This window comes from Xyrauchen texanus, chromosome 18 (assembly GCF_025860055.1).
Source record: "Xyrauchen texanus isolate HMW12.3.18 chromosome 18, RBS_HiC_50CHRs, whole genome shotgun sequence".
Classification (NCBI taxonomy): Eukaryota; Metazoa; Chordata; class Actinopteri; order Cypriniformes; family Catostomidae; genus Xyrauchen; species Xyrauchen texanus.
Window position 1 is genome coordinate 459504 of NC_068293.1, and position 142997 is coordinate 602500.

Genomic DNA, 142997 nt, shown 5'->3' on the forward strand with positions numbered 1-142997 from the left:
GAAATGTCTAAATCTCCCCCTCACGTTTTTATGTTCTCTGTCGATTTCCCATGTCCTCTCATGGCTGTTTTTCCCCTGCATTTCTGTCTCCAGGAAATGAGTAGAGAGCTCAGGTTAGGTGGAAAACTTTTACCCTGTAAAACAGATTTTCACACACAAACACAAATAGCCTCTTTCATTATGATAACAGTAGTTATGTTCAGAATGGAAAACTAGTGTAGCTTTTGCAGAATCTATAGCTAATAATTTAATCAATCATTTACAAAAGTCAATAAATATTTGGTGACACTGAATTTATTTTTAAACAAATTTCATCAGCACTGGTTGGGGCATCTTAACTTTTATTCCACCAGAGATATTCAGCAAATAATGAAAAGTGTGCCAACTAGCCCTGGTCTCCCCTACTGTAAAGTGGCATTGCGGCGATCAGGTGACCGAAAATCAATTGTTTAATGAGAGCTGGAGATATGCGGCAACAGAGACGGTTGACAATGCGACGAAGTTAAACAGAGTTTGCAAATGTGCAGTGAGTGCAGTGAAGCTTTCAACTGCTGTTTGTGTTAATGCCCCATAAATCAGTGTAGATGGAAAGCATGTGCTCAATAATATGTAACTAACATGTATTTACCACAAACAAATAGTTCAACAGTCATTACATTAAAACAAAACCTGGCTGATAAAAAACAGATCCTGTTAAGTTTGTGCAGACATTCAGACCAGAATGTTCTGGTCAAATATTACAATTTCTGGCTTATACATTGTGTGGGTTAGTAGCAAATAATAAAAAAAATACAGAAAATGCCATTCAGAGTGCGTGAGAGTGTTGGATGCACTTTATTTAGGTGCTAAACAAAAGAGTGTCACCGTTCAGTCCTTTACGAGAGTTGAGCAAACATCCACATTAAAAATATAAAATCAATAACAACTCAGAGCTCTCTATCAAACACATACACTCAAATAGACATACATCCACTCATATGCATATCATCATTCTGTTCCTCGCTGAGGTCTAAACTCAACCTCAGTCAGGACGAGGGTACCAAGAAAAACTGGCAACCTCTTTCCAAATGTATTTAAAGTCCACCAATATTCATCAGCATCAATGACCCATACAATCATGGCAGAATATTGAAAATAATGAGTGTAGAAAGGGGGCTGAGATGTTGAAGAGATGTATGAGAAAGGTAAAGATAGCGAGAGAGAAAGTTTCCTAACGTCATTGTTTTCCAAAGTATGCGATAATGGAGGGTGTTTTCTAAATGAAGAACACCCTTCTACTAAGGATGAAAGGTGTAAACATAGCTAAATGAATGTTTTTCAAACAAAAGCTTAGAGTGGAGTGGTAAGGGGGTACAAAATTCTTTCACCCCATAACCTGTCCATTTAGTGATAGGGACTTAGTGGGTTGTTCACACCTAACACGTTTTTGCCCTTGCTTTTTCAGATGCCATGTCAAGTTTAAAAGATCTTTAACTTAAAAATGCATTGTTGAATTTGTTACGCTCCATCTTGCTTTTTTAGCCCAAGAACACGTTTGGTCTGAAGAGCCGTAAGCGGCATTCAACTAAGAAAGTCTGAATTTGTAACTTTCCATTTGGTAAAGTGCAACAGCAATTAGAACCAATTTGGAAACTGCAAGACGCAAAAATTGGCGGCACCCATGGTGATGTACGCAATTAATGATAAACATTCCACATTTAAGAAAATAAAATGCAGCACTTTTTAATTAATCATTGTGCATTCTGGAACAGCCTTATGCATGCTGCCATAGACAAAAGGAACGCAACATTAAGTAATTATTCTGCCTGCTTTGGTGTTCAGCTAGGCAGCTCACTAGAGAAACATGATTTTGAGGGTTCTTTAATGAATTGTTGATTAAAATCTGATCGTTATAGGGGAAGTGTATAATTTCTGAGCCACTAGTCACCAAAAACAATGACCGTTTTCAATCAGCTTTACCGAACACTACCCCCATCTGCCATTGGTCAAAGAAAAAGTCCCGCCCCAAACTTTACACCATTGCTTGAGTCAATGTTTTGATAGTGCCACAGTGCTTACATGTTTTAGGGGAATAAACCTACAAACGGCTTACTTGTAATTGTCCACAGAAAGGTGGGATAGGAGAAAGTATTTGAATATTGAAAAAATGAATTCATATGGCTAAGAACCCTTTTCTTCTCTCTGTCTCTGACCTGGTGACAAATTCAGATAAAATCATCAAGACTTAAAAACTCAAAACTTATAAGCCCATACATCTCCACTGTAGGATCCTGCTCAAACGGGAAATGTGAGACCTAAGGCAAGTGCTCTTCCTGTGGTTGAGTCTGCCCAAATCTGAAGTGACAAAAGATGTTGTCAGTCTGTAGAATGATGAAAACCACAGACACAAGAAGGTCTATGAAAGTTATTGAAATGTGAGTTATTGTATAGTGCAGGAGGAGCAGCATGGGTCATCTTTATCCGGCTGTGCTGCATAGTCCATCTGCCGTACGATCTCAGCAAAGAGTTCGTCCACCATTGTCTTGCTCTTGGCCGAGGTTTCAATGAACGGACAGCCCCACTCCTCGGCCAGCGCCTGTCCCTCTCTCACAGACACCTCCCGCTCACTCTCTAGATCCACCTTATTCCCCACCAGGATCACAGGAACCTTCTCATATCTGGAAAACACACACAGTTTGTCATAGACCCCTAAAATATGTAAAACCTCTATACACAAATATAGACTGATTAAATAACAATTGCAATACATCTAACTTCCATTATGTGAGATATTTTTGAGTGAAAGTGGTAAACGGCATGGCTTGATTTTATCCATCAGGATTTGATTGGATCATGGATGTCAGACAATGTTTTAGGTTGTCTTGTTATGTGTTGTTCTGGACGTAGTTTCCCAATTCATATTTTCCTTAAATCCTTCTTAAAAGAATTGTAAGCCATAAACCAAATCAACCGGCTCCGAGGTGAATCATAACATTACAAACTTTGATTTTTGCTTTAAATCATTTGAAGCATCACCCCAAAACGTAATTTACTCACTCTCATGCCATCCTAGATTATTGTAGGAATCATAAAAGTACTCCAGATGACTCCAGTGGTTTAATCAATGTCTTCAGAAGTGATCCAATCAGTTTTGGTTGAGAACAGACCAAAATATATCTCCTTTTTCACTGTACATCTTGCCATTACAGTCTCTAGGCATGATCATGATTTCAAGCTCCATTACACTTCCTAGTGTTTGAGGCATGCGCAGCACTAGATGGCGCTATAGGAAGTGTAATCAACTTGAAACAGAGATGGGCCGCTTCTGTTAAAATGAATGGGAGAAATTGGAATGCTTAACCAAGCAGCTCTGATCCCCTAACGGTCATCAGACCATATACAGACATCACCTGTCAACGTGCATGCGCATCAGTTATACAAGTCAGTAAAATTTTGTTTTTAGCGTAATATGAGGTAAAGAATTGCTATTTATGATACCAGTTTTATCAGAATTTACTGCTGGTTTGAAATATGTTCTTTGATTGTAATCTTTACAAACCTTTTTAAGATTTTGGACTTTCCCCATTCAAGTAGATAGGAGCATGCACTGGCATGACTGGAAATAGCCTCCAGAGAGCATTCCAAAGATGGCCGACAGTGGACTGACTTGCTAGAAAGACTTTGGCTGATCACAATCGCCAAGGAGACTGCTGTCAAGATTTATAGTGAAAATGGAGTTACATTTTTGTCTGCCATTTTACCCAAAACTGATCGGATCTTTTCAGAAGACATATATTTAACTGATGGAATCTTATGGGTTACTTTTGCGCTGCCTTTATGTGATATTTGGACACTGAGAGTTCTGGTCACCAATCACTTACATTGTGTGGTCCTACACAGCTGAAATATTCTATATATTTGAGTTTTAGATTTAAGAATCAATATCAAGATCGTTGATCAATATTTTCAGTCCTAATTGCAAATAATCAATCTATCTATGGAAAAAACGATTGATTTTAAGCATAGATCTATCATTTTTATTTTATTGCAAAATATTCTGATATATGCAAATATATAAGTATAATACATACAGTAGTTTGAGAGTCTAGGAAGACCTAGGCATCTGAGACCGTCAATCCACGCATCTTATCACATGGCTTTTTGAGCACGTTACCGCGGATCCTCCATGTGGAGGCTTCACACTATTCTCCACGGCATCCACGCACAACTCACCACGCGCCCCACCGAGAGCGAGAACCACTTTATAGTTACCCCATGTGACTCTACCCTCCCTAGCAACCGGGCCAATTTGGTTGCTTAGGAGACCTGACTGGAGTCACTCAGCACGCCCTGGATTGAAACTTTGACTCCAGGGGTGATAGTCAGCATTAATACTCGCTGAGATACCCAGACCCCCCTCAGTATAAACATCCTTTGTGTTGTGTCATCATTTCAATACTCCCAGTGCATTACATTTGTTCAGTATTCCTCAAGGAAACAGAAGAATGTCCCACACCAATAACCACTAAGCAGTGATTAAGAAGCCAAAGGGGGATGAGGAGCGTGGAGTTACTGTAGCCACACCCCTTACAAACACACCCTGTTATCAAAAAAACACAAATGATTTCACAGTTTAAAGTACTTTCAGAATTATAGTGTAACGTCCCTTTATTCACAAAGTCTCTGAGAAAAACAAAATAAAAAAATCTAACAACATTTTCACAAGAAAAAGTGATTTGATGCCATTATGATGCTAGGGAGAAGCGGGTGGTTTCAAGGCTGTTCTGTGTGGTGGATTTCTAGTCCAAGTCTCTATCATATCCTTCACTGTAAATCTAAGGGGTTTATTTTTGCCTATTTTATCATCTGCCATTCAAAACATTTTAAGAGTGAAAAAGATCAATATTTAAGTACTTTTTGAATATAAATTGGTCAGCAGCAGTATATGCATGTGACGTAATCGCGAGAAAGCTGAGTTCATGTGCTCTCTTGTGTGATGTTTTCACGTTGCCATGTAACAGACAAAATCTCACGTTCTCCTCTCGGTTGAGACATCCAGGATGACCACACATCATTGAGAGTAAACAAACAGACACAAAGGCAGATCAAACCAAAACCATCGAAGCTTCTGTACAATGTTCCTCCTTCTCACTTGTAAACAGCGCAGCTCTTCCAGCAGTAACACACATGCATCAGTTCCTTCGTGTCTCACATGCCAACGTAAGCAATCATTTAGAGTTAAAAAGGACTTAAATATTAATCTTTTTCACAACAAATGTTTTCTTTTCACTTTAGAAAACATTCATTTAACCAGTGGAGTTGTAAGGTTGATATTTATGCTGACTTTATGTGTTTATGTGTTTTTCGGCGTGTCAAATGTCTGATCACCATCAACTTGTATTGTATGGACCTACTGAGCTGAGAAACTCTTCTAGAAATCTTAATTTGAGTTGTGCAGAAGAAAGAAATTTATACACACAATTGGTGGCAGTAAAACACAGAAGGCTGTTTTGACCACAGACATTATACTCTGAAGTAACTCAAGGAAGAAATCCTAAACCAGCAGTGACGATAAACATCTTTCCTCATATGGGTCCTCATATGGGTTCTCTTAACATGTCAATTATATTTCTGCATCTCTGCCTTGCATCATCTTACCTGATCTTACATGAATTCTCTTCATCTTGCTTCATTTTTCCTTTGCATCCACTTCTCATCTTACGTGAATTCTGTTTAGAACAACAATATTGCAGTATTTCTTCCTTTTGTATCATTTTTTAATAAACAACTTTATGGAGCTTGTGTGGCTTTTCTTCAAATATATCAATACTTTCACTGTGACTTTATTCTTTAGTGCACTATAAACTCACATACTTTGTATCAAAGTGCCTTTGTATACCAAAAACGTGGTGGTTTCTCAGAATTATGTAATCATTATTGCTGTATGGTCCAACAAAAGTTTTAAAATATCAAATTATGGGTCAGACTAAAAATTTAGTTTGTTAGAAATAGTTTTTTATTGCTTACATTATACAGTATTGGAGCATTTAGACGCCGTCACGTTAATTTGTATCTGCAAAGTTAAAACAAGCTTTTGGTGGGAATGCCATTTATCTGCAATTCAATATTGTGTCCCCTGTTAAAGGGCTTTTAAGGGGTTTGTTCAAATCCATAAAGTATGAACAATAAAAATAATGCAAGCAACATCAATAAAATTAGTTTAATTTAAACTATAGTTCCCCTTCTGTCACTCACTTGACATTGTGTCAAATTAAGTGACACAAGGGGTCTTCCTTGGGAGAATCGCGTACCTCTGAACTTAAGAAAAGGCCAATAAGAAATTGGCAGACAGAATTTGCATGTTCCGCCCCCGGACATACGGTTATAAAGGGAAGCGGGCGTGCGTCTGTCAGTCATATTTTTCTTCGGAGCCGAGCGGTTGTGCAGCAGCAAAGCTGAGTTCACCACTGTTCCACTCACATCTACTGGCAAGAAGCACTGCTGTTGGATCTTACGGCACATTTCCAGCTGGTATTCTCTCTCTCTGCACGCTCTGCAGTCCATGCCCTTGGGCACTTTGACAGAGCTTTCACTGCCTAAAAGAGAGTTTTCCCCTCCTAAAGAGTTTGTTTCTCTAAAAGAGTTTGAGTTTTCACTCGTAAAAGTGCAATACACAGCAGGAATTGAACGTCCTTTTCAGGACACGTCTTTTTAAGAATGTCTTTCCGCCTCGCATGCCTGGGCTACGATCACACACAGGCAGCGTTTTATGAATGGATTATGTTCTCAGAGCGAGAACATAACCATGGAAACGTTGCGGTCAAGGCTTTCTTTCCTCACGAGAGAAAGCCACTTCAGCCACCCCACGTTGCTCCTTCCCACGGGATTGAGGACGACCTGGCTGGCGATTAAGGTGATTTGGGGATGACGATGTGCTCGGTTTCACCGAGTAAATCCCCATGAACCACCCATTCCCCCGGCACGATCGCTTGCTTCCGTCCGAGCTCGGATCGCTTGCTCCGTCCCCGAGCACCGCTGCATCGGGGACCGTCACAGCAGCGTCTGATGCTGATGACTCGTCTGGGCTGCCGACTCGTCTGGGCTGCCAACTTCGGGTCTGCTCACCCAGTCTGATGCTGACGCGCGGATGTCCGCTATGCTTTCCCGGGCCGCTGTGAGCGCAAGACTGGACTGGAAACTTCCGGCCCCCCCCACGGCTACTCGATTGATTCCTCGGGTCGGGGTGCCGCTCATAGCCACATTGACAAGGCACGTTTTCTCAACTCCCCCATCTCCCAGCTTGGCCTCTTCAGCGACATCATTGATGACTTCGCACAGCAGTTTTCAGTGGTGAAATAGCAGACAGAGGCGATCTACCACATCATGCCGTGGCGTCGCCAAACCAGCGCGCGCCACGCCTGCCCGCCATGGGCATCCCCCTGCGGCTAAACAACAGGCAGCTCAACCCAGGCCCAGCTCTCAGCCCCAGTGTTGAGCACCTCGCAGGTGGCGCACGCCCCCCGTCTTTAGGACCCCTTCCAGGACCAGGAAAGCTCCCAAGCGCTCCTGAGACAGGTGACCCAGGCAGTCAGAAGTTTGCTCCGGAGCTGGTACCAAGACCACTCCGTCCCACGGTGGAGAGCCAGCAGGAGAATCCTTTTTTCATTTGCTGCACCGCCTTCGGACTGCGGTACCCACATTCTCAATTAGAGAGTGATTTCCTCACCCTGGGTCTCCCAGCCAGTGCGTGCCATTCTCACGGCACCCCAGCTCCAAAACTCTAACGTCCTGGCTCCCCGGATGCAGCTTCCTCGCCTCCGGACCCACGACTGCTCAGCCCAGCACTGATGAGTTCCGAAGATGCCTTTCCTGGACCTCTTCCTCAGTCTCTAACCCGCCCATTGCTGGGTGCGCAAAGCAAGGTAAGTGCTTCAGTCTTTTCTCAGCACCCAAGCCTCGGGATGCTCTTCTGCCTCCCGATGCGCTAGAGTGTGATAGAGCACATCCCTCCAGCCGAGATGAAGAAGGGTTCCTACAGCCATAACTTCATCGTACCCAAAAAAGGTGGCGGGTTGCGACCAATCTTGGACTTGCGAGTTCTCAACCGGGCCTTACACAAACTCCTGTTAAAAATGCTCATGCAGAAACAGATTCCAACCTGCTTTAGACAGCTAGATTGGTTTGCGGTGGACTTGAAGGACGCGTACTTCCACGGCTCCATCTTGCCTCGACACGACCCTTCCTACGGTTCGCATTCGACGGCCAGGCATATCAGTACAAGGTCCTCTCCTTCGGCCTGTCCCTGTCCCCTCGCATCTTTACCAAGGTCGCAGAGGCAGCCCTTGCGCCGTTATGGGAAGTGGGCATCCGCATACTCAATTACCTCGACGACTGGATCATCCTGGCTCACTCTTGAGAGTTACTATGCGCTCATAGGGACCAGGTGCTCAGGCACCTCAATCGTCTAGGGCTTCAGGTCAACTGGGAAAAGAGCAAGCTCGCCCCGGTTCAGAGCATTTCTTTTCTCGGAATAGAGTTAGACTCAGTCTCAATGACAGTGCGCCTCACCAATGAGTGCCCACAGTCAGTGCTCAGGTGCCTCATTCTCTTCAAACCCGGCAGAGCGGTTCCTCTAAAACAATTCCAAAGGCTGGGGCATATGGCATTCTCAGCAGCTGTCGCACCGCTCGGATTGATGCATATGAGACTGCTTCAGCACTGGCTACAGACTTGAGTCCCGAGATGTACATGGCGCCGCGGCACATACCGTGTGATAATCACCCCCTCCTGCTGTCAGATTTCAACCCTTGGACAGACCTCTGTTTTCTGCGGACCGGTGTCCCCCTGCAGCAGGTGTCCAGACGTGTCGTGTACACCACAGATGCCTCTCAACAGGGTTGGGGCACCATGTGCAATGGGCACGATACTGATAGCTCCTGGACAGGGCCCCTGCACATCAACTGCCTAGAGTTGCTGGCTGTATTCCTTGCCCTGCGGAGGTTTTCTCGTGCTGATACAGGGCAAGCACGTCTTGATCCGTTCAGACAGCATTGCAACGGTAGCGTACATAAATCGCCAAGGCGGCGTGTGCGCTCGTCATATGTCACAACTCGCCTGCCATCTCCTCCTTTGCAGTCAGCAGCGACTCAGGTCGCTACGCGCCACTCATAAACCTGGCAACCGCAACACGATGGCGGACACGTGATTAGGGACCGATTCGGCATCGCACAGGTAGATCTCTTTGCCTCCCATGACAACTCCCACTGCCCGCTCTGATACTCCCTGACAGAAGCCCCTCTCGGGACAGACACGTTGGCACACAGCTGGCCCCGGGAGCTGCACAAGTACACATTTCCCCCCGTGAGCCTTCTTGCAGTGGTGTTGTGAAAGATCAGGGAGGACAAGGAATAGGTCACTTTGGTGGCTCCTTATTGGCCCACCCGGATCTGGTTCTCGGATCTTACACTCCTCACGAAAGCACCTCAATGGAAAATACCCCTGAGGAAGGACCTTCTTTCTCAGGGACGGGGCACCCTCTGGCACCCGTGCCCAGACCTCTGGAACCACCTGCACTAGGCAACTTTACGCCCTGAAGTGGTGCTTGTTCATGAATTGGTGTTCTTCCCAGACTGAAGACCCGCAGAGATACGCAGTTTGGTCAGTGCTTTCATTCCTGCAGGAGAGGCTGGAGGGGAGGCTGTACCCCTCTACCTTGAAGATATATGTAACTGCTATCATGGCCCACCACGACACAGTAGATGGCAAGTCCTTGGGTAAGCATGAATTGATTATCAGGTTCCTTAGAGGCACCTGGAGACTGAACTCTCCCCGGCCAAGCCTGTTCCCCTCCTGGTATCGCTCAGTGGTCCTCTCGGGCCTTCAGAGACTCCCCCTTCGAGCCGCTTGACTCAGTTGAGCTCAAGGCCCTCTCCCTGAAGACGGTCCTCCTGATAGCATTAGCCTCCATCAAGAGGGTTGGGAACATGCAAGTGTTCTCTGTCAGAGACACCTGCCTGGAGTTTGGTCCGGCACATACTCACGTTATCCTGTGGCCGTGACAGGGCTATGTGCCCAAGGTTCCTACGACCCCCTTCAGGGACCAGGTCGTGAACCTGCAAGCAAGCTGCCCCGGGAGGAGGCAGACCCAGCCTTCTAATTGCTGTGTCCGGTACGTGCCTTGCATATCTATTTGGACCGCACGCAGAGCTCTAGATGTTCTGAGCAGCTCTTTGTCTGCTTCAGCGGATGGCGGAAAGGGAATGCCCCCTTGCGGGTTCGAGCACACTCGACGAGAAGTGTGGCATCCTCGTGGGCACTGGCCAACGGCACCTCCCTAGCAGACATCTGCAGAGAAGCAGGCTGGGAAACACCCAATACCTTTACAAGATTTTACAGTCTCAGGGTTGAGTTGGTCTCGTCCCGTGTTTTGTCATGTCCGAGCCGGTAGAACTTTGTAATGCGGAACAGCCGACCGGCCACTAAGCGTCGCTTCCTAGATGTTCTCAACATCCAGGATGTCCTGGATAACAAGAGCCATTATGCATGGCGGCAAAAGCGTTCCAAGACAAACACTTGCTACCCACAGTAGGTTCCATCATGCTGTGTGGCTGTGTGGCCAGTGCCGGTACTGGAATCTTGTTAAAGTTGAGGGTCGCATGGATTCCACTCAATATCAGGAGATACTTGAGAATAATGTAGAGGAATCAGTCACAAAGTTGAAGTTACGCCGGGGCTGAATATTTCAACAAGACCCAAAACGACCCAAAACACTGCTCAAAATCTACTCTGGTATTTATGCAGAGGAACAAGTACAATGTTCTGGAATGGCCATCCCATTCCCCAGACCTGAATATCATTGAAAATCTGTGGGGTGATTTGAAGCGGGCATCAAACCTAACTGAACTGGAGATGTTTTGCAAGGAGGAATGGTCCAAAGTACCTTCATCCAGAATCCAGACACTCATTACAGGATATAGGAAGCGTCTAGAGGCTGTTATTTCTGCTAAAGGAGGCTCAACTAAATATTGATGTGATATTTCTGATGGGGTACCCAATTTTATGCACCTGTCTAATTTCGTTTTGATGCATATTGTACATTTTTGGTTCATCCAATAAACCTCATTTCACTACCGAAGTATTACTGTGTCCTTCAGTTATTTGATAGATCAAAATGAAATTGCTGATCCAAACACCCAATTATTTATAAATGAAAATCATGGAAATTGTCAGGGGTGCCTAATCTTTTGCATATGCCTGTATATGTTAGGAGTTTCACAAAAAATTATTTACAATAATATTTTTTTAACTCACAAACACAACAGCATTCAGCATTCATTTGTGAATTGTGCACATTTATTTGTGGATCGCGTCCTGTGGATTTGTGGATGGCAGCTCACGTGTGAATTCTGAAACATTAGGTGTGTTTGAATTGAACTGCATCTCAATTTGCCGGTTGCAGTCGTGAGAGTTTAAAAGAGAGCCGTCGGACACTTAAGCTTCTCATCGTCTGCTGAAACTACACCAGTCACGGAAGATCGTGTGATATTTGCTTTATTTATTGCAGACGAAGTGGAATTCAGATAGACAGAAACATTGTTCATTTGAAAAGATTTTGTGCTGCTTAATACAGTGCCTGTTGTTTGTGTAAGAAGTCCATATAGCTTGTTTGCACATCACGTCACTGCATTGCTGTGGCACGAAATGCAGATGGAGGAAGGGAAGAAAGTGATTTTCTACATAGGAAGCACTATCACAAACTCAAAATGCCCATGTTTTGCGTAGTTTTTCGTTGCTCAAATCGATCAAACCAAGAAACCACAAGGAGCTTTTATCTGTAACAAAACTTGAAAACCTGCATCTGCGGTCGGGAGGAGACGAGTCGGATAATGCTTGTGTATGCAGTGATCACTTTGTACCAGTACTTTGTAAAGTAAAATGTAAGTTTTTTTCTTTTCTTTGTTTGAGTTTGTACCCCTGTAACTGAACAAAAATACATAACATTAGCAAAGCTAACCATATTTGCAGGCGAACGTAAATAACTTGCCATGCAATTGCAATGAGCTGCAATGACTTCTCCACCTTGTTTAGCGATGATCCAGGTCTTTGAGTGTGGTTAACCTAATAATGTAAAGTAAACAACCGTAACGCTAATATCGAGAGGCGCAGCAGTGTTTAATGTTTGTTGCTAGGTTAATCCACAGGACAAAAAAAAATGACACTCACCCGGGCAAAAACCAAATTAGTCATTGTGGAGCACTTTGGTACAGAGGTCGTTGACCCAACCACTATCAAAAAAGTTGTATGTTCCATACATTTGTATGCTTTCATTCTGGAGTAGAAGTCAAGTCAAGTCAATTTTATTTGTATAGCGCCTTTCACAACACACATCGTTTCAAAGCAGCTTTACAGAATATCAGCATTAACAGACGATAAAACTGTAATGTCTATAAAGTCGATTAATCATTGTGTAATTTAGATAAAATACGATTTTTAATAGTGTTTAAAAATAATTAAATGATAATTGTATTAATAACCCCAGTGAGCAAGCTGAAAGCGACTGTGGCAAGGAACACAAAACTCCATAAGATGTGGATTAATGGAGAAAAATAACCTTTGGAGAAACCAGACTCACTGTGGAGGCCAGTTCCCCTCTGGCTAACATTATGAATGTAATGTAAATATTAATTATGTATAGGTAAAATCATGGTTTAAAATTATTAAACTAAGTGTTAAGGGTCAGTGATTAAACATCGATTGTGTTTGAACTGTAAGATTAATGACCAAAGTCTTTGAAGTCCATCTTGATTAATTGCAGAAGTTCACATAGATGCAATTGTCCTTGTTAATTGGCTGATGAAGGCTTTTGTTGGCAATAGTTAGTCTATGCATTCCATTTCAAGATCGTAGTCCATCAATAGACCGAGGTGATGCAGGTTGGAGTTGGCATCATTTCATCCTCTGAAGTCCGTCATAATAGATTGAAGTGATGTTTGGCTGGCACCGGCTGCATTTAGTCATCATCATTCAGCAACATGAAGCAGTGGAGTCCAACACGAAGCAGGAATGGTGCTGGATCCAGCCGGTTCTGGTGACCTCAGGATAGGAGTCCCGAGGTTGAGACAGGGAAACAAATAAAAAGATGTAAGCGTAGATGCCATTTAATTTATTGCAGAGTTAGAGATCATGCTCAATGTTTCTTGTTTCAGGTTCCGGCAGACCCAACTAAAGCAGCCTAATTGTGGGTTGGAGGATAAATTAGGTGTATGCTTGGCTAAATAGATGAGTCTTTAGTCTAGACTTAAACTAAGGGAGTGTGTCTGCAACTCGAACAGTGTTTGGGAGACTATTCCATAGTTTAGGAGCCAAATATGAAAAGGATCTTCCTCCTTTAGTGGATTTTGATATTCTAGGAACTATTAATAGGCCAGAATTTTGCGTTCTTAATGAACGTGTTGGAATATAGCGTGGTAGAAGATCACTTAAGTACTGCGGAGCTAGACCATTCAAAGCTTTGTACGTAGTTAACAGAATTTTAAAATCAATACAGAATTTAACAGCTAATATGGATGGCTGGAGGACAAGGTGGTTGCTTATATCTACCGCCTCGACGGCAGGCAAGTATTTAAATTCAGGTGAAAATCGCTCCTCTTCATAACATAAGGATCACGTCCAACATATGTTGTGAATTTCTGTTTATACCTTTCTCTTGTAATATCGTCTAAACTAGTACAGTATGGACTTTCCTCCATCTCGTCCATTCTGCTTTTCACTTCCTGCCCTCCATCTAAATTTCACGCATCATCAGAATCACGTGACTGCAAACAAGCTATAAGAGCCTGTATTATTTGAATATCAATAAAGGAGTCAGTATTTTTAATAATTTTTTATTTTATATGAAACATCTTGGTTACTGTTGTAACCTCCATTCCCTGATGGAGGGAACGAGAAGTTGTGTCGATGAAACTAGGGGTCACTCTTGGGAGCCCCAAACACCTCTGATCTTTGAGAAAAGGCCAATGGGAAGTGGCGAGTGGAACTTGCATGCCACTCCGCCGGACATACGGGTATAAAAGGAGCTGGCTCGCAACCACTCATTCAGGTTTTGCGCTGAGGAGCCAAGACAGAGTCCCAGCCATTTCAACGGGTAGCCCAGCATTGTGGCAAGAGGGACACAATGTCTCATTCCCTCCATCAGGGAACAGATGTTACGACAGTATCCAAGACGTTCCCTATCTGTCAATCACTCGACGTTGTGTTGATGTAGTGACACTAGGGGTCCCTATTCGGAATTCCACAACTAGCTGAACTGTGTTATGTGGATTGGCGGTGCAGTTGTGAGCAAGCCACTGCGTGCCTCATAGCAAGCGCACCCGACCCCCACATAACCTCCCCCAACTCCCCACGAGTGTCGTAAAGTCCCCCGCACCCCGGGACAAGATGAATGGTTATAGTGGAGACAGTCCGTGCCAGCTGTGGCCTCTTCTCTTATTTTTTGGAAATGGAAAATCATTCATGGGGGGGGGGTGTTGGGGAGTCAAAGGGAAAGACACCATTGAAACCACACCCTGCCCGAAGGGGAGGTAGCATGTGTAAATTTACATTTACATTTACATTTATTCTTTTGGCAGACGCTTTTATCCAAAGCGACTTACAAAAGAGGAGGAACATCAGCGAATCATCTTAGGGAGACAGTGGTACAAAAAGTGGCATATTACAAAGTTTCACTATCATCATAATAGTATACAAAACAGATTTAAGTGTAACAAGAAATGTAAATATATATATATATTTTTTTTTTTTTTAGTGACCGGTTAAGTGCTTTTGGAAAAGATGTGTTTTTAGCCGTTTTTTGAAGATAGAGAGTGAGTTAGCTTCCCGGATTGAGTTGGGAAGGTCATTCCACCACCGTGGTATGATGAAACTGAAAGTCCGGGAAAGTGTTTTGGTACCTCTTTGTTTTGGTACGACAAGGCGACGTTCCTTAGCCGACCGCAGGCTTCTGGTGGGAACGTAGCTCTGCATAAATGTTTTTAGGTATGCTGGAGCAGACCCAGTGACTGTTTTATATGCCAGCATTAGGGCCTTGAATTTAATACGTGCATGAACCGGCAGCCAGTGGAGAGAGACAAAGAGTGGTGTAACATGTGCTCTCTTAGTTTCATTAAAGACCAGACGTGTGGCTGCATTTTGGATCATTTGGAGAGGTCTAATAGCACATGCAGGAAGGCCTGCAATGAGAGTGTTACAGTAGTCCAGTCTAGTTATGACAAGGGCCTGAACGAGCAGTTGTGTGGCCTGTACAGAGAGGAAGGGTCTTATCTTCCTGATATTGTAGAGTGTAAATCTACAAGATCTTGCAGTTTTTGAAAAGGAGTCTGTGAAATTTAGCTCATCATCAATGGTTACCCCTAGATTTCTGACCGTTTTGGAAGGCGAAACTGTAGTTGGACCCAGCTGCACAGTGATGTTGTGTTCAATAGCTGGGTTGGCTGGAAAGACAAGGAGTTCGGTCTTGGCAGGGTTGAGCTGAAGGTGGTGTTCCTTCATCCAGGCTGAGATGTCTGCCAGACAGGTAGCGATTCGAGCGGGCACTGTGGTGTCGTTGGGCTGGAAAGTCAAGTAGAGTTGCGTGTCATCAGCGTAGCAGTGGTAAGAGAAACCATGTGACTGGATGATGGGTCCCAGTGATGTTGTGTATATGGAGAAGAGAAGTGGCCCAAGCACTGATCCCTGAGGTACCCCAGTAAGTAACTGGTGTGGCTTGGATACTTCCCCTCTCCATGCTACCTCAAAGGACCTTTCTGAGAGATAAGAGTTGAACCAGTCAAGCACAGTTCCAGTGATGCCCAGTTTAGAGAGGGTGGAGAGAAGGATCTGATGGTTGACTGTGTCAAAGGCAGCAGAAAGGTCCAGCAGAATCAGAGCGGATGATTTCGATTCAGCTTTCGCCTGTCTCAGCGACTCGATGACAGACAGCAGGGCAGTCTCAGTGGAGTGTCCACTTTTGAAGCCTGACTGATTGTCATCCAGCAGCTTGTTCTGTGAGAGATAGGCGGAGATCTGATTGAAAACTGCCCTTTCAAAATGTAATTGTGTAAATACGTCACTTGGACTTACCAACCTGCAGTATCCCATTTGGAGGAAGTCCCCGTGGTAGGTCCTACCCAAAGGGCACGGAGCTCTACAAACACGGCGAGCTCTGCCCAAGGAAGACACGGGTTTACCAATGGGGAAACCGTACCATGGAAAATACATCACAAGGGGTTACTCAAGGGCAACCAGCACATGTGGAGCACCTACCCCAGTACAGGGCATAATATCACACCTACTGGCCCGATTTTCTCTGCCTAATTTCCTTCTGAAGAAGGAAAGCCGCGACTGCATGTTGCCATGGCCATGTTCTTGCAATGAGAGCATGAGCCATGCACGAATGCTGTCTCAGTATGGGCACCGCCCATGCAGGTGTGACAGCGATCATGGCCGTCAGAGGCGGAGAGGATGCGACTGCAACCAGGAACTATACACAGATGGAGAGGCAGCTTTTAAAAGCTCTTGGGCATCTGCAGAGGCTACATAAGCCGGCTACTCTTGAATCGCTCTCGCGTTACTTTGATGGAATACATAGCGGTGACGCGGCGGTGGCACCAAATTTCTAACTGACATGCACTGCTTCAAGACCGATTGGTCTGCGAAGTGCTGCATGAAGTCGAATACACATATTTCTTGTGCGAGAGCTGTGGGCAATCCACAAATATCTCCACCCATCATCTACTCAAGCCAATCAGATAATGGCCACAATCGTAGCATGTCCTATCTTCAACCAATCATGCTTCGTTTTACTATCAGGATGGGACCAGAGTCACAGCTCTCATGAGCATGGAATCAAGCACGTACAGATAAGCTCCAAGGCCGCAAACTTTTAAAGGAATGGAAGTCATCAGAGGAATACTGTGACTTGAGGTTTGTATAATTTTCTCTCAGTTATAAACATGTGTAGTGTCTTGTTAAATGTCGACAGCTGAAAATTGCCCATTTATAGAGTGTCCTGATCATTAGCTTTATAGCTAACCTGGCAGACTGTATTAGTCTGCTATTTAAATTTTTTGTTTCTTGACTGAAACTCCTAGCTACATAATGGAAAATGTATCTATGTGTCGTCAAAACCTTTACTATTAATGTTACATGGCAGATCCAAACAAGCACACTACTAGACACTACAAAAGATCAGTAGTACAGATAGTGTCTTTATAAAAAACTAATCTTATTAGATGATCTTAGGAGCACAAACCATAAATGAATACCCTATATTACACAGTGTACAAGGTCTGCTATGCAAATTATTTTGTTTCATATTATGTTAATGTGTATATTTAAAAAAAATAATTAAAGTAATTTTTCAAAGAATTTCTATTTTTAGAATTTAGTATTATGGCAGACCAGTCCAATATTACTCACAAGAAAAAATGCATGTTTCACTTATTCAGGAAGTATATGGGTTGTGAGATACAAGAGGACATTTAATAATAATAATAATAAAAGAGTTGCGAGGATACTGGAGAACTGGTGCTCTCTGTTCCACATTACAAAAAGATGGAAACAGTTGTGGGACTTTTGTGCTACTGGTGGTAAGACATCACAAAGCTCTATGGCCCAATCTCGTTTGTGTAACATGTTCTTTTCTATACAGTAATGAACTTGTTTTTAATGTGCAACTGTTATTGATTCCAATCATTTGTGCAGAATGCTCTTACCCTGACTAGGAGTATCCGTCCCAGACAGCTGATACAACACCATGATGTGGCAATGAGGATGTTCATGTACAACAAACTCAAGCAAAATGCCAGCATTCCAGTAGTAATGTTTAATTCCAGTGTTTGTGTGTGTAAATACATGTAATAAAATTTCTTTTGTAGTTACACTGGCAGCCAAAAGTTTGGAATAATGTAAAGATTTTGTAGATTTTGTAGAAATTGGTACTTTCATTCAACAAAGTGGCATTCAGCTGATCACAAAGTATAGTCAAGACATTACTGATGTAAAAAAAACAGCACCATCACTATTTGAAAAAAGTAATTTCTTATCAAATCTAGACAGCAGACATCACTCCAACACCTTATCCTTGAGTAATCATGATAAACTGATCATTTGGTACTAGAAAATCACTTGCCATTATATCAAAGACAGCTGAAAACTATTTGGTTCATTAAGACTGGCATGTCTTAAGGTCAATATTAGGTCAAAATTAGCAAAAAGGCAAACAGCTCTCTCTAGAAACTCATCAATCAATCATTGATTTGAGGAATGAAGGATATACAATGAATCCAAAAAACTGAAGATTTCATACAAAGATGTACACTACATGTACACTACAGTCTTCAAAGACAAAGAACAACTGACTGTAACAAGGACAGAAAGAGATGTGGAAGACCAGATGTACAACTAAACAAGAGAATATGTACATCAGAGACTTTAGTTTGAGAAATAGATGCCTAACGTGTCCTCAGCTGACAGCTTCATTGAATTCTACCCGCTCAACACCAGTTTCATGTTCAACAGTAAAGAGAAGACTCGGGTTCAGGCCTTATGGGAAGAATTGCAAAGAAAAGGTCACTTTTGAAACAGAAAAACAAAAAGAAAAGGTTACAGAGGGCAACGAAACACACATTGAACAACATATAATTGGAAAAGAGTGTTATGGATCTTTTGTGGGATCAGCTAGACTGTACGGTGTTTCAGAAGTGCCCAACAAGACAGCCAGCATGACGTATCTGGAAGCTAGAATGCAAGGATCTGCAAAGCTGTCATTGCTGCACATGGAGGATTTTATGATGAGAACTCTTTGAAGTAGTTTAAGAAGTTCTGATTTTTTTAAATTGTAATAGTAATTTTTCACGTTATTAATGTCCTGACGATACATTGTGATCAGCTGAATGCCAATTGAAAAGTACCAATTTCTTTCCATAAGCCTCACTTTTCTCCATTTTACAATATATTCTCATATTCCACAGAAGAAACTAAATAGTACACGTTTTAAAAAAAAATATTAGGGTGAGTAAAAGACAGAATTTGCATTTTTAAGTAAGTCAACCCAAAAACAATGATACGGTATATTTACATTTTGTATTGCACTTTAATTTCAAGACATGAAATTGTAACTTAAAATAAATCTGACATAACAGAAAAATAAACAATCTCATACTACACATTTTAAAAGGTGTCCTGTATTGGAGCTGGAACCACTGAGTTTTGGAGCAGGTGAGTCAAGTGCTCAAAGTTGATGGGCCGTAAACAGGGGAAACATCTGAAAAAGATGGCAATAACCAATGAGTCAATTATCACTGTCTAACTTGATGCTGTATTTTAGAAAGGGACCCATAATAATACCTCCTAAACATTCACACAAAAGTGCTCAAATGCTAAATTCTAATAAATATTGCCTTACAACTGCTTTTATTAAATACATTAACATAATAATTGTGAAACCAAATTAATGCCATAGCAGACCTTGTACACTGTGTAATATAGGGTATTCATTTATGGTTTGTGCTCCTAAGATCATCTAATAGGATTAATGTTTTATAAAGACACTATCTGTACTACTGATCTTTTGTAGTGTCTAGTAGTGTGCCTGTTTGGATCTGCCATGTAACATTAATAGTAAAGGTTTTGACGACACATTTCAGTCAAGAAACTTGTTTAAAATTAAAATAGCAAACTCATACATTCAGCCAGGTTAGCTATAAAGCTAATGATCAGGACACTCTATAAATGGGCATTTTTCAGCTGTCGACAGTTAACAAGGCACAATACATGCATGTAGCGATCCACAAATGTGCAGGAAGCAATCCACAAGTAAATGTGCATGATTCAAATGAATGCAGGAAAGAGTTGTGTTTCTGAGTTAAAAATATACTTGTAAATAATCTTTTTTTATTTGCAAATCTCATTTTATTTTTTTGTGAATTCACTTTATTTTTGTGAAACTCCTAATATATATTTGTAAATCTCATTCTTTTTATTTGTGAATTCATTTTATTTTTGTGAAACACATTTATTTGTGAATCTAATTCAATTTATTTTCTCTCATTCTATTTTTACTGAACAATTCAATCTCCATATCCCAGGCACCCCATTTTCATTTCTCTTTTATATCCTTTCTGTTATTTATAGTCAGTTTATCAAAAAATGAAAAGAAACATTATTTCTAATCATACATTGCGCGGATGAGGTAAAAAACAACCGTGCAACTTCTTTCTCGTTAATGTGCACTTCACTCATTCAACCATAAACATTGCTTGGGGAGTAGCCATTCTCTTAAAGAGACAGTACCAATTTAGGACACTTGTTATAAATATCAATGTAAACTCATTTGATTGTGTTGATGATTTGCTTTTGGCAAGCCCTAGTGAAGAAGCCTGCTTGCAGGACACAAAGGCTTTGCTACTCTTTGTAGCTGAAAATGGCCATAAGTGTACATGTTACAAATTGCAATTGGTAGGAACATCAGAACATTATCTGGGTCATATTATTTCTCACGATGTCCATCAAATTGATCCATCCCATATTCAGTAGTTTGTATGTTAATTTAATCTTGTGTTGAAGGAGTAAACGTATTTGGATTACTTCTTTGAAGTAAGACTGACTTTGAATCTAGAGAATATGTGGAGATGGGGTGTCAGGAGAGTTGCCACAAGAAGCATATCTATAAAGAGAGAGCGCTCACTGCATTCAAACAGGGAAAGCCCAGCAAGCAATGAAACTGGTATGTAGAATGTATCGACACGGGAGTCAGGTGGTGACGTGAGTGACGGTGACAGGTGGTAATGATAAATAGTTTATCTGATTAGTGATTGATGAGCTTGGGATTTTTTAATTCCTTTAATTAGCAGAGAAATTTGGGGGTTATTGATTGCTGGGGCTAACTTGCCGAAAATGTATTTGTGAAAGAAATGTACATCGCTCAGATAGCCTTTGATGGTATCTGGTTGAATGCCTTTGAATTGATTTAGGAAAGAAATAAAAGATGATAATATATTTATTAAATGTATAATAAGGAAAAATTTGGGAACTGCAGCTTATAGGTTTGGTGAAATTGTTTGAAGCTTTTCCAGGCTGTCCAGTAGGTTTGGAGAGTTTGGAGTCAAGTGATATGGTGAGAAGTTGTTTGAGGGGAAGCTCTATAGGAATCTCAGCTCCGAACAGGGAGGTATTGGGATAGGAGTCGAGTCTGCCTCTGGAGATAATGCTCTGAATTTCTGACAAAATCTTGGTCCAGAGATTATTGGACACTTGCAGCGGTTCCATGGCTGTGGCATTTGAGGGAATAGCTAGAGGCATAGCTGTATGGAGGGTGAAAGGAATGGGGTGGGCTGGTTGAGGCCCACTGAGGTGGAGTGGGGTTGGAGCCGGCTCTGAAGGCGGAGGCATCCTGACTCCTTGGGTGGCTCCAAAGGCAGGATAGAGTGAGGGGGAGGAGCTGGAAAAGGTCAACATTGGGCATTTGTCGTTAGCGGAGGCAGCCTCACGCTCGATTCTGCTCATAAAGCCCAAGGGTAAGACAGGGGAAGACAGCTGGGGAAGGCTGGTTGAGGAGAAGGATTTTGTCACGATTCACTGTTGTCTGGCCAGTGTTTCTCCCCTGTCATCTGTTCCCCATGGACTACACTTCCCATAATTCCCTGCTCTCATCACTGCCAGCTGTCTTTCATTGTCTTCACCCGTGTTTCATTAAGTCATTACCCACTTTGTATATAATGCTCTGTTGTTTGCTTGTTCTTGGTCAATTGTTGTATGAATTTAAATGTGAATGTATCTAGACCTACTGTGTTTTGCCCGTGCCCTTCGTGGATGGTTTTGCCTGTTTATGTTTTTGTTTCCCATCGTGGATGTTTTCTTTGTTCCCATGTCTCCCAGTTCTGTGTATTTGTTTATTTTTCATTAAACTCCTTTGCTGCACCTAGATCCAGCTCCTGAACTTTCTTCCCAGCATTACAGATTTAGAGCCTCTGAGGTTGGTGAAGCTCCGAGTGGTGGCGGCGACAGACTTCTGCATCAGGGTGCCCGGTGGTTGGAAGCGAAGTGAGCGGATGCTGGAATGAGAGAGAAAGGAGAGATGGTGGATTGCAAGACGCTTGGCCTGACACTGAAGCCGTGCTGGCTGAAGGCCTTTTACAGGATGGAAGTTTGGTGAGGGAGAAATGTCCTGTGCCAGAAACCCCAGGGGGCTGTGAGCGGTCGGGTGTTTACGAGCTGGAACGTCGCATCTGGAGGAACTGGTAGAAGGTAAGGATTCGCTATCTCCTCATTACCTAAACCGATAACAAAAAATAAAGTAATGTACTTTTTAGGTATGAGGAAATACCGTTGAACTTGGATACATGATTATGCTGAATTGTCACAACCGCTTTCTGATTTGGCACTTATGCATTTGTTACAAATGCATGATTAAGTTACATGGACACCAGAAGCCGATACAGCCATTGAAAGGCTCAAAATTGCTTTACTGATTCCACCCTGTTTAGCAAATCCTGACTATAGTAAACCTTTCAGTTGTATCTACACAAGAACAATGGGTTTTGTCTGCTGTGTTTACACAATCGCATGGTGAAAAATGGAAGCCTTTAGCTTACTTTTCTAAACGTTTAGATCCAGTTATTTTTGGCCACCCACCATGGTTCGTTCCCCAGCAGCCATCACACAGGCTGTATTAGCCTCCTCAGATTTGGTTGCCATGCATCTGTTGGAAGATTACAATGCCACATGATGTGCATAAAATTATTACTTCGGCATGCACTTTGCATTTGTTTAATGCTAGACTCTTAACATATCAGAACATTCTTTTTTCTTTGCAAAATGTCACTAATCCTCTGGCATGCAAACTACAGATGGATTCTGCAACAGGCACTTGGATTGACTCTGAAAATAAACTAGCTTTACCTAAATTAGTTTTTCCATTAATGGCTAAGTTGACTCATGTTGCGGAAAATGTATCTATGGGAGGTATTGTTGCAATGATTAACAGATACTGGTACCCACCAGGCTTTTACAATTTTGCAGAAATGCATGATTTGCATGCAAATGAATGTTAGAAAGATGCCAGTCCTCTTGCAGAGATCACACCCGACACCAAATATGCCATTTGAGCATCTGATGATGGATTTTATTGAATTAACTCCAGCTCAAGGTTATCGATACTGCTTAGCTGTGATTGACATGAATTCAAAATATCCTGAATGCTTTCCATGCAGGTGACAAGATGCACTGACAATGGCTAAACACCTGACGAGGGAAGCAATTTCCAGAGGAATTCCATGAAAATGATCCTCAGACAATGGATCTCACTTTGTGAACACAGTTGGAAAAGCTAAATTTTGATTTAAAAAAAAATAATTTGTTCATATCACCCACAATCGATAAGTGCTGTTGCACCTCTGAATCAGAAAATAAAACACAAATAAGCTAAAGTTATGTCTGATACAAATTTGAATTGGGTCCAAGCTTTGCCAATGGTCCTTATGTTCACTTTGGGATGTCAAAATAAACAAACAGATCTGAGCCCACTGGAAGTGTTAACGGGTCCTCCTATGAGACTGACTGACACTCTCCCTTACAGATTCCCACGGCACGAAGGCACCCTGCAACAGACAGACGATCAGTTGGTGAAATATTTGACTGAACTATGCAAAACTGTCCAGTCTATTAGTTCACGGGTAAAGGAAACTCTCCCATTTCCAATAGAGGGTGCCATCCATAAGCTGCAGGTTGGAGACTGGGTTTTAGTGAAAGACTTTAGACGTAAAGCTTGGCACCACCCACGCTGGTTGGGACCGTGGAGAATCCTCCTGATGTTTGAGTGGCTGAAAGGGAAACCTGGATCCATTGCTCACATTGCTGTAGGGTGAACCCTTCTGAATTCACAATAGGCATGACTCTAACTCTGGCAGAGGCAGAAGAATCCCCTAGGGGGACCAACGAGGGTCTGGAAAATTAAGGGGGCCCTGAAATTGGGAGTAGGGCAGAAGAAAGAAGACGCAAGGACACATGATCAACACAGACCCAAACAAAAAGAGGAAAAACAACCCAGGACGTGGTGGTACAGACTGTTTGTGCATTCACCCAGCTGTTGTAGGTGCAACACGGATGGTATAACTGTCCTGCTTTTGAGTGACCAATCGAAATGAAACTGTCCTATGAGTTCAAAATTCAAAACACAATTATCAAATTTGGTTCGTTCTCATGTCTTTAACGCTTTCCCGGTCCGACGTGCCGAACTCGACCCACGGTGTGTTTCAGAGGTTTATGTTTTTGAAAGATAAAACTCCAAAAAAAAAAAAGTAAACATAATACATATATTTGGAAAGCTGAGATACTCGTGATTCGAACGATGTAAACCTTTTTAAGATACAATCACAACAGCAGGTACAATCTATATCTTTGTCAGACCACCAACATATAAACAACCAAAAACAAAATTTAGGCAACTCACCTATGAAGCCTCATAGTAGTCCACTGAGCCATAACTTCCCGACAAAAACGGTGTTGTTTCATTGTCAAATGTCCAAATGATCAAATCAAGTAAAATGTTTAGTCCAAATCACATTATTACATCAATAAATATCCACAGACTCTTGTTGCATCATTTCAAAGCACCTGGCAGCTGTACCTAATCTTTCACATTTTATCGGTAATAACTTCAGTTCAGATGTAAACATTTCCTATATCCGGTATCAAAATGGAAGCATGCACTCTGACCTTTCGATTGACACCTCATTTGACCCAATAGGAGCTTCCATGTCCTGTTCAAAGCTTTCAATACCCAACCACAGTCTGTGTCGAATGTAAGGGCATACCCACATTCCTTTGTTTACTGATCAAACCAATTACATCGAAGAGTGGAAATGACTGACGCATCGTATAGCCAATGAAATTCTGAAAACAGTGATATGCGGCTTTAGTTGAACCATTAGAGCACGATTCTCTTATGCGTGTGCGTAAGCAGCCTCGAGTTTACCGACAGTTTTGCGCCTCCGCGCATAAAGCCATTGGAGAACTGTTTTGGAACTGTTTACACATTTGGCGATTTAAATATGGTGAAACGGACGCGAAAAACAGAATTTTCACCCCAGGATGTGATATAAGAAGGCATTCATTGTCAAAATTCTGAGTTTGGAGATGAAATTTCTGAAAACAATACGGATGATTTGGAGGCAGAGGAAATATGGAGAGATGAGACATGGCTCTGGACAAGTAAGTGTTTTCTTGTGTTTTATAACATATATTACTGTATATTCCGCATAAATAAGCTTTAGTTTGAATAATGAACACATTTTGTAATTACCCTTTGTCGTGTGTTTCCTCAGTGAGTGTTTGAACCGTTTGTGCGTGTTTTTTGTATTTGTATGTGCGTGTGTGAGGTTTTAGTTCATTGTTTGTTTCAGATCTATTGACATGCTATATAGATGTTTTGTATATTTACTGTAAATATATATATATATATATATATATATATATATATATAAATGGACGCGAAATATATATATATATAAATAAATATAAGTTGAAAATAAGAATATATGTTGTGTTTGAGAGTCTATTTGTTACAATGCGGGGAGGTGGGGGAGGTGTAGGCCCATCTATTTGTTACAATGCTGAATTGATGGGGGGAGGTGTAGGCCCATCTCTTTGTTCCATAGTACATTGGCAAAGTATACAGTATTTACAGTAAATATACATACAATAATGCATATTTACACACTCGAAAAGAAAAACTATATATATATATATATATATATAATACAGAAAAGATGGAAAAGTTGTGTCTAGCTTTGTAAATTACATTTATTTATTCTCCCCCACTCAGCAAGCGGCCACATAAAGTGGAGCAGCAGGACAGCACCTCATCAAGAGAGGAGGGCTTTCAGAGAGACCCTTGCTGAGGAGCATGGCAGAGTTGGGGTCTCACTCCACAGCCAGACCAGTATCTCCTGCTCCACGAAGAGCACATCACAGGCCGTTGCACATCACCAAATCTTGCACCGCTGGTCGTCTGAAGTGCAGGCAGTGTCATGCAAAGACACCAGTGAAGTACTCTTCCTGTGTTCTGCCTTTGTGCTTTGTACCCAAATGTGACTGCTACAATGACTGGCATGTTGCTAGAAACATGTACAATTTTATAATGGTTTGTAAATACTTTGTGTAAAAATTCATGTAAATAGTTTGTTGTGTATTTTTTATATAAACAAACAAATTGTCCACCATAGCACCAGTTTTGACTCTTTTATATGCACAACATTTAGTTTCAAGAAGGGAAAAGGCACTCTAATGTGTTTATGCATCAGTTACTCTGTGTCAGCAAAACTAATAGTGGATCTGGATATGGAATATGATAGCTCTAAGTGTCATCTTTCATTAGATTCATTAGGTTACCAAAGGGTCCTTTTGGAGTATCCAAAAGGCACTTTTGTAAAACGCCTGGGTGTACCCTTAGAAAAACATGTGTAAAATATTCATTTTTTATGGTATTGTTCTAAAATTTGAACTTGGACTAGGTAAGGCTTCATGCTGTGATCCCATTGTGTTCTCAAGCTAATAGCTACAAGTTATAGTCATCTGCAGGCATCTGTATGCAAAAAAAATTTCAGGCGGAAAAAAAAAACTTCTATTTCATTGTGTTCAAACTTCTATTACTCAGAATCAGTAGCACTTACAGTAATTCTGACTGCTGGGGAAAAAACTTCAGCGTGTCCCCTTTCAAATGTGACCAAAACCATGCATGTACTCCAAACGGTTCAAGAACAGCTTTAAATTTACTTTGGGTATGCCTTGATTAAAACTCTATAAGACACATACTGTGATAAAGACTAATATGATCTTTTTCCAGATTCTGATTAGGGCTGCAACTAATGATTATTTTGATAATCAATTAATCTAACGATTTTTAGAACGATTATTAGACTATTCGACGATTATTGCAACAATTAATCATTTGCTCTTGATCGATTATTCATCTTGTTCCTGACTTAAAAGGTTGTATTAAACATCTTTACTAACAATAAAGGGGGGGGGGGGATCATCTTTTAAAAATTCCTCTAAATGACATTCACTGAATTAAAGTGAAAAAAAAAAGAAAATTCTGTAAAAAAAAACCTATTGTTATCAAATGTCTAAAAATCCTTAAAACAAGAAACATTTACTTGAGAAGCAACATATAAGAGATTTACCAGCCCCAAGGGGAGCCTCTGTTCAGGTGTACCAGAGCGGGCAGTGGGAGGTCTCTCCCACTGCCCGCGAAAAGGTCTACCTGGGCCTTGCCGAACCGTTCCCAAATCAGCTAAACCATCTGGGGGTGAAGCCTCCACTCTCCACTGGGCAAGCGTTGTTGTGATAGCGCATCCCCTACCATGTTGAGGTTGCCTGGGATGTGAGTGGCACGCAGCGACTTGAGTTGCTGCTGGCTCCAGAGGAGGAGACGACGGGCGATTTGTAACATGTGACGGGAGCGTATGCCACCATGCCGATATATGTACGCTACCGTGATGGTGCTATCTGATCGGATCAAGATGTGTTTGCCCTGAATTAGCAGGAGAAACCTCCGCAGGGCAAAAAGTACAGCCAACAACTCTAGACAGTTGATGTGCCAGCGCAGCGGGGCCCCTTTCCAACAGTCCGCGGCTGCGTGCCCGTTGCACACGCCGCCCCAACCCAATTTGGAGGCGTCTGTGGTGACCAGGAAGCGTTGGGACACCTGTTGCAAGGGGACTCCTGTCTGTAGAAAGCAGAGGTCTGTCCAGGGTTTGAAAGTTTGGTGGCAGGTGGGGGTGATGAACACATGGTGCGTGCCACGGTGCCATGCTTGTCTCGGGACTCGAGTCTGGAGCCAGTGCCGAAGTGGCCTCATATGCATCAACCCCAGCGGCGTGATTTCCACGCGCAGGGATTTGGCATTTTTGGCATGTACTGCGGTGCAGTGGACGCTCCCAAAGGGTGGGGGGGGCCTGGCAAACTAAATTGCATAACCGAGTCGAATGGTCCTGGCCAGCCAGCGTGATGGATTGGGAAGTGAGAGCCACACGTCCAAGCCCCGTGCTAGGGGCACTAAGGGGGGCGATTACCCCTAAGGGGGATTCGCAGTGTGGCGGAGTAGGTAATGCGGCGTCGAAAGGCAAAAACATGTGACTGAGGAGGAGGTCCTGTGGAGGCGTCCTCTAGACTCGTCAGAACCCGGCCGGCCGGGGGACAACAGTCGTTGGGCTGGAGGCGAGAGGTCTGCCTCCAATGTGCCGGGACTATTGAGGTGTGGCGGTAGAGTGCCGTGAGAACAGCATTTGCGGGCCAGGTGACCCAGAGACAAAGGGAATTGCTCTTTTATTAAGAATGTGGGTACCGCAGCCCGAAGGGGGTGCAGCAAAGTAAATAAGCTCCACTGAGGATTCTCCTCCCAGCCCTCCACCGGGGGATGGAGTGGTCTACTTACCAGCTCCGGAGCAAACGTTTTGGTCCCTGGGTCATCCGTATCAGGAACGCTTGGAAGCCTTCCGGGTCCTCGACGCTGGGGCTGAGAGCTGGGCCCGGGTTGAGGCGGAGCTGCACGTTTCTTGGACACCGCAGGAGGACGTCCTCGGTGGGCAGACGGAGCAAGGCCCGCACTGGAGGTGCGACGGGGCATGATGTGAGATATGGCCTGTTTTCTTTTTCACTGCTGAGAACTGCTGGGCGAAGTCCTCGACAGTGTTGCTGAAAAGGCCGAACTTGGAGACAGGTGCGTTGAGGAAGCGTGCTTTGACTGCTTCGCCCATCTCGACCAGGTTCAGCCACAGATGACGTTCCAGAACCACAAGAGTGGCCATCGCCTGCCCCAGTGACCACGCTGTGACTTTCAAGGCCCTGAGGGCAAGGTCGGTCGTTGAGCGCAGTTCCTGCAGTTACTTATGGCTGTTCCTGATGTAAAAAAGTCTAGTGCTTGAGAACTGTTATCGTTTGGAGTGAATTCTTCACAAATGGCTGGATTATTCATATTCTAAGGGACAGCTTCAAATTTGGACATTGTTCTATAAACTATGTACCATCAGATGAGACTCTCACACACATACATTTTCACATTATTGAACTGTGTAACTTAATGACCAATTCCTACCCATCCATAACATTGTTTTGTTAAATGTGAATTATTTTCTTTTTCTTGTATTTCCTGTTTGGGTGTTGGTAGTTGTTATGATTTAATTTGTGTGTATATATATATATATATATAAAGATAGTCCTTATGCATTTGATGAGCATCTTTTCTTCCTAAACATCTGTTGGCAAACTGAACCCCCCTTCATCTAAACTGTATAACTAGTTTGGTGTTTAGAAAATACGAGACAGTTATAACCGGACTATTTCTCTTCAGGAGTTTAGATCCATAAAGATGTCTTTATATTCCTTCAGACTCAAGTTATGCAAATGCAAATGCTCTTGATGTGCATATCTACTGTTGTTGTTTTTATCTTTGACTCCTTTTTTTTTTTACTGGTGATTACGTCTTCCTTTAGTATTTCTTTGTGACAGCAACCGCTCAAATGTGAGTACTGCCACTTTGTGGATCTAATAATTCATGCAAATAATTCCAGGCGCATGCGTATTCTGCACATTCAAACACAAAAGAAAATAATTTACAGCAGCCAGCCATATTCTGCTGGGCTACAAAAAATTACAGAATCAAAAACTATTGTTGTACATTGTAAAAAAAAAAAAAAAAAAAATTAAATCTGTACATTTTGGACTCAAGATGGCGCCGAGTATGGCTGCTGTGTTGCAAGCTCCATTACAACACTGCGGTTTATTGTTTGTTTTGTTTACAGTTCTTTGTTTTTTTTGTCTTGGATGTTGTCTGCCTTATTGTTTACGACAGACAAATGCTTTTGGACATTGGTTCTACAATTACACATCGAAAACCGGACTTCAAATTCCTTAATGCCGACCCGCTGTTTACAAACACGCCGGCGGAGCCCTTTGTCTGGGCTGCTCGGCCGCGGAAACGCAGAAGGAAAAGGGGAAAACGAGCCGGCATTCTCATGACGTCGTGCAAATCGACCCCCGCTACCCAGTATACTACTGGCAAATGTTCAGTCTCTGGACAACAAGCTCTGCGAGCTGAGAGCGCGGATCTCTTTCCAACGAGAGACGAGAGATTGCTGTGTTATCTGCCTTACAGAAACCTGGCTGGCTGCGGAGATTCCAGACTCGGCCATCGAAATCACTGGCTTTTCCGTGCACTGAGCGGACAGAGTGAAAGACCTCTCAGGTAAAAGCAGAGGTGGTGGTGTATGTTTTATGATCGACAAATCATGGTGTGATCAGAGGAACGTACATTTCATCAAGTCTTTCTGCTCTCCTGATCTGGAATATCTCATGCTTCTGTGTCGACCATTCTGGCTGCCGAGGGAATTCACAGCAGTCATTATCACAGCTGTGTACATCCCCCCACAAGCCGACACAGACCGGGCACTCAGGGAACTGTATGGGTGTATAAGTGAGCAGGAAACCGCGCACCCTGAGGCTGCGTTCATTGTTACCGGGGACTTTAACAAAGCCAACTTCAAAACAATCACTCCAAAATACCATCAACACATAAAGTTCAACACACGAGGGGACCGGGTTTTAGACCATTGTTACTATCCATTCCGGGATGGCTACAAATCCCTCCCCTGCCCCCCATTTGGCAAATTGGACCATGCTTCCATTCTGCTTTTGCCCGCTTACAGGCAGAAACTGAAACGGGAAGCACCCACCCTCAGAACGATCCAGTGCTGGTCGGACCAATCAGACTCTGCGCTACAAGACTGTTTTGATCACGCGGACTGGGAGATGATCCGGTCCGCCTCTGACGACGACATCGAGGTTTACGCTGACAGCGTAACGTGTTTCATCAGGAAGTGCGTAGAGGACGTTGTTCCGACCAAAACAATACGGATGTACCCCAACCAGAAACCATGGGTTAACGGCGATGTTCGCACGACACTCACTGCGCGGACCTCCGCTTTTAATTCTTCTAACATGGAGGAGTGTAAACAAGCCAGTTATGCCCTCCGTAACACTATCAGTGCAGCCAAACGCCAGTACAGGCAGAAACTTGAAGGTCAGTTCAACACCACTGACTCCAGAAGTATGTGGCAGGGAATTAACACCATCACGGACTACAAACGGAATAAAGACTCCACCATGAACACCGCTGCATCTCTCCCGGACGAACTTAATACATTTTATGCTCGTTTCGAGGACAATAACACCGCCCTCGCGGAGAGAGCACTCACGGCTGACGCTACAGAGGTTGGTTCACTCTCCGTCTCTGTTGTGGATGTAACCCGATCATTCCGACGGGTGAACATCCGTAAAGGCATTCTGGGCCGCGTCATCAGAGCGTGCGCAAATCAACTGGCTGGTGTTTTTACGGACATTTTCAATCTGTCCCTCTCCCTGTCTGTAGTCCCCACATGCTTCAAAACATCAACCATTGTGCCTGTACCGAAGCAAGCTATAATCACTTGCTTAAATGACTGGCATCCTGTTGCTCTGACCCCCTTCATCAGCAAATGCTTTGAGAGGTTAATCAGAGATTACATCTGCTCTGTTCTGCCCACCTCTTTGGACCCATTGCAGTTTGTCTACCGCAACAACCGCTCCACTGATGATGCCATTGCATCTACAATACAGACTGCTCTCTCCCATCTGGAAAAAAGGAACACATATGTGAGAATGTTGTTTGTAGATTACAGCTCAGCATTCAACACCATAGTGCCCTCCAAGCTTGATGAGAAACTCCGGGCTCTGGGTTTAAACAGCTCGCTGTGCAGCTGGATCCTGGATTTCCTGTCAGGCAGACGTCAGGTGGTTAGAATGGGCAGCAACACCACTTCATCACTGACCCTCAACACTGGAGCCCCGCAGGGCTGTGTTCTCAGCCCACTCCTGTATTCACTGTACACACATGACTGTGTGGCAACACATAGCTCCAATACCATCATTAAGTTTGCTGACGATACGACGGTGGTAGGTCTGATCACTGACAATGTTGAAAGAGCCTACAGAGAGGAGGTGCACACTCTGACACGGTGGTGTCAGGAGCACAACCTCTCCCTCAACGTCAGTAAGACCAAGGAGCTTGAAGTGGACTTCAGGAAGAAAGATGGAGAACACAGCCCCATCATCATTAACGGAGCACCGGTAGAGAGAGTCAGCAGTTTCAAGTTCCTCGGTGTCCACATTACTGAGGAACTCACATGGTCCGTCCACACTGAGGCCGTTGTGAAGAAGGCTCACCAGTGCCTCTTCTTCCTGAGACGGCTGAGGAAGTTTGGAATGAACACACATCCTCACACGGTTCTACACCAGCACTGTAGAGAGCATCCTGACTGGCTGCATCACCGCCTGGTACGGCAATAGCACCACCCACAACTGCAAAGCCCTGCAAAGGGTGGTGCGAACTGCCAGAAACATCATCGGAGGTGAGCTTCCCTCCCTCCAGGACGGTGTGTGAAAAAAGCTTGGAGGATCATCAGAGACTCCAGCCACCCGAGTCATGGTCTATTCTCACTGCTACCATCAGGCAGGCGGTATCGCAGCATCAGGACCCGCACCAGCAGACTACATGACAGCTTCTTCCCCCAAGCAATCAGACTGTTGAACACTTGATCTCTCACGATCAAGAATCAGCACTGCACTTTATTCATCTATAATCTCACACTGGACTGTCAATATATTCTCCTCAATAGAACAACTATATATATTTCATATACTCTTACTTATTGTATATTGTGTATTCTATATTGTGTGTATTGTTTACTGTACATTGTATATTAATATTGTGTTGTGTAAGTATGTGTACATTTGACATGTAAATTGTGTTGTGTAAATATGTTGTTTACTGTAATTGGTATATGTCTCGTCACTGTCATGACTGTTATGTTGCTCGGAACTGCACACAAGACTTTCACCTACTGTTGCACTTGTGTACATGGTAGTGTGACAATAAAGTGATTTGATTTGATTTGCAGCAACATTTTTACATCAATCTTCCATAATTCTTAAATTGAAAAGTTTGCCATCAAAATTGTTGGACTCTGGAAAATCAAGTGCAAGCTCATGTGAGTAGACACATTTTATGGTAAATAGCCATTAATTGCAACACATTTACTATTAAAAATCATGGTATCAACTTCCTGAAAGTGACATTTTAAACCATATATTTTAAACATAAGAACATAAGAACATCAGTGTTCTCGCCCCACATCTCTCTTCCCAATCATTTCCCATCAGCCTGTCATATTAAAAAACAGTACAATTCAGTCTATGGACCAATGTTCTTTATATGGCATGTATCCTGACCTGATCCTTAAAGGAATAGTTCACCCAAAAATGATCATTCTTTCATCACTTTTCACTTATGCCATCTCAAACTCGCATGACTTTCTTCTGCGGAACACAAACAAAGATTGTATGATGGAGAGATGGTGTGTTTATATCCATACAGTACAAGTCAATGAGGTCTAACACTTTTAAGCTCTAAAACAGACATGAAGGCAAAATATCTTTGTTTTTGTTCTGCATAAACAAGAAATGTATTCGAGTTAAGACATCATAAGTTGAGAAATATTTCTTCACATAATTGAAATCCTGTCACTTACCTTATGTCACTTGTGCAGATTTAAACTTAAAGGATTTCAGTAAATAACGACTTCAAATTTCAATCTATTCCTCACACAAAACAATATCTGGTGACTTGTAATACTGTACATAAGTCATGCATAAGACATCTTTGTGGTACTTTTATGGAGGTTTTTTTATGGTGCCCTCGGATTGGCCACATTATGGCGAATCACTGACAAGTGGCATCTTCTTTTAGACATGTTTGTATCGACTCCAGTGTTTTTACCTTCCCCTGTGGTGCAACCGGATGCACAGCACGTCAGTGTACACAGTGTGGGAGACCCGAGTTCAGAACATTGAAACCAGGAAGTAATTGAATTTGCATAATCAGTGACGAGCTTGATTCGGAGGTTGCATTTTTCCCTCTGACATCACATTTTTACTCTACTGATGGTTCGATTTTAGGGCTGAAACGATTAGTCTACGTAATTGTCAAGTAAAATTTCGTTGTCAACATGAGATCACATTAAACTGTAATGATGGCGCATGAGAGCAGCACTGCAGTTCACGACTGACTGAGGAGAGGAAGAATTACACAGATCACACTCCAGATGCACTCTAAATTTTCCAAACAGCTTCAGCTTATGTAGATCGCAAAATATGAGGGATTTATAATGAGAAAATACAAAGTAAATAAATACAGAAGCACTCTTGTTGTGGAGCTGGAGCTGCCGCTCCGCTGAAGAAAGACTTGCATCACGGAGACACTCGTCCCCTCACGTGCTCTTGCTGCAGCTAGATTATAACGTGATGACTCGTGACTTATTGAATCATAATATATGTCACTGCATTTCTTAATGTGAAGAAAATTCACAATAAGCAGCTTTATTAATAGGAGAGAGGTTTTTTTGTGTGAGTTAAAGATGGACTGAAGTGAACAGAAAAGAGAGATAGTCTTTACCCCATTATACACTGCAACAAAATATGTATTTGATTTGTTTTGGTTTTGACTTTTCCAAAAATAATATCTAAAACTAATTTAAAACAACGTCCATTTAATTTAGCAACTAGACAATGTTGAAAATAATATTAAAAATATATATATATATATATATATATATTTAAATATCTAAAAACACTTAAAAAAAGATGCATTGACCTGAGAAGCAGCATATAAGATATTTCAGGTTTTTTCCTGCATAGTGAATTACTAGGCGACCTCCTCTGTCAAATTTCATTCCGCCTCCTGATGTCTACAAAACTCTGGCGGGTGTCTTCATGGAAAACACTAACAAACGTTGCACGCGGTGGATTGTCATCTGTAACTACAAATCTCAGCAATAATAATAACAAAAATTCCATTGTCAATTAGTCGCTTGATGTAATTTAATATAACTTGAGATCACATAAAATATAAATGATGACACATGATAGAAACGCAGATCACAGCTGGGCAATATATCTTTATTTCATCCTTAATTAAAGTTCAAATAATACGGGAGTGTGACATGTAAATAAACACAAACTCCAAATCTCTGTGCGGTCAGAGCCGCTTCAACCAGTCGCGGAAGAGACCCAATCTGAGCGGGAGTCGAGACCGGGAGAGATTTAAAGTTCCGCCGGATGATGCACACTCTTAACACGGAGACGCTCGTCTCACCCCCGCTGTCTGCAGCTCGCAATGTCATCAACATGAGATCATAATGATAAGATCAATCTTATGTGAAAAATAACACTATAATGACAACAACAATAAAATGTGTGTTTGCGTATGCGTGTATATATATATATATATAAATATATATATATATATATATATATATATATATATATATATATATAGGTTTTGGATAGACAAGATTGACAAATGCTTATCAATAATACTCTTATGGCTAAAATGTTTACAGTGTTCAGAGACTAAAACTACATTAAAAAGTCCAGACTTTTTCCATCTAAAACTTGACTAAAAAATAGGATAAGGTTGACTAAATATGATAAAAACTAAAAAGGACATTTGGCACAGGATGAAGACTAAGACAAAATTAAAAAAACAGATGACAAAATGAACACTAGTATTCAGTTGTCAGGTCATTAGTAGTTTATTAACGCAAAGCCAATATTTACGTGTTTTTAACGTCACTTTTTTGATCAGTATGGTACCACCTCCGCCTCATTTTGGGCCAGGAAAAACCCTGTAAATATACTCTAATATACTTAGAGACTAGATCTTGAATATAAGTATATTTTCTCTTTACTGCACTCGCAGAAGTACAACCAAGTGAAAAAATACTTTTATATTTAAGATACATTCTCAAAAGCAAGTGTAAATCTCTTATATGTTGCTTCTCAAGTAAATGTTTCTTGTTTTAAGGATTTTTAGACATTTTTAAATGGAAAGCAAGACAAAAACATTTGATAACAATAGTTTTTTTTTTACAGAAAAAAATATTTTTTCCCTTTAATTCAGTGAATGTCATTTAGAGGTATTTTTAAAAGATGATTTTTTTTCCCTCTTTATTGTTAGTAAACATGTTTAATACAACCTTTTAAGTCAGGACACAAGCTGAATAATCGATCAAGAGCAAATGATGAATCTTTACAATAATTGCAGAATAGTGGATTAATCGTGGACTAACATTAAATGTTAGAAGAATCGAATAGCCCTATTAAGTTTGATGTTTGATTTGGGGGAACAGTTCATAAAACATGCATTCATCATCACTGTATTACTGCCAGTGCAACTAAAACAACTCGCTTCAACTGTCTTCGCCTACTGTTTCTGAATTCACTGTGAGGTCAGTCTGTACAAATACACTGACATGGTCTGAATGCCATTTACATATACATCATATACAGTTTAAAAATGTTCTATAGCAGCATTTAGTGTTATTTGTATGGACGTGCTCCTCACAAAATCATCATAAGGTTCCGATAAATACCTGAAAAAAATGCATACAAAAGCAATTTTCCTCATCTTTAAAACTGTGGATCAGGTTCAAAGCAGCAGTATATTATAAGTCTAGACTAAAGACTCATCTATTTAGCCAGACATACAACTAATTTATCCTCTGACCCACAATTAGGCTGCTTTAGTTTATACTGCCGGAACCAGAAACCAGAAACATTGATCATGATTTATAACTCTGCTATAAATTGAATGGCATCTATGCTAATATTATTAAATTTGTTTCCCTGTCTCAACCTCGGGACTCCTATCCTGAGGTCACCAGAACCGGCTGGATCCAGCACTATTCCTGCTTCGTGTTGGACTCCACTGCTTCATGTCGCTGAATGATGATGACTAAATGCAGCCTGTGCCAGCCAAACATCACTTCAGTCTATTATGATGGACTTCAGAGGATGAACTGATGCCAACTCCAACCTGCGTCACCTCGGTCTATTGAAGGACTACGATCTTGAAATGGAATGCATAGACTAACTATTGCCAACAAAAGCCTTCATCAGCCAATTAACAAGGACAATTGCATCTATGTGAACTTCTGCAGTTAATCCAGGATGGACTTCAAAGACATTAATCATTAATCTTACAGTTCAAACACAATCAATGTTTAAACAATGACCCTTAACCCTTACTTAGTTTAATAATTTTAAACCATGATTTTAACTATACACAAGTAATATTTACATTATATTCATGATGTTAGCCCGAGGGGAACTGGCCCCCACAGTGAGTCTGGTTTCTCCCAAGGTTATTTTTCTCCATTAATCCACATCTTATGGAGTTTTGTGTTCCTTGCCACAGTCGCCTACAGCTTTCTCACTGGGGTTATTAATACAATTATTATTTAATTATTCTTAAACACGATTAAGAATCGTATTTTATCTAATTACACAATGATGATTCATCGACATTATAGACATTACAGTTTTATCGTCTGTTAATGATGATCTTCTGTAAAGCTGCTTTGAAACGATGTGTGTTGTGAAAGGCGCTATACAAATAAAATTGACTTGACTATATTGCATGAGTGAATCGCATCACTTATAAATCACTTCCATTCATTTCTAGAGAGTGTTTTAATACCATCAAATGTAAAGGCCCAATTAGACTCAAAATGACACAATGCTAAAGATAGTGATATAAAATATAGTTCATATTATTAACTCAGTACTTTGAGAAAAAACCCGACATGACATCAGAAGCCAAAGCTGTAAAACACGCAGATATTTGAGACGTTTATAGGTCCCGTCTCACCTCTTCACTCGGATGATCTGATCTCTCATGGGTTTAATGTCTTGAAAGCTCTGCTGGTTGACCAGACTGTAGACCAGAATGAAGCCCTGTCCGTTTTTAATGTACAGGTCCCGCATTGACGCGAACTGCTCCGTGCCCGCCGTGTCGAGGATCTCCAGCACCGACGGCGACGAGTCGACCTCGATCTCCTTACGGTAAAAATCCTCGATGGTCGGGTCGTACTTCTCGATAAAAGTCCCGGTCACGAACTGAACGGTGAGGGCGGATTTACCGACCCCGCCGCTCCCGAGGACCACCACTTTATACTCGCGCATCACTCCTGTCTGAACGTGTGTAAAAATCGAAATAAACTCACACGGCACTCGACGTGGAAATGATGTTCATGTTTGAGTGCGTTTAAACAAGAATGTCCGCCGATATCCGCAAGCCTCGCACAACACGCATCCCGCAGCGGCGCATCATGATCACGGAGACACCCGGTGCACCGGCGGCCCAGACGCGCCTATGATTCACAACGGACAACGGCTGAAAAGATGCGTTCACCAGTAACTTGTTCTTTTCCTCTGCTCAGCTCACCATCCTATGGGAGAAAAAAAAAAAAAAGACCCGCCGACTATCTTTTTCGGTACCGGCGAATTAATAGAATCCTTTATGATCCGATTAATTCAAGCGACATTAGTGTTTTCCATGTCTTTCAGCTCTCTCCGGTCTTCGTGAATACACGCCGCCATGCTCACGGGTGGGGATCCGCCGCCGCGCCGCTTCCCTCTCGGCCCCCCTACAGACGCCTCGATTAACGGATCCGTGATACGTCCAATAGCCGCTCCATCTGCGCCAAACCGCGCCCACGCCAGCGCGCACGACAACGATCGTTTCCGCTTCAGTCAAAACGAACCGGTTGTCTACAGTGGCCCATCAGGAAAGTTGAGAGAACCCCCCCCCCCAAACAAACAAGATGCCGAGCACTCCATCCTCCAAGAGATACACGAGAATGCAGGATGTTGTCGCCATGGAAACTCGCTGGTATTCATGGTCCATGCAGGTGGTAATAATTACAGATTTGATTGACATCAGTTATGCTGTAGTTTGGTTGTTCTGGATAAATGAATGTGTGTTTTGTAAATGTAGATTTATGTGGGCCTAATGCCCAAAAAATGCAATACATAAAGTGAACCATGAAAATATTATATCCATATTAATCTTTGTTAATGTTAGTTAATAAAAATAGAATTGTTCATTATAAGTTTGTGCATTAACTAATGTTTACAAACAAGACTTAAAAAATATATTATGTTAAAAATGAACATTAACCAATATGAATATGTGCTGGAAAAGCATTGTTCATTGTTAGTTCATGGTAACTAATGTAGTTAAATAATGTTAACAAATGGAACCTTATTATAAAGTTGAGATTTTCTGAATGAAAAACTGAACATTAGACATGATTTCAACAGTGCATTTATTAGTTTCAACAATTAGTCAAATTGAATTAATAAAAGAGGAAAGTCCCATTTCAGAACTCACAGATAGATCATCTGAGCTCAAACATTAATTAAATACATTTTTAACTGTTTTCCCACATCCAGGGTTCTCACGGGTCATGGGATTTCTGGAATATCATGGAATTTTAAAAAGTCCAGACATGGAAAGTCAGGGGATTTTATATTTTTTTGGTCCAAGTCATGGAATATCATGGAATTTTGTTTGCAGCATGTTTAAATTTGAGTTGCGATTTATCAAAATATAAATGTTTTCATGCCGTATTTTTCTTCATTGTGTTATTTCACGTGTTTCCCATATTGCGGATCGTTATGGTTAGGCTATATTCCCCCCTTCCCCCTCGACAACTGGCAATCGCTTTAGTCAATAAATGCTGTCACCTGGACCTGCTAACTAAGGCAAACATGCCAGGAAAATATCAATTTCAAGAGCTTTGGCTACAAAATGATCACTTCAAAGACTGGGTGTTAAAAGTAGACAACAGAAAACGTTTGTAAAACTACTATCGAGCTATCAAATATAAGAGAGAGAGAGAGAGCACTCTGCAGCCACGCAAACAGTAAGAAGCATGCTACTCGCATGAAGCTGACATGAGCATCATCTTCATCCCAAGTGCCCATCACTGCTCTGCTGCAGCCCAAGCCAAGAGAACAGCAGTCAGCTAATGAAGCGGCTCCCACCTCCAGCAGTGACAGTAGTATGAGACACAGTGGAGCATGTCTTGGCTTAACAACAGCAAAGACCCTGGAGGCTGAATTCTTGTCCCACTGGTCGTACAGGTCGTCAGAACAAAGCAATATGTAGCTATTTTAAGGTGTAGCCTGTGTTAGGTAGCATTGGTGGTCGCTGATGGAATTGAAAATGGAGCAAATTCAGGGTTTTTCCTGCATCGAGAACTACTAGACGGCCGTCTCCGTCAAATTTTGTGCCACCTCCAGATGTCTACAAAAATCTGGCGGGTGTCTTCATGGAAAACACTAACAAACGTTGCACGCGGTGGATTGTCATTTGTAACTACAAATCTCAGCAATAATAATAACAAAAATTCCATTCTCAAATAGTCGCTTGATGCCATTTAATATAACTTGGGTTTGTAGCCTGCTTAGCATTGCTTATTCTTATTCTCAAACGTTCATCGTTATATTCATTGTTCATCGTTATATCCTTTGTCATTTTATCGCGTTTCAGGTTTTTCCGCTTTTGTTTCATCTGCGTGTATTTTACCTGTTGCTGCTGGCACCTAGAGTCTGTGTTTGTAGACTGCTAGTTTTTTTTAGCATCGCTTATACTTCTGTTTTCAGCCTTTAATCCTTAACATCTGCCATTTTTAAGCGTGCATCAGGTTTCCCTCGTATTATTCTCTTATCGTGATTCAACTGTGCGCATATTCCACGTGCATCCGTGTTCTTTTTTCAGCGCGCACCCGTTTTTTCTCCTCTGCGGTACACAGATTCTCAATCTCAAAGCACCGCTTATCAAGAAAAACCAACAACAACAACAAACAATTTTGTGAGGGATTCACGTCAATCTCAAACCTCACCGCACAGGAACAACTAACAAAAAAAAAATTGCGGTAAGTCATGGCATCCGCTCAATGTTATTTCTTCCTGGATTGCATGTCACATGTTTACAATAGCCTCCTCCATCAGCAGTGAGGGTTTCACATGTGATAAATGTAAGGAATTAGTCAGGCTGACGGAGAAGGTTAATGAGTTAGAGACTCGCATCCGAACGCTAGTGGAGGTCAGTGAGAAAGAGAAGCCGGTAGATACTGTTTCGGATGCGAGTAGTAGTACAGAGAGCAACATAAACACTTTGGTTCCGCCTGTAGAGCCCCTGCATTAGGGCATTTGGGTGACATCTCTGCGGCATACTCACTCAGCAAAGAGACACCACTCTCCTGTTCCTGTTAGGGTTTGCAATCGATTCTCCCCACTCAGTGATACACCCACTGAGAAATATGTTGAAAGAGCCCTTGTTATCGGCGATTCTATTGTAAGGAACATGGAAATAGAGACTCCAGCCACTATTGTTAATTGCATTTCGGGGGCTAGAGCGTCTGACATCAAATCAAATTTACAAGTGCTGGCTAATGCTAAACGTAGATTTTCTAAAATTGTTATCCATGTCAGCACTAACGACGTCCGGCTTCGCCAGTCGGAGATCACTAAATATAATGTTAAAGAGGTGTGCGAATTTGTAAAAACGATGTCAGACACTGTAATATGCTCTGGTCCCCTCCCTGCTCGTCGTGGTGACGAGGTTTATAATAGATTAGTGTCACTGAATGTCTGAGTGGTGTCTGGAGAATAGAATAGGATTTATAGACAATTGGAAATGTTTTTGGGGTAGACCTGACCTGCTAAAGAGAGACAGACTCCATCCCTCCAGGGAAGGTGCCACTCTCCTCTCTAGTAATTTGGCTCATAGTCTTAATGATAGTATTTGACTAACTGGGGCCCAGGTCAGGAAGAAGACAAACCGGTTAATCCGAACGTCTGCTAGCTGCCTTGAGATGTCACACAGGTCACATAAACTACAACACAGAGTCTAGATATCTCATAGAGACTGTGTCTGTTCCCCGAACTACCAAACACAGTACCCTCACTAAATCATTTAGAAAAAATTTGATTAAGGTCAAACTTGAACAAAACAAACAAATTAAAAATACACATCATATAAAAATAGGGCTACTAAACATTAGATGTCTTTCTACCAAAGCACTAATTGTTAATTAAATGGTTACAGATCATAGATTGGATGCGCTCTGTTTGACTGAAACCTGGCTTAAACCGGATGAATATATTCGTTTAAAGGAATCTACTCCCCCAGGTTATTGTTATAAACATGAGACACGTCTGAAGGGTCGAGGAGGAGGTGTTGCTACAATTTACAGTGAAGTTTTTGGTGTTACTCAGAGGACAGGATTTAAATGTAAGTCTTTTGATCTAATAATGCTTAATGTGACACCGTCAGATTTGTCCTTGTAGTTACTGTAGATAATTGTTTATTTGATAATAGATAGTAGATAATAGACTTAATTGTTGGTGAATTCAACATTCACATAGATAATGAAAATGATACATTGGGATTAGCATTTATACATATTCTCAACTCTCTTGGAGTCAGACAAAATGTAACAGGTCCAACTCATCGCCATAATCATACGCTAGATTTAATTCTGTCATATGGAGTTGATGTTGATAATATAGAAATTCTGCAGCAGAATGTTAAGGGTAGACGTGACTGAATCGTCGTGAGCAGATGAAAGCACTCAGAAGAGGTTGGATGAGTTTGTTCAGATGGGATCTTTTTATTTGTCCCAGTTAAGGCCAATGAAAGGCAATAAAAATTAACAAAAGAAAAACAAAACAAAAAAATAAATAAATAAATAAATAACACTGTTCAGTAAATAAAGTAAATTGACATGAGTCAAAAAAACAAACAAAAAGAAAAATTTCAACAATCAAACTTTTACAGCTGGTTGAAAATTGACCTTAACACAAGTCACTATAATTAGAGCAAAGACAGACTTATTTCCTCTCACCCACGCTCCCTCCTGACAGAATGACAATATTAGACTTTATACGGGATAACTATGAAGTTTTACAGAGAAAAGCTACGGTTAACCACTGATTTATAACAGTATAAATATTAACAGAAGACATTAATATGCTAGACAAACACATACAGGTCACATTTGCACTCAGTCTTTGTGTACTAGAATAGGCAGCATATCGCTGCCGTGACGATAGCTATGCGCCCCGTCACACAGAGCGATGACATGTTCGATCATTACTTCATCTCTTGTATGCTGCAATCAGCTAATGTTACTCAATCTACACCACGTTATCGTTCAGGTAGAACCATTCTTTCGACCACTAAAGATAGCTTCACTAATAATCTTCCAGATCTATCTCATACACTCAATAAACCCCAAAGCCCAGAAGAACTTGATGAAATAACACAAAATACAAATGCAGTCTTCTCTAGCACTCTTGATATTGTCGCTGCACTTCGATTAAAGAAAATTAAAGAAATAAGCCCTGCACATGGTACAATGATCACACTCATGCTCTCAAGAGAGCAGCTTGGAAAAATGGAGTGCATGTGGAAAAATACTAAATTAGAAGTATTTCGTGGTGCATGGAAGGATAGTGTCTGTAGATACAGACAGGCACTCAAAGCAGCCAGGTCAGCATATTTTAGTAAACTCATAGAAAATAACCACAACAATCATAGATGTTTATTCAGTACTGTGGCTAAATTGGTTAGGAATAAAGCCTCAACAGAACCAGATATTACATCGCAGCACAAGAGTAATGACTTCATGAATTTCTTTACAGATAAAATTGAAATAATCAGAAATAAAATTGGAATTATGCAATCATCTGTCATAGCAGCTCAGAAAACAGTGTCGAATAATTTTCCTCACGTGCAACTTCAATCCTTCTCTGTCATAGGTCATGAAGAGCTAACAAAACTTATCGAAACATCAAAAGCCACAACATGTTTGTTAGATCGTATACCAACTAAGCTATCCCTGTAATCTCAGAACCTCTTCTTAATATTATTAACTCCTTGCTATGCTTAGGACATGTCCCAATAAACTTTAAAATGGCAGTTATCAAACCGCTTATAAAGAAGCACAACTTGATCCTTGAGAATTGGCTAATTATAGACCGATATCAAATCTCCCGTTTATGTCAAAAATACTAGGAAAAAGTAGTATCCTCCCAAATATGTTCATTTTTACAGAGAAATAGTATGAAGAATTTCAGTCAGGATTTAGGCCTCATCACAGTACAGAGACTGCTCTTATCAGAGTTACAAATGACTTGCTCTTATCATCTGATCGCGGCTGCATTTCTCTTCTAGTGCTTTTAGATCTTAGTGCTGCATTCGACATGATCGATCACGACATTCTCTTGAAAAGGCTGGAGAATTATGTTGGCATTTGTGGAGTTGCATTAGCATGGTTTAGGTCATATTTAGCAGACCGCTACCACTTTGTCTATGTAAATGATGAATTGTCAAACTAAACAAAAGTAAAATATGGAGTGCCACAGGGATCAGTTTTAGGGTCTCTGCTTTTCTCCATGTATATGCTTCCCCTGGGAGATATTATCAGGAATCGTGGAATAAGTTTCCACTGCTATGCTGACGATACACAACTTTATATTTCTTCAAAACCTGATGAGATTTCACAATTCTCGAAATTAGCAGAGTGTATCAATTAAAAAAAAGATTGGATGGCCAGAAATTTCCTTCTACTCAATTGTGACAAAATAGAGGTACTAATTATTGGACCAAAAAACTCTAAAAATAAGCCACTACAATATAATTTGACTCTCGATGGATATTCTGTTACATCATCTTCAACAGCGAAGAATTTAGGTGTTATATTTGATACCAATCTGTCCTTTGAAAATCAAATTACCAGTGTTTGTAGAACAGCATTCTTCCACCTAAGAAATATTGCTAAATTACGGCACATGCTCTCTGTTGCGGATGCCAAAAAACTAATTAATGAGTTCATGACCTCAAGACTAGATTATTGTAATACATTACTGGGAGGATGTCCAGCAAGATCAATAAATAAACTTCAATTGGTTCAGAGTGCTAACAAGAAATATGATCATATTAGCCCCATTTTATCACTGTTACATTGGCTACCTGTTAAATTCCGTATTAATTTTAAAATTCTGTTAACTACGTACAAAGCTTTGAATAGTCTAGCTCCGCAGAACTTAAGTGATCTTCTGTCACGCTATATTCCATCACGTTCATTACGATCGCAAAATTCTGGCCTGTTAATAGTTCCTAGAATATCAAATCCACAAAAGGAGGTAGATCCTTTTCATATTTGGCTCCTAAACTATGGAATAGTCTCCCTAACACTGTTCGAGATGCAGACACACTCCCTTAGTTTAAGTCTAGACTAAAGACTCATCTGTTTAACCAGACATACACCTAATTTATCCTCAAACCCACAATTAGGCTGCTTTAGTTTATACTGCCGGAACCAGAAACCAGAAACATTGATCATGATTTATATCTCTGCAATAAATTGAATGGCATCTATGCTTATATTATTTCATTTGTTTCTCTGTCTTAACCTCGGGACTCCTATCCTGAGGTCACCAGAACTGGCTGGATCCAGCACTATTCCTGCTTCGTCTCCACTGCTATGTGTCGCTGAATCATGATGATGGTCAGCCAAACATCACTTCAGTCTATTACGATCAGCTTCAGAGGATTATCTGATGCCAACTCTAACCATAAGGATGGGATACTTCATATGCCATTGTCTGAACCTTGGATTTAGGATGGACCACACCGAACCGCACCAAAATTACCGGCCAGGTTGAACTGCGTTTCACATCCCTGATCTCTGCCTGCGTCACCTCGGTCTATTGATGGACTACGATCTTGAAATGGAAGGCATAGACTAACAACTGCCAACAAAAGCCTTCATCAGCCAATTAACAAGGACAATTGCATCTATGTGAACTTCTGCAGTTACTCCAGGATGGACTTCAAAGACATTAATCATTAATCTTACAGTTCAAACAAAATCGATGTTTAAACACTGACCCTTAACACTTACTTAGGTTAATAATGTTAAACCATGAGTTTAACTATACATAAGTCATATTTACATTATATTCATGATGTTAGTCAGAGGGGAACTGGCCCCCACAGTGAGTCTGGTTTCTCCCAAGGTTATTTTTCTCCATTAATCCACATCTTATGGAGTTTTGTGTTCCTTGCCACAGTCGCTTTCAGCTTGCTCACTGGAGTTATTAATACAATTATTATTTAATTATTTTTAAACACGATTAAGAATCGTATTTTATCTAATTACACAATGATGATTCATCGACATTATAGACATTACAGTTTTATCGTCTGTTAATGTCTGATCTTCTGTAAAGCTGCTTTGAAACGATGTGTGTTGTGAAAGCCACTATACAAATAAAATTGACTTGAGATCATATAAAACATAAATGACACGTGAGACGAGAGGAGCACTGCAGCTCGAGTGTCTGATAAAAACACAGATCACAGCTTGGCAATATATCTTTATTTCATCCTTAATTAAAGTTCATATCACCAGATTTTGTCAACTAAAACTTGAATAAAAAAAAAATAGGATAAGGTTGACTAAATATGATAAAAACTAAAAAGGACATTTGGCACAGGATGAAGACTAAGACAAAATTAAAAAAACAGATGACAAAATGAACACTAGTATTCAGTTGTCAGGTCATTAGTAGTTTATTAATGCAAAGCCAATATTTACGTGTTTTTAACGTCACTTTTTTGATCAGTATGGTACCACCTCCGCCTCATTTTGGGCCAGGAAAAACCCTGTAAATAGGTTGCGAGCTAATTACTGTAAACACTAGACAAATTCTTAGCCTCTGCAAACGGTATTTAAACTGATAGATTTGTGTAAATTAATCGTTATTTAATGTTTGAATCAACCAAAGAGGTGTAATTAAAAAGATTGACAACAGGCCCTTGAAATAAGGCGACTGAATCTAGCTTTCGGTCCAGCAGTTTTGTTGGGGGTTTAAGATTGCTGGTGGTGCTCCAGTCGTGGTGTAGTTATAATACTGGGTATTAAATTCACTAACTTGAATTTTTCATTTGAATTAATTCATAGGATTGTGGTTTAGATTCATTTAATATTATGAGTAGCATATATTTGGGGCATATATGGTAAATTACAGCTTTGTCATTTTCTTTCTTTTATAGGTTCTTTGTTCAAAAGAATGTTCCCAGACAGTGACATTGCCAGCAGCTTTAAATGCGGAGAGATTAAATCGTCTTATTTGACTGTTTTTGGCATTTTGACATTCATGATGATTTTGGAACAATGATGCTGAGGTTACACGCTACTTCACTTCTGAATCCATGGGCCACGCCACAGAAGAGGACACGGTGGAGGTCTTCCACAAGTTGACAGAGGGCTAAATTACAAAGGTCTTGTACAGCATTTAATGTATCGACCTAATTTAAATTTTAATTCCTAGACCTTGAACGAGATGTCAATACTGTGTTACTAAATGTGGGAAGCTGTAGCCTACATATTTTGCACAGGGCATTTTAAAAAGGTGCAGATGCCTCAAATTGGGATGTAGACCAGTTCTTAAGTAATACTTATTGGCTACTGAAAGATTCCCCTGCCCGAAGAGAGGATTATGCCAAAGCTTTGGAGAAACATCTCCTCTTATGCCATTCAAGTTCTGTAAAACAGGATGGTTAGAGAAAGTCCCAGTTACAAGATATTGACAGATTTCAAGAAATATGTGAAAGCAGTAGAGGCAGTCAAATTCCACAACCCTGGAACTAAATGCTTTACTACTGTTAAAGAACTGCAAAATTGGCCTTTCAATTGTCATTTTGAGGTGGCACCTTTCTTGAATCTCTATCAACAGACAGACCTGTGATTCCTTTTCTGGCTGCTGATCTTTCAAATGTTATCATGTCAATTATGGATCCATTGATCAAGCCTGATGTGATGGCTAATGCAAACACAGTATCAAAATTGATGTCAGTACATGTCACAGACAAAACAAATCTCATTCATGCAAGTAAAGTTCATGTGGGGTTTTCTGCAGACAAAATGCTGAAGGAACTGGTGTCATCACAGAATATTAGTGAGAAGAGAGAGTTGGAGTTCAGGAGTGCAGAACACTCTCCTCTACAGTACATTCGTGTGCAACAGGGATTAGGGATAAGGAGGATGGCAAGCAATAAAGATTCATACATCAAGTTCGAAAGAATCCTCAAACTGCTCACTGAGACCAAACGAGTAGATGAAAATGATTGTGATGGGGGGGATCACGTGATACTTGCAACTAGATAGACGCACTTTTTTCGCTTCCCCACTGGGTCGACGTAAAATAACTATTTGAAGTAACAATTTTGCCGTGTGATTCACCGCAACTGCTGTAATAAGTGTCAAAATGTCCCTGGACAACTTTTTTGCACCGCCCGCATCGAGTAAGAAGAGAGACGGGCGAAAGAAAACTGCTAGCAAGACTAATGCTAATAGCACTGCTAACGTAGCATCTGCTGCTGCTAAACAAATCGACACTGAATACGAAGAGGCTGAGCGTGATACGGAGCAGGCGGCTACAGAATGTGAAGCGGAGCCGGAGGATGTTATCCTCCAAAGAGATGATATATTAGTTGAGAGAGTAACCACCAACATCGCTGAGATGCTAGACACCAAACTTGCTGCTGTTGTTAAACCAGTTACGGAACTGTCTCAGAAGCTGGACGGCATTTTGGAAAGAGTGACGGATATAGAAAAGCGCGTATCTGATCTTGAGCACGTGTCAACGGTGACTGAGCCGAGACTGGAATCTTTGGAAAACGCTCTCAAAAAAGCATTGGAACGCCTTGATAATTATGAGAATCAAAGTCGTCGCCAAAATATTAAGATCACAGGGCTTAAGGCTGGCTTTAAGGGTGAAGATCCAGTTACGCTCCTTGAGAAATGGATTCCTGAAGTTTTGGATATGCAGCAGGACAGGGTCAAGATTGAGAGGGCCCATCGCACGGGACCCGCGCTTGGAGGGGGAGAGAAAAGAGGCTCTCGAGCGGTCCTAGTGAGATTGCACAATTACGCCGATAAACAGAAGATCCTTAATGCAGCGAGAAACAAAGGCAGGCTGACAGTGGGCGGTCAGGAGGTGTCCTTCTACCAAGATTTTTCGGCTGAAGTGATCAAGAAGCAGCAAGAATCGGCAAACGCGCGGCGGAGGTTACGGGAAGCGGGCATCAGATACTCTTTTGTGTACCCGGCCGTAATACGGATCTTTCAGCAGAATGGGACTACGAAAGCACTTTCCAATATGAAAGACGTCAACAACTACATTAAAGAACTGACTGAGAGATTAGACACAGGTAAATAACTCAGACTGTGTTCCGCTAATAGCAACGTTTGGCTATTAATAAGCTCCGATGACAAATGACAGAACCTAAAAAGCGTTGAAATGAGCGCTTTGACAAATAATACTGGGCCTCATTTTCTGTTATTTTAGGTTGTGGGTTAAGACACTCAAGTTGTCTAAATGTACGTTTTAATTTGGTATCATACGGCTTGTTACACTGACCAGCGATTCAGCTGGGAAGGTTTTTTGTTTTATTTTTTCTTTGCAATGTTTTTCTGGCTCGCAAGCACCCCAGCTGGATACTCCTTAATAAGAGTATGACGAAGTTTGTTTTTGGTTTTTGTATATTCCACCTTTTAACAGGTTTGTGGATATTTAGGTTATTGTTTGTTACTCCAAGCTGTGTGTTTTGTTTTTGCTTGGGTTTTTTTTTTTTTTTATGATTTCTTTATCAGCACAGACAGAGTTAAAGATTGGGATGGGACTAAATATGGTACTAATTTCTACTCTTTTGAATACAGCATTAAGTACATAAAGTATAGAATAGGTAGTAATGAGTATTAGAATTTGTACTTGGAATGTTAAGGGATCCAATAATCCAGTGAAAAAAGAAAGCTATCCTAAACAGTCTAAAAAAGGACAAAATCCAAATAGCCTTTTTACAGGAAACACACCTCAGCGACAATGAACATAAGAAATATCTCCGGGAGTGGGTCGGTCAGGTTTATTGCTCATCCTTTTCAACAAGTAGGAGGGGGGTAATAATACTGATACATAAAAACTTGCCGTTTGTTGTTACAGACACATATAAGGATACAGAGGGGAGAATTGTTTTAACCAAAGGAATGCTTTATGGGGAAATTATTTTGCTGGGTAGCATCTATAGTCCTAACGTAAATGATGATGATTTTTCTGCCTTACTTTTTGACCGGCTGGTTGAGATGGACTCCTCAAACATTTTGATAGGAGGTGATTTTAATTGCTCTCTTTGTCCTTTTTTGGACAGGAGTCCAGCTAGGAGCAGTCAGTCTAAAAGTGCAAGATCGCTTAAAAACGCACTAGAGGAAACCGGCCTGTTAGATATTTGGAGGCATTTAAACCCTTCAACACAAGGCTTTACATTTCACTCCTTACCTCATTCATCAATGTCCCGCATTGACTATATATTTATTTCGAGACATTTGGCTCATCTAGTGGAGAAATCAGATATAGGAGTTATTGCCATTTCTGATCATGCTCCTGTTAGTTTAGAGATGCAACCGCCCAGACCACTAAAGCGAACTATTTATTGGAAGTTAAACAGGCTATTACTTTTTGATGACAATTTTATTAAACTATTAGAAGAACATACCGATTTGTATCTAAACATCAATGACAAAGAGGACGCTGACCCTAGAATTGTATGGGATGCTTATAAAGCCTATATGAGAGGGGTTATAATCTCATATACAAGCTGTAAAAAGAAGGAACGAATAATAATACAAAATGACCTTGAAATAAAAATTAAAAGACTGGAAAAAGAATATTATGCATCAAAATCAGACAAAGTCCTTAAGGAATTAAAGACATCCAGGGACATGTTAAGTGACTTAGTGACAAAGAAAGCTGAGAAGGATATGTTATTTGTCAAGTCAAGTCAAGTGGTTTTTATTGTCGTTTCAACCATATACAGTTAGTACGGTACACAGCAAAACGAGACAACGTTCCTCCAGGACCATGGTGCTACATAAAAACAACAAAGGACCAACATAGGACCACATGAGACTACACAACGAAATAAAATACCTATATAAACTACCTATATATACCTATATAAAGTGCACGTGCAAACATGTGCAAAAAGTACAGGACAGTACAACAAATTACTGACAATGACCAGGACAATAGACAGTGCAGTGCCGACCAGTACTCAGTAGTGCAAAAAGATGACAGTTTCTAAAAAAGTAAACATAACATACTATGAGATAGTGTTCTATGCACATAGCAGTTATTGAGGTAGCAGACAATTATAAAGTGACAGTAATTAAAGTGCAACTCAGGACACGTGTGTGTCAAACCAGTCTCTGAGTATTGAGGAGTCTGATGGCTTGGGGGAAGAAGCTGTTACACAGTCTGGCCGTGAGGGCCCGAATGCTTCGGTACCTCTTGCCAGACGGGAGGAGGGTAAAGAGTTTGTGTGAGGGGTGTGTGGGGTCGTCCACAATGCTGGTTGCTTTGCGGATACAGTGTTTTTTGTAAATGTCTTTGATGGAGGGAAGAGAGACCCCAATGATCTTCTCAGCTGTCCTCACTATCCTCTGCAGGGCTTTGCGGTCCGAAACGGTGCAAGTCCCAAACCAGGCAGTGATGCAGCTGCTCAGGATGCTCTCAATAGTCCCTCTATAGAATGTAGTGAGGATGGGGGTTGGGAGATGTGCTTTCCTCAGACTTCGAAGAAAATAGAGACGCTGCTGGGCTTTCTTGGTGATAGAGCTGGTGTTGAGGGACCAGGTGAGGTTCTCCGCCAAGTGAACACCAAGGAATTTGGTGCTTTTGACGATCTCCACAGAGGAGCCGTCGATGTTCAGCGGAGTGTGTTCACCTTGTGCTCTCCTAAAGTCAACAACCATCTCTTTTGTTTTGTCGACATTCAGGGACAGGTTGTTGGCTCTACACCAGTTCGTCAGCCGCTGCACCTCCTCTCTGTATGCTGAATCGTTGTTCTTGCTGATGAGACCCACCACGGTCGTGTCATCGGCGAACTTGATGATGTGATTCGAGCTGTGCATTGCTGCACAGTCGTGAGTCAGCAGAGTGAACAGCAGTGGACTGAGCACACAGCCCTGGGGGCCCCAGTGCTCAGTGTGGTGGTGGTGGAGATGCTGTTCCCGATCCGGACTGACTGAGGTCTCCCAGTCAGGAAGTCCAGGATCCAGTTGCAGAGGGAGGTGTCCAGGCCCAGCAGGTTCAGCTTTCCAATCAGGTGCTGGGGAATGATTGTGTTGAATGCTGAGCTGAAATCTATGAACAGCATTCGAACGTATGAGTCCTTATTGTCTAGGTGGGTGAGGGCCAGATGGAGGGTTGTGGTGATGGCATCGTCCGTTGAACGGTTTGAACGATACGCAAACTGCAGTGGGTCTAGTGAGGGGGCAGCTGGGTCTTAATCTGCCTCATGACGAGCCTCTCGAAGCACTTCATGATGATGGGTGTAAGTCGCGACGGGACGGTAGTCGTTGAGGCAGGACACTGAAGACTTCTTTGGCATGGGGATGATGGTGGTGGCCTTGAAGCACGTTGAAACAATGGCGCTGCTCAGAGAGATGTTGAAGATGTCGGTAAGAACATCTGCTAGCTGGTCTGCACATCCTCTGAGCACTCTGCCAGGAATGTTGTCTGGTCCAGCAGCCTTCCGTGGGTTGACTCTACGTAGAGTTTTCCTCACATCTGCCGTGGTAAGACAGAGCACCTGGTCATTGGGAGGAGGGGTGGACTTCCTAGCCATCACGTCGTTCTGCACTTCAAACCGAGCATAGAAGTCGTTCAGCGCATCTGGAAGGGAGGCATCTTTGTCACAGGCAACTGATGTTGTCCTGTAGTTGGTGATGGCCTGGATGCCCTGCCACATGCGCCGCGTGTCACCGCTGTCCTGGAAGTGACTGTGGATTCTCTGGGCGTGTGCGCGCTTTGCCTCTCTGATTGCCCGTGACAGTTTGGCCCTAGCTGTTCTTAGGGCTGCCTTATCGCCTGCTCTGAAGGCGGAGTCTCGGGACCTCAGCAGCGTGCGCACCTCCGCAGTCATCCACGGCTTCTGGTTGGAGCGTGTGGTGATGGTCTTGGAGAAAGTGACATCATCAATGCACTTGCTGATGTAGCTGGTCACTGATGCTGTGTATTCCTCCAAGTTGGTAGAATCGCCATATGTTGCAGCCTCCTGAACATGTGCCAGTCAGTACACTCAAAACAGTCCTGAAGAGCAGAGATGGCTCCTGCTGGCCAGGTTTTCACCTGCTTCTGAAGCGGTTTTGTGTGTCTGACCAGCGGTCTGTATGCTGGAATTAACATAACAGAGATGTGGTCTGAGTAGCCGAGGTGGGGGCGGGGCTCCACCGTGCACGCCTGGGATGTTTGTGTAAACAAGATCAAGCTGTTCAGCCCTCTCGTTGCAAAGTCCACATACTGATGGAATTTAGGGAGCACTGTCTTGAGATTTGCATGGTTGAAATCTCCGGCGACAATAAACAGTCCGTCGGGGTGAGCGTTCTGCAGTTCAGCTCATAGCCCCATACAGTTCACAGAGCGCTTCCTTAGCGTTAGCGCTGGGGAATGTAAACTCTGGTTATGCAAACAGTGGTGAATTCCCGTGGTAGATAAAAAGGTCTGCATCTAACAGTCACAAGCTCCAACAGCGATGAACAGTAACTAGAGACTAGCATAGAGTTCTTGCACCATTCCGTGTTGATGTAAACACACAAGCCACCACCGCGAGTCTTACCGCAGAGAGCTGTATTTCTGTCGGCACGAAACGAGGCGAGCTCGTCTAGCTGAATGGCGGCATCCGAACTCTGTCGCTGAGCCACGTCGCCGTGAAAACAAAGACGCAGCAGTCTCTAAACTCACGCTGCGTAGCCTGCTGGAGTCGGATATAGTCCAGTTTATTGTCCAGGGAGCAAACATTTAAGAGCAGGATAGACGGGAGAGCCGGCCGGCTAGGGTTTGTTTTTAACCTAACATGGACCCCGCCCTCTTTCCGCGCTTCGCTCTCGCACACCGCTTACGACGTCCTCTCCCCGGCCACCGGCATCAGGCGACGCCGAGGGCTGGAGGCCTGGTCTCCGCAGCAAGCCGAGTACGCGTAGCGCCTCCTGCAGGTCATCATGCAGCTTGGTTTTTGCATGAGTCTTATATTTCAGTAGTGTCTGGCGATGGTAGACACGAACACCGGTTGCTCCGATGTCCATGTGTTGCAAAAGTCGGGCTTTTTTAACAAAAATAGCACCATTGTGGATCCGGAGTGGCCGCTGCGTGCTACCGCGCCGCCATCTTGGATCATAAAGTTTTGCACAACAAAGACTATTTGAATTTGGCAATAAACCAAACAAATTCTTGGCAAGGCTGGCAAACAAGCTCCCCCTAAATTCTTTATTACGGCAGTTAGGGATGAGAATAGTCAGCGTCATATGGATAATAAGCACATTAATGAATGTTTTAGACAATTTTATGAGGAACTATATAGTTCTGAGACTGATTGTGACAAATTAAAAGATTGCCACTTTCTAAACAGCTTGAATATACCACGACTAACCGTAGACCAGGCTAACTTACTGGAAGGTCCCATTACATTATTAGAAATTGATACAGCCATTTCATCACTCCAATCGGGCAAATGCCCTGGAGCTGACGGATATCCCGTTGAGTTTTTTAAGGTTATGAAAGGCAAGATTAATAAATTATTACAGAGAGTATTTAATGCATCCTTTGAACACTCAAGTCTCCCGGGAACTATGTATATTGCCAATATTACAGTAATACCAAAAAAAGATAAGGACCCAGAACTGCCTTCTTCCTATCGGCCGATAAGCTTGTTAGGAGTAGACATGAAAATATTGTCAAAGGTGTTGGCCAATAGATTAGAGCGGGTTGTATCAGACATAGTAAGCACAGACCAGACTGGATTTATTAAGGGTCGTCTGTCCTCAAATAATACAAGATGCTTGATTAATATTATCAATCATCTTAATTACCATCAAATACCGCGGACGCCGAAAAAGCTTTCGACCGTGTCGAATGGGACTACATGTTCGAAGTGCTAAGAAGATTTGGTTTTAAACCCACTTTTATAGACTGGGTGAAGATCTTGTACAAGATGCCTGCAGCCTCTGTCTTGACAAATGGTCTTTTGTCCGTACCATTTAAACTTAGACGCGGTACTGCTCAGGGCAGTCCTTTATAACCTTTGCTGTTCTCCCTGGCTATAGAGCCGCTTGCGATAGCCGTCAGACAGAATATAAATATAGGAGGAATTTTAATAGGAACAAAACAGCACAAAATTTTATTATATGCCGATGATATTCTTTTAACTTTAACAGATCCCGATAAATCAATTCCAGCACTGGTTGATTGTATTAAAGAATTTGGACAAATATCAGGGTATAAGGTAAATTTTGAAAAGTCAGAAATAATGCCCTTAACAAACAGTGGTCAGGTCGAGCCTGCTTATGTTAAACCTTTCCGCTGGGCACCTAAAGGATTTAAGTATCTAGGAATAAAAATCACACCCAAAATTGGTCAGCTTTATGCAGAAAACATCAATCCTTTAATTAGTCACATAAAAGAAAAAGTTACAAGTTGGAAAAAGCTTCCTTTATCAATGCTTGGTAGGATTAACCTTACTAAAATGGTACTACTTCCAAAAATTTCTTATCCAGTGTCAATGCTTTTTGTGTTTTTAAATCCAAATGATCTTAAGGACATTAATAAATTGATATCAGACTTTATCTGGGCAGGCAGAAAGCCTAAGCTTAAAATGGATACTTTACATCTTCCAAAACAACAGGGTGGGTGGGGCTTACCAAAGATTGAGAACTATGTACTGTCTATTCATGCTAGAATTGTTTCAGTATGGGCAGATGAACATGATGAGACACCTTGGCTTGAGATTGAAAAAGTAATTAGTCAACCCTTCTGTCTTATAAACTTATTAGATAAACGTGTAAGAGAACTGCCTCCTGCTGTTAAAGACAATTACCTAATTAATAATGTTATCAAGACATGGAGTATTTTGAAGAAAATATTTGGGAAGTCCAAGGCTCTTAACTTTTTTGCAATTCTGGTAGATACCCCAGATTTATCAGAAGGGGCGCTGGTCTCAATCTCAAGTCATGGCAAGAAGCTGGTATTAGGAGAATGTATGATTTGTGGGACAAAGGTAAATTCAAGACATTTGAAGATATAAGATCTCGATATAATATACCTGCCAACGATTTCTACAAGTATTTCCAGATCAGGCATTACGTAAAATCAAAGACTGGATCTCTGGAGCTACCAACGAACTGTTACTTGCTTGAAAAAACTCTACTGGACTGTCGGAAACGTGGACGTTTTGTGTCTAGATTCTATTCTGAGTTACAGAATCTAACGGTAGACAAACTGATACACTTACGAACAACTTGGAATATGCTGCTTAAAGTGTCAATTGACTCTGAGTCGTGGGAGGAAATAGTAATACTGCCCTCTAGAATATCAATCTGTAATAGATACAAAGAAATGCAGTTCAATATTCTACATAATGTTTACATATCACCTTATATATACAGTAAGTACACTCCAGGTGTTTCTCCGAATTGTCCTAAATGTAACTTAGCTAAAGGCACTAGATATCACTGTCTTTGGGAGTGCAAGAACATCAAGGTATTTTGGCAGGCAGTATGCAGTGAAATCAGTTTGGTGATAGGACAGACAGCCCCACTCAGCCCACTCATGTGCCTACTGGGGCTTATACCTGACCATCTGAGAGCTCACAAAGAGACTGTTCAGTTTCTCCTGATGCTGGCTCGAAAGGCTATAATGACCAAATGGGTTGGTAGCGACGCCCGCTCTACTCAGATGTGGAAGTCTCTGATATCTGAAGTTGTAACTCTAGAAAGATTGAGGTATTGTCTCAATGGTAAATTACACCCGTTTAAAAATGGGAGAATATTTTAAAGTGTCTGAAGATTAAAAGGTCGTAAACACAAAATGGATATAATGTATGTACAACCATATGACGAGATGCTGTATGTAAAATGGAAATTGTCCACGTGCCCATAGATATGGTTATTTATATCGTTTTCTGTGCTGTTTTTTTTTTTTTTTTTTTAGTATGTTTTGTTTGAAATAACTAAAATGTTTAATAAAAAGAATAAAAAAAAAAAAGAAAGAAAATGATTGTGATGATATTCTCAAACAGTACAGGAAGTTCATCAATGAGACTTTGCCAAAGAGAAGGGCAGATTTCACTGACTTCAATCCTGCCACAGTCCAGGTAGATACACTATTCTATTAAACAATGGTGTACTCTCACATCGAAATACAAGTGTGGAGAGAGGTTTTTCAGTCAATAGACAAATAAAGGTTGAAAACATAAAGGAAAGCACTTACAGCGCACAGCGTCTTGTGTGTGATCATTTGAGGTCAGTGGGGGGAATTGATAACTTTTTAGTAACTAAGGCCTTACTTCAGAAGAAAGCAATACCTCTCTCATCTTGAGGAGCAGAAAAGAAAACCATAGAATGGAAAACTCTCTCTGATGAGATCGATGAGCTAAAGAAAAAGAGAGCACGCCACAGAAAGATGCCTCAACCATAGAGTAATCTGCTGATGACCTTGCATTAAAGGCAGAAAGTGTAGGGAATCTTACCTTCATTGCCCAGTCAAACAGTCTCAGACAGTCTGCAAAAATGAAATGTGAAGATATAAAAAGACTGAATGATGACAAACAGAAAATCTGAAAGCATAAACACCATAAGATTCATTTCTGTAGAAACAGTATTTAACGGGTAAAAGCAAACAAACCAAAAAAAAAAGTGTGTATGCGTGTTCCTGAAGGGTAGTTTCATATTTCTGGATTTAAAATACTTTTTTGTCTGGTTTTTGTCTGCTCAGTGCTCAGCACAATGTTTTCTTATTATAGGTCATGGAAATTCAGCTTTTTAGTCAGTGAAAGTTAGGGAATGTGACAATTGCCTGAGAGTGGGAACCCTGCACATCATTAAACAACTCACATTATTACATTTGTTCAATTTCCAATCAAATTACTACTATAATATTTTCCTTGATATTGTAATTAATAAAATTACATTTTTGAATTTGTAAAATTCTGGCAGTTATAATTCCAAATAAATAGCAGTGCACGTCTCTCTCCACCCATTTAGCTACCGTCCTAAGCAACTGCCTTATTAGACTATTTACACACAACCACCACGAATAACCCAAGCTTTTATCACCAACATCTGGTGTTTGGATAAAAAAAATGATTAATACTGGATCATTTCACCTCTTCACGCTGCTTTTTGTCCATGTGATTGTCTGTTATCAGACCTGTTCAAGTTGCGGTGTCTGTTCAGATCGTCTGCAAAGATTTCCAGCCAAATATCCAAAATCCTATCGCCCACCTCCAAGATCATTCAAACACACTTTTACTTATGGCTAGCACTCTTAAAATAGGGCACTAAGTGTCTTTAACTATACTGTACTTCAACTTACTACTTAGAAAAATTGACCTACACAACAGGGGTCTGAAAACTGCCAGTATCTTAAAAAGCAAAACATATTGTCATGTGCTCTTCATTTTTTAATCTGTTGAGAAGAGCGCTTGTAAAAAATGTAATTTTTGACAAAATAGATGAGGAAACAGAACATCTTTATTTTTCTTTTCATTCCAAAGACACAGAACATTTAAGAGAAATATGCGAAGAAAAAAAAAATCATAAACGTGTAACATATCACAACAGTGTAAATCACAAAACACTTATATCCGGATTCTTACTAAAAAAATACTTCGTTTTTTTTCTTCCTGAGATGGCAGTCATTATATTGATAATCAAAAGCTGTCCAAATGGGACGTGTGATAAAATAAAACTCTTTATGCTATGTGGACCATTTGACATGAACTGTGCTGAAGTCCCAGCGGTCTGGATGGCCCATATGCAGGAGTTTGCTGTACGGAGAGCTGCTCCACTGGAACACGGGCACCTGATCCCATGTAGGACCACTGACGGCCAACAGCTCGAACTGCTTCAACATGGCATAGGACGTCATCTGCAGGAAGAAATTAGGAAATATGAAAATTACTATCTGTAATACTTCACAGAGAACAGTTTTAAAGGGTCACGAAACACTACGTTTTCTTGAAGCTTCGTATGCGTTGCCCATTATGCAAGTAAACTCAGCAAAAAAAGAAATGTCCTCTCACTTTCAACTGCTTTTATTTTCAGCAAACTTAACATGTAAATATTTGTATGAACAAAAAAAAAAACAACTAAGACATAAACTGATCAAATTTCACAGACATATGACTAAAAGAAATGGAATAATGTGTCCCTGAACAAAGGGGAGGTCATTATCAAAAGTAACAGACAGTATCTGGTGTAACCACCAGCTGCAATAAGTACTACAGTGTATGTCCTCCTCATGGACAGCACCAGATTTGCCAGTTCTTGCTGTGAGATGTTACCCCACTCTTCCACCAAGGCACTTGCAAGTTCCCAGACATTTCTGGGGAGAATGGTCCTAGCCCTTCACCCTCCGATCCAACAGGTCCTAGATGTGCACAATGGGATTGAGATCCGGGCTCTTCGCTGGCCATGGCAGAACACTGACTTTCCTGTCTTGCAGGAAATCACTCACAGAACGAGCAGTATGGCTGGTGGCATTGTCATGCTGGAGGGTGATGTCAGGATGAGCCTGCAGGAAGGGTACAACATGAGGGAGGAGGATGTCTTCCATGTAATGCACAGCATCGAGATTGCCTGCAATGACAACAAGCTCAGTCTGATAATGCTGCGAGACACCGCCCCAGACCATGATGGACCCACCACCAAATCAATCCCGCTCCAGAGTACAGGCCTCGGTGTAACGCTCATCCCGTCGACAATACGCGAGTCTGACCATCACCCCTGGTGAGACAAAACTCCTCCTCATCAGTGAAGAGCACTTTTTGCCAGTCCTGTCTGGTCTATTGAAGGTGGGTTTGTGCCCATAGGCGACGTTGTTGCCGGTGATGTCGGGTAAGAACCAGCCTTACAACAGGCCTACAAGCCCTCAGTCCAGCCTCTCTCAGACGATTGCGGACAGTCTGAACACTGGAGGGAGGGATTGTGCTTTCCTGGTGTAAGTCAGGCAGTTGTTGTTGCAATCCTGTACCTGTCCTGCAGGTGTGATATTCAGATGTACCGATCCAGTGCAGGTGTTGTTACACATGGTCTGCCACTGAGAGGACTATCAGCTGTCCTTCCTGTCTCCCTGTAATGCTGTCTTGGGTGTCGCACAGTACGGACATTGCAATTTATTCCCCTGTTCACATCTGCAGACCTCATGACTCCATGCAGAATGCCTAAGACACATTTACGCAGATGAGCAGGGACCCTGGGCATCTTTCTTTTGGTGTTTTTCAGAGTCAGTAGATCTCTTTTGTGTCCTAAGTTTTTATAACTGTGATATTAATTGCCTACTGTCTGTAAGCTGTTAAGTGTGCATGTTCATTAATTGTTTATGGTTCATTGAACAAGCATGGAAAACATCGTTTAAACCCTTTGCAATAAAGATCTGTAAAGTTATTTGGATTTTTAAAAATGTTTCTTTAAAATACAGTGTCTTAAAAAGTGGCATTTCTTTTTTTGCTGAGTTTACAATGGCATTTTAGTGCCACATCAAAATCAAAAATGTACTATTTTGGAATAAATACATAGTATTACAAGAATAAAGTCATTTTACAACAATAACAATATAGCATTATGAAATCAAAATCATAATATTCTGAGAATAGGTCGTAAGGAAAGAAACATGAAAGTGATGTGGTGGACGACAGCAAAGTGGAGCGTCTGGGTATTTGGATACAGTAAACACCACTAACCAGGCAGATAACATTGCTATACAACATTGATGTCAAGTTAGCCGAGCTGAATTTATGGGAAGTTTTTGGAAAATCTCAGTGAATGAGGTGTGCATTAGAAAAAGAAGTTAACTTGCGAGACGTCTCATAATGCTGTGACTTCATTCTTGAAACGTTGACTTTATTCTTGCAAAAGGCATGTTATGAGATTATTCTCAAAACATTTAGACTTTATTCTTATAATACTATGATTTTATTCTATAATTCATGAGACGGGCACTTTTTTAGCAGGTCAGGAGCATTGGTCGTGAATATGAAATTGCATGATCCAAAAGTACGAGCCAGCTGCATATTTTCCACAGCAAAGCTGACAGCGACACAAATGTGTGTGTGCAACAAGCGGTTTTAACAGATGGACCAATCAGATTTTATTTGAAAAACGCTGTCTGGCACGATTCGATTGCATCACAAACACCGTTCGTCCTGACTCATTATAATGGTCGCAAAAGCACACTGACATATATTTTTAAAAAGCACAGACAGTCATTTATATGTGCATTAAATTGCAGATACACATGTGTATTCTGCTTAAAATTCCTGTTTGTCATATGCAAAGTCTGCATAAGATACGGTTTGTGAGAAGCTACACAAAGTCTGTCATTTTTCAGATTTCTGTGAAAATCTTGACGATCTTTGCACATTCATGAGCTTGTTGACAGTTGCTTAACATTTAGTGCTAAAAACTATTTAATTTTCAATGAAGTTCCTACTGGAGTCCGGTCTCGAGACCAACTATATCAATTGTCTTGGTCTCTTCACAAACTTGTCATGAATTTTTGCTCCGTCTTTACTCAAACATTTGTGGTGCATTGAAAAGATGGAACGGCAATGTGGCGGGGCCGGGTCGTGATCCTACACACCCGGTCCCGTATTAGGCTAATCAAGCATCCTGAGAGGGATAAAGGTCGACTGCAGAGGATTGTGCGGGAGAGAGAGATCGTTTACGGACATGCCCGTCATGTGTGTGTTGTTATCATCTTTTGTTTAAGTTTATTATTAAAATATTATTTATATCAACAAGCCAGTTCTCCTTTCCATTGATCACATTACACTCCTAAACGATCTCTCTCTCCCGCACGATCGACCTGCAGTCGACCTTTATCCCTCTCGGGAGGCTTGATTAGCCTAATACGGGACCAGGTGTGTAGGATCACAACCCGGCCCCGCCCTGCCACAGGCATTTTCATGAAAACGTCTCCTTTCGAAGGCTGGCGCCAGGTGTGATGCATCTTTTGTAGGACAGCGGTATACAGAGCATCCTCAACTTCGAATTAGCTTTGATTAAACAATTTGGCCTTAATATGACAGGAAACAGAATATAGCATAGCTGCTATGACAGCACGAGCGCTCCGAGTGAGTTATAATGATGATTTACTCCTTTGTACTCCTGTACTTCAACTTGGGAATTAAAACTACTTTTTACACATCATATTTTTGGGTAAATCCACATCATTTTTTCAGATAAATCAATTGAGTTTCCTTTAAAGCAAATAATTGTGGGTTGTGAGTGCCAACGAAGGATCCATCTCTTGCGTTTTCCAAATTCCTCCAAATTCGACAGCTGCATTTGTGTCCTACTTGCTTTTCTGAAATGACCCTTACAAAAAAAATCTACAATTCTGGCAACTTGCCACAAATGTGCCGCAAATTTGCCACTTATTATTTTCCCATACAAATGAGGTTGTGATTCACCACAACTGTTTGCCAGAAGTTTGCAGCTCTTCACCGGTAGTAGTGAAGCTGCAGCAAGCCTTTGGCAACAATAGACAATTTGATGCAAGTTTGCCGCAAAGCTCATTTGCATATTAAAAATATCGGTGTCGAATTTGCAGCAAATTTGCTATGATGTCCCAATTTTTGCAAGGGAAGACTCTGTGATGTATGCCACTGACGAATGCGACCTCCGGAGCACACAGCCTTTGAAACGAGACATAGCCCTTGTGTGCTCTGGTCTGGAGTAATATTGTAGAGTCTGGGAGAATTTTCATTTTTGGATGAATAATTTCTTTATATGCAGACATGCAGAATGTGTATCTCCATGTTTATTCATAAGTGTCTGCCTTCTGTAATGGGTGCAAAACTGTAATGTATGCAACTTTTCCTAAGACCTTTATTTAATATTAGTCATATTCAATGTCCAGGAAAATCACTGAATGCAACAATGTTAACAATAACCTTCCTTATAATAATAATAATAATAATAATAATAATAAAAATAATAATTATTATTATTATACCGTAACAGCAAAAAACATAATAAACTTGTTGAATACGTACGCCACGATGTTAGGAATTTCCTACTGATGTGATTTTTTTTAAAAATTCAGTTCATTGAAACAAACCGTTCTGAATCTACCGGGCCAATTAGTTAACACTCTCCTAACCCTAACCTGAGAAACAGCAAGTAAGCCTATCATAAGTATATTTGTGGCATTTACTAAAATGTGTTGAACATATAGCAACAAATAACCAATGAAAGAAATAGGAAATATGCTTATGACTTCTTGTTCACATGACAACATTTAATTCTCAATACACTTAATTCCTGACCTTCATGTCCGTTCCACCGTGCGGCCGCTGCTTCAGAGCTCCAAACGGATACGAGCCGTTGGCAGGGTTCAGGTCAGAACGAGCGGAGATGGAGTTCTCTCCATTCTGAATGGGATCACAGTCATCACAGCAGGACAAGGGGTCATCTTTATAGTTATTATACCTGTGGTAGACAGACACACACAGAAGTAAAATGAAGAAAGCAAGCCATATAAACTGAATAAAGAGAATTCATTCCTCTGCATGGAGAATTATAACAATGAAAAAGGAATATAAATGGCTTGAAGTTGTCACTAAAATCAACATGGCCAAAAGCGATAAGTCCTTTGACGTGTACTCTGTTAACTCATCAACTTGACTACACTCTTGTTAAAATTAAATATCTAACATTTAACTCTGTCTAAAATTTGAATTGCTTCAACTGAGTTCTCTCTCTATTGTCCACCTCCCCAGCACCACCTGTCTACAGCTGATTCAAGAGGATTGTATGCATGTCTAATTGTGCTGTCTCAACTCAGCATATCGGTTGGTTTTGAAGTCGTCGTACTTCCTCTGCAGCAGTGTAAGCAGATTTAGTCTGCCAAGACCAAACCTTATAACTTGTTATATCCATTATAATACCTTAAAACTTATTCATGTCTGAACTTGTTTTAACTGCTTTTGAAACTGATTTTGCTTCCGAACCCAGATTTTACATTGCACATCAAGTTACATCCCAACAAAACACACAAATAGTTTATTGTACAAAAGTAGATTAAAATAAAATAAATCAAACATGGAATAATCCGGTTAATATTAATAATATTTATATTTCCACGAACTGCATCTGCCCAGTAATATGCAAAATTATTGTTGGGTTTGTAAACGACTCTTGTGTTTCAGTGGTTTCAAGAATATTGGCAGCCGCACAAAACATACTGCAGTGCTTTCAAACCATAATTATCCTGGCTGAAGGTAAACCTGTATTTAATGTAGTCTTGGACAAGTTTTCTTTTAGTTTGCATGGTTTTGTTCCTGATATTCGAGGAGGAGGACATCACACAACCTTGCATCCCCTAGTCCATGTTGGCATCTGCTTAATTTGGTTAGCTTCTACCAGGTGAAAGATCAGCTTTATTGGATGCACGGTCATTGACATAAAAAAAAACTAAATTGGAAAGTGTTTTCTCCCCAATTTGAAAAGTTGAGAGTTGTTACATAGCTCATTTTTAATGTTTGCATTTAGCATTGTTTTCTCCTGCACCTACATTTAGCAGACGCTTTTATCCAAAGTGACTTACAGTGCATTTATTACAGGGACAATCCCCCTGAGGAACCTGGAGTTAAGTGCCTTATTCAAGGACACAATGGTGGTGACTGTGGGATTCGAACCAGCGACCTTCTGATTAACAGTTATGTGCTTTAAGCCCACTACGCCGTCACCACCACTCCACTTCTCTTTTAAAACATAAATTATATCGTTTTAAACTCCACACATAGTTCTTTCCATAAGAATTGTTTAGTGTAAAGCATGTTGAACATTAGGGGGCAGGTGGTCAAATTCATTAAGTGATGAGCTGTTTCATCACAAAACCAGTTTATTCAGCACACTTAAGCATCTCCTCCATAAACATCCATTAAAATAATAGCTTCTCGTCTCCTCGCTAGTGTACCGCCATAGAATGTCTGTGGGAGCACCGCATTACGCTATTTTAGGCTAAATTTGTAGGCTCCACTATTGGAGGGATTCTGGTTTAAACATGTTTTTCTTACCCATAAAAATCATAGTAACCACAAAAAAAATCTGAATCATGGTTCCTACAGTCATGGTTACTTCAATATAACTAAATATAGTAAACCATGGTACATTTTACAAATAGGGTGATGACATTCAATTAAACATACATTTATACTTACTATACACCAATAACACTGGAAAACACACTCTTATAGAACTAAATCGAAATATCAAGTCAAGTCAAGTGGTTTTTATTGTCGTTTCAACCATATACAGTTAGTACAGTACACAGCAAAACGAGACTACGTTCCTCCAGGACCATGGTGCTACATAAAAACAACAAAGGACCAACACAGGACCACATGAGACAACACAACAAAATAAAATACCTATATAAAAACCTATATATACCTATATAAAATGCACGTGCAAACATGTGCAAAAAGTACGGGACAGTACAACAAATTTCTGACAATGAACAGGACAATAGACAGTGCAGCGCCGACCAGTACTCAGTAGTGCAAAAAGATGACAGTTTCTAAAAATGTAAACATAACATACTATGAGATTGTGCATAGAATACTTAGCAGTTATTGAGGTAGCAGACAGTTATAAAGTGACAGTAATTAAAGTGCAAATCAGGACACGTGTGTGTCAAACCAGTCTCTGAGTATTGAGGAGTCTGATGGCTTGGGGGAAGAAGCCGTTACACAGTCTGACCGTGAGGGCCCGAATGCTTCGGTACCTCTTGCCAGACGGGAGGAGGGTAAAGAGTTTGTGTGAGGGGTGTGTGGGGTCGTCCACAATGCTGGTTGCTTTGCGGATACAGTGTTTTTTGTAAATGTCTTTGATGGAGGGAAGAGAGACCCCAATGATCTTCTCAGCTGTCCTCACTATCCTCTGCAGGGCTTTGCGGTCCGAAACGGTGCAAGTCCCAAACCAGGCAGTGATGCAGCTGCTCAGGATGCTCTCAATAGTCCCTCTATAGAATGTAGTGAGGATGGGGGTTGGGAGATGTGCTTTCCTCAGCCTTCGAAGAAAGTAGAGACGCTGCTGGGCTTTCTTGGTGATAGAGCTGGTGTTGAGGGACCAGGTGAGGTTCTCCGCCAAGTGAACACCAAGGAATTTGGTGCTTTTGACGATCTCCACAGAGGAGCCGTCGATGTTCAGCGGAGTGTGTTCACCTTGTGCTCTCCTAAAGTCAACAACCATCTCTTTTGTTTTGTCGACATTCAGGGACAGGTTGTTGGCTCTACACCAGTTCGTCAGCCGCTGCACCTCCTCTCTGTATGCTGACTCGTCGTTCTTGCTGATGAGACCCACCACGGTCGTGTCATCGGCGAACTTGATGGTGTGATTCGAGCTGTGCATTGCTGCACAGTCGTGAGTCAGCAGAGTGAACAGCAGTGGACTGAGCACACAGCCCTGGGGGCCCCAGTGCTCAGTGTGGTGGTGGTGGAGATGCTGTTCCCGATCCAGACTGACTGAGGTCTCCCAGTCAGGAAGTCCAGGATCCAGTTGCAGAGGGAGGTGTCCAGGCCCAGCAGGTTCAGCTTTCCAATCAGGTGCTGGGGAATGATTGTGTTGAATGCTGAGCTGAAATCTATGAACAGCATTCGAACGTATGAGTCCTTATTGTCTAGGTGGGTGAGGGCCAGATGGAGGGTTGTGGTGATGGCATCGTCCGTTGAACGGTTTGAACGATACGCAAACTGCAGTGGGTCTAGTGAGGGGGGCAGCTGGGTCTTAATCTGCCTCATGACGAGCCTCTCGAAGCACTTCATGATGATGGGTGTAAGTGCGATGGGATGGAAGTCGTTGAGGCAGGACACTGAAGACTTCTTTGGCATGGGGATGATGGTGGTGGCCTTGAAGCACGTTGGAACGACGGCGCTGCTCAGAGAGATGTTGAAGATGTCGGTAAGAACATCTGCTAGCTGGTCTGCACATCCTCTGAGCACTCTGCCAGGAATGTTGTCTGGTCCAGCAGCCTTCCATGGGTTGACTACGGAGTTTTCTCCTCACATCTGCCGTGGTAAGACAGAGCACCTGGTCATTGGGAGGAGGGGTGGACTTCCTCGCCATCACGTCGTTCTGCACTTCAAACATAGCATAGAAGTCGTTCAGCGCATCTGGAAGGGAGGCATCTTTGTCACAGGCAACTGATGTTGTCCTGTAGTTGGTGATGGCCTGGATGCCCTGCCACATGCGCCGCGTGTCACCGCTGTCCTGGAAGTGACTGTGGATTCTCTGGGCGTGTGCGCGCTTTGCCTCTCTGATTGCCCGTGACAGTTTGGCCCTAGCTGTTCTTAGGGCTGCCTTATCGCCTGCTCTGAAGGCGAGTCTCGGACCTCAGCAGCGTGCGCACCTCCGCAGTCATCCACGGCTTCTGGTTGGAGCGTGTGGTGATGGTCTTGGAGAAAGTGACATCATCAATGCACTTGCTGATGTAGCTGGTCACTGATGCTGTGTATTCCTCCAAGTTGGTAGAATCGCCATATGTTGCAGCCTCCCTGAACATGTGCCAGTCAGTACACTCAAAACAGTCCTGAAGAGCAGAGATGGCTCCTGCTGGCCAGGTTTTCACCTGCTTCTGAAGCGGTTTTGTGCGTCTGACGAGCAGTCTGTATGCTGGAATTAACATAACAGAGATGTGGTCTGAGTAGCCTTGGTGTGGGCGGGGCTCCACCCGGTACGCGCCTGGGATGTTTGTGTAAACAAGATCAAGCGCGTTCGCCCCTCTCGTTGCAAAGTCCACATACTGATGAAATTTAGGGAACACTGTCTTGAGATTTGCATGGTTGAAATCTCCGGCGACAATAAACAGTCCGTCGGGGTGAGCGTTCTGCAGTTCGCTCATAGCCCCATACAGTTCACAGAGCGCTTCCTTAGCGTTAGCGCTGGGAGGAATGTAAACTCCGGTTATGCAAACAGTGGTGAATTCCCATGGTAGATAAAAAGGTCTGCATCTAACAGTCACAAGCTCCAACAGCGATGAACAGTAACTAGAGACTAGCATAGAGTTCTTGCACCATTCCGTGTTGATGTAAACACACAAGCCACCACCGCGAGTCTTACCGCACAGAGCTGTATTTCTGTCGGCACGAAACGAGGCGAGCCCGTCTAGCTGAATGGCGGCATCCGGAACTCTGTCGCTGAGCCACGTCTCCGTGAAAACAAAGACGCAGCAGTCTCTAAACTCATGCTGCGTATCCTGCTGGAGTCGGATATACAGTGAGGAAAATAAGTATTTGAACACCCTGCTATTTTGCAAGTTCTCCCACTTAGAAATCATGGAGGGGTCTGAAATTGTCATCGTAGGTGCATGTCCACTGTGAGAGACATAATCTAAAAAAAATAAAATCCAGAAATCACAATGTTTAATTTTTAAACTATTTATTTGTATGATACAGCTGCAAATAAGTATTTGAACACCTGTCTATCAGCTAGAATTCTGACCCTCAAAGACCTGTTAGTCTGCCTTTAAAATGTCCACCTCCACTCCATTTATTATCCTAAATTAGATGCACCTGTTTGGGTTCGTTAGCTGCATAAAGACACCTGTCCACCCCATACAATCAGTAAGAATCCAACTACTAACATGGCCAAGACCAAAGAGCTGTCCAAAGACACTAGAGACAAAATTGCACACCTCCACAAGGCTGGAAAGGGCTACGGGAAATTGCCAAGCAGCTTGGTGAAAAAAGGTCCACTGTTGGAGCAATCATTAGAAAATGGAAGAAGCTAAACATGACTGTCAATCTCCCTCGGACTGGGGCTCCATGCAAGATCTCACCTCGTGGGGTCTCAATGATCCTAAGAAAGGTGAGAAATCAGCCCAGAACTACACGGGAGGAGCTGGTCAATGACCTGAAAAGAGCTGGGACCACCGTTTCCAAGGTTACTGTTGGTAATACACTAAGACGTCATGGTTTGAAATCATGCATGGCACGGAAGGTTCCCCTGCTTAAACCAGCACATGTCAAGGCCCGTCTTAAGTTTGCCAATGACCATTTGGATGATCCAGAGGAGTCATGGGAGAAAGTCATGTGGTCAGATGAGACCAAAATAGAACTTTTTGGTCATAATTCCACTAACCGTGTTTGGAGGTAGAAGAATGATGAGTACCATCCCAAGAACATCATCCCTACTGTGAAGCATGGGGGTGGTAGCATCATGCTTTGGGGGTGTTTTTCTGCACATGGGACAGGGCGACTGCACTGTATTAAGGAGAGGATGACCGGGGCCATGTATTGCGAGATTTTGGGGAACAACCTCCTTCCCTCAGTTAGAGCATTGAAGATGGGTCAAGGCTGGGTCTTCCAACATGACAATGACCCGAAGCACACAGCCAGGATAACCAAGGAGTGGCTCTGTAAGAAGCATATCAAGGCTCTGGCGTGGCCTAGCCAGTCTCCAGACCTAAACCCAATAGAGAATCTTTGGAGGGAGCTCAAACTCAGTGTTTCTCAGCGACAGCCCAGAAACCTGACTGATCTAGAGAAGATCTGTGTGGAGGAGTGGGCCAAAATCCCTCCTGCAGTGTCTGCAAACCTGGTGAAAAACTACAGGAAACGTTTGACCTCTGTAATTGCAAACAAAGGCTACTGTACCAAATATTAACATTGATTTTCTCAGGTGTTCAAATACTTATTTGCAGCTGTATCATACAAATAAATAGTTAAAAAAATCATACATTGTGATTTCTGGATTTTTTTTTTTAGATTATGTCTCTCACAGTGGACATGCACCTACGATGACAATTTCAGACCCCTCCATGATTTCTAAGTGGGAGAACTTGCAAAATAGCAGGGTGTTCAAATACTTATTTTCCTCACTGTAGTCTAGTTTATTGTCCAGGGAGCAAACACTTGAGAGCAGGATAGACGGGAGAGCCGGCCGGCTTGGGTTTGTTTTTAGCCTAGCATGGACCCCCGCCCTCTTTCCGCGCTTCCGCTTTCTCGCACACCGCTTACGACGTCCTCTCCCCCGGCCACCGGCATCAGGCGACGCCGAGGGCTGGAGGCCTGGTCTCCGCAGCAAGCAGAGTACACGTAGCGCCTCCTGCAGGTCATCATGCAGCTTGGTTTTTGCATGAGTCTTATATTTCAGTAGTGTCTGGCGATGGTAGTAGACACGAACACCGGTTGCGCCGATGTCCATGTGTTGCAAAAGTCGGGCATTTTAACAAAAATAGCACCATTGTGGATCCGGAGTGTCCGCTGCATGCTACCGCGCCGCCATCTTGGATCAAGATGGAATATCTTGAAATATTGAAATATAGTGATAAACGGCACCAATTAATGAAATATTTCACTTTAAAAAGAAGGCAAAATCCATTTTAGGCTGTGTGGTATCAAATAAATCAGTGAATCGTTTATGTACTCTGGATCTTTTACATGAACGGACTGAAAGAATCGACTCACTAAAATGAATTTGTTAAATGAGTTCCCAAACTTAAATAAAAGGGAACCGTTTATTTTAACTGGCTAATTTACACGAACTGCCCAAAAGATTCACTTAAATCATTTGGATTTCCCAGCACTATATGTGAGAGAATGGGTTAGGAGAGTGTGTTTGATTCGTCCCTCAGCTCTACAACTGTCTTTACAATAATATATGTCAAATGTTGTGTTTTGCGATCATAAGAAAATTAGCTTATTACACAAATCCGAGACCAATTTGTGAGACAAACTGCTGAAAAAGGGACCATTCATATCAGGACCTTTCAGATATATCGGCCTGGATGATGGAACATCACCTTCAACTCAACCTTGCCAAGACAGAATATCTGGTGATCCAAGCCGACCCATCTGTTGACCACAATCTCACAATTCATTATGGTTCAACAATACTGATGCCAACCAACAGCCAGGAATCTGGGAGTGGTGTTTGAAGACCAGAAAAACTTCACTAGCCACATCTCATCAACCGCCCAGTTTTTCAGGCTTGCGCTTCACAACAACAGGAAAATCAGACCTTTATTCTTTTCAGCAATCAGCATTCAATGTATGAGATTAATATTTTCAATGCTGTTAAGGCATTTATTTACCTCATTTGGCATAACTGTTTCATTATGTTATTTCCATGTTTGTGATACATTTTGAGGAATACAGAATCGGTGTTTTGTGTGAGTGATATTACTAGAGAATGCTGTTGCATCAATTTACATCCTGTGTCTTTATACATATATTTTGATACGAGTATATATCAAACATATTCCTGGACCCAGCTTCTCTTTTATTAATGCCTAGATAATATAACAAGGTACAGTGATATACATACAGTATATGTGATATAATGTACATTAAGTAAAAACTGTTTTTCTATAAAATGATGCATAAAAATAATATAAAAGAAAATATGGGTTCACAGTCTTTTCTTTATTTAATTATTGCATATTTGTATGAATTCAGGGTTTTTTGTTTGCGATGAGCAAAAGAGCACTGTAACTGAAATACTTGTTTTTATTATCCTGATTATAAAAATTATAAAGTGTGGTACATTTGTATATAAAGACTATTTTTTATGCAATGTTTTACTGCAAGTTTCATCCAAATGAATTGCTGTACCTCACTGCTATTTTTAATGCAATTTTTTAATTTTCGGGAGTGTGTAAACTCATCAGAATCTGCACATCCAATGCCGGTGTTTGCAAGTCGAATAGTACCACCAATGGAATGGATTGTACAGAAGCAGTGACTCTTGGAACTCTTATCTTATTGGTCAGTCAGTTTATTCCAGCAGTCTTAAAAAATAAATAAAATAAAAAATAATAAAAAAAATAGTTGTCTCTCTAAAAAGAGATTGTCGGAGGACAAATTGTTATCCCAGGTGTGAATAGTGCCATAGAAATCCATTGTTTCTATTCAAAAGCTTGTTCAGAACAACTTATAAGTAGTGTTGCTACTTATAGTTTACTACTCTCCAACACTGATGAACTGAAAGAACACAAATCATTAAACAGCAGATCTTACCTCATGAGACGCACCATAGACTCCACATCAGTAACGAGTGTTTGGTTCCTATGGAAGATCTGTGCTCTTGGATTCTCACTGAAGGAGAACCAGGATCCATACTTCTGAACCAGCTCCTGACCTCCACTTGCATTAAACACATCCTCAAAGTACCTAAAACAGACAATGTATTCTTCTTTTCAATCTGTTTTATGCTTGAAGTGTGCATTAACTAGGATGACTCAAGAGCGGAGATCATTTCAACTGCTGAAAATATGACAAAATGTATCTATAGAGATTCTCAAGATTGAGAACTAATCACATTTAATTACACCATGTTTATTTAGTGGAATTGTCTTGAGACAAGCTTTATATCTGCTGATTGTTGGCATACTCACGGGATATTGTAGCTGGCCCAGTAGCCAGTCTTGAATAGTTCTTCAGTTTTATCAGCTGTTACAATCATTCCACTAGAGGAAACAAACATAAAAGTAATTTTCATTTGTATTTATTTTTATTTTTTTTGTCATTGAATAATGTCTCTTAATATCCTTCCTGTTATTGATATAAAACAATAAACATTTACATTTAATTCTAATCATGCATTGCATGGATGAGATAAAGCCATCCAAGTCTCTTTTGTTAATATTCTCTCATTTACAGATGCCAGCCCTCCCCAATCACCAAACTCTTGGATCTGAACACACAACCAAAAAACACGGGCCGTGTCTCCATCTTCTGATTGGGATCGGCAGCAGGTGGGTGTGTCTGTAAGACCAAGCCTATACAATCTAGAGGCGGTCCAAAGTAAATTCTTGAATTGTATAAGGCGCACCCTTGCATCTCTAGATGAAGACTTGATGGTTTTTAGAATCCAAGACATTTACCATTCCCAATGAAGGACTTTGCTATACTATCAAATTGCTTGAAATAAGAGAGGGGGACATCTATAGGGAGAGATTGTAGCAGGTAGTTAAATTTTGGAATACAGTTCATTTTAATAACATTACCCTTCCCAATCATAGATAAATGTAATTAAGCCCACCTGTCCACATCGCTCGAAAACATTTTTTTATTAAGGAGTGAAAATTAACTAACAAAATCAGACAAATTTGCTGGGAATAAAATGTCCAAATACTTAAGGCCCTGTTTGGGCCACTGGAAGGCGCCCGGCTGGAAAGCCGTTACTGGGCAGTATGCTGTCAGCTTCGGATTTACACCAATTAACACTGTATCCTGAGAAATTAGAAAAGGAAATAATAATTCCGTGGAGGCATAGCTCAAGTATGGTTGGAGACAAATAATAAAATATCATCTGCGTAAAGCAAAAGCTTATGTGCCATACCTCTCATCACTACCCCGCGGCTGCTAATGGTTCCAGGGCCAGACAGAACAATAAGGGGGAAAGAGGGCAACCCTGCCTGGTGCCCCTATCCAGAGTAAAATAATCTGAAATTAATCCATTTGTTTGTACCTCCGCTACCGGTTGCTGTAAAAAAGAAAGAAACTGATCTAAGATGGCGGCGCGGTAGAACGCAGCGGCCACTCCGGATACAAAATGGTGCTATTTTTGTTACTTAGCCGGACCTTTACGGCACACGGACATCGGAGCATCCGGTGTTCGTGTTTACCATCGCCAGACACTGCTCAAATATAAGATCCATGCAACCAAGCTGCATGATGAGCTCCGTTTGCTGCGGAGACCAGGCCTCCAGTCCTTGGTGTCGCATGATGCCGGTGGACAGGGGAGGGGACATCGCAAGCGGTGTGCGAGGAAGCGGCAGTGCGGCAAGAGGGTGGGGTCCATGGTAGGATAAAAACAAACCCTATCCGGCCGGCTCTCCCGTCTATACTGTTCTAAAATTTTTGCTCTCTGGACAATAAACTGGACTACATCCGACTCCAGCATGAGACATGGCTCAGCGACAGAGTTCCGGATGCCGCCATTCAGCTAGACGGGCTCGCCTCATTTTATGCAGACAGAAATGCAGCTCTGTGCAGTAAGACTCGTGGTGGTGGCTTGTGTGTTTACATCAACATGGAATTGTACAAGATCTCTATGCTGGTCTCTAGCTACAGTTCATCTCTGGTGGAGCTTGTGACTGTTAGATGCAGACCTTTTTATTTACCACGGGAATTCACCACTGTCATTATATAGGCCAGTGGAAGCTCAGCGGTTAAGGCTCTGGGTTATTGACCGAAAGGTCGGGGGTTCAAGCCCCAGCACAGTCAAGATACCACTGTTGTTGAGCAAGGCCCTTGACCCTATCTGCTCCAGGGGCGCTGTTTCATGGCTGACCCTGCGCTCTGACCCCAGCTTGGTTGGGATATGCGAAAACAACTGCATTTCATTGGCTCTGTACCTGTACTCTGCACAATGACAATAAAGTTGAATCTTAATAACCAGAGCTTACATTACCCCCAGTGCTAATGCTAAGGAAGCGCTTGGTGAACTGTATGGGGCTATTAGCGAAATGCAAACTGTTTATTGTTGCCGGAGATTTCAACCATGCAAATCTCAAGACAGTGCTCCCTAAATTCCATCAGTTTGTAGACTTTGCAACGAGACGGGCGAACACACTAGATCTTGTTTACACAAACATCCCAGATGTGTACCGGACGGAGCCCCGCCCACACCAAGGCTACTCAGACCACATCTCGGTTATGCTAATCCCAGCATACAAACCACTCGTCAGGTGCACAATACCACTTCAGAAGTAGGTGAAAACCTGGCCAGCAGGAGCCATCTCTGCTCTTCAGGACTGTTTTGAGTGTACTGACTGGCACATGTTTAGGGATGCTGCAACATATGGCAACTCCACCAACTTGGAGGAATACACAGCATCAGTGATCAGCTACATCAGCAAGTGCATTGATGATGTCACTTTCTCCAAGACCATCACCACATGCTCCAACCAGAAGCCGTGAATAAATGCGGAAGTGCGTGCGCTGCTGAGGACCCAAGACTACGCCTTCAGAGCAGATAACAAGGTGGCCATAAGAACAGCGAGGGCCAAACTGTCCCGGGCCATCAGAGAGGCAAAGCGCGCACACGCCCAGAGAATCCAGTCACTTCCAGGACAGCGGCGACACACGGTGCATGTGGCAGGGCATCCAGGCCATCACCAACTACAGGACAACATCAGTTGCCTGTGACAAAGATGCCTCCCTTCCAGATGTGCTCAGTTTGAGGCGGAGAACAACGTCAAGTCAAGTGGTTTTTATTGTTGTTCAACCAAATACAGTTAGTACAGTACACAGTGAAACGAGAAAATGTTCCTCCAGGACCATGGTGCTACATAAAACAACATAGGACAAAAACAGAACCACATGAGACTACACAGACTAAATAACATACCTATATAAAGTGCATGTGCAAACGTGTGCAAAAAGTACGGGACAGTACAATAAATTACAAAAAATTAACAGGACAATAGGCACAGTGAGACAGTGCAGCGCCGATCAGTACACAGTAGTGCAAAAAGATGACAGTTTCTAAAAATGCTAAATGTAAACATAACATACTATGAGATAGTGCTCTATGCACATAGCAGTTATTGGAGGTAGCAGCCAGGTATAAAGTGACAATAATTAACACAATCAGGTAACAGTGCAAAGTGCACTAATTTTACTGTAAAATAATTTTATGTTGGACTGCTAAACTCGAGGTTGCACAATGTTTTGTTATTCCTTCTGAAAGTGACTTGAATTTTACATTGTTTCATTTATTTTGTTGTTGGATTGCTAAATGTAGATTGCACTTTCCTTTTACTCGAATTGAACAAGTTCTTACTTAAAATCACTCCAAAATAAAAAGTAATTATGTAGAAGTGAATGCTTTATGTAGAAGCATCATTGTTGCTCTAGGGAGCTTGAACACTTTTGCTTCACTATGATCAAGGACTGAGTCCATCAAAAGATTTGTTTCCTCACAATATTATATCATGAGGGGTGCCAGCGGCTTGCAACATCCCTTCAAGATCTATAAAAAAGCCCTGATCATCAGCGTTGGGTGCATAAATATTGAATTTCTGCTAAAACAATAATGACTCTCCCTAATTTATCTTTAAAATTAGATTTGAATTGTAGATGTTTACTTATCAATGTAATAACCCCCCCCCCCCCCTTACTTGAGCCAGCACTAACAAAAACATACCCAACCCATAGCTTCCTGTGGGGAAAAATGCGTTTCTTGAAAAAATACAATATCATATTTCTTAAAATGAATAACCTTCCTTCTTTTTATGGGGTGTCCCCACCCATTCACATTCCACATGGAGAGAGATAATCCACTCATATTAACATTTGACATATTAGAAAAAATAGATTGTGTCAAAAACAATATTATAAAGACAACATTCCAACATTAGTGTAACACTCAAACCCCAAACTTCCCCCCGAACTAAACAAACAGAAAAAAGATGTTAACGTTAAAAAGCGTTAAGCAAATTGCTTTGATACGTCAAAGAAATGATATCACACAAAACAAACTCCAGCTGCTAGGCGGAACCAGTACAAAAAGAAAAGGTTTGAGCAGTGTATATTTTTTCCAGCATCCATTATAACAGGTTAGAGCATTCACATCTGAAGCTCGAGCAGTGCGAGTTGCAGTGCAGCGGGGGTTTCTACTTTTACATTATGTTGATGGTCAATGTGAATGTAATTGGACCAAAAAAACTATCCACTGCACAGAATAAGCATATATTTGAAGTCTACTGTTTTTTCATATAATTTAGAGCACAGAGAAAAACACGATAAGAAAAAGAAATACTATTGTCAGATGTAAAATGGAAATATTTTAATTATACACTTTATGCAGAAGTATGGTTATATCCATTAAAACTACAGTATAGTACAAGTTATAAGCTTTAACATACAAAATAAAACTGTCTATTATAAACTATTATATAGAGAGCAGGTCTAAATGGTTAACAGCATTACCAACATATAGCAGAGTGTGCTGCCCTATGAATAATTACATGTGACAGCCTATATGGTGAGTCATTTTAGAATTTACATTATTCTTATACGATACAAGACTTATTGTGGAGAACAGTATGTTCCGTGACCGTCTACTTCCTTTTTAGAAGGATAAATCTGCAATTGCAAAAGCATGGGATGCAGTGTCTTTGGCTGTTCGTGCAGATGGTGATTAAAAAAAACTATTCTTTGGAAATGCACCCTTATTGACCTTATTCACACACTAGCACCATATTTTATATTGAATGAGAATGACAACGAGGCTGTGAGGGATAGACACGGTTTCTTCAATGGGCTGTACTGCAGTTTAAAGTGTTTGGATCATTCCCCAACATTGAAAAAATATCTGAATATTGAAAAGTATATTCAGTATACAAAGAACTCCAGACAACACGAGTAGTGGAAAATCAGATGTGATCAAGGTGCTTTATACAGCTTTATACTGTTTGTGCCACTGAAGAGATGGTAAGTCTATCCTTCACAGTCTAGGTTTCTTTCCCACCACAAAAAAGATGGCACTACTATGAATAAGGTCTATTCTTGAAGAAAGTATTCAGCATTTAAAAGTTTTGACTGATGTTTGAACAAAGAGATATCACTATTCAATGGGTGTTTAGAATAACTTATTTGTGACTATATTATTAAGCATGCTTGAGCCAATCCAAGTGATCAAACACAAATCCGTCATTCGGGCTCATCGCCCTCCCCATTCCACAAATCACTGTTTGAAATGATCAGAGCTTATTTTGTGGAGTGCCACTAAATGAGATATTTCTACAAGACTGCATTAGATTACACCAGTATCATGTAAATAAGATTTCATCAAGATTAAGTTTATAAAACTTATCAAAAACCCATTCCTGATAACCATATTATAAGGAGTTACATAGAATCACTTTCTGTTCAGAATAGAGCCACGGCTGTGATGCTGTAAAAAACACACATTTTTCTAGTCTATTATTGTATATTAATTAGAATTTATGTTCAGTATAATTGTGTCACCCTATATGTGTAACCCTTACAAAAATGAACCATGGTTTTACTATAGTAATACTGACTGTTGTAAGACTGACGTAACCATGGTTCATTTTGTGTTTACTATGGTTTTACTACAAATTCCAGGGTTAAACTACTGTTACTCTAGTAAACTCATGGCTAATTTTTGTAAGGGAATGTCACCCTAATTAAATATTCAGCTCTCAGGTGATATTATTTAAGTCTGATTGCATTATTAAATAATCTAATCCGATACATTTCTAAAAATGTTTTTTTTTCCCTGAATAGTTTCAATGTAGTTAGCAGCTTGTAGTGTAGATAACAGTGTGACGACGAGGAGGGTGGGGCCGGGCTGTGAGTGTCTGTTGTATTAGTATTTATTTATTTTAATAAATAGGATTATTTACATATCAAAATGTAGTATTTATTATATTTACTCATTTGTTATGTATCATATTTCAATGGAAATGTAATTTATTACCACTCACAGTTATGCCACACTAATCTTCAATTTGGAGTGGTGGTGGCGTAGTGGGCTAAATCGCTGAACTGTTACATTTACATTTATGCATTTAGCAGACGCTTTTATCCAAAGCGACTTACAGTGAACTTATTACAGGGACAATCCCCCGGAGCAACTTGGATTTAGTGTCTTGCTCAAGGACACAATGGTGGTGGCTGTGGGGATCGAACCAGCGACCTTCTGATTACCAGTTATGTGCATTAGTCCACTACGCCACCACCACTCCACTGTTAAGCAAATGGTTGTCAGTTCGATCCCCACAGTCACCACCATTGTGTCCTTGAGTAAGACACTTAACTCCAGGTTGCTCCCTGTAATAAGTGCACTGTAAGTCACTTTGGATAAAAGCATCTGCCAAATGCATAAATGTAAACATCAACCGTAACAAGATATCCCTGAAAAACAGAATGGCTTTTCAGTCGTTTCCAATTTGTAAGGCTGCTTTTTGGATCACCAGATACACATGATATTATGAGACTAAGCTTTACTTTACAGATAGCTTACGACCTACTAGCTAAATCTTTCCTTAAGAACCGATAGTACAACTAAATTAAGTAATACTAAATTAGTTACAAACTATCTAGCAGATTCTAAGCCTGTACTTTATGTACCAATTTAAGTACATAAGAGACCTCAAGCACAGCTGGTGAACCATACCCAGATTTTCTGTCCTATCTCTTTAAAATGATGAACATTAAATAGAAGCACACTTACGGTATTTGCTCCAAAACTGTGAAAAGCCCTTGTTCTAGGTGTACTTGTCCTGGAACGAAGATCTTGAAGTCGACTATCATCCATTGATTGTTGTACCTACCAAAGCAAGCAGCCTTAGTTGAGTTTGTTCATCTTTATTAGACTTTCCATATGAAATGTTTGTGCGAACAAGGTTAATATTAATTTACGTTCCACTGTTGTACTTGCTGAAGACATCTGCCCATGCACTCCCAGTTTCAGCGAGACGATTCGCTATAATGTTTCTCAACCACTCCATAACGGCACCGCGAGGCTGGACAAATTTCCACAAGTCAGAGTTACTGTTGCCAATTGTAGTTTCCATAGTCACCTAAAAATTGTAATAAAACAATGGCATAGTTTAAATGTACACCAATACTTATTGCAATAATCAAAGTATAAGGAATAATGATTAGATGAAGATGTTTACATGATTTGGGCAAACCTCTTCAATTCAGTTTACATGCTACTTGCCAATACACAGAGTTTTAATGTTTTTTTTTTAATAAAATAATATTACAAAAAACATCTCGTTACAAATATGTATCTTTAAATACAGCTTGGCATAATGAATATTAGTCAGTCGGTTTGAGTCTTTAAACGATTTATTAAAAAGAAAAGATTAATAAGAGTCATTTTCGACTAAACTGGATGCACTGTCTGTTTTGGAATCTGGAAGTTGTGTTCCGCTCGCGAGGACAAACTCATTTGAAAGATGTACTTGTGGTTTTTTGGCAGTATCTCGCCAACATTCAATTCAGGCTGCAAACAGATATTCACAACTCGGGATAATACGTTTTCTTTTTCCGGAGGGCTGTAGATTCTGAAGTTGGGGAGCACCACTGCTGGAAAACAGTGCAAGAAACTGCCGTTTCGCATGAAGCCGAGAAGTGCAGCTTCTGTTTCGTGATGTTTCTGAACCAGGCTGTGCTTGAGTGTAACCTCATCCAATCGGTCTTCAGCACTGGCGCAGGTGCACTTTGGTCAGAGTGGATCAGAAATGTGATTAAAGCGTTAACATGCCAGTATAAAGCGATTAAAATAGGAGTACTCCACATAGCTTACTACAATTATCATTACTCTAATTATTAGAATAACCACATCTTAAATTGCAATATTCTGTTTACATGAACAACAGTTTAATCGCATTATGAGGGTGCATGTTCATGTAGCCAATGAGTGTTTTATATGGGTAGCTGATTTTCAAAATGTTTGAAATCTTTTGTTTTTGGGATATACACCCACTATATTCTTATTCTTATATTTTCCAGCTAATTTTGAACCATACTCCTACACATACATATATGTAAGGGATAATGTTCTGTCAGCTAGCTGTTATCGCAAAATAAGCCCTGACAGGGAGATCAGGACCTGACGCAAAGCGGAGACTCTTGTTTTACCCTAAAGGGGTTTATTTTGAGATGACCAACGGATGACTCTACGTTATCCCACTTTTCACACGGCTACTAACCAAATAAATATATGGATATTTTTTATTGATTTGTGCTGCAATAATGAAATCGCTGAACAGCTGAAATCCACCTCTGGTTCAGAGTTCTGTTGGTGTTTATTTTGAAATTAATGAATGTCTGACTGCTGATTTTCAGCATATTACTAGATACTTGCCAAATAAATAAATAAATGCACATAAAATATTGATTTACGTCGAAAGTATTTTATTAGCTGAGAGCACAGTGAGGCGAGAAGCAGGATAGCACATGTCCGGTCTGATACGTGGATGTGCGGTTGTTACAGAGAAATATCAGACCAATAGATGGCAGCATAGACCAATCAGAATTAAGTATTCCAGAGAGCCATGTAATAAATACAAATATGAATCTAAAATATTTATGTTGATACATTTTTTAATGTAAACATTATGTGGTATCTAACCAAATAAGTGTAATAATGATCAATTTACTGTATAAGCTTTAACAGAAATTGTCTTACCAGACCACTGCTGAGGATATAGAAGTCATCGCCTGAGAATATTGAGCCAGGATATGAGGAAAACACTTGAATTCTCCCAGGAATAAACGTCTTTTCTGCAGGAACAGTCACCATAAACGTTACATGCACATAATAGGAGCATAATTATGACAATTATAAACCATCTGATATTGCATTAATGGAGCAGTGCATGCAGAGCAAATGACAGTTTTGTTAATTAAAATTCTTTTGCATTGATTTGACAGTTTCTCTCACAGTCTCACTTTCTGAGAGCCCCTTTCTGTCCCAAATCAAATGTTTTTGAATATCTGATTCATCCAATTCATTTTCAAACCCGATTCAATTTATTTAGCCTACAGTAAAACTCAAAATGAAATCTGATAATTACAAATCTGATTAACCCTTGTGTGCTGCTCAGGTCTTTTTTGAAGTTTTGATTTTTTTTCCCCTTTAATAAAATGTCTGCTTTATCTGAGTGGTACAAGACTTATGGGGCTTTTCCACGGCACGGTACAGCTTGACTATGCTCTGGTTTTCCACTGTGGATAGTACCTGGTGCCTGATACTTTTTTTAGTACCACCTCGGTCGAGGTTCCAAGCGAGCCGAGCGGATACTAAATGTGATGTCAAAACCCTGCAGATCACTGATTGGTCAGAGAATCATCACTACCAGCGTCAAAGGATTTCCGACACACGTCATCAACCCGCTAGTTTTAAAGTTAGCAACAGTGATAAAAGTATAATTTGTTCACGGGACTTTGAATTGTGAAAAAATAAATGGCTATGCGCAAAACCACGCTGTGGTCAATAAACGAGGTCAAAATGGCGCAAAACGAAAAAGTCTTTCAGGAAGTGTCTCAGCTGTTGGTTGGTAGCACACAGCTACCACCAGACCTAACAACAGTGTAGGGAAAAGTAAAAAAAAACACTTAAGTGACTACAGAACCATCAAGGACCACAACAGCCGGAGTGTTTAAACAGAAGAAAGTAGTTTGGCCAAATGGACGCTATCTATGGCAAATAGGCCGACTAGCAATGGGAGGGAGAGTGTTCTGGACTCGGCCACGGCGTTATTGGAGTCCACGATGGAGGATGGTAAGTTTTGTTATGTTAACTCTATATTCTGCTTGAAAGCTGCACTTTATGTAGTTGACCAGCTACTGGAAGCTTGCTAATAAAACAACCAGGCCAATTTAACTGTTACACTTGTGTAAAATCACCATGCAACAACTGCTTTATGCAGCACAATGAGCTAGTAGCTAACAGCTAGCTGTCGTGTTATTGTTTATAGTCATTAATGTTTGTGTCACGTTTAAGATGATGTCATGGCGGTGCAACTGTGACGATCAGCCTATAATCCCACCCACATTGAGGCACACTAAACAGAGTCGAGTCGAACCATAACGTGCACTGGAATAGTGCCTTTAGTGACTTTTCCTCCACTAGCTATAAGAACACTCCAAAAAAATCTGGACTTGATTCGAAAAGTCTCATTTTTATTCTTAAATTACGTAATAAAAACAGGGTTCTTTTAATTTTTGTCAAATAAAAATCAATAAATCAGATGCAATGCAGAACAACCACACATAAATGAAAGAATGAGACTATAAAACATCCACAATCCAGAAAACAAACTCTACCACTACCCTAACACAAACCATCACACAAACATGTGCACATCACCAGATTTGAAGGTTAATGTCATCTGACCAATTTAAGAGTTTTTTTTACTGATGAGGACAGTTGTAGGCAAACCTGTCTATATACACTGACCAGCCACAACATTAAAACCACCTGCCAAATATTGTATAGGTCCTCCTCCTGCTGTCAAAACAGCACCAACCCGCATCTCAGACTATATACTTCTCACCACAATTGTACTGAGTGGTTATCTGAGTTACCACAGACTTTGTCAGTTTGAACCGGTCTGACCATTCTCTGTTGATCTCTCTCATCAACAAGGCATTTATGTCCACAGAACTGCTGCTCACTGATATATATATATATATATATATATTTTTTTTTTTTTGACACCATTCTGAGTAAATTCTAGAGACTGTTGTGCAAATCCCAGGAGATCAGCAGATACAGAAATACTCAAACCAGCCAGCACCAACAATCATCCACGCGATTATCTAATCAGCCAATCGTGTGGCAGCAATGCAGTGCATAAAATCATGCAGATACAGGTCAGGAGCTTCAGTTAATGTTCACATCAACCATCAGAATGGGTAAAAAAATTGGATCTCAGTGATTTGGACCATGGCATGATTGTTGGTGCCAGATGGGCTGGTTTGAGCATTTTAGTAGCTGCTGATGTCCTGGTGTTACTACATATCTTTAAAAAAAATTATAATAATTTTATAAATATAACACACACACACACACAATGCATCTGGGAAGTATTCACAGCACTTCACTTTTTCCACATTTTGTTATGTTACAGCCTTATTCCAAAATGGATTTTTAAATTTTTTATTTTTAATAAATTTGCAAAGATTTAAAACAAACTTCTTTCACATTGTCCTTATGGGGTATTGTTTGTAGAATTTTGAGGAAAATTTTGGAATAAGGCTTTAACATAACAAAATGTGGAAAAGTGAAGCGCTGTGAATACTTTCCAGATGTATTGTGTGTGTGTGTGTATATATATATATATATATATATATATACATATACACATATACAGCGGTTAAATGAATGTCTTCTAAAGCCACACGATCACTTCTGGTGTGAAAAAGATTAAAATGTAAGTCCTTTTTTTTATTTTAAATCATGTTTTTGGTCGGCAGTGGCATTTAAAACACGTGAGAACTGTCCGAGTCACATCCGGAAGAGCGGCGCTGTTTACAAGTGAGAAGGAGGAACGCTGTACAGAAACTTGGTTGATTTTGGTTTAGATCTCTATTTATCCATTTCTTTACTCACAATGGGGCATTTGTTTGCTTATCCTGGATGTCTCAACTGAGTGGAGAACGTGAGATTACATCTGTATCCATGACAACGCGTATACGTCATACGAGAGACTTGGAGTCCACCCTCTCGTGAAGTGTTGGATTATAGTTAAAAAAGTGCTTATATATCTTTTTTCACACCAGAAGTGATCATGTGGCTTTAGAAGACATTCATTTAACCGCTGGAGTTGTATGGATGATGTTTATGCTGTCTGTCTGTGATTTTTGGAGCTTCAAAAGAAAAATCTCCATTCACTTGCATTTTAAGGACCTACTGAGCTGAGATATTTTCTTCAGTCATTCACACCTGAGATATCATGAGGTTGAGTAAAAAATTTGAAAATATTAATTTCTGGGTGAACTATCCCTTTAACGGAAGTGTTAAGGAACCGGAACCAGATCCTTATTTTCTCATGAGATTCCTTTCCCTAGATTCAGTGGAAAAACAGCAGTCAAAATCATTTTCAGATTTTCAGAAATATTTATGTGTTTTTACCTTTTGGAGAAGTGCGGTAAGCAAAATCGTATCTCTTCATTATTCTTAGCATTGACTGGTAGGTGTTCCATGTATCATGTGACATCAGCAAATCCTTTCTGTCCGGCAGGAGTTTGATCAACGCAGAGCACGAGCCTGAGCCCACAGCACGAGACTTGCTGGATTTGTTCAGTGCTGCTTCTAAGTCCTCCAGGTCTCCACCCATCTGGAAAAGCCTGAACATTAAAGCAGAACAATGAATGGAGAGGTGAAGGTCTAGATGTGTAATAATAAAAAAAGAAAGATAATAGAGAGACCAAGAAATAAAAAAAAAAGCGCCAGCATGTGTGTGTACTCACAGGAAGCCAAAAGGATTAATGGAAAGCCTTCCAGTGGGAAATTCAATCTGTCCATTGTATCCATCCTCCAAACCCTGCAGCTGCAGCAAAGACAAACGCACCTAAAAAAGATAATTGCAAAGAACTGGATGAATATTCAACACAAAAGGAAACAATAAGCAAGAATAAGACACAAAAACACAAAGCAAGCTAGATTTGCATCTCCTGTAGTAAATAGCATTGCTTGCAAGGCTGCACAAAACTGACCAATCACAATACAGCATGCAATTAAATGCATGAAGAACAATCACAAATGAGTATGCAATTATTAAAATTATATCACTGTAAGTTACATACTGAATGCAGAACCACCTTAAAAATTGTAAAGTTCACAAAACCAAAAGTAGATTACACACTAAAACAATGTCTGAATGAAATCTGTATGATAAGAGCTTCGGGATAAAAGAACTGCAAAACAATTGTGGAGAAGAATAGATGATTAATAAGATAGACCTGATTAAGTTATTCAGATTACATGTAGTCCATTACTACATCATTGTGTGTGGAATGACTACAGAAGGGCAACCCAGTTTATGGGCTGCACATCACTGTCATATACCTGATGCCAGTACGGCAAGTCCATATGTGTGTCCATCTGTTGTGTGACCCACTGCAGGTTGGTGCTGATGTAGTCTTTGAGCCGCTGACAGTAGCTTGCGTCATGAGAGAATGGACCACAGTAGCCCATCAGCGTGTTCATCCAGTGTTTGTAGATGAGCTGTGATTCAAAGAGCTTAATGTATTAGAAGCATCCTAAGCAAGAGATCTTAGATCGTCACAACCAACGACTTTGCTCAAATCTACGTTCTTCATCGTGATTCTCAGTACCGGGGTGCCTAAAGGCTCTGTACTGGGTCCTCATCCGTTCATACTGCTGACATAATAACTAACTGACATGATAACATCAAAGCTTATGATTGATCAAAGACTTTTTGTCATCACATGTCAAAAATTAGAGGGAAATTAGAGTGAAGTGAACATGAACCTCGGCGGTTCCATCATGAACCCTCATTTAGGAAACACTACACAAGTGGGCTGAAATTAAAGCAAGCGTGAGTGAGAGATGCAGACTGCAAGAGACTGATTTTCATACCTGTGACGTGACAGCAGCCTCCACGACTCCAGCAGCATATGCCTGCAGCGTGTCATTATAACTCCCACCGGTGCTGACCTCCAGATATGACCACCTGACAGCAAACACATCAACACTTATCATAACTACCTGACCTCCAGAAAGGGTCGGTAACTAAATTTAGGATTCTTCTTAGGAATTCCAGGATTCAGGATGTTTAAAATTTACTGGTTACGAGCATCTTTAAAAAGGAAAAAAAACTATCCGATATCAACCTTTTAAAAGTGTAAATGTAAGTTCATGTTTGTTTTTATATATATATAAAAACAAACATGAACTTACATTTATGCATTTGGCAGACGCTTTTATCCAAAGCGACTTACAGTGCAATTATTACAGGGACAATCTCCCGGAACAACCTGGAGTTAAGTGCCTTGTTCAAGGGCACAATGGTGGTGGCTGTGGGGTTCGAACCAGGGACCCTCTGATTAACAGCCCTGTGCTTTAGCCACTACGCCGCCACCAACTTCAAGGATCTTCTTCAATGTGTCTGATATAAACACAGATGAGCAGAACTGCAGCTCAGGTTAAATGATAGTTCACCCAAAAATGAAAATTCTCTCATCATTCACTCACTTCTGCTGAACAGAAATTAAGATTTTTAGAAGAATATATCAGCTCTGTATGTCCATACAATGCCAGTGAATGAGTGCCAAAAATGTGCGCCAATCCACAAGTATGTGGTGTGAGACTTAATGTTCTAACCGGACATCTTGTTACCGTTCAATTACGCCGAACCAGAGTTAGAATCAAAAGTGAACAGCAGTTTTTACAAGATGTGTGTGAGAAACAGATCAAAATTCAATTCATTGTTATCTAGAAATGATTCTCCCTGCCCAGTGGGGGGCGATATGCATGAAGAATGCGAATCACCAAAAACACTAGAAGAAGAATGTGAAAATGAAAGTTAAAGTGGAGACTGACTGAGCAAGTTGAATTTATAGTAAAAAAGGACTGAAATATTTATCTGTTTCTCACCCACACATTCTAAACTGCGGTTAAGCCAGCCGCCACGTCGAAATGAGCGGTCAAACTAGCCGCCCCTATATTTCGTGGTGCGCGTATACACTGGCTATTACGGTATGACCGTCAGAACTTAAAAACGGTTAAATTCCTGTGAAGGCAATTTCACATTCATTCATTCATTTATTCTATCTGTCTGTCTGTCTATGAGAAAGAAAGACAGAACGAAAGAAAGAAAGAAAGAAAGAAAGAAAGATTTTAGCACACCTCACAACCTGTCACTGCATGATATATTGAATTCCAAAATAAGAGCCCCTCCAAAACTCATATATTACCTTTTTTGTCCATACATTCAGAAAATCATAAAAATAAAAGTCCTAGTTTCCACAGACCAGTTTCACCTCAGGTGGAGAGGACACCATCTCACAGTGTCACTTACAAAAGTACAAGACATTCGGTTATTGAATTTCACATTTACATTTTTTTATTTAAATGTTATTTACAAATTATTTAAACTCTTAACACTTTTGTATACTGAATATGTGAACACTGGCGTATTCTGGCGGCTGGCTTGACCGCAGTCATTCTAAAGACATGGATTTACCCACTGGCGTCACATGGATTACTTTTATGCTGATTTTGTGTCATTTTTGGACCTTCAGATTTCTGGCCAATATTCACTTGCATTGTGTGGACCAAAAGAGCTAAGAAATTCTTCTAAAAATCTTAATTTGTGTTCAGCGGATAAAAGAAAGTCATACACATCTGGGATGGCATGAGGGTGTGAAATCACAATAGAATTTGCATTTTGTGTGAATTATCCCTTTAATACAGGCAATCCACTAAAATAGCCTAATGGGCAATTCTGCTCGAAATGCTGCTTTTTTGCTTCGATTCAATTTCAGCTGCATCTGGGAGAAATAGTGTACTTTTCTGACTTTGTTGCGCTTAAATGTCATAAAAGCTTTAATGTCATAATTTAATGTCACTAACGTCAGTAACACGCTGACATAGTGATTGATGTATGTTGTCATGTAACAGATTCCTCCCCTCCAAATCCGAACACAAGTGGTCACAGGAGACGCATTTGAGTGAGCAGGTGTAAACAGCGATGTGTCTCACCTGACCACATGTGATCGGATCACCGGAGACATCTTAATGCCAGGTGTAAACAATGTCAATGTCCAGGCTGGTTTTTAAAGGAATTTTCTGGTTCAATACAAGTTAAGCCCAATCAGTGGCATAATGTTGATTACCACAAAAAAATATTTTCGACTCGTCCCTCTTTTTCTTTAAAAATAACAAAAAACAAGGTTACAGTTAGGCTATAGCCTACCAGATCATTTTGTGATACTTTTTCCAAAAGCCCGTATTTTGTTTGTTTTTTTTTTTTTTAAGAAAAAATGGATCTATAAATTTCAAACACCAGCGACACTGCTCTAAAAAAGATAGATATTAAAATACTTATGAGAGACTAATAAAGCAACACATTTCTCAAGACATTTTTTGACTAATATGAACTGTATTTCTCTTTAAGTTCTACTGTAAAAACAGTACAAGTTCGGCAGTATGCTATTCCGAACATAATATTGCAAAGTCCAAAATCCACAGTGCAGCGAGTGTGCTGCTGTCAAGTGTTTATTTAGGTCATAAAGCAGCTCAGACCAGCAGATTTCTCACACATTACACAGCCATTTAAATACAGTGCTAGAGCAAGAACATACTTACCCTGTATTTTTGATATCGTCTGTGAAATTCGCGACTGCGACAAAGTCCGGTTGAAACCCCTCTTTCAATATTAGCTGTGAAGTTTTGTCATCATAAAGCGCTGAGTAGATTTGAGCCCATGACACATTTAAAAGAAATACTACACACACAAACAACTGATAAAACGCCATTGAATCGGCTGTTGTTCACTGTGGAGTTGCTCACCGCCTCATATGACATTACAAAATGTCAAAATAAAAGTCTTGTATTGTTCACATTGTTGGAGAAACATCACGTTAAACAAGTTTCCTTTATCTATTTGAGAAAATGTTATGTGAAAATTAGTGGTTTATTTATAATATTTCCATTAACCTTTTTTTTTAATGGACTTTTAGGTATATACACAGGGTTGGGGAGTATTTAAATAAAAAATATAAGTAACCGTATTCCACTACAGTTACAATTTAAATAATTGGTAATTAGAATACAGTTACATTCAAAATGTATTTTGATTACTGAAGAGATTACTTTGCATTTTATTGTCATTTGTTTAATTTAATATTTAGTGCTTTCACTTTGGAAACATTTATCCATATAAATGATGTGATCTAAAGTGCATTTGAACAGCGGTGAAACAATTTCTTATGATGTGTTACATTCATACGAGCAGACAGAGAAGTAAGTTTGGAGCAGAAGAAATAGAAATAAACCTTATGCAAATCATCAGCTTTACACTAAGCTAAAATGCTATTTCTAGCCATTTTACATGCATGTTACCAGGCACGATCATATTTTTTATCAAGAAAATTCACATTAGATCATAATTTATTTTTACTAGTAAGACCTTTGATATTAATGCAAAAATCTTATTCTTGATAATATTTTTTTGGGTATTCCAGTAAAAATATCAAAAAATCCTTAAAACAAGATACATTTTATTTATCTTGTTTTAGAAACAACCATGTTGATTTAATGTATTAATTCAGTTCAATTAATTATTAAAAAAATAGCACATCAAAAACCTTGAAGTTAGGACTGGGCAATAAAATAATCTAGATATTTATCATGATAGAAAAAAATCCATGATATCGATGATAAGCTATTGAGTAATTTTCTATATTTAGCTTATGTTATAATCTTAAAAGTAATCGAATTTGATGCTCGGGAAGGCCTTTTTGGGCTGCAGTGTTTGCGGTGCCAATGCGGAAGGAATGACTTCAATATAGTTTTTCTGAGATGCCAGATTTAATCAGAACAGATTTGAGGTGTTTTTGGAATCAGAAAAGTACTTGTTTTTTGTCGTCAAGATATGCGACCGTGCCAAGATGGATGTCTAAGAACTCGATGAAAGTGGATGGGTCAGCAGTCTTTTCTTGAGTGTAGGAATTCCTAGGTTGGAGAAACTTTCGTCACCGTGGTTAGATATAGGGCCGGGGGAGAATTTTGAGGCGAGACTGTGAGAAAATCGTCGAGCAGGTGGATGAGGTAAGGCATGGAGTGATTGTTTAAGAGTATCCAGAAATGTCGAATATCTTGTCGAATATCTTGGGGCTTCTTTTGCAGCCGAAGGTGAGTCATATAGAAACATTTTATTTGTCATTCCATCGTACACCAAAGAGGCGCCAGAAATCAGGGTGCAGGAGCATGATTTTGAACGCTGTAGTGATGTCAACTTTAGCAAGCCATGCTTTTCTGCCTACTGTTTTAATAATTTGAATATCTTGGTCAAAGTTGTGGTAGTGAAGGGAGTATTCATCGATTGAAATCAGGCTATTGATACTCAGGTGGGGGCAGAGAGGCCTATGATGAGGCATTTGTTTCTCTGAGAATTTCCTGGTGGCGACTCCGATGGGATTAATACGGAAATTCTCAAATGGAGGTTTAGTGAATGGGCCTATGATGCAACCCGATTTAACTTCTTTATTTAGAAGGTTGTCAACTACTTGAGGTTCAGGCTGATTGCAAGTTGTGACAGAAGTGATCGGAGGTCGGCAGACTCTCTAAACCGGTTTTAATCCGGAAATTAGAAATTGTGTGAAAGATTTATCTGGATCATTGAACAGTTCTTTAGCTAGTACGGGAGTGAAGACAGGAGTATTGAGGTACTTTCTAAATGTGTTTTTTTATTGCTGATTTTTTTAACCGGAAAATAGAAACTGTGTGAACTCCTCCACAAAAGTAACAGATGTGCAGGAAATGGCATGATGGTCTGTGGCATCTGTAATCATTACAGATCTTCCTTTTTGATCTTTAATGTAGGAGTTTTATGGGTTGCTGTTGAGGGACATAGTTAGTCGGCTTGGTTGCTGTAGCAACTGTTTGTGAGGGTGTGATTGAGGGGTATGAAGTAGTTAGGTCCTCGGTTGACCTGCAGGCATACACAACTCTCTAGGTCTGGGAGCTGGCAAGTAAAACAAACAGACCCCCCGACACAGACATCAATCCCACCACCGATCCACCCAGCCCCCCCTCCCCGCCGCCAACAAAACCCAACCCCCCTCTACCAGCGGTTAAGCCTCTGTGCTCCGCTGTGTCTTCCTCTACAGAGGATGCTGGGGCACCACGAAAGGCACCTCCAAATCAAGCTTAATTGGTGTGGTTGTAACCAGACCAGTAAGAAGTATTTTAAATTTCTGCCTTCATTCGCAAGAATAATGGTGATTATAGTTGACCAAAAGTGTTTGTAGTATTCTGGTGGGTATCCATCTAGGCTTGGGGCGTTATTATTTGATATTGAGTCAAGAGCCTGTTAATATTCAATTTCTGATATAGATTCTTCTAATGATTCTCTTTGGGTTGTGGTTAGACTGGGTAGAATTATATTATTAAGGAATGAATTAGTGTCTTTAATTTTTGGTTCTTTGTCATTACTGTACAGATGTTTATAAAATGTATGAAAAGTGTCATTGATGTCTTGTAAGTTGTGGAGTGTCTTTCCTTCTGGGTTCTTAATTACCGGGATAAGTGTCTTTTCTTTGTTTCGTTTGAGTAAATTAGCAAGGTATTTACCCGATTTGTCATTATGTTCAAAATGTGTATCTCTTAGGCATTGTTTTAAATTCTATCCTTTTATTAATAATATCTTCATAGTCACCTTTTGTTTTATTTATCTCCTTTAAAGTCTGTTCATTGGGATTATTAGAGTAAATATTGTGTAATGTGTATATTTTATTTTGTAATTATTTTCTAGTTTTTGTTCCTTTTTATGTTTATATGTAGAATATGTTATGATCTTTCCTCTTAATATAACTTTAACTGTCTCCCAAAGAGTTAGTGCAGAGATGTCTGGTGTGTTGTTTGTTTCCATGAAGGATGCCCATTCTTTTTTAAAGTATTCATTAAAGTCTTTGTCTTGAAGTAGTTATGTATTCATCCTCCATCTATTATTGGATATTAGCAATGGTCAGTATTTTATTGTTTAATGTTATGTTGATGATAACATATCGTCCTTCTGGATTACATATGGTTGAATGATTAATAACTGCTAAGTTTTTATTGATTAATATTATCTTTTAGTTATAGGATGCAGAATATATTATTAGTGTTAATTGTGTATTTGTTAATTTCTTGTGTTCTGGATCCAAAAGGTGAGTTTCTTGCAATAAACATATATCTGCATTAAGTTTTTTAAGGTGGTTTAAAATTTTGTATCTTTTAGCTGGTGAATTAATGCCTCGTACATTCCAGCTTACCAATTTTAGATGTGACATTCTGTGTTAACATAGTATATAGCTTTGTTTGATATTTAATATAAGTATCTGCACCCTATTATATGATATAGACAAAAAATATACATACAGTACAGCCTGTAGCCTTGACGACGGTTGTTTTGGAGAGGGCGGAGCTCGGGCCAGAGATATCTCTTAAACCAAATTAATTAATCCTAGTCCCTTGCGAAGACCACCTCTCATTGTCGCACTTTACAGACATTGCTTGGTTGCAAGCAGAATTCGCGGATGTGTTTTCACCCCTTTCTGGTTGTACAAACCTTATAGAGCACCATATTGAGACCACCCTGGGGGTGGTGGTTTGTAGCCACCCCTATTGTCTTCCCTAACACAAGAAAAAGATTGATCAGGAAAATTAGAGACAATGCTTGAAATGGGCTCAATACAAGAGTCAAGTCAAGTCCATTTTATTTGTATAGTGGCTTTCACAACACACATCGTTTCAAAGCAGCTTTACAGAAGATCAGCATTAACAGACAATAAAACTGTAATGTCTATAATGTCGATGAATCATCATTGTGTAATTAGATAAAATACGATCCTTAATCATGTTTAAAAATATGTAATTAAATAATAATTGTATTAATAACCCCAGTGAGCAAGCTGAAAGATACTGTGGCAAGGAACACAAAACTCCATAAGATGTGGATTAATGGAGAAAAATAACCTTGGGAGAAACCAGACTTACTGTGGGGGCCAGTTCCCCTCGGGCTAACATCATGAATATAATGTAAATATTACTTGTGTATAGTTAAATTCATGGTTTAACATTATTAGACTAAGTGTTAAGAGTCAGTGTTTAAACATCGATTTTGTTTGAATTGTAAGATTAATGATTAATGTCTTTGAAGTCCATCAATAGTGATGCAGGCAGAGATCAGGGATGTGAAACGCAGTTCAACCTGGCCGGTAATTTCGGTGAGGTTCGGTGTGGTCCATCCTAACTCCAAGGTTCAGACAATGGCATATGAAGTATCCCATGTCTTATGGTTGGATTTGGCATCAGTTCATCCTCTGAAGTCCATCATAATAGACTGAAGTGACGTTTGGCTGGCACCGGCTGCATTTAGTCATCATTATTCAGCGACATGTAGCAGTGGAGTCCAACACAAAGCAGGAATGGTGCTGGATAGGAGTCCTGAGGTTGAGACAGGGAAACAAATTAAATAATATAAGCATAGATGCCATTCAATTTATTGCAGAGTTATAAATCATGATCAATGTTTTTGGTTTCTGGTTCTGGCAGACTAAACTAAAGCAGCCTAATTGTGGGTTGGAGGATAAATTAGGTGTATGTCTGGCTAAATAGAGGAGTCTTTAGTCTAGACTTAAACTGAGAGAGTGTGTCTGCATCTCGAACAGTGTTAGGGAGACTATTCCATAGTTTAGGAGCCAAATATGAAAAGGATCTACCTCCTTTTGTGGATTTTGATATTCTAGGAACTATTAACAGGCCAGAATTTTGCGATCGTAATGAACGTGATGGAATATAGCGTGACAGAAGATCACTTAAGTTCTGCGGAGCTAGACTATTCAAAGCTTTGTACGTAGTTAACAGAATTTTAAAATTAATACGGAATTTAACAGGTAGCCAATGTAACGATGATAAAATGGGGCTAATATGATCATATTTCTTGTTAGCACTCTGGCTGCTGCATTTTGAACCAATTGAAGTTTATTTATTTATCTTGCTGGACATTACTCACAGTAATGCATTACAATAATCTAGTCTGGAGGTCATGAACGCATTAATTAGTTTTTCGGCATCCGCAACGGAGAGCATGTGCCTTAATTTAGCAATATTTCTTAGGTGGAAGAATGCTGTTCTGCAAACATTGGTAAATTTCAAAGGCCAGATTGGTATCAAATATAACACCTAAGTTCTTCGCTGTTGAAGATGATGTAATATTATTATTATTTTTTAGAGTTTTTTTGTCCAATAATTAGTACCTCTGTTTTGAGTAGAAGGAAATCCAATCTTTTATTTCATTGATACACTGTGCTATTTTTGAGAATTGTGAAATCTCATCAGGTTTTGAAGAAATATAAAGGAAACTTATTCCACGATTCCTGATAATATCTCCCAAGGGAAGCATATACATGGAGAAAAGCAGAGGCCCTAAAACAGATCCCTGTGGCACTCCATATTTTACTTTTGTTTGGTTTGACAATTCCTCATTTACATAGACAAAGTGGTAGCGGTCTGCTAAATATGAGTCGCACAGAGATTTGGCCAGCCCGGTAATTCTGGTACCGAAGAGCGATGGCTTGGTCTGTTTCTGTGTTGACTACCGGAAAGTGAATGCAGTGTCCAAATTTGACGCTTATCCAGTGCCACGAATTGACAAGTTACTCGATCGGTTGGGTGCAGCTCAATTTTACTTAATGCTGGACTTAACAAAGGGTTATTGGCAGATCCCTTTAACTCCAATATCATGAGATAAAATGTATTTTTCCACACCATTCGGATGACACAAATTTGTGATGCTTCCATTCGGTTTGTTCAGGGCCCCGGCCACATTTCAGCACCTCGTGGACAACATCCTCAGACCCAACACAGCATATGCTGCCGCATATCTGGACAATATTATCATTTATAGTAATGATTGGCGGCGGCATATGCAACATCTGAGGGCTGTCTTGAGAGCACTGCGGCAGGCTGGACTGACGACCAACCCGAAGAAGTGTGCAATTAGGTGGGTGGAAGTTAGATATCTGGGGTTCCACTTGGGTGACAGGCAGGTGTGTCCACAGGTTAACAAAACCACAGTGATCGCAGCCTTCCCAGCACCCAAAGCCAAAAAGGAGGTACAACAGTTTTTGGGGCTGGCTGGCTACTACCGGAGCTTTGAGCCTAGCTATTCTGATGTCACCAGCCCGCTGACTGACCTTACTCAAAAGAGACAGTGTCGTGCGCGCTTTTTCATGCATCTGACTTCACCCTCCCCTTTATTTTGCAGACTGATTCATCTGACAGGGGGCTGGGCACAGTGCTCAACAGGAGGTGGGAGGGGAGGTATGGACAGTGCTATTGTGTTCACAAGGTCTACTTCAGGGAGACAAAGTATAGTATCATCGAGAAGGAGTGTCTAGCGATTGAGTGGGCTGTTCTGGCCATCCGCTACTACATACTGGGGTGGGCCTTCACCCTCTGTTCTGATCACGCTCCTCTGCAGTGGCTCCACCACATGAAGGATACTAACGTGCGGATCACCTGTTGGTATCTGGCTCTTCAGCCCTTTAAATTCGAGGTGGTCCACAGACATAGATGTTCGTGGCTGACTTTCAGTCCAGAAATGGGGGGGTTGGGGGTGGGGGGGCCTCTCCTTGAAAGTAGATGAGAGCAGGCTGTTGCAGTTTAGGGAGGAGTGAAATAAGAGCAGTCAAGTCGGACAGTTCTCACTTCTCGTAATGGATCAGCCACTGTGAGATCAAAGGCAGATATCACATGATTCATTTTCAAGTGTTTTTTTTTGCTAATAAAGTGAATACAATTTCAATTCTGTTGCTTTTAAGTAAATATGATATAAATCATAGATATAAATATGAACAAAACACTCAATGTACCTGTTAATTCCTCCCATAAGAGGTGTCTTTCCATAAATGTTTAATTTAAAAAAGACACGTATTTTAAATATTTCAGAAATATGACAACAATCACATATCCCTCACTGAGATTGCAGAATGCTCGAATATTCACATATAATTTATACACATAAAAACATGATATTACAGATAAAAATTCTGACATTTTATAAGAGAACAAAACATGGTTGTTTAAGCCAATGAGCATTAAGCTGTGTCGTCAGCAAGTAATTTCCCATCCTGCTTGCAGTTTGCACTGCTCGGAAAATGCAACTGCGCTGCCTGCCTGCTACAACTGCAGCCGCCTCGCTCTCACGGGAGTATTTTGACATACGTGGTCATGATATCACTGCAAGTCAGACAGAATTGTTTCTGCTCAGAACTTGCCTATATCAAATGATTCTAATGAAATAAATGCTGTTTTTTCTTCAATCATTGGATTGGATCATAAGCAGAGAACATGAAACACAAGTAGCCTACTGTCGCTCACATGTTCTATGTTTTAAAAATGCACTCTTTTAACAATAACAAATTGAAGTTTTTGATATAAAATTTCATGGTTACTGTTGTACTGTTGAAGTGACACAAGGGGTCTTCCTGGGACGCCAACAGTACCTCTGAACCTGAGAAAAGGCCAATGTCAAGTTGGCATACAGAATTTGAATGCCCTGCCCCGGACATACGTGTATAAAGGGAAGCGGGGCAGTGAGTGCCTGTCAGGATTTTGCACTGAGGAGCCGAAAATAAGGTACTGCCGTTTACAGTGGTAGGTCTAATGCTGTGGCAGATCCCTCGGGGAACGGAGGTTACAACAGTAACCATAACGTTCTGTCACTCACTCGACGTTGTGTCAAATGAAGTGACACAAGGGATCCCATACAAAAACGCCACGCACTGACCGTGTTACGTGAACTGCCGAGACAGGTGCAAGCAGGCTACTGCGTGCTAGAGGCAACTGTGTTGGCTGCACGTAGCCCTCCCCAACTCCCCCAAGAGGTGTCACATACAGATCTTAGGTTCCCCGTACCCCTGATGGGGGGAACAGGTGCTACATGACTAGCATGGGAGCAAGCCTGTCAGCTGCGCCTTTTCTCTCACTATGTCTCTCACATAGGACGTGAAGCAGCTGGGGATATCTTAATCTAATATATCACTATGAAATGCGTCGGGGAAGGCGGTCTTTCCCGGTCCTATTCTTTCAGGGGGAAAAGACCCTGCGGAGGCCACATCCTGCCCAGTCTAGGGGGAGGTAACATGTGGCAAATACACCATGAGGGTTGTGAAGCCGTATTGTGGTAGTTGAGCATGCGGATGCTCACTTCCCTTATCCCAATCTTCGTGAGGGGACAGCGACAGGCCGAAGGGGAGGACCTTGTACTGATACACCTGGACGTCGAACGTGTACCGTAAGAAGGGTTGGTGTCGAGGCAGAATGGAGACATGGAAGTACGCATCCTTCAGGTCTACCACCGCAAACCAATCTAGCTGTCGAACGCAGGTAAGAATCGGTTTCTGCGTGAGCATTTTGAATGGGAGTCTGTGTAAGGCCCGGTTGAGAACTCGCAGGTCCAAGATTGGTTGCAACCCGCCGCTTTTTTTTGGGTACGATGAAGTAACGGCTGTAGAAACCTTTCTCCATCTTATCTGGAAGGACGGGCTCTATCGCATCCTTGAGGAGCAGGGTCGTGATCTCTGCTCATAAGGCGCTGGCTTTCTCGCCACGCACGTAAATGGAGCAAACCCCGCTGAAACTAGGCGGGAGCTGGGCGAACTGAATCGCGTAGCCGAGTCAGATGGTCCTGGCCAGCCAACGGATTGGGAAGTGAAAGCCACGTATCCAAACTCCGCGCGAGGGGATCGCTTTTGACGTACCGGGTGGGGCTTGCCGGTGGAGGGAGCAGGTAATAGCGTGTCGGGAGGCATAAGAGCATCCCGAGGCTTGGGTGCTGAGAAAAGACTCAAAAGCATTTACCTTGCTCCGCGCACCTGGCAGGGGGCAGGTTAGAGACTGAGGAAGAGGTCCTAGAGAGGCGCTGGCCTGCCATGGCTGAGCAGTCGCGGGGCCGGAGGCCCAGCGTCCGGGGGGCCGGGACTGTAGAGTTTTGGGGCTGGGGTGCCGTGAGAATGGCGCGCACCAGCTGGAAGTGAGGAAATCGCTCTTTATTGAGAATGTGGGTGCCACAGCCCGAAGGCAGTGCGGCAAATAAAACAAGGATTCTCCCGACCCTCCACCGGGGGATGGAGTGGTCTTGGTACCAGCTCCGGAGCGAACGTCTGACTGCCTGGGTCGCCCGTCTCAGGAGCGCTTCGGAGCTTTCCTGGTCCTGGAAGGGTCCTGGAGACGGGGGGCGTATGCCGCCTGCGTGGTGCTCAATGCTGGGGCTGAGTGCTGGGCCCGGGTTGAGGCGGAGTTACCTATTGTTTAGCCGCATGGGGACACCCTCGGCGAGCAGGCGGGGCGCGCTGATTTGGCGCCGCCGCGGCAAGATGTGCCATCTGCTTCTTCACCGCTAAAAACTGCTGGGTGAAGTCATTGACGGTGTCGAGACGAGGCGATGAGAAAGCTTGCCTTGGGGGGGGCGTGGCTATGAGCAGCACCCTGACCCGAGGAACCGATCGAGTAGCCGTGAGGGAAGCTTCGCACTCACGGCGGCCTGGGAAAGCATAAAGCATCTGTGCGTCAGCCTCAGACTATCGTGAGAAAAGAAAGCCGTGACCGCAATGTTGCCATTGCTATGTTCTTGCACTGAGAACATGAACCATTCATAAAACGCTACCTGCGTGTGAGCGCAGCCTAGGCACGCAATATATATATATATAGTACTGTGCAAAAGTTTTAGGCACATAAGATGCTGAAAAACTTTTCTTAAGATTGTTATTTATATTTTCAGCTTTAGTGTGTCAATATGAAATATAAATGTTAGACTCCCAAACATTACTTTTGCAAATAGAATAGATTAGAATAGAAGAACAGGGAGCCCTGCAACAGATGTCATGGCCCTCACAAAGACCCCCAGTGAACATTGTGTCTGTCTGAGATTAAATGAAGAGACAGAAGCAATTGAGACAGCCGAAATAGATAGCCGAAATAGAAACAGAAGAACTGTGGTGAATTCTCCAAGAAGCTTGGAACATCCTATCTGCCAACAACCAAGAGAAACTATGTCCTGGTGTACCTAAGAGTATTAGTGCTGTTTTAAATGCAAAGGTGGTCACACTGAATATTGATTTAGCTTTTTAGGTTTACTGCACCATGTATGACTTAAATTGATTAATGATCATTATTTTTGAAGACATCCTCACTATGCAACATTTTTCACAAGTGCCTAAAACTTTTGCACAGTACTGTAAATACCCCCCCAGTTTGAGACTTTCAAAATCTGATCAACCTATAGAAAATGCACTAGCCATGTCTGGGACTTTAATTATGTCACATTTTAACCTTTGTTGGAGTGACTAATGTTCCAAATGAAATTTTGTCATTTACTAGTCTAAAAGTAAAAGCCCTCTGAAAACCGTTAAATAAAATCATTGTGTATATGCAATCCATTTGAAATAATTCATCTATAATTCCAACAGCCAAATCTCATACTAAATACCGCTGAAAATATTTGTGATGCGCTTGCCTAGCAATATATTAATTGTAAATGAAAGGAATACCCAACGATGATAATTCTCTCATCATTTACTCTTATTAAATGTATGCCTCCTCAAACTTGTCTGACTATTTTTCTTCTGCAGAATACAAAAGTGTTTTGGTGGAGATATGAGGTGCATTTGTATTCAAGGGGTGTTTACCAAGTGCAAGGAAGCATAGGATTGGCATAATATGGCGCAATTGTCAAGATCATAAGACCCAATATAACTATATTTTACACTTTTCCCCATATTAAAGGGTAACTAAACCCCTGCTCAGAGTCTGACTCCACCCACTAGCAATATTTGAAAAATGCTGGAAAAGTGGGCAGACACCAGCGGGGATATTGGGGACGAAACGAGGGCGGGGCTGAGCGGGGGGGCGTGCACCTGAGACCCGTAGTGTCAGATTAATTGACAGCTGCTGTCAGACTCTAAAATGGAGAGTGGTAAACTGGAGTGGTAATTTTCTCCAGGAGTATTACTATTATGTTATTATTATTCCTCACACGGTCGCAAGACGACATGTACATGAATCTGATGAGTTTTATCGAGTTGATGTCAATAACGCACGCTCTGTAGGCATATTCATATTTTGCCGCTATGTGAAAAAATCCAGCAAATGCGTAGCCTAACCATAAATTATGATTCAAATATATATGATCACTCACCTCAAGATGCCGCTGCGGTGGTGGAGTCCATGCAGGAGGAGCAGCGTTTGGCACTGCGTCGCTTTTCAGCGCGAGCTGTTTGGAGAAGCCCATTTCCACCTCCATTGCGTTGGAGAAGCAATCCCGCGTAAAATGCAGTTTGCACACCCCTACAGCTCTAGGCGGGAACTCGCGGCCTTCCAGGCCAAGGACATGCAACCACTGGTGCCTAATTTCCAAGTCTGCTGGAAAGCTATACAGTCCAGCAGTGCTGTTGCAACCAGCAACACTACACCTACGTACCATCCTGACCACTGTACTAAATACAGATAATCTACGCTAACTTGAAGCTATCCTAACTGACGCAATACTATGCTACTAACTAACTATGCTTCTAACAATACTACACTAACAAATATGCTAATTAACTACCTAGACTACACTAAATAATCTAAATAACTATATAAATGCTATGCTAAATAGATGCTAAAATACTCTATCCTGATTGTTTTCAATACTCGCAATTCCAACTCCTGACTCGCTACAGTGGTTTTGACGAAACAAGATGGTTTTTATACTGCCATGGGAGTGGTAGCTCGCACCAAGGGCGTGGTGAACTGGAACCTGCTTACATCAGCTGTCACCGGTTACGTCACGAAGTACCGCAAACAGCCAATAGGAAAATTCAACTGCAGTAGCCACCGTTCAACCTGAAGAGGGCAGCACTCAGACGTTTTTACACCATATATTGTAGAATTAAAACACTTTATACACAAATGTCAAAAAAATTACTTGAATCAATGACCAGTACTAATAAAGCCCCATTCTTACAGATCATTAACTAAAAAAAGTTGGTTTAGGGTTTAGTTACCCTTTAAAATATATTGAAATAAATAAACTGATAAACATTGTATATACACATTTGTTTCCTAATTTTAACCATTAATAGTTCTAAACATAACTAATATTAGCATTATATGAATTAATTTTCTCTTATAGCATCATTTCATGTACAGCTGCTTTGAAACGATGGGTGTTGTGAAAAGTGCTATTGAAATAAATGTGACTTGACTCATAAGTATAGTAAACTACCTCCTTTATTAAGAAACAAAATAATGCAATACACTTTTAGATCAATTAGAATTCCATCCTTAAAGCAAATTACAAAGATAAATTAGAGTAGGCCTACCCGTGAATGCAAGGATGGAGTGGAGAGAAGTAATATCAAGGAGGAAAATAACAATGAATGGAAATATATTAGATGGAGAGATCAGTAACATATAAGATTAAGATCCTAAAATATGACAGAGAACTGCTTAAAAAAGAAATTATATAATATTAAATGATGACAATTCTTTCTGTTTGACAGAAATGTAATAAGCAATACAAATGCAAAACACAAAATTGAGTTCTGACTGAAACAGGTCTCTTTTGATTTGTCTCATATTCTGAAATTCAGAGAAACCATTGTGTGAAAATGCAATAACAACAAAATTCACATCAAAATAATTCAAGCCATTTTTCTCAGTTTCAATGTTAGTTAATGAGTATGGCATTTGTAGGGTAGCAAAGGGTATTGCTATTTTTACCAGTGAAACTATATGTGTAAAGTCATTTAGGGAACACAGGAATTTGGATGGATGGATGGAAAGTAATGCCATGTAAGCACCAAAGTTATTTTCATGGCAAAAATAGAGTAGTTTAAAAAGCAATGACAAACAATAAACCAAAAACTGTCACAGCACTGTAAATAGATGTACTGTATAAGAGATGTAAGACACGTGGAGACAGACAGAATCTCTCATCGACAATCAACAGGAGAAACAGAAGCACGGATCCCACATCAGTGCAGTGCGGGCGGGATGATGTGTGCGCGGGAACGGGAGAAAGAAATAATTTTTAATTAATACATTTTTATATGTAGTCGCAAAGGCAATACATATGTGAATATCAAATGGTTTCTCCCCAATGGATTGTTCTCACTGCAATTGCCTTGTGGATTATTAAATATCCAGAGTTCAAGAATTTACCTCTGTGAACGATGTTGTTTGTTTTTTTTTAACTCTGGATATTTAATAATGCACAAGACAAATGCAGTGAGAACAATCCATTGGGGAGAAACCATTTGATATTCACATATGTATTGCCTTTGTGACTACATATAAAAATTCAAGATGACCAAACATAAAACAAGATTTAAAGAGTCCATATGATTGAACTGGAAACAAAGTTTCTCAATAAGGACTCCTTTGAGTTTTGCTTGAGGTGTAAGGATAATATCATGCTTCCCTCTTCCAAACAAACTGACTTCTTCTATCATACATGCCAGATTATATACCAGGGGATTTGGCGCTCAAGCGCCCCCTAGTGATGCGTATGATACAAAATACAAATGTAACAGCTAAGACTGTAACAACGTTGTTTTCCGAAACAATAAGAGTGTCTCTCTCATGACTGCAGAAAAACTAAGTCGCATTTTCCAGGTTCAGTTCACCTATGCTGCAGCCGTAAAAGGCAAACATGCCACACACAAAAATCATACAAAGATTTTAGTGAGGCTAAACTAACATTAACCCCATTAGAGTTATTGGATGAGTCAGAAGTCCGCCTCGTCGTGGATCATCCCTTAACGTTAAATACTCTCTATATAAAGTTATCTAATCATTTAGAGATTTAGCATTTTAAGAAGTTAATCTGTCAGTAGTCACTGAAAAATATCCTAGAAAATGCGACTTAGTTTTTCTGCAGTCATGTCTTCTTCCCTGAGAGAGAAACTCTTTTATTGTTTCGGAAAACAACGTATTGCTCCATGTCCATGTATCACGCTCTATGATCACGCTCAATTACACAGCATGTATTTTTTCTTTTTTTCTACACAGCTCCGTCCTCATTGGCGCTCATGTCACGTAAATGACCACACCCGGTCTTAGAATATGAACAAATGGTCCTTTTTTCGTTTCTGTTTTAAAGTCATTTTATTTTTTGTTATCTGAAATAGAAAATTAAACTCAAATTATTTTAAAAATATCACTCATCCCTTTTTGACACTGTCACGATCCCCTGTTGTCTGCAACGTGTTTTACTTGTCAACTGTCATAAACTACACTTCCCATAATTCCCTGCCCTCATCACTGCCCATGCACTTCATTGTTCTCACCTGCATGTCATTTAGTCATCATTGTGCTTGTGTATTTAAACCCTGTTTGTTCCCCAGTCATTGTGGATCGTTAAATGTAGATGTTTGAATGTTATCCTTACTCTCCGTAGATGTTAATCCTGCCTGTGTACTCCTTGGATGTCTTTCGTGTTTTTTGTTTTCCCCATCGTGGATGTTTTATTTGTTCAAGTCTTGTTTGTCTAGTTATTTTGTCAATAAAACCGCATTTAGATCCTCACCCCTTGTCTGCCTTCGTAACAGAACAACCGACCATAATGGATCTAGCGGTTCAACAGGCGAATTATAGACCACTCTGCCTCATGCAAGAGGACCGTCCTGTGGAGGATCACAGTCGCAACTTTCTGGAGCTGGCGAATGTAGCGGACTTCCCGGAATACTCCCTGGTGGTGTTCTTCAGGGCAAATCTCCACAGTTCGCTAAATGAGCGGTTGCCACCGGCGACTCGCCGCTGGACGCTCGTCGACTTTGTGGAAGAGACTCTGCTAGTCTGCGGCTCACCGTTCACTGTGGGCGTAGTAGAAGAGAGCCGTACCTCTCCTCCCACAGTGGTCACCCCCCAGCCTTCCATGGCTCGTCCCTTCATGCCTGCCTCGGCCAGCGAGCCAACGTCCACGCCTGCCACGGCCAAAGAGCCAGCGTTGCCAGCTTCATCCGCCCGGAGGAAGAGGAGGAGGAGGAGAAGAGGAAAGGCTTCTGCCCCCCCAGTCTCCGCCTGCCACGGTCAGCGAGCCAGAGCCCACGCCAGCCACGGTCAGCGAGCCAGCGTTGTCAGCCTCGTCCGCCCGGAGGAGGAGGACAAGAGGAAAGGCTTTTGCTCTCCAGCCTCCGCCTGTCATGGCTCTGCCTTCAATGCTCTGCGAACCAGAGCTCACGCATGCCACGGTCAACAAATCAGCGCCTGTAGCCCAGACCGTCAGTGAGCCAGTGCCTGCAGCCTCGACCGTCCCAGAGTTCCACCTCTCGAGCCTTCCAGCGCTCCACCTTTCAAGTCACCAAGGGCTCCGCCTCCCACGGCCCCACCTCCTGAGCCTCCCTCGGCCCCGCCTCCTGAGCCTCCCACGGCTCAGTCTTCCAGGGCTCCATCTCCAGAGCCTTCTACGGTTCCGCCTCCTGAGCCTTCCATGACTCCACCTTCCATGGCTTGGCCCCCAGAATTCTCCATGACTCCGCCTACCACGGCCCTGTCTCCGGAACCTTCCATGGCTCTGCCTCCTGAGCCTTCCATGGCTCTGCCACCTGAGTCTTCCACGGCTCCGCCCTCCATGGCTCCGCCACCTGAAACTTCCATGGCTCCGCCTACCACGGCTCCGCCCTCGGAGTTCTCCATGGCTGTGGCCCTGTGGCCGACTCCCAGGCCTCCTGAACTTGTCCTGCGGCCAACTCCCAGGCCTCCAGACCCAGACTCTACCCTGTGGCCGGCTCCCAGGCCTCCTGAACCTGTCCTTGCCCTGTGGTCGACACTCAGGCCTCCTGAACATGTCCATGTCCTGTGGCCACCTCCCAGGCCGCCTGATCCAGTCCTAAGTGTAATCGAGATTCAGAATCATGATTGTGTCAAGGAGACTGCAATATTAAGATTTATAGTGAAAAATGAGTAACGTTTTGGTCTGTTCTCACCCAAAACTGACAGTATCGCTTCAGGAGGCATGGATTAAACCACTCGAGTCGAATGGATTACCTTCATAACCTTTTTGGGGTTTGAAAGTTTTTGACCCCTTTGATCTAATATTATCTCTGCTCTTTATGTTCACAGATGTATAATGTTTGCAGCTCCTTAGTAAATGCTTCATATGTGTCCACTTTACATTAAGGAACATTTTCGTAGGTTATATGTTTAAAAAAAGCGTTACTAAGCATTTATATCTATGACATTAAAATGTCTCACTATTTTGTAGGCTGCATGAAAGGGGCCCTTTTTAGGCATGTTGTTATAACCACATAATAATGATTTTATAATACATTTGTAAATGACATACTAGTCATTTATAAACTCCTTTATAACTCTTAAAGAGAGCATTACATCACATGAATGTAATGTTATTGACCTTTGAGCAGTTTGGTGTGGAAACAATGTTTTTATATTTGTATTCAATGAGACAAGCCACATTCAATTGTAATGTTGGTCTTATTGGAATATCTGCTCTCTTGACATTAAGCCATAAGCTTACTCTGATTTTTTGCTGTTTTTTGGCTGTTGCTTCATAAGCGTCCAATCTTGAGCAAATTTCAGCCACATGTCTTCAGACCATGCTTCTGTATGAGATCTATTATATAAATAAACTTGCCTTTCCCAATCACTTCAAAACTGACCAAACTCATTTTCTCTATTATTTAACGATTCAACAATTCACTAATAACTTGCCAATAAATTATGATACATGTTCCAAAAAAAGGACGATATGCTGCATCTTTTCAATGCTTTTGCCTCATGAAACAAAAATCGGTACATGTTTTGAAGCGTGTCATGAGGACACTACCTAGTGGCCTTTTCACTATTCCTCCTATAATGTTTGTCCAATAATCACCTTTAGTTGTTTGCCATGAGTAGCATTTTGATTATTATGTTAAGTGCTTCTTTATTCACCGTCTCTCTAGCAGCTCAGGGGAAATCTCAAAAACACATTGTTTTGTTTTAACTTCGATTGGGGCGTATGCGGTGACATCATGCCCAATGCACAACCATTAGATATGAGACTCATCATATGAGCATATCCTGTGATGTTCAATAGAAAGCATGTACATATGCTTGGGGTTGATCTTCAGTTCACGAATGCTTAATCACATACAGTACTGTGGCAGTATAATTATAAATCCTTGACACCTTATAAGTGAGTTCAAATCAATACTATAGACACAAGAAAACAAATATGAGTGTGGTATTCTGGTTTAGGCTCAGGTCTGGATCCTGAAGGATGCTGGTTCAATCCCTGTGAGGAGTAATCTATGATCACTATTGTGCCAGTGAGCATGACACTTATTTTAATGCCAGGCTCGTCTGGAAAAATGTACCTGTAATATGTGTGGAGTCGCTTTGGATGAAAGCGTCTGCTAAATTACTGCTTGCAAAGAGTATGGACAAATGAATACTGGACATTAATATTTCAAAAGCATGCATGTTATACTAAAGAGTGTCATAGAGAATCTGAAGACATCTGCGAACAGGTGACAGGCATGAAAGAACATGTATTATCTGCTACTTCTAAAATTGTACTGACAGAAAGTGACAAGGTGAATCTCATAAAACTGCTCAAGAACATGCTTGGACCATATTTCACCCCAAAGTCGAAAGAAAGAAATGTAAATTAATTTCACATAAAAAAAAAAAAAAATAATAAAAAAATGAAGCCTACTTTAAACATATTAGGATTAATGCCAATAGCTGGGTTTCCATCCAGATATTTTTATGCACATTTTGGGAGGAAACAGATGCAAATAAAATCTCCAAAATGCACATAAAAGTTACATGTTCGCTTGAGGTGCATACATTTCTTTTTTGATGACGGAAGCATTTCAAGAAAATGATATTATGAGAGGGATAATGCGTTGTCAGTCAGTCATTATCACAAAATAAACCCCATGAGGGTGATCAGGACCCTGATGGAAAGTGATTACATGGCAACCTAGCAAATAAATCATTAAATAAATGGACATGAAATATTGATTTGCGTTGAAACTATGTTATCATGTGAGAAGAAATCATGGATTCTCCAGAAACAGCTAAATTCCACCCCTGGTTTTTATTATTTATACATGGAACCTAACCAAACCACGGGAAGTAAGGAAAGTCCGCAATTCCCAGATGTTCAGACAAATATAATTGATCTGCAGATGTGCGGTTGTTATTCTGAAATAATAATGATAATTCTCTCATGTTGCTCTGATTATTCTGGATAGTCTGTCATCAAAATGACTGTCTAACTATTACCTCGCAGGACTGTGACGTGCTCCCAGACATAAGACAACTACCGCTGAACACTAGCAAACAGGAAGTCATCAGAGCAGTTTGTCTGCACGCTCCAAACAGTGTGTCATTTATTGCATTGAACAAAAGTGCCACTCCAATTTCTGGACCTTTTGATTTTAGTGTGAAATTTGAACCAGTCAATTTGCATACACTTTTTTAAAGATTGATCCAAAAGGGAATAAAAACAGAATCACTTGCTCAATCAATCAAAACGGTGTCATTTCTAGAAGTCTCTCTGTGATGGGATTCTTGATGCTTTAATGAGGACTGTGATATAGACAACTACAGTACAAACAGATCCACAATAAATACTTTATTTCACTCAGTTGAACACATCTGTCATGTAATACAGCTTCCACATGTCTGCAAGACTTCTACTGCTCTTACACAGTCACACTTTATATTAGGTGACATTAACTACTCTGTACTAACATTAAATACATACAAGACTATGTATGTACTGTGTAATACATGTTGTTCTGCAACATTCCCACATTTGCTGTTACTGAGTTTGCGGTGCGGTTAGGTTTTGGAGTTAGGGTAGGCTTAGGGGTTAGAGATAGGTTTGGGATAAAGTTAACAAATGTAATTACAATGCAACAACATGTATGTAGATAATAAGTACATTGTATCAAACAGTTAAGGCCATCTAATATAAAGTGGATCCTAATTTTCAAATTAATTTAACACTTAAACACATCCACTAGTGTCGTTCACATGCAACCTTGCTGACAAAATCGTTTTTTTACGGTTCAATGATATGATTACTACTAGCCTAGCATCACCCAAACACAATAGTGTAGTTAAAACAAACACTGCTTGCAATAGTTCAGTACCGATATATGCAAGGGTGTGAAGCGTTTACATATTTCCATTGATCATGCTATAATAATGGAGGGGTTGTACTTGCTGGTTTTGATTATCTACACTTATGTATTTATGAGCAGTATCTTTGAAATATGTTTACATATCCATGAAGTGTCATCCTACTTGAAAATATAAGTTCTGTTCCAAAAGGAATCTTAATTAGATAAGGACAGTTAATTAACAGTTAAAGGGATAGCTCACCAAAAAATGAAAAGTCTCATGTATTCACCCTCATGTCATCCCAGATTTATATAATGTTTTCATCAGCAGAATACAAAGATGTTTAGAAGAATATTTTAGCTCTGTAGGTCCAGACAATGCAAGTGAATGGTGACCAGAACTCAGAATGTCCAAAAGGCAGTATAAAAGTAATCCATAAGACTCCAGTGGTTAAATCATGGTCTTCAGAAGTGAAATGATAGGTGTAGGTGAGAAACAGAGCAATATTTAAGTCCTTTTTACTCTAAATCTCCACTTTCCCTTTCAGATGTGAAAGTGGAGATTTAGAGTAAAAAAAAAAACCAAGGTCTTAAAGGAGTAATTCACCCAAAAATGAAATTCATCATTTACTTACACTCCTGGTATCCCAAATGTGTATGACTTTCTTCTAAAGAACAGAAATTAAGATTTTTTAGAAAAATATTTCAGCTCCATAGTTCCACACAACGCAATTGAATGGATGCCAAAATGTTGAAAGCAGCATACAAGTAATCCATATGACTCCAGTGATTAAATCAAAGTCTTTAGAAATAACCATACATTTTTAAGTCATTTCTTATAATAAATTCTCCTGCCTGCCCAATAGGTGGCGATATGCACAAAAAATTTGAAAGTGAAAATGGAGATTGAATGAGCAGGGAAGAGAATTTAAAGTAAACAAGGCCTTAAATATTGATCTGTTTCTCACCTACCATATCACTTCTGTATATATGGATTAAAACACTGGAGTGTCTGGATTACTTTAATGTTGCCCTTAAGTGGATTTTGGAGCTTAAATTGTATGGACCAACAGAGCTGAAATATTCTTCTAAAAATCTTCATTTGTGTCCACAGAAGAAAGTAAGTCACACACATCGCGATGGCATGAGGGAATGATGAGAGAATCTTCATTTTTGGGTGAACCTTTAAGTATAATTTCAATTACAGATCTGCTTCTCAGTCAAAACTCGGCAGTACTTTCATGTACTTTACTCTAATAATGTTTTCTTTGTATCTGGATTAGTCGTGCATGTATATTTAATAAGTACACATAGTTGTTAGAAAAGTCTTCATTCACAGAATGGGACAAACACAACTAGACAAAGAAATGTGTGATGCAGCAGTTTCCTTCAGGATCAAACCCACGTTGCATTTTTCAGCAACATGAAGTGGTGTAGTTCCAAAAATTACCAGCATTTAAAAATAACATTTTCATTCTGGAACAATTGAAAATCACTGTTCCCATTTTCGGTTAACTTCCGCAAAAAATGTCAGTACCCCCACACTAATACACTTAACGCTATTAAGCAGCATATTTCCAGCATTTCGTATTAAACCAACAGAAAAAGCACACAGATGTTGTGAAACCAGAGATGGCATCCTCCCTGGAATGGATAGAATGGAAGGACAACAAACTCTATAAAATGACTAGTATAGATTTAGTACAGAATTGTCAGCTGTTTGTAAAGAAAACTCATCTTGGCATTGTTTGACAGTCAGCACAATGTTTATTTGTAAAGGTAATCACACTTGTTTAGAGTGTTACAGGTGTTCATGAAGTGTGTTGTGTGTAGAGGGTGTTTGTGGAGTGATCTGCAGTTGTGCTGGTGATGGGCAGCAGCTGTGAGCATCCTCCTGAAACACCAGCACTGCTGAAGTAGAATGGCACGTGAGTGATGCGGCCGTCAGACCAGCACTGCATCAGAGAAAGAAGAAACAGCAGGAACAGGGGTTAACAACTGTTGATATCTTTTTTTTTTCTTTCATCATCCAGAATAATAAACCATCAACACTTTACATCCTTCATTTCAGGTTTCCAGATGATTTAGTCACTAATAGTGTTTCTGTTGTGTGGACTGACTGCATATACACAAATGCATGGGGCGGCTGTGGCTCAGGTGGTAGAGCGGGTCAAGCACTTATCGCAGGGTTGGCGGTTCAATTCCCGGACCACACAACTCCACATGCCGAAGTGTCCTTGGGCAAAACACTGAACCCCAAGTTGCTCCCAATGTCAGGCTAGCGCCTTGCTTGCAGCTCTGCTGCCATTGGTGTATGAATGTGTGTGTGAATGGGTCCTAGATCCAGACTTTCAATATTAACCCTCTGGTGTATGAGGGTATTTTGGGCACTGGAGAAGTTTTGACATGCCTTGACATTTGTGCTTTTTTCAGTTACTTAAAAACATATTAATGGCTAAAGTCTGATAACACTGTATTCAGCATAAACTGGGCTACAATAATATGTGAGCAACATTTGTGTACATGTTTGTATTTTTGAGAAAATAATGTTTATGCATGGTTTTTGAAAAAACTAAAATGTTAAGTCATTGTAATAAGGCCATATAACACATACTAAACATTTGTTCACAAGACTTTTGAGAACTGCATCTTGCAGCCTAGAGTATTTGCTACAAAATGATGTGAACCATCCTGATCACTCATTCGTACAAAACAATATAGTAATTTAACTTTTGTAAAACATTTTTAGTGTTAGGTCATATGCGAGGAGGTGTGAACTATCATGAATATTGATGTAATTCACACCTGAGGAGACAAAAGACCCCTCCCCTGGGCCTATCAATGTGGGATAGAGAATGAATGTGAGGAGACTTAATGATCAAAATAAAGTTTTAAGTTAACGCCTTCCTAAAAAAAAAAGTAAACATAATACATATATTTGGAAAGCTGAGATACTCGTGATTCGAACGATGTAAACCTTTTTAAGATACAATCAACACAGCGGGTACAATCTGTCTCTTTGTCAGACCACCAACAGCCGCATAAACAAACCCAAACTGGAAGAAACTCACCCATGAAGCCTCCTGTTAGTCCACTGATCCATTACATTCCAACAAAAGTGGTTTGGTTACACTGTAAAGGGTCCATACAATCCAATTCAATGAAGTATTTAGTCCATAACACATTTATATATCAGTAAACATCCACGGAATATAGTAGTAGCATTTCGCGTTAGCCGACAGCGCTATCACAACTTCGACGCATTCTATGATCTAGTTTCATTTGAAAAGTAAACATTGAAGTAAATGTGATATCAAAATGGCCACTGACCCCTGAACTTTTGATAGACAGGTCATTTGAGCCAATCGGTCCATGTCACAGGGGTCACCGGGTATCAATAGCCAAAGAGCGCAATGATGAAGAATGGTACCTCCCTCTCTTTGAGTGACAGTAAATCGACCCAATATTGAATGGAAATGACAGTCTTTTCTGATAGCCAATGAATTTCCGTAAAGATTGATATGCAGATTTAGTGGGTCGATTCCTCAGGTCATGCGTGAAGTTCATGCGCAAAGTATCATAGTGGTACATGCGCCCGTGCGTAAACACGGCATTGTACGAGTTGACGAGAGAAAGTAGCTAACTGGTGTAAAATGGCAAAGAGGACTAGTAAAACACACTTTTTACTCGAAGAAGTGATTGAACAATGTACTCGCCGTGACAGTGACGAGTCAGAGGATGACATTTCTGACGAAGAGAGCGATGTTTCATCCATTGTAGCAGAGGATATATTTTTGGATGGTGGCGACGTCACTCTCGACAAGTAAGTTTTATTATATTATACAACATATTTGACTGTATATACTGAGGTATGTGTTTGTTTTGAGGTGTATTTGTCAACTTATGTCGTGTGTTTGGTGTTTTATGTCGAGTGTGTGTGTTTTTTACGTGTAACGGTACCTGCTAACTTCTTTCGTGTGCACTTGTGCAGGATTGTTTGTTTATGTGGGCTCAAGCACAGGTGTGTGTGTGTGTGTGTGTGTGTGTGTGTGGGAAAGAAAGGTGATTTAAGCAATTTTGAGCGTGGCATGGTTGTTGGTGCCAGGCGGGCCGGTCTGAGTATTTCACAATCTGCTCAGTTACTGGGATTTTCACGCACAACCATTTCTAGGGTTTACAAAGAATGGTGTGAAAAGGGAAAAACATCCAGTATGCGGCAGTCCTGTGGGCGAAAATGCCTTGTTGATGCTAGAGGTCAGAGGAGAATGGGCCGACTGATTCAAGCTGATAGAAGAGCAACTTTGCCTGAAATAACCACTCGTTACAACCGAGGTATGCAGTAAAGCATTTGTGAGGCCACAACACGCACAACCTTGAGGCGGATGGGCTACAACAGCAGAAGACCCCACCGGGTACCACTCATCTCCACTACAAATAGGAAAAAGAGGCTACAATTTGCAAGAGCTCACCAAAATTGGACAGCTGAAGACTGGAAAAATGTTGCCTGGTCTGATGAGTCTCGATTTCTGTTGAGACATTCAGATGGTAGAGTCAGAATTTGGCGTAAACAGAATGAGAACATGGATCCATCATGCCTTGTTACTACTGTGCAGGCTGGTGGTGGTGGTGTAATGGTGTGGGGATGTTTTCTTGGCACACTTTAGGCCCCTTAGTGCCAATTGGGCATCGCTTAAATGCCACGGCCTACCTGAGCATTGTTTCTGACCATGTCCATCCCTTTATGGCCACCATGTACCCATCCTCTGATGGCTACTTCCAGCAGGATAATGCACCATGTCACAAAGCTCGAATCATTTCAAATTGGTTTCTTGAACATGACAATGAGTTCACTGTACTAAAATGGCCCCCACAGTCACCAGATCTCAACCCAATAGAGCATCTTTGGGATGTGGTGGAACGGGAGCTTCGTGGCCTGGATGTGCATTCCACAAATCTCCATCAACTGCAAGATGCTATCCTATCAATATGGGCCAACATTTCTAAAGAATGCTTTCAGCACCTTGTTGAATCAATGCCACGTGAGAATTAAGGCAGTTCTGAAGGCTGAAATGGGGTCAAACACAGTATTAGTATGGTGTTCCTAATAATCCTTTAGGTGAGTGTATATATATATATATATTTTATATTTTTATTTTATTATTGATTTTATATATATATATATATATATATATATATAATATTATATATATATATATATATAGTGTGAGTTCAAATATTAAAGTGTTTTAGTACCATAGCACTTGTTTTGTCTCTTTTGTAGAAAGTTTGGTTTCCGGAATTAAAAAAAAAAAACACTATAATGTGTTTATGCTTCAGTTACTTTGTGTCAGCAATTATTGACAGTGAACCTGGATAAGGAATATAATAGCCCTAAGTGTAACCTTTCATTAGAGCCCAAAATTATGACTGTAAAGCATTCAAGAATGGCAGCATTTTATGCGTCTATGGTCACAAAGGGTCATTTGGAGTCTCCAAGTGGCCTTTTTTGAGAAGCGCCTAGACATACACTTAGATAAACATGTGTAAAACACTCATTTTCTAAGGTATTGTTATAAAATTTTAAACTGTGTTTGGTAAGGCTTCATGCTGTGATCCCATTGTGTTTTCCAGCTAATAGCTCCCAGCTGTAGTTATCTGCAGGCATCCGTTTACAAAAAAAAAATGTAGGCGGAATTATTTTGGTCCTTTTTCAGTGTTCAAAGTTAGATTACTCAATACCAGTAAGACTTACAGTGATTCTGACTATTTAGGAACAAACCTCTGAGTGTCACTCAAAAGAGACCAAAAGCATGCATATACTCCAAATGGTTCAAGAACAGCATGCAATTTAATTTGGGTAGGCCTTTTTTAGGCGTTTTAGGCAAATTTTGCAGGAACGCTAACAGGTTAAAAGACGTTCTCACTTGTGTATCGTGCTGTCTTTCAGACGTGCAGAAAAGTGAATGACTTTGTTTTTAAGGTACAGTCGGGGGCGTTCAACCTTTGATTTGATCATCTCAGCACATTACCGTATGAGTAGCGTCCTCTGCCCATGGGTGTGATCACATCAGGGATAAATGAGCTGAGCCAGGAGAAACTGTACATCGCTATGTTTCATACAGATTACATTGCAGGAGAATATTTGTTTTAAATTTGAATTGTTTTATTTAAAAGTAGACATTTTAAGCTTTCTTTTGACATATGTTTCATGTTTGTGTGATAAGTATTCGCAGAGTTTCAGTTCATTTTTGTGACGTGTTTCTGAAATATGCTCGTGAACACAGAGACTGCTGAAAGCTCACCCTTTTTATTTTCTTTATTTTACAAAAGCACAAGATTTTGTTGTTATTGTGAGTGTACACAAATAAAAGTAGACCCTTTATAGTCTTTAATGATGTCTTACACTTATCTGTATACCCAAAACGATTTTAAGTTGTTTCTGCTGTAATGACGAAAATAATTAATTCTACTTCTCAGCAGCAGCACGTGTTGCCATTCTTGTATGTTGTGTTTCTGTTGCTAAACAACTGTTTACAACCCCACCTAGTCATAGGGCCATGAAGGCTCAGTTTTTTGCTCGTGTGCATGTATGTCTGTGTGTGAGAGTGAAAGAGAGGGAGAGGGGGAACCCAAAGGTGCTTTCAACAGATATTAAATGTTATTTAGGATAATATAGAAACTGTTGTATTGATCAAGTTGCAGGGGTGCATTTACATCAAGGCTCTGTTGGTCTAGACTCTGTTTGTGTGTGTGTGTGTGTGTGTGTGTGTGTGTGTGCGTGCACGCACAAATGTGTCAGTGTGGGTGAAAGTGCAAGGGTGGATTTTAACAGAAATTAAAATATATGTAGGATATTACAGAATTTCTTTATCATTCTTATCTGATGTACTTTCCCAGTGTCATTGTTTTAACTGATTATTTTGTCGTGGTAACCTGTAGAGATCTTTGAAATAATTTGGCGAAGTGAAATGGAACCATTATGCAGTCCTGGAACAACTTCAAAGCTGTGTGTTTACTGTAAAATAAGTGCACAACTTTGAACATCTGTCAACCAATCAGAATCAAGCATTCAACAGACCCGTGGTATAAAATATAATATATGGCTGCTCAGTGTGCCACACAGACCTGCTAGAGGACACGGCACAGCTCCGGTCAATTTGAACAGTTAAGATTGAAATCTCCAAAACATTCTGTGACTATCATTGTTTCTGGATTGTGTTTTTCAATTCACAGAATTTTTACAAAGTGTGTTGTCTCCCAAAAACTAGTGTCCATTTTTGTCATATCCATAAAGCATAGGGGTGCAAGGATCACTGTTAAAACCACCCCCTCTGCGTTAGTGCAGTGCCACTGCCGGTGATTCAAACGTATATGATCAGCTTATGTTAGATCATAGTCCTGAATAATAGCATATAATGAGTATAGAGAAGCATTAGATCTTTTGTTACTGTGTTATGAATTCTTAATGCTAGAAACATTCAATTTTCCATCTTTTAGGCACTTGAGGATTTTGCGCTATACACTGCGTTTTGTTAAGCCAATGGCTTACAACGCAAGATACATATTTTGTGCGCAACTTATCAAGTTCAGCCATGCATTTGCTTTTTAGTCTGTGCAAAATCAGATGTACTGTAAGTTGTAATATTCTATTTCTGTTGTTTATAAAGCTGATTCATCTCATATATAGGATGCGTTTGAGTAAGGCGATTAAATGGCCAGTAAAGCGCTTCAGTTTATAGGTCAACTCTTTTACCTCACGCAGCTTAAACTGGCAATGCCCAAAATAAAATGACTGGTAAAATGCTCAAGGTTTTATTCAGCAAGGATTTTCTTTTTCAACATTGTAGTGCCATGGTAATATCTTACCATGTTATTTATTTTTTAGATTGTTGTCAACAGTAAAATTGTTACGTAGAATGATGCACGTCTTCCTTAATGAAATTAAAAAAACCTCTTGTACATTTTAGTCAGAATAAAATGAACTAAATGAATGAATATGCACTCACTATTTAATAAAAATAATAAAAAACAACTTTCCTTGTCTGTCTCTTCTGTAGTACTCTTGGATGAATACTGTATGATTAATCACTTATGTTCCTGCTCTGCTAAATGACTAAATGTTAATGTATTATGTATATGTATTTTATTTAAATGAATACGTAAAAAAGTAATATATGATGAAAAAATTACGTTTGAATTATTATTATAATTTTTTTTCAAAAGACAATAATGGTAACTAAACCAAATTGAAAATTGTATTTGCATCAGACACATAAAGGCACCCCCTACCCCAGGTAGGTAAGGACATTTAGAAAAAGACTCATAAATCGTCCAAATCAAGTTCTGCTTTGAATCTACTGGCATTAACAGGTTTCTCTGTGTGTGTGAGTGTGTGTGTGTGTGTGTATGTGTGTGTGTGTGTGTGTGTGTGTGAGTGAATGAGTGTGTGTGAGTGTGTGTGTGAGAGTGTGTGTGTGTGTGTGTGAGTGTGTATGTGTGAGTGAGTGAGTGTGTGTGAGTGTGTGTCTCTGTGTGAGTGTGTGTGTGTGTCTGTGTGTGAGTGTGAGTGTGTGAGTGTGTGTGTGAGTGAGTGTGTGAGTGTGAGCGAGTGAGTGTGAGAGAGTGTGTCTGTGTGAGTGTGTGTGTGAGTGAGTGAATGTGAGAGTGTGTGTGTGTGAGCGAGTGAGTGTGTGTCTGTGTGAGTGTGTGTGTGAGTGAGTGAGTGAATGTGAGAGTGTGTGTGTGTGTGTGTTTGTGCGTGTGAGTCTCTGTGTGAGTGTGTGTGTGTGTGTGTGTGACTGACCACAGTGAGCAGAGCTCCGTGTTGGAAGTGTGAGTGGAACTGCATGAATCGAGGTTCTGCTCCAGCCTCTCCCATCACAAAACCACTGAAAGAGAGGGACAGATGAAGACATTGTGAAACAGGGCAGGTATCGCCAACTACATACAACTACAATACGCATTACAACACATGGGACCAGCTAACACCTGCTAATCCGTCTCAGGTGATACAATCACAAGAAGGATTTTAAGAGGGTCTCTATCATGACAACATACACCACTAGTAAAACGCTAACTCTTGATATCACTCACTCCTAGTGAAAATACTTCTTTTTGACATACATTTTTATGTCATTTATTTGCACATAAAATGACGTCATTACTCATAGTAGTATATCTCCTTGGATGTCTTGATATCTGTAATTGCATTTTAAATGATCTGTCAGTCACTCCTGATTGGTGTACATCTGTAAACACAATTAGAGATATCTATAATTGAATTTTTACAAGTAGGAATTGAAAATACACACAGCAATGTACTACTTTCTAGTAAAATTGTCATTCTTTGATTAAAAAAAAAGATTACATTATTGGGTGACTCAAAATATTGAAATGTTCAGTTCAGTTTTAGCCCATAAAAGCTGTGGATAAACATTTGTATCATCTTGAATTATGTGTGTTCATAAAGCTCAACTTGACTCTTGTTCTTGATTGGGTTATCCAATTGTGTTCCATAAGTGAAGCAAGGGTTGTAACACCAGTGCTCAAGTCTCTAAAACATGATGTCAACAGCTTCACATACACCACCGATCAGACTACAATCAATCATTCATAACATTTAATACATTTTTTTAATATTAAAATCTTTCACATGAACATTAAACAACATAAAGCAATATCATATTTAAAACAAACATGGGAAAATTCATATTTTTTCATCATAGGAAATATGATGGAAAATAATTTCGAGCAGCCTCTTCTTGCTCTGAACTGTGACCTTTAAAGTGCATTGAGAAAACCTTTTAACAGCGATGGACTAACATTCTTTTAAAATGATTTCAATTAGTCATTCATTATTTAGCTTTGCTTTTTTGCACTATTGCTTGACCTGAGAAAACAAAACAAGTAGAAAATAAACAGGAATGTCATAGAAGTGTTGTATCAGATCAACAGGACAATGTGGTTTCTCCAGGCAATTGACAAATTCAATTTCTAAAAAACAAATGTCACATGATTAAATAAAAGGTTAGGTTATAGAACAATGCCTTTTAAATGGGAATACGTGACTATTTGAAATCTTTTTCATGAAAAGTCAAGCGACATTGTAAATAATGACCCTGTTACTAGTGAAAATGTCCATTCCTGACGTCAACAACTGCAACTGGTTTCACTAGTGGCAATATTCAATTCAGATATCTATCATGAGATTGTAACTGGTAAGAAGGACTTTTAAGATACAGTATCTTTAATTACTCTTCAGATTTACTGTTATCTGAAATACCAAATCAAACATGTTACAATCCATTTCCAGATATCAGGAGTGACTGACAGATCATTGTGAAATTCTACTAGTGAAAATGCAGTTACAGATATCAAGAATGATGTTTTTCCTAAAATCAATTATCGTTATTTCAGCAAGAACTCAATTTTCATATCTTATCATCATCATAATTCATTGCTGATATCAAGAATGAGTCATTTGGGAATACTGAATTGTAGATATCTATAATTCATTTCATTTGTCTTGAGTAAATTCGATTTTTTTTTACTTGAATCTTCAGTGGCACACAGAATGGCATACCAAAGATTTCTCTGATATGTGTATATTTCCATTGGACGATTCATTTCTTTATAGCCATATGTAATCAGTCAAGTTTAAACCAGTGGTTCTCAATTCTAATCATGGAATCCATATATATATATATATATATAGTATATAATATAAATATTGCAAATATCCAAGATGTACTGTGGATTATACAATATTATCTTGCATTTATATTATATATACAAGATAATATTCATATTTTCAATATTTATTATAATATTTAGCCCACCTGATTCAACTCATTTGCAAAATTTTCTCTTCACGACCAATTAATTTCCATGGCATTTGTGGAAATTGGACAATGCTATGGGTTACAAACAAGTTCTACTCTACACACTCTCTATTTCAGATCACTCAAAAAATGGATATTCACTATATTTCCATGAGTTATCCATTCCTTTAACATTCTGTAAATTACCATGACTTTTCCTGCAAAACACAATTCCCAAAATTCCCTGATATTTCCAGGTTGTGCGTGGGAACTCTGTAGTACGGTAGAGGCTCTGTGACCTGAATTGGTTGTGAAGGCATTGCTGTCGGTCCCACGACTGGTATCTAGTGAGACTGCTTTAAACCCTTGATCTTATTGCAGTCGCTGACTGACAGGGGAGGAGAAGGCAAAACTATGCTGTTATTTAGGACACATTGAGACATTTACACTATTGTAATGTGGGTCACGTGTGTTCCTGACTGAGCTCCTTGTTTCAAAGCACCTCTGAATGTATGACGACCACTTGTGATGGGATCACCTAAGACAAATGTTCATACCAGGTGTAAACAGGGTCATTGCGTCATGTATAATATCAGAACTGGATAACAACCGTTATTCTTCAGGTGTGTAGACGCACACCTCTCACCGCACTGTGAAATGCCATGTGATTACATTCATACACCATCAGCTTGACCAGAATAAACTGCAATGAGCCCAAACCCAGAAAGTGTCACACCGGCTGATATAAGAGCATTTATATGAGTGCAACAAACTTGAATTTCATACGCACCATGGCAGCAGCTCAAAGACTTGACTGGAGCGAGTTTTAAACACGGCAATAACAGCTGGATGATTGACATCCTGTGAATCACCTGAACAGAAGAAATTAAGAACAGAAGATGAGAGAAACACAAAGACACTTTTAGAAGTATTCACAAATATACTTCCAGCAAAAAAACAAAACAAAGAACGAACAGGTGTGACATTTCGTAAAAAAAAAAAAGTTGTTTGAGTTCATTGCCGTGGTTCGAAATGATTGAACGTTCAGGAACACTTCATACTGATTGTTAACACCTTCTTACATTAGTCCAACACTATGACGTGATCGGTGGGGTTGACCTTCTGCTCCATGCACCTACTTTGATAACGACATTATCCAATTTGTCATGGAATTTTGTTTTAGATGCATTTCCATGCACAGCAATAATAATAATTATCAAAATAATATATAATAATAATAATAATTATCAAAAATCAGCTAATTAAAAAGTTATTCTCTGCTTTTTTATGTCAAAACGTAAACAGAGATGCACACAACGTACATTGGGTAAACCAGAAGGAATGCCAGGAAAGGTATTTACATCCAATGCAAAATCTGAGTAATGGGCAAAAAATCTGTGTGCTGATGCAGTTTATGATCTTACCCCGAGAAATGATGTTTAAGGTATTTCTACACACGAACATGCAGGTTGAAGCGCTTAATGTCTTTCTTTAAAAAAAGATACATACATTCTTATAAAATACAATATTAGAGGGTAACAGGTGCATATTATGGTCGCTTATAGCACATTAGCACCATGAATGCAGAATATAAACATGACAAATGACACATTATCTACTACATATACACTCACCTAAAGGATTATTAGGAACACCATACTAATACTGTGTTTGACCCCCTTTCGCCTTCAGAACTGCCTTAATTCTACGTGGCATTGATTCAACAAGGTGCTGAAAGCATTCTTTAGAAATGTTGGCCCATATTGATAGGATAGCATCTTGCAGTTGATGGAGATTTGTGGAATGCACATCCAGGCCACGAAGCTCCCGTTCCACCACATCCCAAAGATGCTCTATTGGGTTGAGATCTGGTGACTGTGGGGGCCATTTTAGTACAGTGAACTCATTGTCATGTTCAAGAAACCAATTTGAAATGATTCGAGCTTTGTGACATGGTGCATTATCCTGCTGGAAGTAGCCATCAGAGGATGGGTACATGGTGGCCATAAAGGGATGGACATGGTCAGAAACAATGCTCAGGTAGGCCGTGGCATTTAAACGATGCCCAATTGGCACTAAGGGGCCTAAAGTGTGCCAAGAAAACATCCCCCACACCATTACACCACCACCACCAGCCTGCACAGTGGTAACAAGGCATGATGGATCCATGTTCTCATTCTGTTTACGCCAAATTCTGACTCTACCATCTGAATGTCTCAACAGAAATCGAGACTCATCACAGTACACAGTACACCAGGCAACATTTTTCCAGTCTTCAACTGTCCAATTTTGGTGAGCTCTTGCAAATTGTAGCCTCTTTTTCCTATTTGTAGTGGAGATGAGTGGTACCCGGTGGGGTCTACTGCTGTTGTAGCCCATCCGCCTCAAGGTTGTGCGTGTTGTGGCTTCACAAATGCTTTGCTGCATACCTCGGTTGTAACGAGTGGTTATTTCAGGCAAAGTTGCTATTCTATCAGCTTGAATCAGTCGGCCCATTCTCCTCTGACCTCAAGCATCAACAAGGCATTTTCGCCCACAGGACTGCCGCATACTGGATGTTTTTCCTTTTCACACCATTCTTTGTAAACCCTAGAAATGGTTGTGCGTGAAAATCCCAGTAAATGAGCAGATTGTGAAATACTCAGACTGGCCCGTCTGGCACCAACAACCATGCCACGCTCAAAATTGCTTAAATCACCTTTCTTTCCCATTCTGACATTCAGTTTGGAGTTCAGGAGATTGTCTTGACCAGGACCACACCCCTAAATGCATTGAAGCAACTGCCATGTGATTGGTTGATTAGATAATTGCATTAATGAGAAATTGAACAGGTGTTCCTAATAATCCTTCATGTGAGTGTATATTACTCTAAATCAACATTGAGCAGTTCATTTACTGATCTCATGTGGATTTTACTCATAGAATGAGGAATGTAGTCATTGATAACACATTTCAACGTGATATTAGTTAATGTTTACTGTGTAGTCTGTTAACAGGACAGTGTGTCGCTCGTATTTTAATGCTCCTCTAAACGCCAGCCCCAGAGGCGCGGGTGCTGTCCGAACAATCGCAAACAGTTAACCGTTTTCACCTTCTTTTTAGCTCTGCGCGAAAATAAAAAACAACTTCAACACGAGTGTATTGGAGACTTAAGTGTACTTCCTTTGATAATGACACCTTCAACAGATTTCTACTGTGAAAAGATGTTACATCAGGCAGAAAACAAACAAAACCTACTACATTTAAAACCAGCAACTGAATCAGGGGTTGCAACAACCAAAACCTTTGTCATTTATCAAAGGTTGAATAAATGAATTTATCTGGTCATCTGGTGCATTTCTGTACTTCAGGAACATGTCGCGCATGAAGATGTCAACACTCCTGCTTAATTTCACCGGCTAACGCTGCTTTGCCCTCCCCATGTGAAGTGTTGCAGAAAGCATAATGGGTAAAAAAAATCCTGGCAATAGCTTCGATACATTATTTGCAGAATGTACAAAGAGGACTCATTTATGTTAAGGTCTCAGGATGTTCTTGGTGAATTTTAATGAGTTCAATAACTGTAGCCTCTGAATGCCCCATAACAATAATATAAATATTAGGTAGAGCCCAACCGATATTGGATTTTAGAGGGGGAAAATTCACCGATTACAGATATGGTGGCCGATATCGTTCATTTGTGAGTTGGAATGAAAACAGACCTTTTTTATGGGGATTTTACACCGATATGACTATGAAAAGATATTCAGAAGACTGCTTTCTTTTTATCAAAGAATATTTGACATTATTATTATACATTGTCAACAAATTCTAGAAATGAACACTGAGAAAATAAAGAATAAATAAAAATACAATGATTAGCTAAATAAACATCAGGGGCCGGTTGTACCAGCTATACGTATGTTACAACTTAGCTTAGTTGTGGCGTAAACGGCACTAAGTTCAAATGTATGCACTACTAAATATTTGAGTGTTGCACCATTACATTTATGTGGGATGCAACCCTATGTATAAACAAATAATTACGGAAGCCTCTGACCAGGAGTAACGGATGGAATAAAAAGGCAGACTCACTTAATGACATCCATGTGCTCATGTTTTGGTTGACAGGCTTCAATCCTTTCAACATATATTATGGTGTTGGCATTTACGAGACAGAGAAAAAAAAAAAACATACTTTTAAGTGGCTCTTCAGTATGAAACCGATCTAATGGTGCAGTTTTTACGGTGCGTCGCCCGGTGTCATGTTTCAACACATTCAAAATATATATATAGGATATTATAATGAATAAATGTCTATTTATCCAGCCTGTTGTATTAGTATTTATTTATCACCCCTTAATTATTTAAGATACAGTTCCATTATTTACACAGGGCAAATACACTATTTATTAGGTCTACTTGTATTACGTATCCTATTTTAATGACATTTAAATATTATATTTTATAAATGCAACGACCAGAATTGTTTGGTTGAAGGGGGCACCAAACTGTGAATCCTGAACAGAACAGTTTGGTGAAAACATGTTTATATGGTGACAAGGTATGAAAGTGGCCATGTGGCTATAACATTTACATTTACATTTATGCATTTGGCAGACACTGACACTACAGTGCACTTATTACAGGGACAATCCCCCATAGCAACCTGGAGTTAAGTGCCTTGCTAAAGGACACAATGGTGGTGGCTGTGGGATTCGAACCAGCAACCTTCTGATTAACAGTTATGTGCTTTAGCACTACGCCACCACTCCACAAGTTCATATAAGTTCATTGCCATGGAGAGAAAAAGATGGACTTTATTTACTTTACAGCATTGTGTCTCACCAACTAACATAGCATAAAATCAACACTCAGCAGACACAATCCACCAACGCACTGTTGACTGCTGAGCTGCAGAAAGATGCTCTGATGTTTACATTTCAATCTTACATTACTGACACACTATAGTTGGCTAACATAACAAACAGATGTGATAGTGACATTGGTGACAGGGTTAACGTTATATTAGTTATATAAAATGATGGGGTCATCATTTGACTTTCCAGTATGTATTTCACAAACTAGTTAGCAATTTACCGAGAAGTAAATAGAAAAAAATAAGTAAAAAAATTAAAAGAGGAGCAACTGTCAGCTACGAGTCAGCTCTGTAAACAATGGAGTCCGCATTGCATCCGCAAAGCAACCAGCATTGTGGACGACCCCACACACCCCTCACACAAACTCTTAACCCTCCTGGCATCTGGCAAGAGGTACCAAAGCATTCAGGCCCTCACGGCCAGACTGTGTAACAGCTTCTTCCCCCAAGCATCAGACTCCTCAATACTCAGAGACTGGACTGACACACACACACGTGTCCTGAGTTGCACTTTAATTATTGTCACTTTATACCTGTCTGCTACCTCAATAACTGCTATGTGCATAGAGCACTATCTCATAGTATGTTATGTTTAAGTTTTTAGAAAGTGTCATCTTTTTGCACTACTCGATTACAAATGTGTACTGGTCGGCGCTGCACTGTCTCCCACTGTGCCTATTGTCCTCTTCATTTTTGTAATTTATTGTACTGTCCCGTACTTTTTGCACGTTTGCACGTGCACTTTAAGTAGAAATATTATTTAGTCTGTGTAGTCTCATGTGGCTCTGTGTTTGTCCTATGTTGATTTATGTAGCACCATGATCCTGGAGGAACGTTGTCTCGTTTTGCTGTGTACTGTACTAACTCTATATGGTTGAATGACAATAAAAACCACTTGACTTGACAAGAACTACCTCTAATTTACATGATAATATTATTCTATGGTTATGTGATAATCTATCAGTTGTAGATGCTTGGCGCTTCTTTAATAGTGGCTGTAGAGATTTCACGTGGTCTAACAAATCTGGTTTCTTTAATTGCCAACAAAAGCCTTCATCAGCCAATTAACAAGGACAATTGCATCTATGTGAACTTCTGCAGTTAATCCAGGATGGACTTCAAAGACATTAATCATTAATCTTACAGTTCAAACAAAATCGATGTTTAAACACTGACTCTTAACCCTTACTTAGGTTAATAATGTTAAACCATGACTTTAACTATACATAAGTCATATTTACATTATATTCATGATGTTAGTCAGAGGAGAACTGGCCCCCACAGTAAGTCTGGTTTCTCCCAAGGTTATTTTTCTCCATTAATCCACATCTTATGGAGTTTTGTGTTCCTTGCCACAGTCGCCTACAGCTTTCTCACTGGGGTTATTAATACAATTATTATTTAATTATTTTTAAACACGATTAAGAATCGTATTTTATCGAATTACACAATGATGATTCATCGACATTATAGACATTGCAGTTTTATTGTCTGTTAATTCCTGATCTTCTGTAAAGCTGCTTTGAAACGATGTGTGTTGTGAAAGGTGCTTTAAAAAATAAAATTGACTTGACTTGACTCTCTTAAAGCCAGAATTAACTTATTTTTTGTTTCACATACTATTTTGAAAGACGTTAATCCTGTAAATCATACATTTGCCCCATTTACTTATCACAATTTAATTTCTTTGACTATGAATACAGCAATGTAAATAGTACACAGGGTTACTGGAAATTTAATAATTGCCTCTTGGAAGATGCCCTTTTTAATGATAGTGTAACTCAATTAACTAAAGCAATGTTTAGTATTAACGAAAAGTGGGAATTCTTTAAATTTAAAGTTAGAGACCTTGCAGTTAGCAGTAAAGTAAACAAATTAAAAAAGGAAAAAACACTAAAGAATTAGAACTCATTCATAATTTAAGACTCTTTAAAACAAAAATATTTTCTCAGTATAGAAGAGGAGATAGAATTGAATGTTTGTCAATTGCAAATTGAAAGCAGGTATAGGTTGTAGAGATTGTTAAATGTAAAATTCATTCTACCTCAAAATGGATCAAAAAAGGTGAAATAAATAGTAATGACTTTTTTGCTCTGGAGAAAAGGAATTGTAAAAATGAATATATCTGCCTTAAACATCAATGGGGATTTATGTACAGATCCAAATATTATCTCCGATTTTGTATACTCGTTTTATAAAAAAAAACCTGTATACTTCTCAATTTTCTCAAGAAAAATTCTATCACATTTTCATGGCAAGATTCCTTGTATTAATGATGACATTAAGTTAATATGTGATTCTGATATCTCCATTACACAATGCAAGGACGTATTCAAATCTATGAAGAAAGAAATATCCACAGGTACTGATGGCTTATCTGTTGAATTTTATTAAAATTTTTGGGATCTTTTCAAGGATCCTTTATATAAAAAAAGGAGAAATTACTTCTACAATGAAGCAGGGACTTATCTCTTTGATTCCCAAACCTGATAGAGACCCGCAATTAATTGAGAATTGGAGACCAATAACACTGGTAAATATAGATTATAAATTACTTGCTTCAATACTTGCTATTCGCTTAAAATCGGGCCTTGATAATATAATTGGTGAAACACAAAATGGATTCATAAAAAATAGACACATTAGTTGCAATATAAATTAGTTCTTGACTTAATTGACTATTCTGAATATATTGATTCAGACACTATTATGTTGTTCTTTGATTTTTATGAAGCATTCGACTTGTTAGAGCACCAGTTCTTGATAAAATCTCTTGACTTTTTTGGTTTTGGGTGGCCTTTTATTAACAAGGAGGAAATGCCTTATAAATACATTAATTGCTCCGTTTTGGTTGACTTGTCAACTACTAAATGCTTCAATTGTGACAGGAGTGTGCATCAAGGTTGCCCCATTTCCCCTTTTCTTTTTCTTTTAGATGTGGATTATTGTCAATTAATATTTTACATAATACCAACATAAGAGGTATCGCTATATTTGGTAAAGAAATTAAAATATCTCAACTAGCCGATGATACAACCTTATTCCTTAGAGACAAAATCAAATTCCCCTATGTATTAATATTAAGTTATTCTCGGAAGCCTCAGGATAATGTAAAAATGTATCAAAATGTGAACTATTTTGCCTTTATGATACTCATCAATCATTTATACAACATTTACCAGTGAAAGATTGTGTCAAGTACTTGGGAATCTTTCTCACCAAAGATAGATTAATGTGCCAACAACTTAATTTTTCCCCCAAAATAGTGAAAACCAAAACTGATTTTTAACAATCGGCTACTCTCTAAAGTCGAAGGCTTATCTCGTTGTGTCTATCCTTCACTATCTTTATTTGTCAGAGACAAAATTTGCATAGACATTAACAAATTATTATTGAATTTTATTTGGAAAAATAAATCCCACAAAATGTGAAAATATGTCACATCTAATAAACGTTCTGAAGGTGGGCTTGAAGATTTCAGTAAACTAGTTAGCTTCTTCAGAATTAACTGGTTAAAAAAATGCTTAAGTAACAACAACTCAATGTGGTATTTTATCCCTAACTCCATATACTATGATGGCGCTGCAGATGGCCGCCTCGGTGTGGAGCTCCACAATTCTTTTGTTGTTTTTGTTTGTTTGTCTTGTGTTTAGTAATATTTTTTCAATCAGTTTTACCAGGAACGAACGGTTGAACATTCTGCAGCACATACCAGATAATCTTTTCCCGGTTTTTGAATATTCAGACGTTTTGCTGGACATTTTAGTCGGAGACGCAGTTGTGTTGTTTAAACGCGCTATTAGACACAGGCGAGGGAGACGAGCTGGCACGCTGGTGTTCGAACAGCACTGCCAAGCATTCATCTAGCAAATCTCTGCTCTCTTCCCAACAAAACGGACGAACTTCATCTCCTCACACATACAAATAAGGACTTTTCAAACTCTGCTGCACTGAGCTTCACAGAATCCTGGCTGAGTGAAGCCATTCCGGACAGCGCATTACATCTGCCGGGCTTTCAGCTGTTCAGCTGATTGCATTGCGGAGTTAACTGGGAAAAGGAGAGGCGGTGGAACATGCTTTTACATCAATGAAAGTTGGTGTACAGATGTAACAACGTTAAAGAGGATGTGCTGTCCTAATTTGAAAGCACTCTTTATTAACTGTAAGCCGCTCTACTCGCCGCTGGATTTTTCCTCGTTTATTCTGGTGTGTGTTTACATCGCTCCAAACACGTCTGAGAACATAGCGCTGCAACAGCTGGCTGATCAAATCACAGACACTGAACAACAATATCCGGACTCAGTTATTATTATTCTTGGGGATTTTAACAAAGCAAATCTCACACATGAACTGCCCAAATACAAAGAGCACATTACATGCCCCACCAGAGACAGGAATATACTGGATCACTGCTACACAACAATAAAGGATGCATATCCCTCTGTCCCACATGCAGCTTTGGGATTCTGTGATCACTGTCTGGTTCATCTTCTTCCAACCTACAGGCAGAAATTTAATCAGCTAAGCCAGTTGTAAGGACTGTAAGGAGCTGGACTAATGAAGCAGAGATGGAACTACGAGCCTGCTTTGACTGCACTGATTGGAGTGTTTTTGAAGCTGCAGCCACAGACCTGGACGAGCTCACAGATACTGTTACATCATACATCAGTTTCTGTGAGGGTATGTGCATCCCTACTAGGACATTTCTATCATTCAACAACGATAAACCATGGTTTACAGAAAAGCTCAGACAGCTTCGCCATGCCAAAGAGGACACTTACAGGGGTGGGGATAGAGTCTTCTATAATCAGGCCAGGAAATCAGAGTGGCTAAAAGATACTCTGATAAGCTGAAAAACAAGTTTTCAGCTAACGACCCTGCATCAAGTGTGGAGTGGCATGAACCAACTTACTAATTACAGGACTCCTACCCCCAACCCTGTGGTGGACCAATGACTGGCTGACGACCTGAATGTGTTTTACTGTAGAATAGAAAGGCCCAATCTCACACCCCACACCCACTCTGTCCTTCACTACATACAAACACCAGCACCTCCTGCTACTCAACTTGCACTCAAGATCTGTGAAGATGATGTGGGTCGCGTCTTTCGGAAGCAGAAGATGAGGAAGTCTTCAGGCCCAGATGGCGTCTCACCAGCGTGCCTCCAATCATGTGCTAACCAACTGGCCCCCATCTTCATTCAGATCTCCAACAGACCACTGGAGCAGTGTGAAATCCCATGCTGCTTCAAACACTCAATTATTATCCCTGTCCCTAAGAAACCAAAAATCATAGGACTTAATGACTACAGACTTGTCGCCTGACGTCTGTGGTCATGAAGTCGTTTGAGAGGCTGGTGTTGGCCCACCTGAAGGACATCACTGGACCCTTTCTAGATCCCCTTCAATTTGCTTATCGTGCAAACAGGTCTGTGGATGATGCAGTCAACATGGGATTGCATCATATCCTGCAACACCTGGACAAACTGTGGACAAATGCAAGGATCCTTTTTGTGGACTTCAGTTCAACACCATCATCCCAGCTATTCTCCGGACTAAGTTAAACCAACTCCCTGTTCCCATGTCTATCTGTCAGTGGATTACCAGCGTTCTTTTTTTTTTTTTCCAACATTGTATTGATTGATTTTAGACACATTTACATTATAAAAAAAAAAAAAAAAAAAAAAGGACAACATCTATACTATACAAATGTCAAGACAATGGTACATTAGTATCATAACATGGTAAATGTTATTCCTGGTTACACCGAAAATAATCTATTTGGTTCAGCTTCCTTCAAAAATTCTATAAAGGGGTTCCATTCTTTGAAAAACTTTCCAGATTTTCCTTTAACAATATATGTAAGTTTCTCCAGAGCCAAACAACCTGACAATTCTTGTAACCATTGTTTAAAATTAGGGGTTTCTGTGTTTTTCCAATGACGAGCAACTACAAGTTTTGCTTGTAATAAACAGAAGGTCAACATTTTCTTACTAGAGTTAGAGTGCAAGTTACAGGGAAAATATTAAATATACAAAGTTTAGGACATTTGGAAAAGTCCAAAACCTTTTCCCAATGAAGTTGAACTTGAGGGCACTTCCATAAGCAATGGTATAAAGTTCCTATCTCTAAGTTGCATTTTATACATTGATTGGGGATGTTGGGATTAAATTTATGAAGCATTTCTGGAGTTATGTATACTCTCATTATCCACTTGTACTGCAGAAGTTTAAACCTGGTATTAATTGTCTGGGTTTGGGCCTTTAAGCAGATACTCTGCCATTCATCTTCTGTTATATTCTCACTTATATCTTGACACCAAGCCAAACGCTTTTTCTCCGTGTTTTCTTTACAGTTAGTGGAGATCAGTTTATAAAACAAGGAAACTTGCCTAGCACCATTAAGGTGGTTTAAAGTAGTTCTTTCTAAAGGGGACAGCTCTGGTAAGAGAAGAGAAAAATGCTGTGTTTTATTGATAAAATTCCTAATTTGAAGATATATATAAAAAAAATGGGTTTTAGGCAAATCAAACTTGTCTTAATTCCTGAAAACTGAGCATAGTTTCATTGCTAAATAAATCTGCCACCTTGTTCAAACCTTTTGATGCCCAGATTTTAAAACCACCATCATGTGTCCACGGTGTAAACCTAGTGTTTCCCCAAATAGGGGTAAATTGTGATAATTGTGGAATCTGTCCAATGTTTCAAAACTTCATACCATACCACAATAGTATTTTTAACAAAGGGGTTGGAAGTGGCTTTTTTCAATTTGGGCAGGGGTGCTGAATACAGATACAGGTTCAAAGGCAATTTCTGAGTTGTGCTCGCCTCAATCCGTGTCCAAGGGATAGAATTATCATTTGCAAACCAAAACATTGCTGCTCTTAGCTGAGCTGCCCAGTAGTACCACTTAAGATTAGGCAACTGCAACCCTCCCCTTTCATATGGTAAATACAAAAGAGAGAACCTCAGCCTGGGACGTCGATTTGCCCAAATAAAATTGGGCAAAATTCGTCCATAAATGTTTTATAATGATGGGTATTCTGCAGGGGTGTCGATTTATAAAGATCTTCATAATATTTTCTAAAAGCATTATTAATTTCAGTTGGGATCGTGGTGTTCTGTCCATCTATAGTTTCTATCTTGTTAATCCCCCCTTCATTTTGTTGAGTCTTAATTCGCCATGCCAATAACCTCCCAGCCTTTTCTCCTTGGTCATAATATGTTTGTTTTAGCCTAGTTATATTAGCCGCAGCTTTATTAGTAGAGATGTCATTAAATTCTGCTTTAAGTAGCAAAAGTTTATGTCTCAGTTCAGGAGTATCTTGTTTGAAAATTTCTTCTAAGTCCTTTATATTCTGTTCCAATTCAATAATTTTAAGGGCAGATTTGTTTGTCTTAGAACTAGTAAAGCTGATAATTTGCCCCCTAATATAGGCCCTAAATTTCTCCCATCGTATTGAAGCGGACGTCTGGTTTGTATTAAACTCAAAAAATATGTCAATTTGATTTCCAACAAAATCCAGAAAATCAGGGTTATGTAGCCACTTTATATGTAGACGCCATCTAGATGGGCTTTTGATTATGGTTCTGAGAGTATATTTCAGTGATAATGCTGCATGATCCGATAAAACAATACTACTATATTTACAGTTAGATATATAATCAATCAAATCCTTTGAAATAAGAAAATAGTCTATTCTGGAGTAGGTATGGAAAGGTGAGGAATAGCAAGAAAATTCTTTCTTTGTTGGGTTTTGAAGCCTCCAGACATCGCTTAAATTAAGGTCTTTAATGTATTGATTAATTATGTTCCTACTTTGCGAATGTAAAGTGTCAATACCTGTGGAACGATCCAATTTAGGATCTAATGTACAATTAAAGTCACCAGCGACTATTAGGATACCTTGAAGGGAAGAAAAAATTAAGAAAAGTTTATGAAAGAAATTTGGTTCATCTGTATTAGGGCCATAAACACTTACAAGATTACAATATTCGTTGAGCATCCTACCACTGATTATAACATATCTACCTAATGGATCACGAATAGTTTTTAATATATGAAATGGGACTGATTTATGTATCAGCACAGCTACCCCTCTTGAGTGCGTGCTATATGATGCCACTGCTATAACCTGCCCCGGCCATCTTCTACGCAGTTTAATGACTTCGCCGGACAATAAATGTGTTTCTTGCAGGAATATTAATTTGGGATGGAGGTAGTTAACTCTGTTCATCACTTGTTTCAATTTAGTAAGGTTACAAAGCCCCCGCACATTCCAAGATGTCAATGTAAGACTAGAATCCCCTAACATTTGCAACAAAGTTGAATATTCTAATTATTCTTGGTAGTCCAAACATTAATGATCTGTTCCAATGAACACCCTGTAACCTTTTTGTTAAGTACAAAGATGTACCAGAAAACTGAAGTGCAAGTATAAATGTATAGTAATAAAAAAAAAAAAAAAAATAAAAAAAAACACACAACAACACAATCCCCAGCACATGCACTAGATAGAACACACAGATGCACGGTGAACCTCCCCTTTTCTTCGACTAGAACTATAGTTATGTACTCTTGCGGCCCTCTAATAGGAACGCTAATAGGTTGCTGAATTAAGAGGAAAAAAGACAAAAGAATAGTGTCCAAAACAAAAACAATAAACGCATGCTCTCAAAGGCCAAGTATTATGACCTATTAACCAAAAGAAAATCAGCTTACTTAACCAAAAGAAAATCAAAGCCAACTGTGGCAGCGGGGGCGTGGTCAAGCGCCCGTCCGGGAGAGAGAAGCGGTAAGGGCGCTCACACCTGGGCCAAATTATGACTAACACCTGTCTCTAATTGCAGTAGAGCGAGGAGAGCGGTTAAAAAGCCAGCAGCCTCAGAGCAGAGGGAAGACGACCGTGCAAGCCAACCCAGTGCGCTTGTGTCTTTGTGTAAACCACTGTGTAAATAATTGTGAGACATACGGCAATTAAAGCCTTACCTTTTTTGTTGAAACCTTCGTTTCCTGTCCTGCTTCCCGTGAGAGTTCCACACCAACCTTTTACGAAATATGAAAACCAAAACAGCCCAGCCTTACGTTTTATAGGGCATTTTCAGACTAAGCGTCCAACAAAATTTTTATTGAAAGTTCAGTACTAAAGTGGACGAATAAACTTTAATGCAAAGTGTCAAAAAGAACAAATGAGTTACTCAGACGTTGGCTGCTCCGATTCCCGAACATCCTCTGGCAAGTTCGCTATGAATTTGCCTGCTTCTTCAGGAGAGTCGAAGAAATGACGACGGTCTCCGAAGATAACCAGAAGCTTGGCGGGGAAAATCATCCCGTACTTAATCTTCCTCTTTCGAAGCTCTAGCTTCACCTCCTCAAATCGCTTTCATTGTTTTAACACCTCGGACGATAGATCAGGAAAAAACATAATATAGTGATTCTGGAACATCACTGTATCTCTTGCCCGGGCTGCTCTCAGTATTCTGTCTTTGTCAGCATAGTTGAGTAATTTCAGTATCATTGTTTTTGGCCTTGACGATGCGTTTCCACCAGCTTGTTTGCCACTACTGGGTAGCCTGTGTGCCCTTTCAATGATCACCGGCGCCGGGAAGGTATCCGCACCTAGAAGCTGTGGAAGCCAACTTTCCAAAAACGAAACAGGATTATTCCCTTAGATTCCATTTGGAAGTCCCAAAATCCGAATGTTAGAGCGCCGGCTTCTACATTCGGCCATGTCAAGAGCAGAGGCAAGATCCGATGCGGATTTTTCGAGTTTAACAACCCTTCCTTGAAGGCCGCTAATGTCATCCTCGGCTTGGCTGATTCGGCTCTCCGCTTCGGTAAGTCTTTCAGTGAAGGTAAAGTAATCCTCTTTAACTTCTTTAATCACTGCCAGAACCTCCTTGTATTGGGACCGAAACTCACTCTCCAAACCGTTTATAGCTGAAAGAATTACGCTATTATCTGGTGGAGTATCAGCCTTGGTGTGAGTGCGGAGTGCTATCAGCTTCAGACGTGAGTCCTAGGTCGTCGACAGCCGAATCTGTATTATCTTTTTTATCTCTTTTTCTTTGTGGACGTGAAGACATGCTGACTGTTTTGCAGAGCCACCGTCAAAAAACAAAAACGTTTCTTTTGGTTATCGGGTCTAGATAAAGGTTTAAAAACAGGATTATCCGAGAGCGTTTAAAAACATGACCGTTCAGCAACCCGACATAACCGGAAGTGGATTACCAGCTTTCTGACGGACAGGCAGTAGCTTGTGAGACAGGGGAAATTCACTTCCAGCACCTGTACAGTCAGCACTGGTGCCCCCCAGGGATGTGTGCTCTCCCCACTACTCTTCTCGCTCTACACAAATGACTGCACCACCAAGAAACCCTCTGTCAAGGTCCTGAAGTTTGCAGACGACACTACTGTCATCAGCCTCATCCAAGATGAAGATGAGTCTGCATACAGAAAGGAGGTTGAACAGCTGGCTCACTGGTGCAATCATAACAACCTGGAGCTGAACATGCTCAAAATGGTGGAGATGATTGTGGACTTTAGGAGGAACACCACAACACTGAACCCCTCACCATTCTAAACAGCACTGTGGCAGCAGTGGAGTCATTCAGGTTCCTGGGCACTACCATCTCACATGACCTGAAGTGGGAGATACACACCGACTCCATTGTGAAAAAGGCCCATCAGAGGTTGTACTTCCTTCACCAGCTGAAGAAGTTCAACCTGCCACAGGTGCTGCTGAAACAGTTCTACTCAGCAGTCATTGAGTCTGTCCTCTACACTTCAGTAACTGTCTGGTTTCGTGCAGCTACGAAATCAGACATCAGAAGACTACAAAAGGACAGTTCGGACTGCTGAGCGGATTATTGGTTGCCCCATGTCCCCCCTTCAAGAACTATACACTTCCAGAGTAAGGAAAAAGGCTGGTAAAATCACTCTGGACCCCACTCACCCAGCCCTTTTTTGAACTGTTGCCTTCTGGCCGACGCTTCAGAGCACTGAGCTGTCAGGCACAGGAACAGCTTTTTCCCTCAGGCTATCCATCTCATGAACAATTAAATTGCCCCATTGAGCAATAATTATGTGCAATACACAGTTTAAGTCTATTTATATTATCCAACATATCCTTTTCTGCCATTACATAAAGGAAAAAAAAAAAAAAAACTTTTTGCACTTTACATAACATACTGTATTTTTGTACTTTATATAACAGATTTGTTTTAGATTGCACTACGTGTGTGTGTGTATGTATGAAGGTGTGTGTCTGTGTGTATGTACGTATATGTATAACTATATACGTATATGTAACTTGCTGCTGTTTTTGTATTGTTGTGCACTGGAAGCTCCTGTCACCAAGACAAATTCCTTGTATGTGTAAGCATACTCGGCAATAAAGCTGATTCTGATATTCAGTAGATTTGGAGGCTTAGACTTTATTTTAAAATGAAATTTTACTCCACCTAAATTACCCATGTCTCTCTAAATTTCACCAACAAGCTTGGAAATTATGTTTCAGCACAACTTTTCTCCCCACAAAGAAATTCTATGGACTAACTCAAATATTGTAATCTGAATCAAATCCCTTTTCATGGAGAAATGGTTTGATAAAGGTATTGTTTTTGTATTGGATTGAAAAAATAATGCCAGTATACTTGAATATGAAGAATTTATGACTTTGTTTAATTTTCCTCTGCCAGCAAGGACTTTTAATTCTGTAATTAAAGCTTTGCACCAAGTTACATTCATTTATTTAAAACATACCTTTGCGTTAATGAGAAAAAAACGATTATGCCCAAACTTTTACTGGATGGTGTTAACCTTCTTGACAGAAACATTCATAATAAACACGTAAAGCAAATATTACATAAAAGAACTTGGTATAATCTTTTTGATAATATTCACTGGAAAAGAACATGTCTACTTCCAGAAACATACTGCATATCCAATAAAATGTTAAAACATTGCATAATATCTACCCAACAAACTTCCAGGTTTCTATCTTTGCTGATATTTCTAATTGATGTGTGTTCTGTAAGATAGAAGAAGAAATCTTGCTTCACTTATTTTATCAATGTAATCAGATACATTCTTTTTGGGAGAGTTTAAGTAGCCATCTATCACCTTTTCTAAAATGGGATTTATGTTTTTCATTGAAAGATGTGTTTCTTAATTTTTCTTGTGGTAACATTCGGTCGAACTTATTGTTAATTTATTTATTTTTGCATTGCAAATATATTATCCACAAAAGCAAGTTTCTCAATACTGTGCCTAGATTTGAAGCATTTCTTGCTGACATGTATCATGTATGTGCTGTTATCTTTTTCTTTATTGCAAAAAAAAAAAAAAAAAAAAACACCGCCCAAATAAATCTTTCCATCTTTCAGTGATCACAAAAACACTTGTGTTTTGTTCCAAAAACTGCATTTAGACCATGTGTAAAATACACCAATTTACCATTAGCTATGTAGCAAACATTAAAATTCATATTTAAATATTTTTATTTAATTTTTAAAAAGCATATTTCACCATATTATGGAATATCCTAAAATAGTCTATGTTATGAAATATTACAGTTTTACACTGTAATTCATATTCGTATTTATTTCATAACTAGGTGATTCAATGTGTGGAACTTTTATTAGTGGTGCTTGCCATAGGCAAAGCATCACTATTGTTCTCTTGCATACTTATTATAATTATTATTATTAGGTGCGCTTGCAAAGCATCACTATTGTTCTCTTGCATACTTATAATTATTATTATTAGGTGCACTTGCAAAGCATCACTATTGTAATCTCACATACTTATTTTTATTTTTAGTGGTGCTTGCAAAGCATCACTATTGTAATCTCACATACTTATTATTAGTGGTGTTTGCCAAAGGCAAGGCATCACTATTGTTATTCACCATACTTATTATTATTATATTGAGGCGTCAAATTATGCGGCCTATTAAGGAGAGGTGTGCTATGACTTTTATAAGCGATCGGGGGTACGGTATTTGCCCCAGGGGCAAAAAAGCGGCCAAAAAAATCCCATAGACTTAACATTGTGACAAATTTTGACGACTCACAGCTCCGAGCAAGAATTTCGCAGAAACGTATCATTTGCCACATTTGAAGAGGCTGGCAGGCTCTGTAAGAGCATACCTCAATATGGGGTAAAAGTTGCACCCCTGGGGGCAGGAGCTGCCCAAAGTTGCCCCATTGACTTACAATGGTGTAGGACGGCCCATGAAATGAAATTGCATAGGGATATTGTATTGAACATAGCTCTGGTTCACAGTGTCATAGAGACAAGGGGGCGGGCTCATTTTACTCAGACGACCAATCAGTCTCTTGGGATCATTGTTAAGCTATCAAGCCACGCCCTAGCAACCATGTAGAGCACCTTAGCAACAAGTCCCATAGACTTCTAATGAAAGACATCAAAGGGATATCTCCGGATAGAAGTGTCATAGAAACACAAGGGTGGTCTCGTTTGACTCGGGGCAGTAAACAGCCAATCATGAATCACCTCAACACTTCCTAGCCCCTTCCTAGCAACCATTGTCGAGCACCTTAGCAACCAAAATCCATAGAGGGATATCTTCCATTCTGAATGTCACAGAGGCATGGGAGTTGGTTTATATCATTCATACTAACAAGCAGCCTTTGGAGTTTCATGATTGGCAGCTTCCAAGCCACTCCCTAGCAACTAAACAGAGTACCCTAGCAACCGTTCAGCAATAACTATAGCTCTGCACCAGAAAATCAGAGAGACTTGTGGGTTGATTTATTTCAATCAGGATGGCAAGGAGACTTGATTAGTATCACTATGGTAACTGCCTAGCAACCAGATGGGGTTACCCTAGCAACAGAGTAACAAATCACATATCTCTGCACCAGAAAATCAGAGAGACTTCTGGGTTGATTTATTTCAATCAGGATGGCAAAGACACTTCATTAGTATCACTATGGTAACTGCCTAGCAACCAGATGGGGTTACCCTAGCAACCGAGTAACAAATCACATATCTCTGCATCAGAAAAACGTAGAGACTTCCGGGTTGACTTATTTCAATAAGGATGGCAAGGAGACTTGATTAGTATCACTATGGTAACTGCCTAGCAACCAGATGGGGTTACCCTAGCAACCGACTAGCAAATCACATATCTCTGCATCACAAAACGTAGAGACTTCCAGGTTGACTTATTTCAATCAGGATGGCAAAGACACATCATTAGTATCACTATGGTAACTGCCTAGCAACCAGATGGGGTTACCCTAGCAACCGAGTAACAAATCACATATCTCTGCATCAGAAAAACGTAGAGACTTCTGGGTTGACTTATTTCAATCAGGATGGCAAGGAGACTTCATTAGTATCACTATGGTAACTGCCTAGCAACCAGATGGGGTTACCCTAGCAACCGACTAGCAAATCACATATCTCTGCACCAGAAAACACTACAGACTTCCGGGTTGACTTATTTCACTCAGGATGGAAAGGAGCCATGTATTGTATTACCTTGGTAACTGCATAGCAACCACATGGGCTTACCCTAGCAACCGAGTAACAAATCACATATTTCTGCACCAGAAAATCGTACAGACTTCTGGGTTGATTTATTTATGACCATCATTTTTGTTCTTTTCAAGTTACAACATGCTGTTTGACGAGTTTTGCCAAAGCAAGCACCACTCACATTTTCTTCAGGAAATGTACCTATCTAGTTATTTTTATTTTTTTAGTGGTACTTGCAAAGCATCACTATTGTAATCTCACATACTTATTAGTGGTGCTTGCCAAAGGCAAGGCATCACTATTGTTATTCGCCATACTTATTATTAGTGGTGCTTGCCAAAGGCAAGGCATCACTATTGTTATTCGCCATACTTATTATTATTATTATTGCAGCATCACTATTATTCTATCTCACTACTTAAAAGTTCGGCACCTAACTTGTCCGCAGCGTTTGTCACACACCCACGAATGAGGTGTCAAATCGATGCAGCCTATTGAGGACACGTGTGCTATGACTTTTATAAGCGTCGGAGTGCGGTAATTGCCCCAGGGGCAAAAAAGCGGCGAAAAATCCCATAGACTTAACATTGCGACAAACTTTGTGGCGTCACAGCTCCGAGCGAGGATTTAGCAGAAGCGTGTGATTTGCCATATTTGAAGAGGCTGGCAGGCTCTGTAAGAGCATACCTCAAAATGGGGTAAAAGTTGCACCCCTGGGGGCAGGAGCTGCCCAAAAATGCCCCAATTGACTTACAATGGTGTAGGGCGGCCCATGAAATGAAATGGCATTGGGATTTGTATTCAACATAGCTCTGGATCACAGTGTCATAGAGACAATGGGGCGGGCTCATTTTACTCAGGCGACCAATCAGTATCTCAGGATCATTTTGAATCTATCAAGCCACGCCCTAGCAACAATTTAGAGCACCTTAGCAACAAGTCCCATAGACTTCTAATGAAAGACATCAAAGGGATATCTCCGGATAGAAGTGTCATAGAAACACAAGGGTGGTCTCGTTTCACTTCGGGGCAGCAAACAGCCAATCATGAATCACCTCAACACTTCCTAGCCCCTCCCTAGCAACCATTGTCGAGCACCTTAGCAACCAAAATCCATAGAGGATATCTTCCATTCTGAATGTCACAGAGGCATGGGAGTTGGTTTATATCATTCATACTGACAAGCAGCCTTTGGAGATTAATGATTGGCAGCTGCCAAGCCACTCCTAGCAACTAAACAGAGTACCCTAGCAACCATTTAGCAGTAACTATATCTCTGCACCAGAAAATCAGAGAAACTTCTGGGTTGATTTATTTCAATCAGGATGGCAAGGAGACTTCATTAGTATCACTAAGGTAACTGCCTAGCAACCAGATGGGGTTACCCTAGCAACCGAGTAACAAATCACATATCTCTGCATCAGAAAAGCGTAGAGACTTCGGGTTGACTTATTTCAATCAGGATGGCAAGGACACTTGATTACTATCACTATGATTACTGCCTAGCAACCAGATGGGGTTACCCTAGCAACCGAGTAACAAATCACATATCTCTGCACCAGAAAATAGTACTGACTTCGGGTTCATTTATTTCACTCAGGATGGCAAGGACACTTGATTACTATCACTATGGTAACTGCCTAGCAACCAGATGGGGTTACCCTAGCAACCGAGAAACAAATCACATATCTCGGCACCAGAAAAGAGTACAGACTTCCAGGTTGATTTATTTCAACCAGGATGGCAAGAACACTTCATTAGTATCAATATGGTAACTGCCTAGCAACCACATGGGTTTACCCTAGCAACCGAGTAACAAATCACATATCTCTGCATCAGAAAAGCGTAGATACTTCTGGGTTGACTTATTTCAATCAGGATGGCAAGGACACTTGATTACTATCACTATGGTAACTGCCTAGCAACCAGATGGGGTTACCCTAGCAACCGAGTAACAAATCACATATCTCTGCACCAGAAAATAGTACTGACTTCGGGTTGATTTATTTCACTCAGGATCGCAAGGACACTTGATTACTATCACTATGGTAACTGCCTAGCAACCAGATGGGGTTACCCTAGCAACCGAGAAACAAATCACATATCTCGGCACCAGAAAGAGTACAGACTTCGGGTTGATTTATTTCAACCAGGATGGCAAGAACACTTCATTAGTATCAATATGGTAACTGCCTAGCAACCAGATGGGGTTACCCTAGCAACCAGTAACAAATCACATATCTCTGCACCAGAAAACAGTAGTGACTTCGGGTTGACTTATTTCACTCAGGATGGCAAGGAGACTTCATTAGTATCACTATGGTAACTGCCTAGCAACCATATGGGGTTACCCTAGCAACCGAGTAACAAATCACATATCTCTGCATCACAATAACATAGAGACTTCGGGTTGACTTATTTCAATCAGGATGGCAAGGAGACTTCATTAGTATCACTATGGTAACTGCCTAGCAACCAGATGGGGTTACCCTAGCAACCGACTAGCAAATCACATATCTCTGCATCACAAAAACATAGAGACTTCGGGTTGACTTATTTCAATCAGGATGGCAAGGAGACTTCATTAGTATCACTATGGTAACTGCCTAGCAACCAGATGGGGTTACCCTAGCAACCGACTAGCAAATCACATATCTCTGAATCACAATAGCGTAGAGAGTTCGGGTTGACTTATTTCAATCAGGATGGCAAGGAGACTTCATAAGTATCACTATGGTAACTGCCTAGCAACCATATGGGGTTACCCTAGCAACCAACTAACAAATAACATATCTCTGCATCACAAAAGCGTAGAGACTTCGGGTTGACTTATTTCACTCAGGATGGAAAGGAGCCATGTATTGTATTACCTTGGTAACTGCATAGCAACCACATGGGCTTACCCTAGCAACCGAGTAACAAATCACATATTTCTGCACCAGAAAATCATACAGACTTCTGGGTTGATTTATTCATGACCATAATTGTTGCTCTTTTCAAGTTATAACATGCTGTTTCACGAGTTTTGCCACGGCAAGCACCACTCACATTTTCTTCAGGAAATGTACCTATCTAGTTATAATAATTATTCTTCCACACAAAAGTTCGGCGCGTAACTTGTCCCGCAGCTTTTGTCACACACCCCTGAGTGAGGCGTCAAATTATGCAGCCTATTGAGGAGAGGTGTGGAATGACTTTTGTAAGCGATCGGGGGTATGGTATTTGCCCCAGGGTCAAAAAAGCGGCCGAAAAATCCCATAGACTTAACATTGCGACAATCTTTGACGCGTCACAGCTCCGATCGAGGATTTCACAGAAACGTGTGATTTGCCACATTTGAAGAGGCTGACAGGCTCTGTAAGAGCATACCTCAATATGGGGTAAAAGTTGCACCCCTGGGGGGCAGGAGCTGCCCAAAAATGCCCCAGTTGACTTATAATGGTGTAGGGCGGCCCATGAAATGAAATGGCATAGGGATTTTGTATTGAACATTGCTCTGGATCACAGTGTCATAGAGACGAGGCGGCGGGCTCATTTTACTCAGACGACCAATCAGTCTCTCAGGATCATTGTGAAGCTATCAAGCCACGCCCTAGAAACCATTTAGAGCACCTTAGCAACAAGTCCCATAGACTTCTATTGAAACAGATCAAAGGGATATCTCCAGATAGAAGTGTCATAGAAACACCTAAAAGTTGCACCCCTGGGGGGCAGGAGCTGCCCAAAGTTGCCCCCATTGACTTACAATGGTGTAGGACGGACCATGAAATAGGGATATTGTATTGAACATAGCTCTGGATCACAGTGTCATAGAGACAAGGGGGCGGGCTCATTTTACTCAGACGACCAATCAGTCTCTCAGGATCATTGTGAAGCTATCAAGCCACGCCCTAGCAACAACTTTAAGCACCTTTCCCATAGACTTCTTATGAAAGACATCAAAGGGTTATCTCCGGATAGAAGTGTCATAGAAACACAAGGGTGGTCTCGTTTGACTCGGGGCAGCAAACAGCCAATCATGAATCACCTCAACACTTCCTAGCCCCTCCCTAGCAACCATTGTCGAGCACCTTAGCAACCAAAATCCATAGAGGGATATCTTCCATTCTGAATGTCACAGAGGCATGGGAGTTGGTTTATATCATTCATACTGACAAGCAGCCTTTGGCGTTTCATGATTGGCAGCTGCCAAGCCACTCCCTAGCAACTAAGAGTACCCTAGCAACCGTTTAGCAATAACTATATCTCTGCACCAGAAAATCAGACAGACTTCGGGGTTGATTTATTTCAATCAGGATGGCAAGGAGACTTGATTAGTATCACTATGGTAACTGCCTAGCAACCACATGGCGTTACCCTAGCAACCGAGTAACAAA

At 40.5% G+C, this 142997-nt stretch overlaps 2 protein-coding genes and 1 long non-coding RNA gene across 3 annotated transcripts; all 3 read right to left on the bottom strand.

Annotated features, from left to right (window-relative positions):
• Positions 1-233: 233 nt before the first annotated feature.
• On the bottom strand, positions 234-38657 carry LOC127659131 (ras-related protein Rap-2a). Its single transcript, XM_052148796.1, has 2 exons — positions 37817-38657; positions 234-2657 (listed from the first exon to the last, which is right to left on the bottom strand). The coding sequence occupies exons 1-2, from the start codon at positions 38128-38130 to the stop codon at positions 2420-2422; spliced, it is 552 nt and encodes a 183-aa protein (XP_052004756.1). The 5' UTR covers positions 38131-38657; the 3' UTR covers positions 234-2419.
• Positions 38658-58595: 19938 nt separating this feature from the next.
• plbd2 (phospholipase B domain containing 2) lies at positions 58596-89110 on the bottom strand. The gene is made up of 12 exons (XM_052148739.1): positions 88911-89110; positions 86181-86274; positions 85647-85805; positions 85049-85149; positions 84711-84925; positions 81261-81355; positions 79481-79641; positions 79293-79388; positions 72478-72549; positions 72101-72253; positions 63407-63569; positions 58596-59004 (listed from the first exon to the last, which is right to left on the bottom strand). The coding sequence occupies exons 1-12, from the start codon at positions 89078-89080 to the stop codon at positions 58834-58836; spliced, it is 1650 nt and encodes a 549-aa protein (XP_052004699.1). The 5' UTR covers positions 89081-89110; the 3' UTR covers positions 58596-58833.
• An 18824-nt stretch (positions 89111-107934) lies between these two features.
• LOC127659099 (uncharacterized) lies at positions 107935-120153 on the bottom strand. The gene is made up of 3 exons (XR_007972487.1): positions 120047-120153; positions 117240-117324; positions 107935-110391 (listed from the first exon to the last, which is right to left on the bottom strand). It is a non-coding gene; the product is annotated as an uncharacterized LOC127659099 (long non-coding RNA).
• Between the last annotated feature and the right edge of the window lie 22844 nt (positions 120154-142997).

What these genes read in the sequence shown, in the direction of transcription:
- LOC127659131 (XM_052148796.1), bottom strand. Translation starts at nt 38,130, where the DNA reads ATGCGCGAGTATAAAGTGGTGGTCCTCGGGAGCGGCGGGGTCGGTAAA. An exon ending in CAGATCATCCGAGTGAAGAG is followed by an intron (nt 2,658 to 37,816) that starts GTGAGACGGGAC and finishes TGTGTTTTCCAG; the next exon opens with ATATGAGAAGGTTCCTGTGA.
- plbd2 (XM_052148739.1), bottom strand. Translation starts at nt 89,080, where the DNA reads ATGGCGTTTTATCAGTTGTTTGTGTGTGTAGTATTTCTTTTAAATGTG. An exon ending in GACGATATCAAAAATACAGG is followed by an intron (nt 86,275 to 88,910) that starts GTAAGTATGTTC and finishes GTTTGCTGTCAG; the next exon opens with GTGGTCATATCTGGAGGTCA. An exon ending in ATTAATCCTTTTGGCTTCCT is followed by an intron (nt 84,926 to 85,048) that starts GTGAGTACACAC and finishes TTTAATGTTCAG; the next exon opens with GCTTTTCCAGATGGGTGGAG.